Source organism: Rhinoderma darwinii, chromosome 5 (assembly GCF_050947455.1).
Source record: "Rhinoderma darwinii isolate aRhiDar2 chromosome 5, aRhiDar2.hap1, whole genome shotgun sequence".
Classification (NCBI taxonomy): domain Eukaryota; kingdom Metazoa; phylum Chordata; class Amphibia; order Anura; family Rhinodermatidae; genus Rhinoderma; species Rhinoderma darwinii.
In genome coordinates, this window is record NC_134691.1 from 313,342,384 (window position 1) to 313,486,562 (window position 144,179).

The 144,179-nt window shown below is 40.3% G+C and overlaps 1 long non-coding RNA gene across 1 annotated transcript; it reads right to left on the reverse strand.

The window, feature by feature from the left end:
* Positions 1–21,338: 21,338 nt before the first annotated feature.
* On the reverse strand, positions 21,339–95,998 carry LOC142653000 (uncharacterized). Its single transcript, XR_012848012.1, has 3 exons — positions 95,933–95,998; positions 92,424–92,575; positions 21,339–23,261 (listed from the first exon to the last, which is right to left on the reverse strand). It is a non-coding gene; the product is annotated as an uncharacterized LOC142653000 (long non-coding RNA).
* Between the last annotated feature and the right edge of the window lie 48,181 nt (positions 95,999–144,179).

Sequence of the window (144,179 nt, forward strand, 5' to 3'; positions counted from 1 at the left end):
TAAGCAACAATATATACCCAGTCATCCACTTGTCGTGCGGCTTAATTCACACCTGGCAAAGTTGTTGGTGGTGCAGTCGCTGCCATACCACCTGGTCGACTCCGCCGGCTTCAAGCAATTGATGGCGTGCGCTCAGCCTAGGTGGCGAATACCTAGCCGACATTACTTCTCCAAAACAGCTGTCCCTGCCTTGCACAAGCATGTGGAGGAAAAGGTGTCCAAGTCCTTGCAATTATCCGTGTGCAGCAGGGTACATGCCACCGTCGACACGTGGAGCAGCAACTATGGGCAGGGACAGTACATGTCTTTCACGGCCCACTGGGTCAATATTTTGCAGTCCGATGCACCACCGCAGCAATGCCAGGCATTACCACCTCCACGCTTGTATGTTTCTAGTTCAACTCCGGACACCAGGCGCCTACCATCCTTCTCCTCCTACTCCTCCTCCTCCTCCTTGCCTTCCTCCTTGGAGGTCTTCCCGTCCCCGACAGGACACAGCGTATCTTCCACTCCTCCTCCCTCCTCTTTTCATAGGTGCAAGGTGAAGCGCCACAACGCTGTCTTACACCTGCTGAGCCTGGGCGAGAAAAGCCACACAGGGCAGGAGCTGCTGCTGTGCATCAAGGAGGAAATCGCACGCTGGCTGTCTCCTCTGAAACTCACACTGGGCAATGTTGTCTCTGATAACGGCAAGAACGTTGTGGCTGCACTGCGTCTAGGTCACCTGACACACGCTCCTTGCATGGCACATGTGATCAATCTGGTCATAACACGCTTCTTAAAGTCATATGTTGGTTTGAAGGGTGTGCTGGCCATGTCCAGGAGGGTTTGCGTTCGCTTTAGACGTTCGTATGCATTTAAGCACGCCCTCCTGGACTTGCAGCGTCAAAACAATCTCCCAGAACACAGCCTGATTTGCGACGTTCCAACACGATGGAATTCCACCCTGCACATGTTGGACCGTCTGTACGAACAGCGGAAAGCCGTGAATGATTTCCTGATGCAGCAGACGGGCAGCGTTTGGAGCCAGTGTAATTTCGAGCTCAGGCACTGGCAGCTGGTTAGAGACGCATGTCGCGTTTTGAGGCCCTTTGAAGAGGCCACACGATTTGTGAGCCGTGACGCTAGCGGAATGAACGATGTTATGCCGCTGATATTCATTATGGAGCAAACGCTCACAGCGATGATTCAGCAAAGGATGGAGGAAGGATCACATCTGGCTATGGATGTTGAGGAGGAGGAGGAGGATGAGGAAACAGGACCTGAAGAGGAGCTGGATTTGGAGATGGAATCACAGGAAGGGATAGGGGACGAGGCAGCCGCACAACATGACAGTGATGGTGGTGATGACGAGTCTGACGACGACCTTGATGATGGACAACCATGGCAGTATGGGGCGGAGATGGAACCAACCGGGCCCTCTGAAACGCTGGCCAGGATGGCGAGCTGTATGCTTCGTTACTTGCGCGCTGACTGTCGTATTGTTAGCATGAAGCAAAGAGATGACTACTGGATAGCCACACTTTTAGACCCTCGGTATAAAGCCAGAATGGGGGAGTTTTTTGCGCCTTCCGAGAGGGAGGCAAAATTGGCTTATTATAGAGAGAAGCTATGCAGCCAGCTTGTCATGGCTTTCAAACGGCAGACACCCGCTGCAAGCATGTCTGACCGGGGGGCCACTCTCCGCTCCCCACTGTCTCATCGTTCCACCGCCTCTGGCAGAGCTACCTCTGCAATAGGCGGCAGCCGTGGCAGCAGCGGCAGCAGCAGCAGCAGCAGCAGCCAATTCAGTTTGGAAAATATGATGACAACATTTTTACATCCAATACCCCGACCTGACACACATCGTAGCACTAGTCACCAAAGGGATGTTCACCATCTCCAGGTGCAGCACCTAAACAACCAGGTTCACTCGTACTTGGACTGTGCCCTTTCTCCGTCAGAAATGCTGATCCCAGACCCCATGGACTTCTGGGTCAGCAGATTGGATCATTGGCAAGAACTGGCCCAGTTTGCCATGGGTGTACTGTCTTGTCCACCCTCCAGTGTAGCGTCAGAGAGGGTATTCAGCGCAGCAGGGGGCTTCGTCACCCCTAAGCGAACAAGATTGTCCGCCAACAGCTTGGAAAATCTCACGTTTCTGAAAATGAATCAAGCGTGGATCGGTGAGGATTTTAAAACCCCTGTGCCTGATGCCACTGATTAGATCTTACATTGCTGCTGCTGCTGCCGCCTGCTACTGCCGCCTGCTACTATGGGATTCTGTCCTGTCCACTCTTTTTTTAATGTGCCGCTGTTGGTGCTGCAGCTGCTACTACTTCTACCACCAATCCACCCCAGTGCCGTCTGCTACAAGCAGGCCTGCCCCACCAGAGGGCTTTGTCCTGTGACTCTCCAGTCTCTTTTTTTAATGTGCTGCTACTACTGCTACTACTGCTTGCACCCTTGCTGTCTGTGTTGGCTAGTACCTCTACTACCACCAATACACCTACACTGCCATCTGCTACAAGCAGGCCTGAGGCCTGCCCCACTACAGGGCTTTGTCCTCCTGTGACTGTCCAGTCTCTTTTTTTAATGTGCTGCTACTACTGCTACTACTGCTTGCACCCTTGCTGTCTGTGTTGGCTACCTCGACTACTACCACCAATACACCTCCACTGCCGCCCGTCTGCTACAAGCAGGCCTGAGGCCTGCCCCACCACAGGGCTTTGTCCTCCTGTGACTGTCCAGTCTCTCTTTTTTTTAATGTGCTGCTACTACTGCTACTACTGCTTGCACCCTTGCTGTCTGTGTTGGCTACCTCTAATACCACCAATACACCTACACTGCCGCCCGTCTGCTACAAGCAGGCCTACCCCACCACAGGGCTATGTCCTGTGACTGTCGTCCAGTCTCTTTTTTTAATGTGCTGCTGCTACTACCAGTCCTACCACCCTTGCTGTCTGTGTTGGCTAGTCTACCTCTACTACCACCAATACACCTCCACTGCCGTCTGCTACAAGCAGGCCTGAGGCCTGCCCCACCACAGGGCTTTGCCCTCCTCTGACTGTCCAGTCTCTTTTTTTAATGTGCTGCTACTACTGCTACTACTGCTTGCACCCTTGCTGTCTGTGTTGGCTACCTCGACTACTACCACCAATACACCTCCACTGCCGCCCGTCTGCTACAAGCAGGCCTGAGGCCTGCCCCACCACAGGGCTTTGTCCTCCTCTGACTGTCCAGTCTCTTTTTTTAATGTGCTGCTACTACTGCTACTACTGCTTGCACCCTTGCTGTCTGTGTTGGCTACCTCGACTACTACCACCAATACACCTCCACTGCCGCCCGTCTGCTACAAGCAGGCCTGAGGCCTGCCCCACCACAGGGCTTTGCCCTCCTCTGACTGTCCAGTCTCTTTTTTTAATGTGCTGCTACTACTGCTACTACTGCTTGCACCCTTGCTGTCTGTGTTGGCTACCTCGACTACTACCACCAATACACCTCCACTGCCGCCCGTCTGCTACAAGCAGGCCTGAGGCCTGCCCCACCACAGGGCTTTGCCCTCCTCTGACTGTCCAGTCTCTTTTTTTAATGTGCTGCTACTACTGCTACTACTGCTTGCACCCTTGCTGTCTGTGTTGGCTACCTCGACTACTACCACCAATACACCTCCACTGCCGCCCGTCTGCTACAAGCAGGCCTGAGGCCTGCCCCACCACAGGGCTTTGCCCTCCTCTGACTGTCCAGTCTCTTTTTTTAATGTGCTGCTACTACTGCTACTACTGCTTGCACCCTTGCTGTCTGTGTTGGCTACCTCGGCTACTACCAGTCTACCACCAATACACCTCCACTGCCGCCCGTCTGCTACAAGCAGGCCTGAGGCCTGCCCCACCACAGGGCTTTGTCCTCCTGTGACTGTCCAGTCTCTCTTTTTTTTAATGTGCTGCTACTACTGCTACTACTGCTTGCACCCTTGCTGTCTGTGTTGGCTACCTCTAATACCACCAATACACCTACACTGCCGCCCGTCTGCTACAAGCAGGCCTACCCCACCACAGGGCTATGTCCTGTGACTGTCGTCCAGTCTCTTTTTTTAATGTGCTGCTGCTACTACCAGTCCTACCACCCTTGCTGTCTGTGTTGGCTAGTCTACCTCTACTACCACCAATACACCTCCACTGCCGTCTGCTACAAGCAGGCCTGAGGCCTGCCCCACCACAGGGCTTTGCCCTCCTCTGACTGTCCAGTCTCTTTTTTTAATGTGCTGCTACTACTGCTACTACTGCTTGCACCCTTGCTGTCTGTGTTGGCTACCTCGACTACTACCACCAATACACCTCCACTGCCGCCCGTCTGCTACAAGCAGGCCTGAGGCCTGCCCCACCACAGGGCTTTGTCCTCCTCTGACTGTCCAGTCTCTTTTTTTAATGTGCTGCTACTACTGCTACTACTGCTTGCACCCTTGCTGTCTGTGTTGGCTACCTCGACTACTACCACCAATAAACCTCCACTGCCGCCCGTCTGCTACAAGCAGGCCTGCCCCACCACAGGGCTTTGTCCTGTGACTGTCGTCCAGTGTCTTTTAATGTGCTGCTACTACTCACCCTTGCCAATAAAAAGGGTCAATTTTTGGAGGGCTTGTGAAAAGCCATTGCTTGTTGCTTTTACATCCATGTATGGAAGAACCCCGGCAGGCATCTGCCAATAAAAAGGGTCAATTTTTGGAGGGCTTGTGAAAAGCCATTGCTTGTTGCTTTAATGCTTTTACATCCATGTATGGAAGAACCCCGGCAGGCATCTGCCAATAAAAAGGGTCAATTTTTGGAGGGCTTGTGAAAAGCCATTGCTTGTTGCTTTAATGCTTTTACATCAATGTATGGAAGAACCCCGGCAGGCATCTGCCAATAAAAAGGGTCAATTTTTGGAGGGCTTGTGAAAAGCCATTGCTTGTTGCTTTAATGCTTTTACATCCATGTATGGAAGAACCCCGGCAGGCATCTGCCAATAAAAAGGGTCAATTTTTGGAGGGCTTGTGAAAAGCCATTGCTTGTTGCTTTAATGCTTTTACATCCATGTATGGAAGAACCCCGGCAGGCATCTGCCAATAAAAAGGGTCAATTTTTGGAGGGCTTGTGAAAAGCCATTGCTTGTTGCTTTAATGCTATTACATCCATGTATGGAAGAACCCCGGCAGGCATCTGCCAATAAAAAGGGTCAATTTTTGGAGGGCTTGTGAAAAGCCATTGCTTGTTGCTTTAATGCTTTTACATCCATGTATGGAAGAACCCCGGCAGGCATCTGCCAATAAAAAGGGTCAATTTTTGGAGGGCTTGTCAAAAGCCATTGCTTGTTGCTTTTACATCAATGTATGGAAGAACCCCGGCAGGCATCTGCCAATAAAAAGGGTCAATTTTTGGAGGGCTTGTGAAAAGCCATTGCTTGTTGCTTTTACATCCATGTATGGAAGAACCTCGGCAGGCATCTGCCAATAAAAAGGGTCAATTTTTGGAGGCCTTGTGAAAAGCCATTGCTTGTTGCTTTTACATCCATGTATGGATGAACCCCGGCAGGCATCTGCCAATAAAAAGGGTCAATTTTTGGAGGGCTTGTCAAAAGCCATTGCTTCTTCTTTTACCACCTTATATGTATGAACCCTGGCAGGCATCAGCCGCCTAAAATGGTAAATTTTTGTACCTTTTTTAACAATGCATTAAGCATACAACATGCACAAGTGCAGTGGTTTCTGTTAGTTATCTCCGTGTCCCATCCGTTTTCCTAGAGCCATACATGTTGGCGTAACTTTGACACCAACTTTGCATTAAAGACAGCTCAAAAGTACTTGGATACACTCATGGGTGACCTAAGAGTGTTATACAGGGCTTCTAGGGCTTTAAAACAGTGTTATACACGATTTTTAGGGGCTTTCTTGTATTACAGGTTCGGTCAGAACTAGTTCGGTCCGAATCGAACTTTTGCACGAAATTCGGCGAACTTGCCGAACCGAACTTTTCATAAGTTCGCTCATCTTAATCTTTATGATTGCCTGATTTCTATAAGTTCCCAGCAAGAAAAATATATAAAATAAATATGTATATACTGGTAAAGGTGAAGGGACAGTTACGCCTATGTGCAGTTCAGGTGTTTTTCTCTATGACTAGTTCAGGCAAACAACTAAATTCTGGTGTCCCTTATATTATCACCCCCCACCCCACAGAATTCATAAGGCTTTATAGGTACTGGGAAAGACAGAAGTTACCATGTTGATAGTGCCATCTTGTTCTCTCGGACTGCCAACATAGTCAATTTGTGTTTCTACTTGCCAGAGTAAAGTTTCGTTCACATCTGCGTCAGGGTCCCGTTCTGATGTTCTGTTGGACCTTCCCGTCAGAACGGGACCCTGACTGAAACAAACGGAAACCATAGGTTTCCGTTTGCATCTCCATTGATTTTGATGGTGACTGATCCAGTGCCAATGTTTTCCATTTGTCTTAGTTGTGCAAGGGTTTAGTAGTTTTGATGGAATCAATGGCGTAGTCGACTATGCTATTCGTTCCGTCAAAATGACAGAAGCCTTGCACAACTGAGACAAACGGAAACCATTGTCACCGTATCCGTCACCATTGAAGTCAACGGTTTCTATTTGTTTCAGTCAAGGTCTCGTTCTGACGGGAAGGTCCGACGGAACATCAGAACAGGACCCTGACGCAGATGTGAACAAAGCCTAAAGTGTAACCCAATGAGTCCCAAAAAAATTTAACCATCAAAATTTTGTAGCAATGCAGATTATGTGCTTCTAATGTTAAAGCACTAATTAAAATGTCTGTTTCGGAATATTCCTTTTCTATTAGTCTGTCCTTTTTTCCACCTATTAGCACAGCATTTTGTGCTCTAGATCCTCTCTTCCTTCTGTATCTGGGGATGTCAATTTCCAGCCATAGTAAGCCATTTAGAAGATATGGAGTGGAGTCTGTTAGTCACCAAATCACCCAGGCTGCATAAAGTTTGCATACACTCTTCATTGCTTTGTGTCCTTCCTCTTGTCTCTCAACATCTGTCATTCTTGTGTATGTTACCCCCATAGTCACGACCCTAAACTTTCTTTGAAACTCTGACACTAAAATTTCACATCTGACCCCCCACATCAATGCCCTTGGATATTAGAATGCAAACTTGTCCTCTAAGTGTTTCTATTAATTTCAATGGAAGGGGACGTCAATCCCAGCCTGGAGAGAATAGATATAAAATAGGGTAAGACATGCAATTTAAAATAAGCGTAAAATAAAAGAAGTCTCACTGAGAACCAGAACGAGTGCCTGCTAGAGTCCTGCAGTAACTGACATAGTGATGTCTATACATTCACTTTGTCTATGGATGTTGCTGTGTCTGGTACTGTGGTGAAGGGGACACAGCTTTGTTCTGCCAATCGGTCAGGTGGTGGTATCCTAAGGATAGGCCATTAATGTAAAATCCCAAAAAAAAACATTAAAAAGGGCATATGGATGCTCTGGCGAACTTGAGTCATCCATGTATTGCATGGACAGCCATTCATCTGAACGGCCGCCATATAATACTACAAATACTGCAAAATCAGTTGTTTGCTGATCAGACAAACCTTTTAAGTTATTATTAATAACTTTTGTCCATGTTTTCTGATAAACAGTGATATGTGGACTGAGCCTTTGCTAATCCCAATATTATTAAGTATTCCAAATTTATCCAAGAGATGTAACTATGATTAAAAATGTAGTCAATTTCCTTCATCAACTTCAATCCAAAATTACGGGATTGCAGATTGAGGTGGGAGTTATAGCTCATCTTTGTACTGAAAGACATAAAGCAGTAAAAGATAAAGAGGTATGTCTAATTGAAAAAAAAATTGTTTATAGTCAGTGTGCACCGGGAACCGAGGGTCAGCTGTCGACGACAGCTGACACTCCACCCTTGCCAGCCAGCGGTCCTTTGCAGCTGATTTCGGCAAATTAAGTCCTTAAATGCGGCGATCGGTTGCAATCGCTGCATTTTAGGGGTTTCTAGCATATCGGCAGACCCCGATCCAAAATCGCGGGGTTTGCCGATTGTTAGCATGGCAAACGGAAGCCAAACAATGGCCTCCGTGTCTGCCATGAACGGAAGCCCATCAGGACCAACCTCCGGCTGGTCCTGATAGGCTTCCTGTCAGACTGACAGGAAGTCATTGTGTCGTTCCCGATGCACACTGTCGGCAACAAGGTGTGCATCGGGAACTGGGAGATCTCCAGTGTTGCCGATCAGCGGCTCATCGCCGCTGATTTCGGCAATTAACTCGTTAAATGCGGCGCTTGATTGCGATCGCCACATTTAGAGGGTTTGTAGCACATAAGCAGCCCCCATGCAATTGTGGGGGTTGCTGATGCTTGTGATGGGTCTGCCATATATGGAAGCCTATGAGGACCAGCCTCTGGCTGGTCCTCATAGACTTACTGTCAGTGACTGTGACGTCACACTGACAGTTGGAATACGGTACACTACCTAGGTAGTGTAATGTATTCTAGCAGCGATCAGAGCTGCAGGTAAATAAAATAAATTGTAAAAAGTAAAAGAAAAAGTTAATAAAAATGTTTTATAAAAGTGTAAAAATAAAAGTTTTTTTATATAGAAAAAAATGAAACCGTTAAAAAAGTACACATGTACGGTATCACCGTGTTCGTAATGACCCAAACTATGAAACTATGATGTTATTTTTTCCACACGGTGAACGCCGCAAACAAAATAAACAGAAAACTATGTCAGCATCGCTATTTTTTGGTCACCACCCCTCCCAAGATATAGAATAAAAAGAGATCAAAAAGTTGCATTTACCCAAAAATAGTACCAATAAAAACTACAACCGTCCCGCAAAAAAAAGACCTCCCACAGTTTTTTTTACTAAAAAATAAAAAAGTTACGGCTCAGAATATTGTGTCTCAGAAAATAAATTATTTTATAGAAACTTAATTTTATTGTGCAAACGCTGCAAAACTTAAAAAAAACGATATACATATGGTATCACCGTAATCGTACCGACCGGCAGAATAAAGTAAAATGTAATTTATTGCGCACGGTGAACGCTGTAAGAAATAAATAATTTAAACCGCCAAAATTGCTGTTTTTTGGTCACCTTAGCTCTAAAAAAGATGTAATAAGAAGTAATCAGGAAGATGTATGTATCATAAAATGGTACCAATAAAAGCTACAGCTCGTCCCACCAAAAATAAGCCCTCACAGCGCTCAATCGACCAAAAAATAAAAAGTTCTGGATGTCAGAATGTGATGATACAAAACAATTAATTTTTTTAACAAATAGTCTCTTCTTTGTAAAAGATAAATTTGGTATCACCGTAATCGTATTGGGACGCAGAATAAAACTAAAGTTGTTGTTTTTACCGCACGGTGAAAGACTTAAAACAAAACCCCAAAAACAATGGAGGAATCAGTTTTTTCCAATTTCAGCCCGCAAATTATATTTTTTCCAGTTTCCCAGTACATTTTATGGTACTTTAAATGGTGTTAATAGAAACTACAACTCTTCCCGCAAAAGATAAGCCCTCACACTGCTCTATTGACGAAAAAGTAAAAAAATTATGGCTCTTGGAAGGCGGGGAGTGAAAAACGAAAATGAAAAAGCAAAAAAGGATCAGTCCTGAAAGGGTTAATTAATTTCTAATAAAAAAAAACCATTTATGACCACATGTGGGGCATTGCCGTACTCGGGAGAAATTGCTTTACAAATGTTGGGGTGCTTTTCCTCTTTTATCCTTTGTGAAAATTAAAAAAAATAAACATTTTAGTGGACAAAAATGTTGATATTCATTTTCATGGCCTAATTCCACTAAATTCTACAAAAAACCTGTGGGGTCAAAATGCTCCCTATACCCCTAGAAAAATTCCTTGAGGGGAGTAGTTTCCAAAATAGGGTCACTTTTGGGGGGTTTCCACTATTTAGGTCCCTCCGGGGCGTTGCAAACCCGACATGGCACTGAAAACCAATCCAGCCAAATCTGCGCTCCAAAATCCAAAGGCGCTCCTTCCCTTCTGAGCCCTGCAGTGGGACCAAACAGCAGTTTATTACCACATATAGGGTATTGCCAAAAACACTGTTGGGCTGCTTTTTCTCCTTTATTCCTTGTAAAAATGAAAAAATTATATGTTTCCACAGAAAAAAAGGTGATTTTCATCTTCACAGACTAATTCCACTAAATTCTGCAAAAAGACTGTGGGGTCAAAATGCTAACTATACCCCTAGAAATATGCCTTGACGGTGTAGTTTCCAAAATGGGGTCACTTTTGTGAGGTTTCGACTGTTTAGGTACCACAAAACCTCTTCAAGCCTGACATGGTGCCTAAAATATATTCCTAAAAAAAAAGGAGGCCCCAAAATCCACTAGGTGCTCCTTTGCTTCTGAGGCATGTGGGATATTTCTAAAAAATGCAGAACCTGGACAATAAATATTAAGTTGCGTTTCTCTGGTAAAAACCTTCTGTGTTACAGATTTTTTTTTATTACAAATGAATTTCGGCACAAAAAATGAAATTTGTAAATGTCACCTCTACTTTGCCTTTATTCCTGTGAAACGCCTAAAGGGTTAAAATACTTTCTGAATGTGGTTTTGAATACTTTGAGGGGTGCAGTTTTCAAAATGGGGTGCATTCTGGAGTCTAGGGCCCCCTGCACACCCTGCAGAATATGTTGCAGAAATTTCTGCCACTGAAAATCAGTTTGATTCATCTGATCGGGGTGGTTTCTGCAAAAAGCATAAAATCTGCAACAAAATCTGTAGCGTGTGCAGGGGCCAAAAGGTGTCATTTAATTCTCTCCTGATAATAAACATAGGGACACTGTGCATAGTCTAATTAAAGATCAGTTTGCTCTACTAATTATAAGGATATTCTGACAAAATAATTGTTAAGAAAACCCCTCTGTTTGGAAAAAAAAAAAACATTGAAAATAACTGGCCACGGTTCAGTGGTTCACAGTAGCTTACTGATGTCTATTGTATGGGGACGTAACCCCTTTTTTACATTTTATCAGCGTGATGCAAATGACACCATTACTTCTTAGTGTCTAGTAAATTAAAACACACACATACTACAAGGCAGAAAACGTGTTATTGTGAAAGGCAATTAATAAGGAATGAACTTCAGACTGTATTCGTCTCTGTTCTGTCACCTACCCAGCAATTAGGTTCCAGGGGACAATACACAAGCATTGCACATTGTAGTTTAAAGACCTTCTCCACTGTTAAAATTAATGAAATCTATTTGACGACTGAAATAACTTTCTCATCAGACAACTGCACTGTGGAGGCACAATGGAGATATTATTTTAAACAGATTGTAAAAAAAAATCAGTTTATTAAGAGTTTATTCTGATTTCTCTTATCATTAATATGCCATTACATTACTTTTATTTGTTTTTGCCTCATTAGGTCGCTGTTACATTTATTGCGCTGAAAAATATATTGACGTTATAGAAATAAAGTATTTGCTTATTAATATTGTTATTATTATTAATATTATTATTATTATTAGCCCACACTAGTTCAGCCCATTAAAAATTGGGACCTAAATTCCAGGTAGAAATTAGCATTTGGTTATTTAAGATGCTAAATAACTAATAGATGTGAAAATTTGGTTACATGCAAATGTCACGAAGGGTCTCTGGACCCACTGGGCTGTACCGCCTTGGGGGTAAGGCAGCTGGCCAACAGGGAGCAGGTGAATGTCTATAGGTCTATAGGTACCTGTGGCAGCTCAGACAGCAGCAGGGCAGGCTCGGCTGGGACTAGGTAGCAGGCGGACAACAGGCGAGGTGGAGCAGGTCAGACATGGATGCAGCACAACACGACTTTGGCACAGCTCAGTGCTAGACCAGGCATGTATAGTTAGCTAGGAACAGGAACTGGAAACAGGTATAGGTACAGTGACAGGGACTGGAACAGGGAATGGAACAGGAAACACACTAGGAGGCCATCACATAGACAAACTTAGGGAACACAACAACGCTCAGGCATAGAACTAGGGGGCTGGACCCCTCTTATAGTCCAGGGTACTCACGGGTCAAAGTTCATCAACGAAGTCCGGTGCGCGCGCTGCCCCTTTAAGAGCGCCCTACGGGATCCGGCTGAGGTGAGTGGATGCGAGTGCTGACGTCTCCTGAGGAGGAGGAGGCTGGGGCCAGCGCTTGCCGACTCGTGGCTATGGCTGTCAGGGGAAGGTTGGAGCTGACAGCCCGCAGCCACGGACATTACAGTATCCCCCCTCTTATGCCCTCTCTTCTTGGGACCAGAGCGAGAGAGAAACTTCTTCAGAAGAGTAGGGGCATTGAGATTCTCCTCTGGCACCCAGGACCTCTCTTCAGGGCCAAACCCCCTCCAATCCACCAAATAAAAAGTCTTTCCTCACACTCTCTTGGTGTCCAAGATCTCCTTGACCTCAAAGATGTCCGAAGGGCCGCTGGAGGCAACCGCAGGGCTGGGAGTCTTGGAATAGCCGTTCAGGATCACAGGTTTCAGGAGGGAGACATGGAAGGAGTTGGGAATCCTGAGGGTAGTAGACAGCCGAAGCTTGTAGGCGACAGGGTTGATCTGCTGCAGGACCTCGAAAGGTCAGAGGAACCTAGGGGCAAATTTACATGATGGAACCCTCAGTCGGATATTCCTGGACAACAGCCAGACCTTAGTGCCAGGAAGAAACCGAGGAGGCTCTCTTCTCCTTGTGTCAGCCTTCCGTTTCATGCGGTCCACTGCCATTAGAATGGAGGATCGAGTCTGCTGCCAGATCTGCAAAAAGTCTCTAAACGTGGAGTCAGCTGCAGGTACCTCGGAAGTATCAGGCACCGGGAGAGGAATTTGTGGGTGCTGGCCGTAGACATTGCAGAATGGTGTATTCCTAGTAGACTCGCTGGTGTGATTATTGTAGGAGAACTCTGCCCACGGAAGCAGCTGCACCCAGTAATCATGCTGCTTGGAGATGAAGTGGCGTAGGTAGTTCTCCAAAATCTGGTTGATCCTCTCAACCTGACCATTAGACTGAGGATGGTAGGCAGAGGAAAAGTCCAACTTCACGACAAGAAGTTCGCAGAGGGCTCTCCAGAACCTCGAGGTAAACTGAACCCCCTGATCAGACACAATGTGCTGCAGCAAGCCGTGCAGGCGGAAGATGTGTTGGGTAAATAACTTGGCCAACTGAGGAGCAGAAGGAAGACGGTCAGAGGAACGAAGTGGGCCATCTTCGAAAATCGGTCCACCACCACCCAGACAGCACTGCATCCAGCAGAGAGCGGCAGGTCCGTGATGAAGTCCACAGCTATATGCTGCCATGGAGCATTGGGCACAGGCAATGGCTGGAGCAGACCAGCAGGTCTGGAGTGGGTGGCCTTGTTGGCTGCACATACAGCACAGGAAGAAACGAAGTCCACAATATCCTTTGGCAGTGTGGGCCACCAGAAATGATGAGCAATCAAACCCCGGGTCGTACGTAACCCTGCGTGACCTGCCAGTCTAGAGGAGTGTTCCCAGCGGAGGATTCTTCGACGATCAGCCAGGCGCACAAAAGTCCTCCCTGGAGGAATGTCCCCAATTTGCAGGGGATTGACCGAGACAATGCAGGATGATTCAAAAATGTTCTGTGGACTCTCTATGGTGTCTTCTGTCTCGAAGGACCTGGACAAGGCATCGGCCCTCACATTCTTGTCGACCGGGCGATAATGAAGCTCAAACTGAAACCTTGCAAAGAATAGTGACCACCTGGCCTGACGAGGGTTCAGCCGTTGTGCCGTCTGGAGGTAGGTCAAATTCTCTTGGTCTGTAAAAATCAAGATCGGAAACCGATATCAAAGGAACGGAAACCATTAGCAATGTTTCCGTCACCATTGATATCATTGGTCTACTTAATCCGCCACTGGACGACTAGAGTCTTTACAATGTTTACGTTGCCAGGATCTAGTCTCTTGACAACTTACAGATTTATTAAAGAGGACCTGTCACCTGTCACCTCTCCTGACACATCTATTTTAGTAAATACTTGTATTCCCCATAAAATAACAATTCTGGAACTTTTCTTAGAACTCTGCATTGTTCCGTTCCTGTTTTTCCTCCTAAAAATGTATGACTATATTTACAGCTGGGTGTTACCATTCCCCATTGTCTAACATTATGCCACCTCTTAGTTGTCTTACTTTAAGCCAACTTATTTGCGCCAAAATTTGCCCCAATATGGTACATTTTAAAGAGGCTCTGTCACCACATTATAAGTGCCCTATCTCCTACATAAAACGATCTATATTTACCGCTTTATTAGCGATTTTAGATTTATGCTAATGAGTTGCTTAATGCCCAAGTGGGCGTATTTTTACTTTAGACCAAGTGGGCGTTGTACAGGGGAGTGTATGAAGCTGACCAATCAGAGTCATGCACTCCTCTCCATTCATTTACTCAGCGCATAGGGATCCTGCTAGATCCTTATGTGCTGTCTTATACTAACACATTAACAATACTGAAGTGTTTAGACAGTGAATAGACATTCCACGGGATGTCTATTCACAATCCCTGCACTTCGTTACTCTGTCTGTGGTAGTTACAGCAGAGGAAGCGTGATCTCGCAAGATCTCGCTGTAAATAACAGGTTACAACGAGATCACGCTTCCTCTGCTGTAACTACCATAGAAAAAGTAACGAAGTGCAGAGATTGTGAATAGACATCCCGTGGAATGTCTATTCACTGTCTAAACACTTCAGTATTGTTAATGTGTTAGTATAAGACAGCACATAAGGATCTAGCAGGATCCCTATGCGCTGAGTAAATGAATGGAGAGGTGTGCATGACTCTGATTGGTCAGTGTCATACACTCCCCTGTACAACGCCCACTTGGTCTAAGGTAAAAATACGCCCACTTGGGCATTAAGCAACTCATTAGCATAAATCTAAAATAGCTAATAAAGTGGTGAATATAGATCGTTTTATGTAGGTGATAGGGCACTTATAATGTGGTGACAGAGCCTCTTTAAGCCATGCTTCTTGTCATTAGACCATGCCCCTTTTCAGCTAAGTAACAAACGCTTGCAGAGCAAAAAAGTGTCTAAAACAGTTAATAAATGTGGTGCACGGCAAGCACTCCAGAATTCTGCACATTTTAATTGTGCCCCATTATGTCTATTCTACAGACTTACATCTAATTAATTAAACTAAAAAATAAGTACATGATACATCCCCTTTGTACTGCATTAGTGGTGCATCTTCCTCTGAAGACTTGCTTTACACTGCTGTTCTTGGGATTATTTCCAAATTCTGCACTTTACTGCCTGTGGTCAAATTTTCCATTCTTGTACATCTCACAGCATGGAATGGAGAATCTATCAGAGCCTTTATCTGTCCCTTGAAGAAAGTAGGTGATGTATGAATGTGTAAAATATGCAGGATATTTTTGGATATCCTACTTATCCAATTCTTCTACTTTGGGAACCATGTTAAGTTTCCTGCTTCTATGTAGTGACTAAATTCACCTTGTCGTGGTGTCAGTAGCAGCACAGTGCCCATATAGACTCTACACGTTTATATAGAAAGATAAACTTTGCCCAAAAAATAGGCAATAAATGTGCTCTTTATCATTTTTCATAATAAATTTCCAATATTTTACATTTTACCCCATATACTCAAAATGTTCTTCTCTAGGTAGCACACTAGCAAATATCCAAGTCTTTGGTCCATAGAGCAAAAAACTTCCATGGATTAAGCAAAACATTTGATGTTTAATCCTCTCTGTGATACAAAGAAGACAGATACGGCTTAAATCATTTAAAGATGATTTTTGTTCATCACATATGAAAAAAAACTTTTATCCTCAAACTGTCAGAGATGTTAGGCACATCAGCATACATTTAAATTCATGCATCAGAAAGATGGTAAATGATTTATGCAGAAGAAAAACATTAGAATATCTTCTTCAGTGTTTGTACGGTGGAAGAGAGGGAATAGACAGATGATAGTTCCCTCATTCCTTTCACTAATGTTAATTAATAATGCAGAAGACTGAACATAAAGTGAAGTGAAATAAGTCTACAAAACTATTTAACACATTATCAGCACCAACTCTTGTCATCCAATCAGAGCAGGTGACCAGCAAATAAGAGGAAATAGAAATAACACTAGAATCTCAATGTACCATGTATATGTTTTCTATTTTGGTTATTTACCATATGGGTCCCCAAAAGGGAATGCCCACTAATTGTTATTTTAGACTAAGACTAGACACGGACGTGTTCCACATAATGGGATACAATTTCACACATAGATTTTGCCCATAGCAATGCATTGTGTGACACCAATTGGTTAAATAGGTTTAATGCGAAGTACAAGTGACATGAGATCTATGAACCACTATAACCACTGGTACTATAAGTGCAAAGCCCAAAGATTACATATGGCTTGTAGAATTAAAAACTAAGCTCTCCACAATGCTGCACCATCATACATTTCTGCTCTCATCTCCATCTACCAACCTACTCATGCTCTTCACTGAGCCGATGACCTAAAACTCATCCTCCCTTATTACATCCTCTGACTCCTGCCTGAAGGACTTCTCCTGTGCTGCACCTATTCTGTGGAACTCACTGCCCCAGACCAGTAGACTTGCTCCTAACATTCCCAGATTTTAGTGTGCCTTCAAAACTAATCAGTTCAAGAAGACCTATGTCACATAACCATAATCCATGGTCCATACACAAGCTTATCTGGTTGCAGATATATCCACTCCACCCTGTCCTCTACTAGCTAAGACTTCGTTCACATCTGCCCACGGGGTAACGTTCCGACGCTCCGTCGGAGCTTTACATCGGAACGGGACCCTGATTAACACAATTTCGTTGGTGACGGATGCGGTTCTAGTGATTTCCATTTGTCTCCGTTGTGCAAGGGTTCCATCGTTTTGACGGAATCAATAGCGTAGTCGACGTAGTCGTAGTTCCACATTTGTTAAGTGCTGTGGAATATGATGTGGGCACTATATAAATAAAGATTATTATTATTATAGCAGTCTTGGACTGGGGGTCGCTCTTGCCCACCAAAGGAAAATTATCCTGATGGCCTATTCTTCACTGTTAAAAAATGCATTTCCACTTTACACTGCGTAGTAAACTGCTATTTGGGGTATTATAGGAGCTAGATTAGTCACAAGGAAACCTAGACTAGAGACTGATTGTTCACTTTATTAACTTGGCTTAATCACATTTAATATTTTCACAAACTTGAATAACCTGTACACGTTCTTCTGTGAATAGGTGCAGATGGTATGGATCAAGGGTCCTATTACACAGCCCGATATGGCCTGTGAAAAAGAGCACCGATTACCAAGATGCTTGTTGATGGGCACTCGTTTACTCCTTTCACAAGGAGCAATGATTGGTTATGTATGGGGACGAGCGATCACTACTACAATTGTTCTTCCCCATTTATTTCCATCATGTCGGCAGCACATTTAGCTGTTTACACAGGGAGATGTGCTGCCAACACCAATAATATTTATTGCTGCATAAACGAGCAGATCAGCCAATGAAAGCGTTTGCTCGTTCATTAAGTGATCGTTGCCCTGTCTACACAGGGCAATGATCGGGAACAAGCGTTCATATGAATGCCCGTTTGCCCCATCATTGGCCCATGTAAAAGGGACTCAAGACACTTCATGCATATAGTGGCATTAATAATCCGGTATTTTTCTTCTAAGTGAAAAAGAAACTAATAATTGTTCATTAGACTGATTTAATTCTGATATCTCAACTGGTAGAAATGAGTCATGGGGTCCAGAGAGGACCAGATGAAGCAAACAGTACAATGATGAACATTTCAATCCTTATGGAATCACATCCATATAAGGGTTTTAAAATAAGTAGAATGGAAATGGTGTTTTTGTTTTTTTTACGTGAAACCTCTTCAAAAGACCATCTTTTTCAGAAGATCACCCTTGATCTAGACTTCTTTTAGAAGACCACTCCTGTAGAAGACCATTTTTCATTACAATTTTGGGTGGGTTTCTCAGATGTTTTCTCTTATGTTACTTGGTTCTAGCTGCCTCTGTCAAACATTAGCAGATCCCAAAAGTCCTGAGAATGTTGAACTGCATGTTTTATATGACCAACACAAAAAATGTCCAGGTGTTCGATGTTGGTAGAGTAAATTCACCAGAACTTGGAGGAATTCCAGGCATAAAGGTTAACCAAGAAATGTAAATATAGGGTACGATGTTTTGTTGGATCATTTGGATGAACTCATCAGTGAGACTGCATTTTGTCCAAAAACAGAGAGCTTTTGGGAAGAGATGAGGCCGTGGGCCCCTTCAAAGACACATAAACCTATAAATGACAGTCAAAACTATAAACATGTCTCAAAGGTTCTGCCTTTTGTCCTCTAATCCAATAACTGCCTAGAACCCTTCTCCAGAAAATTACTCACACTCAAAATATCCTTATCTTAGCTGAAAATCAAACATGGGAACAAATTTAAGGGCAATGATATATTTGGTTTTGCTCAAGAGTGAAATTGTTTAACTTAGAAATACAAAGGCTATCAAATCTAACTGTGTCACAGAAGGTTGTAAATGAGCCCCCATAAGATTACACTGCTTTGTTTGAATCAATGATGCATATCCAAAACAGAATGCTCTCCATGTGGGACCATTTGGGATCATTCTTGTCAACATGCTCATCTTACCAGTAGAAAGCTGAAAGCCAATACTTATAGTAAATAAAATATAATTATTTTAGTTGCAGAGCTAATTTACGTTCAGCGTTACATTAACCTCTTTTTTCTATCTCCCAACTGCTGCGACTATCTATGGTTTCTGATGTGCATTTTATCTCACCTGTTTAAAAAATAGTGTAGTACCGTGTTAGCCAAAAACAATATGCAATGTTAAATACTTCAGTGTCAAAAATTGACACAGAAGTATTTATCATTGCATCTCACCTGTTTAAAATCAATTCCTGAAAATATTTCAGCCTTAACTAAGCCAATGGACATACCGGAAAAAGTATTTATTTGGAAATTCATATGTAAAAAGTAAGACATTACTGTTTAATCATTATATTATATTTAATACCTTGAATAATTGTTACATTTGTAGCAAAAAATCACCACAGAGCAAATTACTGTTTCATTATTTCTGCCCAAATAATACAAATAAAACATGCTCATCAATGTTTTCTCTCTATTCTTAGGGCCTGTTCACATCATCGTTGCCCTTCCGTTGAGGGGTTCGGTCAGAGGTTTTCGTCGGGGGAACCCCTCAACGGAAAGGCAAACTGAAACCTTAGCTTCCATTTTCATTACCATTGATCTCAATGGTGACGAATACTTTGCTGATGGTTTCCGTTTATCACCGTTCTGAACGAGTTCCGTTTGTTTGACGGAATCAATAGCGCAGTCGACTGCGCCATTGATTATGTCAAAACAAAGGAACCCTGTCACAAAGGTGACAAACGGAAACCTTTAGCAATATTTCCATCACCATTAAGATCGATGGTAATGCAAAGGGAAGCTAAGGTTTCAGTTTGCCTTTCCGTTGAGGGGTTAAAGAGGCTCTGTCACCATATTATAAGTGCCCTATCTCCTACATAATGTAGATAACAGTAGTGTTTTTTATTTAGAAAAACAATCAATTTTGACCAAGTTATGTCCTATTTTAGATTTATGCTAATGAGTTTCTTAATAGACAACTGGGCGTGTTTTACTTTTTGACCAAGTGGGCGTTGTGGAGAGAAGTGTATGATGCTGACCAATCAGTGACCAATCAGCCTCATACACTTCTCCCCATTCATGTAATCAGCAGTTGTTCACTATGTGCTGTCACTTACTCACACATTAACTTTACTGAAGTGTCTTGAGAGTGAATAGACATCGCTTCCAGCCAGGACGCGATGTCTATTCACAATCCCGACACTTCGGTAACGTTTGTGTGGGACTTAATGACAGCAAGCGTGATCTCGTGAGATCACGCTATAAATGACAGCACAGAGTGATCACAATGTGCTGTGTGAGCAAGTGACACACAAATGTTACCGAAGTGTCGGGATTGTGAATAGACATCACGTCCTGACTGGAAGCGATGTCTATTCACTGTCAAGACACTTCAGTAAAGTTAATGTGACAGCACATCGTGATCTCGTTAGATCACTATGTACTGAGAACATGAATGGAGAGAAGTGTATGACGCTGATTGGTCACTGATTGGTCAGCATCATACACTTCTCTTTACAAAGCCCACTTGGTCAAAAGTTAAAAAAAATGCCCACTTGGGCAGTAAGAAAGTAATTAGAATAAATCTAAAATAGGTCATAACTTGGTCAAAATTGATTGTTTTTCTAAATAAAAAACACTGTTATCTACATTATAGTGCCGATCACATTATGTAGGAGATAGGGCACTTATAATGTGGTGTCAGAGCCTCTTTAACCCGACGGAAACCTCAGACGGAAACCCTCAATGGAAAGGCAATGCTGATGTGAACAGGCCCTTTCATAGAAGTCATCAGTTTGATTCACACACAACTGGCCTGAGATAGATACAGCATCACGCCACTTCCCTCAGTAATAAAATGTTTACAGAACCTGAGAGTCTTTTAGTATTAGTGGATATTTTCTTTGTGTACTAATTATATCTTTGCAGGCATTTGCTGATCTGTTTGTTTTGTTATCTTATCCTGGGCTCTGCTAACTTTTCTATTGTAACTTATTTTAAGACTTGATAAGGCAAGTGTTTGTTTTTGCGGGCTATATGCTGGGCTTAAGCATCTCCCTTTGAAGATAACACTTGTTTCGTCTCAACCATGTGCTGTGACTCAAGAAATGGTCTTGAAGTAATGCAAGCAGCAAATCTTTGCTCTGACTATAGTAGACTCACCTAACCTTATTTCATTTGAGAAATGCCAAGGGGTCTATATACAGCGAGTATTAATAAAATTGTGTTTGTGTATCAGAAATCAAGAACTATATAGCTGTAAGCATCGCAAACATACATGCTATATACTACAGCGGGAAGGTCAATTCTAACATGTAACTCACAATATGTAGCCTGAAATTATATGTGACATGTCTCAACAGGAGCAAGTCATATACAATGAGAAATAAAATTGATGTATGAATCTATAATATTAGTAAAGTTCAGGGTCTTGAATCACTTTGATTGTCATTTTGTAAAAGAAAATTCAATTATTCTCCATTTATTTCCCTTTTGGAAACACTAAACTGAATGGCAAAATATATATATATATATATATATATATATATATATATATATATATATATATATATATATATATATATATATATATATATATATATATAAAAACAAGGTACAGTATGCATTATGCATCCACACTCATGGAGGGATGCGTTCACTATAGACTTTATAGGGGAGGCAAGATGAAAGGCCTGTTTAGACAGGCCAATTATTGTTTTGCTTGTTTCTCAATGATCATATTGATAATTGCCCAGAGTGGAGTGACTGAAGGATAAAACCAACGATAAATGCTAAAAGTATCACAGGAACATCTACAGTAGGCATAGCTGCCAAGCGCAGTCTCTCAGGACAGACATTAGATAGCAACGATATTGATCATTTGGCAAGATGTTGCTAGTAAAGGGATCTTTAGCGACCACCGAAATATTTGTAAGATGATTAATATTTGATCAATCTTATCATTACTGTTATGTATTACTTTACCTCGCAAGTTAATTTTTTTTTGTCAAAAATAGTTTTTATTTGTGTCCCATACGTTTATACTGTAGAGGCTTTAAACTTTTTTTTCTAGAGATATAAATAGTGGGGGTCTGAGCGTACAGTCCCTCATGCATTATATCTGTGATATGTTCATCCGTCGTGAAAATGGAGCCCTGTGTATAGGTTTGACGTATAAGCTGAGTGTTTTCCTGGCGCATACACCGAATGTAGGGCTCAATGGGAGCAAAGCCTTAGAAGATGATATAGTGAGGATTTTTTCCCCTTCAAAGCGGTTGGAAATTGGAACTACAACATACCATACATTAGAACCAAGGGCACTCTGCTGATCTATATACTAGATTCTGCTCACTACCTGTGTAACTAAACCATGCCCCTGGACAATGCAAGTCTCCATTACGTAATTTGCATTACAACGTGGCTTTCAAATTCCTAACGGGGGATTGACATTTTTCTGGATTCTCACATTTCAGTAAGTACTTATCACCTGTGCTTTAGAGAATAGCGGAGAAAGTCCACTGGATATATAGCAGCAGCACAAACTAAAGGCCCTTTTAGATTAGCATAAATTCTCATCTGAAAAATTGTTCAATGGAGCAAAAGTGCACAATCAGAGCTGGTGTAAACACGGTCAGCGATCTTTCGTATCTATATCGGTGATCGCAACTTTTTTGCTGACAAAAATATTATCATTCATCTGTAATAAATTTTCAAGTGTAAAAAGGAATCACTCGTTTTTCCATGTCAAACCAGTAATTCACAATTACGAATATTTAAACGATAATATACACGGTAAAATACAGCTCGTTCGATCCTGAACGAATTGCTAACGGATCGCTATTTATTCGATCATAATAATTTTACTGTTGGCCTAAATGGACCTTTTGACTATAGGCTTGCCTTAAATTGGCCAAGATCAGAGTTAGTCGAGAAGGGGGTATAGATGAAGAGATATTTCCCACGATAGGAATGTTCTTTTCCACATGAAATATTGTGCATTTATGCCTCAGAAATTTTTTGTCTCGAGAGATCGTAATCGCTCCATTATGTCTACAGTCAGATCTACAACCAACTTCAATAAATCTTTTTTTTAACAGGGCAGAAACTAAATAGAGAGTCAATGCAAGTTAGATGTTATTATGAATTTTCCCTCTATATAACGCATGCACATATAATACATTAGTGGTCAAAAGTGCACCAGATAAAATATGCAGCATATATCATTGACACATATGTATGTGAAGTACTGTGGAGGTTCTCAGATCGTAGTGATCATGTGGGCAGGGATTTTTCTTGACTTCCTGTCAGTAATCCCTTTAATGAACACTACAGTCAGCCTCCACCCAGCATGACAAAGCTGATAACAGGTAATTGAACAGCAAATTTAGATAAGATAGACTTCAGATTAAGTGTTCCTTTAAATGGGTTGTTAACAATTCAGCAGCTCAAGATTCAGACGATTACGATGCCGCATCAGTTGGGTTAAAAGACCAATAGTATGAAGTATTTCCCCTCCATCCATAGACAGACATGGACATCTCCTAGAGTAAAGAAATGGTGCAGACAAGGAACGAAATGTACATTAGTAAGTAGTAAACTTGGTGATTTTCATCTATTAAACTTTATTAGTTAAGCAGACAATCTTTTCATTAGTTACAATCACAACCATTCCTGAATTTTGACTTCATAATCAAACTTATAGTTTTTGAACAGCCTTGTGAAGTTTGGAAGGAATTTTTTATAAATTATTAAAGGCTGTGTACACCGTTGAAATAGTTTTTGTTTTTAAATAAAAATGTCTCTCAGTGCGTTTTGTGCACCTTTCTAAATACTTTTTTATTAAAAATTATTTTAACTTTTTGAGATACAACTGCTTTATATACTGTACACAGAACAGCTGTATCTAGCGCTGAAACCTGTACCCGTCAGATCAGCGGCACTGACGGGTTCAGTGTCAGCGGGTCCTGCGTGTCTCTGACATGCAGGATCGAGCTGTTACCGAGCTGTTACATCTAAGTTCATAACTTAGGGCTCATTCAGACGAGCGTGTATCACGTCAGTGTGACGTCCGTTAAAACAACAGCCGTCACGCGGACTCATGTATTTGAATGGGGCCGTTGACACAACTGTTGTCTCAACGGAGCGTGTGAAGGGTCCGTGAAAAAATGGGACATGTCCTATTTTAATGTGTGTCACACATCCCTCCATAGACTCTAGTTTTTATAGAACTCTATAGAACTTGAATTTTTCACGTTCGAGGTTAACGACGCTCGTCTGAATGTAGCCTTAGATGTGATCGATAACAGGTGGTCGGCTAAGAGCAGGTCCTGGGTGTCTCTAAGGCCTGATTCACATGAATGTTGTATATGTCCGTGTGCTGTGCGTGAAAACAACAGACAGCCGACTGAGTCTTGTCCGTGATTCACGCACCAGTTGCTAAAGGAATGCAGAGAAAAAAAATAAAAAATGTGCACCAACACTGACATAAAAAACGTATGCCACATGTAACACACACTGATGCCACACGGAACTGCAACCCTGGAAAAACGCTGCATTTTTTGCAGACTCAAAATGGACACGTTCGTGTGAATCTAGCCTAATACACAGGATCCAGCAAATATTGATTACATCTGAGTTCTTAAAGGGGTTGTCCCACAAAACACACGTATCCCTTATCCACAGGATAGGGGATACATGTGTGACCACTGGGGGTCCGACCACTGGGACTCCCAGCGATAAGGAGAACGGGGGACTGAAAGTGCTCCATGAGAAGCATGGGACTTCCGTGTCTGTGTCCGGCAGCTTCATAGAAATGAATGGAGCGCAGCTCACGCTTGTGTGCATGCGTGACCGGCGCTTTATTCATTTCTATAGAGCTGCCGGACACAGAAGCCAGACACAGACCCTGGTCGGACCCCAAGCGATCACACATGTATCCGCTATCCTGTGGATAGGGGATATATGTGTTTTGTGGGACAACCCCTTTAAGGCAGCTACAGTCTACCACGACCATGATACTACAGTCACAAGAAATCCTAACTTGAATTGTTTCTTAATGACTGTAGTGTCGCGGTTGCGGCAACCTGCAGATCATAACATGGTCACCATGACTTTTATTATTGCGATGCAGTTAGCATGACAGTCTGATGACACAGCGATCTTTGGCCATACGGCATGTGTAGCGGTTAAAGTCACTGTGGATCTGTAGCCATAATGTGTCACTGTCCTATGAAGACTCTTTTGCTGCAAGTCAGTTTAGCTTCTGATCTGCTAGGTGTGCTCCGATCAATGGTAAGTGCTATTATTTTGAAATGGAAATGTCTAGGACAAACAACAGCTCAGCCACGAAGCAGTAGATCATGCGAACTCCCACCAAATGCTGAAGCGCATCACATGTGAAGATCACTCCCTACAGAGCTCCAAACATACTCTGGAAGTGACAACAGCACAAGAACTTTGCGTTGGGAGCTTCATGAAATGGATTTCCATGGTTGAGCAGTTGCACACAAGCCTAAGATCACCATGCTCAATGCCAAGAGTTGACTGGAGTAATATAAAGCACGTTGCCACTGGACCGTGGAGCAGTGGAAATGTGTTCTATGAGGAGTTGAATCATGTTTCACTACCTGACAGTCTGATGGATGAATCTGGGTTTGGTGGATGTACGTTACCTTAGTGCTTAGTGCCTGCTGTAAAATTTAGTGGACGTGGGAGAATGGTCTGGGGCTGTGGTTCCTTATATCCAGCGACGGGTAATGTTAATGCTACAGCAAAGATATTTTAGTCAATTGTAGGCTTTCAACTTTGGGGTAACAGTTTGGGGGAAGGCCCTGTTCAGGTCTTGCACTAGGATTCTAAATAAAATAAAAAAAGGCAAAGCACCTCATGGGACAGTATGCAGAAACTTGTTTCAAGTGCAGCAAAAGCAAATGTGCTCACCTGGTATTGTTGTGTGCAAGGTCAACAAAAGGTGTTGCCGTCTAAGGATCGCTGCTGATCCCCGTGATTACCAGCTCTCTCCCGCTCCTACTGTTCCTAGATACAGGGACCAATAGAGCAGGCGCCATCTCCAATCACCGCAGTGGCGTAACTACCGCTATAGCAGCCGTAGCGGCTGCTATGTCGCCCGCGGGATGAGGGGGCCCGTGTCGCCCGCCGGCACAGGCCCCCACCATGGCCGGAGGCTCCGCTAGCAGCCGCTATGGCTGCTACAGCGCGACGCCACTGAACACTACGGCAGAGCAGGAAGGTATCTCCCCGCTCTGCCATTAAACAAAAGACATGTATCCCCTATCCACAGGATAGGGGATGCATGTGTGATCGCTGGCAGCGATAGAGAGAAAGGGGGACTGAAAGTCCCCTGAAGTTCTCATCACAAACCTCGGACTTCCGGGGTCTGTGTCGGCAGCTCCGTAGAAATGAATGGAGCGCCGGTCGCGCTTGTGAGCATGCGTGACCAGCGCTCCTTTCATTTTTATTGAGCTGCGCAGACGCCGGAAGTCAAAGGTTAGTCATGGAGAACTTCAGGGGACTTTCAGTGCCCCATTCTCCTTATCGCTGCCAGCGATCACACATGTATCCCCTATCCTGTGGATAGGGGATACATGTCTTTTCACACTGTAGGTCGCATTTTTTTGGGGGGTTGGGGACGCTGTATGGCGTTCCCTACAGGGGGGGCTGTATGGCGTTCCCTACAGGGGGGCTGAATGGCATTCCCTACAGGGGGGGCTGTAAGGCGTTCCCTACAGGGGGGGGCTGTATGGCGTTCCCTACAGGGGGGGCTGTATGGCGTTCCCTACAGGGGGGGGGCTGTATGGCGTTCACTACAGAGGGGCTGTATGGCATTCCCTACAGACCCCCCCTGTAGGGATCGCCATACAGACCCCTCTGTAGAGAACGCCATACAGTCCCCCTGTGGCTAGCGCCATACAGCCCCCCTGTAGATAGCGCCATACAGCCCCCTCTGTAGATGGCGCCATACAGCCCCCCCCTGTAGATAACGCCATACAGCCCCCTCTGTAGATATCTACAGAGGAGGCTGTATGGCGTTATCTACAGGGGGGGGCTGTATGGTGCTATCTACAGAGGGGGCTGGATGGCGTTATCTACAGGGGGGCTGTATGGCGTTATCTACAGGGGGGACTGTATGGCGCTATCTACAGATTAGGCTGTATGGCGTTATCTACAGGGGGGACTGTATGGCGTTATCTACAGGGGGGCTGTAAAAAAGGCACTATCTACAAGGGGAGGGGTTGCGTGACACCCAGGGGAGGGGGGCCCCAGTCAAAAGTTTGCTATGAGGCCCAGTCTTTCCTAGTTACGCCCCTGAATCACCGTCCTTGGTTTCTGAGGAGACAAAACCCCTCCTACCCATAACATCATTGGCTGCCATTAGAACAAGTATTTCCTCATACCGACAGCATCATTGGCAGTCAAAACAATGGGAATTCCTTCCCACTGACAGCGTTGGTTGTCACGACATCGGATGTCCAGGATCTCATGTACAGACTTCACAATATACTGTACGACTACTCTAAATGTTACACCGGTGGCTTTTTCTGCATTATATCTCAGTACATTTCTCATTTTGCTTCCAGAATTCCAGCCTCTTCGTCATATAGAAAGGAACTATTTTTAGTACTAATTCATGAAGACGGTCTTAATAACGTGGAAAGTTTTAGAATTAGTCTTGTTATTTATTGATAGATCAAATGAGTTGGTATGTTCTTACATAAAATTATCCTTTAAATGAGTAATCATTTTATCTTTTACCACCTGTCTTTGATAATATTTTTTTTTCATTGTATTGTTTTCCAAATAACTTTGCCCACATCACTTTTCCCTCCACTTCCGTTTTTGCCACCAATTTTTGTGTTTAAAGTGTATGTTTATTGTTAAAGAGGCTCTGTCACCAGATTTTGCAACCCCTATCTGCTATTGCAGCAGATAGGCGCTGCAATGTAGATTACAGTAACGTTTTTATTTTTAAAAAACGAGCATTTTTGGCCAAGTTATGACCATTTTCGTATTTATGCAAATGAGGCTTGCAAAAGTACAACTGGGCGTGTTGAAAAGTAAAAGTACAACTGGGCGTGTATTATGTGCGTACATCGGGGCGTGTTTACTACTTTTAATAGCTGGGCGTTCTGAAGAGAAGTATCATCCACTTCTCTTCAGAACGCCCAGCTTCTGGCAGTGCAGATCTGTGACGTCACTCACAGGTCCTGCATCGTGTCGGCACCAGAGGCTACAGATGATTCTGCAGCAGCAAACACACAAACACACAAATTAATCCAAACGTTTTTAATAAAACACTAACATCAAACTGATCTAAAAAAAAAATTTTGGGTGACACTGTTCCTTTAAACTATCCAATAGATTTGAGATGAATTGCGAGCCAGACCGTCTCATCCAACATCAGCGTCTGACCTCACAAATGCTCTTTTAGCTGAGGAGGTGCAAATTCCCACAGACACACTCCAAGTTCTTGTGAAAAGCCTTCCCAGAAGAGTGGAAGTTGTCATAGCTGCAAAAAGGGGGCCCAACCACATTACGCATATTGGAAGGGGATTTCCAACAAGCTCATATAGGAGTGATGATGAGGTGTTTACATACTTTTGGCCGTATAGTGTGTGTGTGTATACATATATTGATAGATTAAAGGACAATTGATTATGAGATTTCATTGTATTTAATACCATAAAGGTGACCATATGTGGTGTTAATTTGGTCAAAAATGAGCAGCCGGTTAGATAATGTACCTACAGTGACTAAAAGAATTCTATGTATATTCAATGCAAATTATAAGAGGAATGACTTTTACAGTTAATTATTTTCTAAAATGCTATAAAAATTGATTTACTTTATATGGAATAAATACTAATGTTCTGATATCTGAAGGTTTATGCCCCAGTCTTTGTAATGCATTTTGGTATGTTTTAATATGACACAATATATCTAAGACTTTATATGTTGTGTGTGTGTGTGTTTGTGTGTATATGTGTATTTTTATATGTAGGTGTATGCATTTGTGTCTGTATGTGTGTGCGTATACATTTGTGTATGCAGATGGATGTGTGTAGGTAAGTGTTCATGTGTGTATGTCTATGTGCGTGAAAAATTGTGTGTGTGTGTGTGTGGGGGGGGGGGGGAATATGTCTGTGTGTGTATGTCTATGTGAGTGTATTTGTGTATGTCTGTGTGTGTGAGTGTATGTGTGTAAGTGTGTTTGTGTGTGTACGTATATGTGAATGCATTTGTGTATGTATGTATATATGTATGTGTGTGTGTGTGTGTGTGTGTGCTTGCGTGTGTGTGTATGCGTGTGTGTGTGTGTGTGTGTGTGTGTGTGTGTGTGTGTGTGTGTGTGTGTGTGTGTGTGTGTAACATTCAAATCATATGTCGGATGCTTTATGTTAAATGCATTTTCAAATTGCAGACTCATTAAAAACAACATTTCACAATGTAACTATTTTGTGTGTGTGCGTGTGTGCATGTGTATATGTGTGTGTTTGTTTGTTTGTGTATGTATGTGGATGTGTGTGTATTTATGAGTTTGTGTATATTTATGTGTGTGCATGTGTATATGTGTGTGTTTGTTTGTGTGTGCATGTGGATGTGTGTATTTATGAGTTTATGTGTATGTTTATGTGTGTGCATGTGTATATGTGTGTGTTTGTTTGTGTATGTATGTGTGTATGTGGATGTGTGTGTATTTATGTGTTTGTGTGTGCATGTGTATGTGTGTATGCTGGAGTGTATGTGTGTATTTCTGTACGTAAAATGTGTATGTACGTGTGTATGTACATATGTATATATGTGTGTATGTATGTAAGTATATGAGTGAGCATGTAACATTGAAACCATGTCAGATACTTTTAATCAATAAATAAATGCATTTTTAAACAATAGATTAAAGTGACATTTTTGTAGATCGCTCGTCGATTATAATACAATTATCTCCACTTTAATGATATGGAGTAGAGTAGTTCTCATCCAGTTAGGTAATCATAGTAGCTCCAATACTGCAAATAACTGATATTAATCAATATTTATGAGTCATCTGTCAATACACATTGAGCTTTATCTCTTGTATGTGAGTTCTACAAACATGGTGACTGAGCTGCTACTGACTTATTAAAAGACTTTTCAAGCCCCTAATGGGGATTGAAATAATTATACATAATCCCTTTAGACATATGGCTCTTCCAAAATGATTAACCTTGTTAACGTATTTACTGTAAGCCCCAGAATCTACAAATGCTGCTAATAGGTTTATAATTACATTTACAAACTTATTGATCTATATATGGAGAAAATAAAAAAGATGATAGATAGATAGATAGATAGATAGATAGATAGATAGATAGATAGATAGATAGATAGATAGATAGATAGATAGATAGATAGATAGATAGATAGATAGATGTGAACTAGATGTTCAAGAATAGACTTGTTGTGCAGACTTTGTGTTTCCTTTAGAGAACGTGATTCTCTTGAGGTGAAAGTAGGGGGGAGGGGAAAGTCCGTCTTGTGTATTATAATTGTTTATGGCTCAAGGGGTGTCCTACATTCACTAGACAGATACACCATTCCTTATCCTAATTGCTGATCTGAGATGGGAAACGCTGAGGCTGTCAGACATTTTGATGGACATTCAGTGACCCCTTTACTAATGATTATTAAATTAGTACACAAGCTTTCTTGGTGGTCTGTATTTTTTTTTTTCAGTTGGACCTTCGCTTTAAATTCATCCTGTGACCTTCATGTCAAACGTTATTTACCTTTCCCATAACCTTTCTTGCATGCTTATTATCCTTGGTTTATAGGACTCTTAATCTATTTTACATTAGGCTGCTTCATTAAGGTCATTTACAGATTGTGGGGCTGCCGGATGGCGCAGCATGCTTACACAGCAGGGAGTACACACAATTGCGTGACAGTTGTAGGCAAGATGTCACCCCATAGGTGGCACAGATAATACACTGTAATGGGTCTATTTCGTTACATACAGATACAAACTATAGTTTTAGCTTTTTTCTTTCGTTCCTCATAAATTGTAAAGAGTTTTCCTAAAGTGGTCAATTTTACTTCAAATGGAGAATGCAGAATTGAGTAAAGCAGAAAGTTCATTTGGCAGAGATGAGTATATAAATATATAATATATACGGGGCATTTCCATAGGGGGTGCAGAGGTAGCAGTTACACCGGGGCCTTAATGACTGAGGGGGCTAAAGACCGTTCTGTCTTAAAAGAAGACATCAATATTATAAACGGCACATAGTAAGTCAGGGGCCCTGTTACAGATTGTGCACTGGGGATCAAGAACTTCAAGTTACACCTTTGATTATTTATTAATATATTTATATAACACCATCATATTCCTCAGCACAATACCAAAATTACTGCTGGAAGAACGGCTTGGCAGGGAAAGAACCGGCCTGCCATAAAAGTTGCATCACAGAGGGAAAAACGGCCAAACCCAGGAGGTCTCAGAAAAGATCGGAGTCAGCGTGAGTACCTGGGGAAAATGGAGGCAATGGCCTGAACTAGTCTGCAGAAAATAGGCAGGAGAAAAAGGGCACCTGGTGTATAGAGCAACTAAACAAGGAGCGATACAAACTACAGCCACTACCGGATTTTATCAGAGCATGCACTTGGTATAGTCAATGGCGCTAGTAATATAAGGACTAAGAATACCCATTCGAAGCTGCATCATTTCTTTGTCATCATTGTGATGCGGTTTCAGCTAGTTTATAGCATCCGTTCAAGTAAAGAAAGTTAAGCGCCATTTCTGTCTCAGCCTTCTCTATCACCTTAGGTCTGTCCATTTCACCTCTCGGCCCATAACCTAACTTTGCATTCTACTGTATGTGATTACATAATATTGTATAGGATATATATAGAATATAATGATCAAGTATTTATTTCAGTAGCGAACTTGCACATAGAGATGTCTGTGACTCCTTCCTGACTCCATGTCCCCAGTCACACACACACTAAAGCCAATATGATAGCAAGGAGCTATAATTAGAGATGATCGAATCGATACTAAACAAATTGAATTTGGTCCGAATTTCCAAAACGTTTCAGATTCAACTAAATTTTAAACCTTTGGGGCACGCGACACACGAATTTCAGAAAAATGGCTGCCCCCGGCCAGGGATCAAGTTTTCTCTTACCTGCGCTGCTGTTCATGGCCCTCTGCTCACCCTGGATTGGCTCTGTCTATAAACAGTGGATGGCGAAGGTGATCCCATTCATAATTTTTAAGATGCGGTGGTTCTGTGATTCTAGATGGCAGTGGTCATGTGATTTACTCACATGACCACCTCCCTGAATGCCCGTTCTTCTGTGCTGGGGCTGAAAGCGTTCAGAGCATGTGCAAATACAGGTAGCAGAATCTTCTGTATTTTATGGGCTTTTAGGACTTGGAAAACAACTAGAAATATCCCCCATGGGAGGAGGTATTCAGCAAAATATCTGGCAGAGGGGCTTTTGGGCCCCCTCAGGCACCAGGACTGGGGTGTGACTGCTACTTCTGCACGCCCTATAGCTATGCCCCTAGCAGCTGATATGAGTTTAGTATCTGGCAGGATGTGGCATGCTATCATCATTTGTTAAGCTGCCCACACACATTAGATCCACCTACAGTTGTTAGGTGCAAGTATGTAGCTATAGGGGGTGCAGGGAGAGTAATTCCACTCAGGCCGAGGTGCATGAAGCGGCCCAAAGGTCCATCTGCCACATAAGAAGACACCAGAATTATAAATGGCACATGGTAAGAGGAGAATTGTGTCCCAGGAGCTTCAAGTTTTTCCTCTAGATAGGGGATACGAGAATCTGGCAATGTTTTATTTCAGCATGTCCGTACTGGGATATGAGCTTTTCTCCATTTGTTCATTGAAATAAACATGAACATGTGGCTTAACTGAGCGTGCATGATTATGGGGTGTCGTGGAAGTCAATGGCTCAAAATATATTAGACTGAAATTTGGATGAGTTTTCCAATAGACACTCACACCAGGAACTTTATCCACCATCCTAATCAGGATATTTCATACCGATATATATCGAGAGAGGAGAAAAAACACACAGACGCTGCTGATATGCTCAAAATACTCCTCTGGAGGTTTATTACCAAACTCCACTATAATAATATCATTCAAATGGGGTGAAGACTCGAGGTTAACCAATCAGAGGCAATGTGACAATAATTCTTATTCAGCCAATTACAGACATACGATACATTCCAGATACATCATTATTATTCTTCACACATCAGGTTTGCAGGTGGCCTTATCTCTCTTGGCAAGAATGTTCCTGTAAGGTGGGGGAGGCACTCCCACAAGCATATTTGCCACCCTCCCATCTCACTCCCTGTTCCTTCTCTGCAAGCTTCGTATGGGAGCCAAGGTCAAAGATAAAACAAACAAAATCAACATTACTTGCGTTAAAGGAACAATGACTTTCTTATTCACTACAAAAGAACCAAGATGGGAACTCCAGACAAGATGGCTGCTGCACGAAACGAAATAATTTAAACATTATTATAATCACTTTCACATAATACATATCTTAGTAATTCGGCATCTTGCTTGATAATTCATAATGTAATTTCATACAGAGAATATAAGCAAATATAGTGGCATGTAAATAAATTCTCCTCCACCTCTGAAAACGAATGAATCTATTGAGATTCATCCTGTCCTAGTACTGCACAGACTATGGTGGTAAGACCCATGTGCAGCCAGGTTCTTTTACAATATTACCATGAGAGCTGCGTTCCACTAATAAGATGATACCTGGTTTCAGAATATATATATTTTATGGGACAAAACAAATTATATATATATATATATATATATATATATAAAATTATTTTATTCAATTACAAAGGCCCTTTTTTGTGGGCTACATTACTTAATGGTATCTTATGTCATGACATTACTTAAGAGATTTATTCTACAAACCTGAGCAAAAAAAAACAACAAACTGTTAAACCACCTGAGACCTTATTATATTGATCAATGCAACAAAAGATAAAGCAGGACCATGTGCCTGGCCCGTGCCCTTCGTCAGGTATCACAGCTTGCATAACGCATGGCTGCTTCCCTTTTCCCCTAGAGCATTGTTTACTCCTTGGGGATATGGCAGTACATTTAATGAGGTTAGGTTATATGATTTATTTATTTTTATATTTTTTTATCTAGTAGTGCATACATAATGGATGCTAATGGTATCTTTCTATATTGTTATTTTAATTCTATTTTACAATAAATGACCAAGAAGGGGACTGTGTTCCTATTGTTCCATTTATATTATCTATGACTAAGCTCAATATTTTATGTCAGAAATATAAAATAATTATGCTGTAATAATAAATAAATGGATGAGATACATATATTGCTGCTATTCTATTGGAGGCTACATTGTTCACAATGTACATATTCCACAGTAAGAGCAGCATTAGGCAGGACTAACACTTCTGTCTTTATGAGTTTGGCACAGTTTTTGAAAAAAATAAATCTAAAAACAAAGGTGTTATGTTATGAAACGAAACTAATAACAATTCCGCCAAAACAGGAACAGCCCAAAAAAATAAAAAAATGAAAGCAAGTCAGAGGCCCAGCTAAATAAGAAACCGACCTACCAGCTTAGTATTCAGGAGAAGCAACCACATAGCTAGAGTAAAAAATTAAAATTCTGACTGCCAGCAGATGCCACTAGGGGGAGCTCACTTTATACAGATCTCATTGAGTTGATTCAATTGCGTTGAGTCGCAAATAACTGACAGAAGTTGAAGCGCTTGATGTCTCTGTCCATATCTGGGCAGTGACATCAGGGGAAACTCCTGAAGCGGAATCCCTGAACACATGGGGATTCCCCTTCAGGAGTTGCCGCTGATGTCACTGTCCGGATCTGCCCGGCCCAGCACGGATGCAAAACTTAATGCAAACCGGCGGGGCAAAATGGTCGATTTTACCGGCCGACACTTGGGCTCGGGAACGACCCGGTCGTGTGAATCCCGCCTAAGTAAACCAAAGAACGCTACAGAAACGCATAATGAGTATAGGACGATAATCTAAAGATTTGTAAGAAAGCCTATAGAAATAAACAGGCATAGTGATGGCAGTAACGGCAGCATCTAATGATATCCTAATGCTAAAAAAGGGGGCAACACATACCTAAGGACATGATGAAACAGCTGAGATGGGACACAGGAGCAAAGACGCCTCGACGCGCGTTTCGCCACGGACCGGCTTCGTCAGGAGGCTGACGATATTAAAATAAAGGGGAACTTATATAGGATAGCTAGCACTGATAATACTACACACCTGTGGATGCTGCGCAGATCGACGCTCACACCGCATGTTGCGAGACTCCTCATCACCGGAAGCGTCAGAGTGTCCGCATGGTGATGACGCGTCCCGTCAGGTGACGCAGGACGCACATCACCAAGGAGATGCGGACAAACAGAATTGGCACCATGGAATGAGGGAATCACAGCGCATACGTGGAGGAGCGTGCGTACACATACAGACACTAGCTGAATGAGACATACAGGGAATTGAGGGAGCAGATGGGTATATAAGAAACAGCTCAGAATAGAGAAAAACTCTATAAGGACAATATAAGCATGGTGTCATAAAATTAACAGATACCAATTTCAATTCATGAAGGATATGTAAAAATATATAAAAATAATATTAATAATAAATAATCTATAAATATATAATAGATCAAATTAACACAATAACAGAAAATACATAATATATGTTATATACATGTAATGAAAAAATATATAAATATATATCTGATGTAAAAATAAATTATGCATAAAGTTTTCATATAAATGACACCTACATTACCTCTGTCTAATAATATTGAATAAAAGTGAAGACAAAATGTGTAAATAAAAATGAATAAATAAACAAAATAAAATATACTGTGAAAACAGCTGAATAAATAAAAAGTACATAAAGTAAAAAGGTTTTTTGTTGGTGTTATTTATTATTGGACATGTGACTTTGAGTTGGGTCAGGTCTGTTAACCCTTTGGTATACTTATCGGTTTACCTTGCTGCTGCTCTCCATGTGTTTGTTTGTATGTTCATCATATTTCATGTGATACCATGTATTGTTATTTATTAATAAAGATATATATATTCTTTTACAATACGTGGCTGCTATATGTTTAATACCATTTATTGGGGTGTTATGTCCCCTGTGCTTCAGTGCTTCTGGGTTGTTTCTATAGTCGTTGGGGACCCCCTGCTTTTCCCTTTTTTAGAGGTCTTCTGTAGGTTTACTAGAAGTTGAAGGGGCACAGTGCTCAGCCAAGGCGTTACAGCGGGCCGCAACTATTTAACTGTATGGGTCCAAGAGATTTCTAATGGCGGCCTTGATGCCAGTGTGGACAGAACAATAATGAATCTATGGTTCCTGTAAAATAAGAAAACATGAAAAAGTGATTAAACAGTTGAAACTAAATGTTATTTCATGCCTTCGTAATCAAATTAGTTTGGACCAGTTATATTGGGTGGGAAAGAGTCAGCGTAAGAATAGATTAATGTAGCGTGCTATTAGTGCTAATAGTACGGCAGAAAACACTGCAGCTAAACATCATGTCAATGTGACAATAGTGCATCCCTTTGTGTTACTTGTTAAGAAAAAGGCTAAATAGTGATTAGTTACACGCATACATTACAATGCTCTTAATCCCAGAGCCTTTAAAAATTGGCGCTCTCAAGGCTTATGCGATTAAATGCAGAAAGATCTGTAGCATAGTACCTTAGTACCAGATTTTATTACCATTATTATTATTTTTTTTCATTATAGCTGGGCTTTTTTTTTTCTTATATGGGAAAAAAAACACTATAAATATGTGTTTTTGTTGATTTTGAGGAATAATAAAATTAGACTTTTATTATTTTGTACTCTTCATATATAAGGATTGCTGCGAAGCACACAAGGTAAAATGAATGTGCACCCTTGACCATTTTTTTTTTATCTAAATAAGTTCAAAATTCTGCACTGCTTAATTTCTCAATATATCTTTATAGTGGTCAGAGCTCCATTTATGTGATACTGAGCACCAAATTCCCTGCTTATTGATATATTAAATAGATAACATTCTGGCTGCCTGTATTAACCACTAGAGGGAGCATGGGAGCTGGCTGCATACTGCCCATACATTAAACCTTATAATAAAACTGTATGCTCTCTCTAGTGGTAGCTGCAGGCAGACAGAAAGTTATCTTTAAAATCTATGTCTATGCAGGGAATTTGTAGTTCTGTATGAGAAAAATGGATCTACGAGTAAAAAATTAGTCAGTGTAGATTTTAGTGACTAAAACTGTTGATAAAAGAGGGAGATTCACTTTAAAGCAAAGAATCACCTCTGGTAAATCTTTGATTGTATATTAATGTATTACATTATCAGCAATTTACAAAAATATATCTTATAAAAATGATAAGCTGTCAGACGTGGTCTATTAGTGACTGCTCCTGTTTGCTCCTTTGTGCTGACTTGTTAAATGCAGTCACATTTGGATAGTGAGCAAACATTAGCACCATCCCCCCACTTGCTACCAGGTCCCATATCAGTGACGTACGTGACGTTTTGTCATGATATTTTTAGAACAAAATCAATCATATACACACACAATCAGACATGCTCTAAAATTGGCCAAACACACATGTTTGTTTGAATAGCGGCGGTGAGATACGTTGTTGCCAGGCTGGCTTTCCCTGTCGCAAGATGTCAAGGTACTGTCTGACGGTCTTCATAATAGATCATATCACTGTACCTCAGGTCTTCATAAACTTACCTTTCAAACCCCTGGGGCATTATGGGCTTGTTACTTAGGCTCAGGTGGATTTACACGAACAGATATGTGCACATAACAGATGCTGATGGAAGATAATCACAGGTCAATCGGTGCTCTTTTAAAGGCCCTTTACACGGGTCAATGTAGACTGTATGGGTACGAATAATCATGTTTACACTGAGAGATATGCTGCGAACAACGATTATTTTCAGGGCAGCATAAAAGAGCGTTTGCTCGTTCATCGGTTGATCACTACCCTGTTTACACAGGGCAATGATCAGGAACGAGCGTTCATACGAACACTTGTTCATCCGATCATTGGCCCGTGTAAATGGGCCTTAAGAGTTTAAGACTGGCGGGGAATCTTTAAAAACTCCAGCCAAAATGGAATCTTCACTTCTGCTGGAGTTTTAAGTTAAATGTAGTTTTTATTGCACAATATTCCCAGTATTTTGTGATGACAGATTGTCTTGGACAATAACATCTGCCCATGATAACATGAAAATGAAACAAGAGTCATTGCTTTTTTTTTTTTTTTTTTACTTTTTAAACCTGTCATAAACTTTTTGGAAAATGAGCTGCAGCTTACAATAAAGTTGATTGACATCTATGCTATTGTAATCAGATTTTGTCATTACCTTTCTACTCTTTTAGTTTAATTGTTACTTTTGCTTTAATTATTTAGCAAATTAAATTTCAAAACCTTTCATTGTTTTCTTAAGGATATTTTTCATTTGACAGCTTTGAATAAAACACTGAGATAATCTTATTCACATCACATTCAAACAAACAAGTACAAAACTTGACATTTGTTGGAAACTGTTGAAAACTCACGAGAGCTGCAGGGGATACCAATTATAAATAATTTATTTATGTTAGAATGGTTATTTTTTTGCATTAAAATTTATATCTCAAACACCTCTGTTCTGTAAAAGATTATTTTAGCCCTAAGCAAATGGAACAACTGTTGGAAAATCAAAAATAACAAACTACAAATATAAAAATCAATTTTGTCTTCACTTCAATTAAAATTAAATACAGTTTCATCTCACGTTTTGTACCTGGTACTATTAATTTTTCTTTTTAATTTTTATTGTGATATTTGGGCTCAGAGCATGAAGTTATTTATTACAGATTTCTTTTAACCAAAATTATAGATTGGAAGGATAGATTGAAAAATGTGACTCTGTGAGGGTCATTTAATGGGAATAAAAACTACATTAAGTAAAAGGACTAGGTCATCAGTGCTGAAAACAAAAAGATTTGTTATTTTGTAAGGCCTTATTCCCACAAGCGTGTCTGATTTGCCTCCGCAAAAAAAGGCACGTTTTTCATGCATATGACAGTCCGTGTTTTCTCCATGTGTCATCCATTTATCTCGTCCGTATTTCTTCTCTGCAAAGCAATTCATGGTTTTACTTTTTTTTTTTCCCCTGCATTTCTTTAGCAACTGATACGTGGAAAACGGACAGCATACGAATGTCGTCCGTGTGCTGTCCGTTTTTTCACGCACCCATAGACTTCAGTGGGTGAGTCTGATTTGCAAAAAAATGGACCAGAATAGGGCATTGCGGGGAGTTTCGCATAACGGACACACGCTCCAAGAAAAAATACAGATGTGCAAATAGCCCCAATTGAACTGCAATGGTCAGTGTGCTGTCAGTTATTTGAACGGATAGCTCATGGACGGGAAATATGTTTGTGTGAATAAGGACTTAATATGATAAAAAGCCCATTTTATTTTTGTTTTTTCTTACCAGTTTTTTTGTGTTTACCCTGCATCAAAGTAGAGATAAAAATGCCTAAAATCCAATCAAATAATGTGACCTGTCCATTTTTGTGATTATTACATCTATGTTACATCAGCAGTTTATGGTCTCCATAAGTAATTTTTAGGTGCAATACACCCGGCCTATAGTCACAGTGGTCCTTCTGTCTACAGACCTTCAGCTTGATAAGCATAAAACTTTTTTACTTATATAATGTGCTCCCCCAAGAATCAAGTTCTCTCGAAACACCCCCCTTATTGCCTTAGGCCACATGTAATGATTTCAGCGAAGCTCAGTCCATACATATCCCATCTTATACAAACACCATGCAACCTCGTCTACTGGCTCCTTCACCCAATAGAGTTGGCACTGTATTTGTACAACTCCAGATCTATTACCACTAACAGCCTTGTGACTAGGTTATGTTTTCACTGTACAGGTTTCTCCATATGATGTATGGGTAAAAGGGGAGGCTTTGTATGGGCTTAGCCATGGCTTTAAAAGAACACTAAACATAGAAAATGCACACAAAAATAAAAAAAATCCCAGCAATACCTCTCTTAATTTCTTGTTTTTCGATAATATTTTGTAAATTGAAATGAAAACCGAGAAATATATAAATAATTCTTCCATATGTGTCCTAGGAGATCAACCAAACCATTCCACCCCCCCCCCCCCCCCCCCACACACACACACGTCTACATTTCACTGTCCTGTGTCTGGCTGTAAGACAACTGGCTGCAGTAGGAGTCACCCCATCTGCCCTGTCGACCCTTTTCTATGTCCCCCGCCTTAATTAACCTCAGTGTTCTCTGACAAATAGTGTGATAGTGTGACTGACAAATAATGTTACCTCCTCTTTAAAAATTATAATAATAATAATAATAATAATAATAATAATAATAATAGAAAACCAGAGTAGGGATTTAAAATTTTCGTGTCTTTTTATAATTTTTGGGACTATATTTTAAGTATTATATGGCTTTTATGCTTAGCTGTCTCCACATAAATGTGAGTAGTGGCAATTATTCCAGTGACCTGTCCTGTTGCACTTAATGTAGACACATTTATCTGATCTGCTTATAGTGATTACCTACTATGTGTTCTATTCATATCCTGCTAATATCAAGATCACATTTCCAGCATAAAAAATCAATACATCTAGTATACATTCCCATAAGACCACTTATTCCACCAAAAAATCCTTCCTACAAGTAATGATGTTGTTGTACCAACAGAACTAAGTGAGCAGACGGGCTACCATATTTAGATATTGGATAAAACTTCTAACTACGACACTGATTGGATCTCTGTGCCTCGCTCAGTAAAACATTTCATAGAAATACACATTTTTAGTCTCTGATAGTTTGACTTTCCTGATGATTTTCTGTGGCCTATTCATATAAGAGGTTGATAGATAAACAAACACTAACATAAAAGAGCTAAAATTATAATAAACCATCACGGTATACAAACCCCATCCTGTATCTCCAGGTGTCAGAACAGCCTAAAAATGTTAATGTAACCTAGTCCTGTGCCTCCTGGACTTTAACAGTGTCAGGGCTGTCAGCTGTAACATGCAGTAATCTGAGGCTGCCCTAGAGCGTGATGCATGCTAAACTTGTCATTTCTTTCACTGACAGCCAACTGTTGCAAATAATAATGTATTTTTCATTCTTTTTATACTTTTTTGGTAACTGACAATTACACCCGTATATAGGCCTTGAAAGTTTACAATTTTTAATGTTTAAAGTTTTAATTGATCCGTTGAGGCACATACCGGTGGGGGTAATAGGAAAAAAAACTGACATATTTCTACTCTTTTTTTTGTGTCTTAAATTTACACTGTTTACCGTGTGGTATAAATAACATAATAACTTTATTCGGTGGGTCGTTACGATTGCGGCGATATCAAATTCATATGCCTTTTTTATGTTTTACTGCTTTTACACATTAAAAACACTTTTATTTCTAAAGTATTCGTTTTTGTGTTGCCATATTTTATGAGCCATAACTTTTTTATTTTTCTACTGACATAGCTGTATGAGGGCTTTTTCTTGTGGGGCAACTTGTAGTTTTTATTGGTATCATTTTGGAGTACATGCGACTTTTTGATCCCTTTTTATAAAAAAAAATTGAAGGCAGGATGAACAGAAAACAGCAATTTTTGCCATAGTTTTTTTATTTAATTTTTGATGGTGTTCACAGTGCAGGTTAAATAATGCAAACGTTTTCTAGTTGGGGTCATTACGGATGCGGCGATACCAAATATGTGTAACTATTTTGTAAGGGGAAAAGTGGGTTTTTCTTTTTTTTTTTTTTACTTGGGACTTTTATGAAACTTTTTAAAACTTTTTTTAGTTTCACTGGGGGACTTCAGTGAACGATCTTTTTATTGCTTTTATAATCCACTGCAATACTTCTGTGCAAAACTGACAGGCATCTGTTAGGCCATGCCTAACATGCATTTACTAAAAGCAGACCTGGCAGCCTTTGTTAAGCTCCCAGGCTGCCATAGAAACCATCTGCACCCCACAATTGCATCGCGTAGTGCCGGTGGGGAGAGAGAGGGATCACCATAACTCTAAAACCACTCAGATGGGGCGATTGACCACCGCATCTGAAGGGGATAAACATTATCGGAGTCCTGGGCTTCAGGAGCACTCTGCCCGATGTGTAGTTGACTACGCTATTGGTTTCGTCAAAACTACGGAACCCTTGCACAACGGAGACAAACGGAAACCATTGACAACGGATTCATTACCATTGAAATCTATGGTTTCCGTTTGTGTCAGTTAGGGCTCCATTCTGATGGAAAGCTCCGGCGGAACGTCCGAATGGAGCCCTGACGCAGATGTGAACGAAGCCTAACTCATCTGGTCCCGGAGCCTTGTGCATATTTATTTTATTTAACTTATCTTGGACCATATCTACATTCATCCAATTCAGTATATTAATTGATATATTAACAGCACTGGCACCGGCTACATCAGCTGCTCTTTCTTCTGTTGTATATACAGAGCTGAAGAACCCATTTAGTAACTCTGCCTTCTCTTGATTCCCTGTGACCAACTCCCCATTACCACTATCTACGGGTCCTACATGTTCAGACCTTTTTGCCTTCACATACTTGAAGAATTTTTGGGTATTTGTTTTACTATCTTTGGCCACCTGCCTATCATTTTGTATTTTTGCTGATTTTATTACTTTTTTGCAGATTTAATTAAGCTCTTTATAATTTACAAAGGCTACAGCTGTACCCTCAGATTTGTATTTTTCAAATGCCCTTTTTTGTCAAATATTGCCCTTTTCACAGAAGGTGTAAGCCATGTGGGGTTTAATTTTAGTCGCTTATGCTTTTTACCTATAGGAATAAATTTTGCACTATAATTATACAAAGTAGATTTTAATATCTCCCATTTATCATTTGTCCCATTATTTGACATTAGTTCTTCCCAGTCTATATCCTGAATTGCAGCCCTCATCCTGGGGAAATTGGCCTTCTTAAAATTAAGTGTTTTTGCGCTTTGTAACTATATTGTGATCACTGTTACCGAGGTTTTCACGAACATTGACATTCCCAACAAGATCTGCATTATTAGAAATGACCAGATCCAACAGAGCTTCACCTCTAGTTGGGTCTTCCACAAACTGGCCCATAAAATTTTCCTGCAACTGGTTGAGGAAATGTCTCCCCTTTGCAGTTGAAGCCGAACCGTGACAAGCCTATTAGGAAACGTTAAAGACAAGAGCGTAATACATTACATTATCTGACATTTGCATTAATAGCAATCAGACTTTCCTATTGTGTTGTTTTTTCTTTATTAGCATGCAAATACATTGACCTACTCATTGACTTACCATATGCTGAATTTGCTTCCATTTTTCTAAGTGTCCTGACATGAGCAGTAACGGTTTTCTGGCACTTCTTGTTTCTGTAGACGTCGGTGTGCATCAGTGCGCATGCGCACGACTCACGTCGCTGATAGGCTTATACCTCTAACCCCTTCGATTGGTTAAACGATCTTTCCGTCTTATAGTCTATGGGCCGGTCCATTTAGCATTGTTCCTATTGGCTCCTTATAGGCTCACGCCCACTCACACGTCAATCCGAGGTTACAAGAGAAGCTGGTTTGGAACACGCCGTTAGTAGCCCCATTTGAACCTCTGAGGACGCTACGTGTGTAGAGAAACATGTCGGGGGGCTCCTTACCTTGTTTTAATTCAATGCTCCACTGGAAGTTAGTTACAAGTTCCAACCTTAGTTGTTGTAAACACAGCGTTCTGCAGGCGCTAATCCTAACACTTATACATCAGATTGTACTGACCGAGTGCGTCTCTGGCAACGTGCCATGCAAACTTTTCATTGTCAGCTAGCATTGGCTATTTTTAAAGTGTGCGGTTTTTCTGCTTATTTAGGAATAATTAATAAAAGTTATATTTTATTCCATTTAGTTAGCTGGAAATTAGGGCTTCTCTTTGCTTAATGGCAAATTAGTTATATTTTGTGCTACTCTAATGCCTGCCGGCTACTAGTGTCCTTTATTGCTCTAGTAACTAGATTTGAGGCCCGGACGAAGCAGGGAAGGGTGTCAGACCATACATGACGGACACATGCACGCTGTCACAGACAAGATTTTTCACATTCAGCGCAGGTGGGCATGAGAAGAGGAACGAACGAGACTGATTATTACCATAAAAGGTGCAACATTTTTGCAGACCATTATATACGGTCGTGGAGGAGTTTAGGAGAGGGGATAACGCCAATGAACTTTTGACAGCAGCGGCCAGCGAGGGGTGAGTAGAGTTCAATAGGTGAAATGCTGGTGACAGGTTCCCTTTAACGGGTTAATAATAAATATAATAATAATAGTTAAATAATCCTTTTTTCAGATTTCAAGTTTTAATTTTGTCTCTCTTTTACATCTTTTAACTAAGAAGGAGAAGTATTTTTCTGAGTAAACAATGAATACATAATCTGTATAAACGGTTTATATTCTACATTTATACTTCTGCTTTTCAAACACTTCTATTTTGTTAAAGGGGTTGCCTCATCGAGCTGACCCGGTGATGTGCCAGCTTTGGAAAACCCCCACTGATCAGATGTTGCCAATGGAGGAAGCTGCATTCTTCCAGGATGATTCATTTCCTCTGCAGCGGTCGATTACCCAGTATTGCAGTATTATGAAGAGTAACTATCTGCAAGAACGATTAAAAATAAATTTTATAAAGTAATAATTACTAAAATTGGCTATTTGCCAATTGTATCTGATAACAGGCAAAGGCAGATAGTATCAGACTGAGGAGAATGTTCTGTCCAGCAGTACATAATTTATTGTGATTTGCACACACTGGGTTGAGTCCTAGAACACAGGATAGGACTGCCCGGTGCTATGTAACAAAATATTGTCTGTGACCCCTGAGGACGCACTCGTTACATAAACTATATGGAGAGCAACCCAAAAATTCCCTTCACGAACCGGAAGTGGTAGGACATGAGTCACGTGTCCCACCAGCCCTGAGTGCAAAGATCAGGGAAGAGAAACTGCGCATGCGCAACCTCATGCGCTAGATGTAGGAAACGAGCAAGCGACAAAAATTTCACTCGCATGAAGCCTGTACCGAGGGTGAAATGAGGATAAAAAGGAACGGAGCAGCAGCAATTTACAAAAGTATATATGAACACACAAAATAGTACCTGTCCCTATCCTTTCCCTATAGAATATACACAACGTAAATGATGTTACATGAAAGGTGGTGGAATTATTTAACATGCATATATGTATATATATATATATATATATATATATATATAATTACATACATACCACAAATAGATGAATGAAAATGTATTAAAAATGTAACTGATAAAGTGAAAAACACAATGACATATTCATACACATACGCAACTCAACATACATTACATGCTAATTTACACATATGCATCACAAGTGCTTACAATGATCAAAATGCAATGTGACAATACAGTATATATATATATATCACCCATAAAAGAACCCCATTATGTGTTAGTTCATATACCACACAAATTGCTTAATAAATACATGAACATTTAATGTGTATGACAAAATTATTATATAAAAAAGTGTAAAAATAATAAAAAATATATATATATATATAAATACATATAAATATTAATAAATGAATATAGTGTATTAAAAGATTAATTGGGAATTTAGAAGATGCACATATACACATATACAACAGACAAAAATACATATATATGTAAAATATAACAAGATGCATATATGTGCATATTCATATATATATATATATATATATACACACACACACACATATATATCTGAACATCACATATAGAATAAAAAAATATTTATTGATTAATTGGAAATTAATTCATCACTTGATTTATGGATAAACATATCTATAATTACCATATCCATTTATTAATTGAATCAAATGCATTAGAATAAAAAAGTGATTAGAATGAGATAATATAAATTAAATTATTTCGATGATGAAAAACGTGAAAAAGTGTATACAATGTTAAAACACAAACTGATGTGAAAAAAGGTGTGAAATCATAATAATGAATGTGTGTGTGACAGATATGTTAATAAGCAAACATTAAAGAATGTTAAAAAGTGAAAATTAGTGACAATAAAGATTTTCATTCACGCAAGAGCGTGTGTGTGTGTGTGTGTGTGTGTGTGTGTGAGTGCGTGCAAAGTCTTGGGTGAAAAAGCAAATAAATAAATGCAAATGAATATAAAACAATGCATATGTTGTGTCCCTACACCACGTGGAATAGAATATAAAGTCACAATTAATATTTATTACAAAGGTAAATACATGCGCGTATACATATGTACCATACATACACATACATATTAATGATCAAGGGATTGCATGATTAGGTGCATAAGAGACCATCACTAAGACGAAAGTCATCAACCTCGTCCATAGACAGGCTGCTCGGAACGTTTAAGGATAAGGTTATATTAGGCTCGAAGAACGTCAAAAGAGTAGGTCACGGCAAACTCATGAGTATGTTACTGGCAATCTGTAAAGAACTAAAATAGATAAAAATTAAACAATGGAAGTTTGCTAGACACATTAGTTCAACAAATTAAAAACAACACCATGGGAGATCCTAACACCCCTTACAGGAAAGCTGCAAAACCCAAATTTTCATTTAAACCTAGGGGTTGCACTGACTTCAGTTTCCAAATCCATTTGGATTCCAGTTTTAGCAATTTTCTCATCAATGACCCACCTCTAAAGTCAAGTTCTTCATGGTCAATGCCTTTCACATGAAGGTCTTTGGAATTGCATCTATGATGTAGAAAAAAGTGTCTCGGCAGAATTTTCAGAAATTCTACCTTTTCAGGTATAGTGCGTGTAGAAACGCGTAGGGACACTTCATGCTAGTTAGTTGCAAATCTATATTGGCAGCTTGTATCAGTGAGTTACTGCTGAATGAGAGTTGGTTTAGGACATATGGCAATTGGGCTGATGCTCTTATTTACTCGCACTCTCTCCTCAGTCTATCTGCTTTTGCCTGTTATCAGATATAATTGGCAAATAGCCCATTTTAATAATTATTACTTAATAAAATGTATTTTTAATCGTTCTTGCAGATAGTTACTTTACATTTAAATTGAACGAATACTGTTTATCAGCAATTTAGTGCAATTATTGCACTATTACATAGCATTACATGGCGGCCATTCTAATGAATGGTCAACCATGTAATTCATGCATGAGCTGTGCCCACCAGAAAAAGAGCCACTTTTTGTTAGTGGTTGTTTGCTTTAGCTAATACAGAGCAGTTGCAAGTGGGGGATCCCATTTTATGACATCCATGTGCCTAATATGTCATATTGAAAGAGATTGTCCCTGATTTGTGAAAGCCCCTTTACACAAAATTATATTTTAAATCCACCAGCGAACGTTAGGTCATTTGAAAAATTTATTTCGTTATGATTTTGGCTCATGGTTGCCAACCTGATTTTTTTTTCAGGACAGTTCCAATAACCTGTACAAGCTAAACCAATTTTAACAACAAAAATCATGGATGCATCACATTTTTTTTTTTACAGTTCCTGGAGAAAGTGACCTATTTTTATGGACTGTCAAGGAATTTACGTACAGTTGGCCACCCTGTTCCGGCTGCCGGCAAGAAATAACTTAGCCCCCGCCTGACATGGAGCATCATTGTTGCCTAGCAACACCTCTCATGGGAGCCGTGCGCTAGACAACAAAAGCGATTGTAAATTTCTGGATGAGCAGCATTTACATTCACAGATTTTGCCACCAATGACAATGACTTTCATGGTAGCACGATTGATGAACATTTTATTAATTTATTTATTTCTGTTACTTACATAGCACCAACATATTCCGCAGCACTGCATAGAAGTTGTTCTCCTCACTTACTGCCCTCATTGGGGTTCATAGTCCAAATATCCTATCTGTATATTTTTGGAGTGCGGGTGGAGTACCTGGAGGAAACCCAGCAAGCACGAGGAGATCATACACACTCTATGATGGTGTCCTTGGTCTGATTTATACCCTGAACTCCAGCGCTGCAAGACAATAATCCTGAGCACTGAGCCACCGTGCTGCCCGATTTAACGAGTGATAATTTTATTATTTATCGTCAATATTTCCATGCATTCATACTGGGCAATTATCATTATTACTGCTCAGAGACTTGTCAATCTTGGCGATAACTGGTTAGTAAATGGGACTGTAGTTGCAGGAAAGATTGTTTGTTTACCTACTTCTTGTCTGTAAGGGGCTTTGGGAACAAAACCAATCCTCATCTTTGTTGATCTTCATAAAATAAACCCTTCTCTTCCCTGCCATGGAGGTGTCTTTCAGATGCTGTTTGCACACTACATGTATATTACCCTTATAATTGCTGACCTCTACCTCCCATCTTAATATAAAAGCGCCATATCCACCACAAACAGCTGAATGTCAGCAAGATAACCTAATGCCCCGCACATGCAAACCCATCTCAATAATCCAGGAATGGCACCAATTAACATAATTACAACAACGTTATGCCAGTTTTACCATTTACAGTCTCAGGCCAATTTAAAAGTCATCATATACAGTCTTATTAAAAAAAAGTGTACATTTCATAAAAAAGTACTCTTCGGTATACAATATAGATGGAAGGATTATCATCGATATAGGAACCCAGTAATTGGCTTATGGTATTGTTAATAGAGCGTATCTGCTGTGAACTGCCTGGTTTATGTAGTCTTATAAAGAACTAAAGAGCACTATAACTTTTTATAAATAACAATAAAATAATAGAGGACATGCAGCACTCTCATCTATGTGGTATAGTCTCTGGTACAATTCTGTCTCCAAATTATCAGAGACTATGACTATGGATAGGGGTAATGGTGCAGTTGGGTAGGGAGGAATTTGAGGCATCGCTGTCATGGAGGTGCCAACAAACCACAAATTTTTGCAATAGGGTTTAGACACAGGGTTAGGTTGGCACAGTCTCCAACAGTTGAAAAATAAATTATAGGGACACTTGAGCTTTGACAGGGCGTTATTTGTTGGGGCGTGGCTTTCCATGAGGTGGGGTTTGTTGGGGAGTGGTTTGTCAGAATATAGATTTTTTTCCTAAATATTTCCTGTATACTGTCCTCACTACGAGATCCTTACAGTGAGGACAGTATAGGCAGTGGGAATTGCCCACAACAAAGATATCAGGTGCCATTTGCAGTTATAGTTACAATTTTTATTAAACCTGGATAATCCCTTTAATCCACACGCCAAAATTATTCCAGAACCCATACGCCAAAATTCAGACCCTAATATTAAGACAAGACCCCAAAATATAGACCCCATAATTTTGAGACCAGACCCCACAATTCAGACCCCAGACTATATCACAAAATTCAGACCCCAGACCAGACCCAATAACTCAGACTGCAGACCAGACCACATAATTATGTCCTCAGACTCCTCTATTAATCACTCACCTCTCCTCGATCTTGGCGTCTCTTCAACAGTTCCAGTTCCTTTTCAGCTCCGAACTCTGCCGCACACAGTATCCTACTGCCGACCAGTATCAGGACGCTGTGAGTGGCGACTCCCAGAGCTTAAAGGAGGCAGTAGTGAGGAGAGGTGAGTAATATGGGCCATTATCTATTGGAATTAATCAGATTGAATTAATAAAAAAGAAAGGAGATGATTTAAAAAAAAAAACGTTGGTATGGTTTAGGGGGGGGGGGTGTGGCTTGTGTTAAGAAAATAAGGACAATCCTGGAAAATTTGTGACTATTGGCAGCTAATGGCCCTGGGACCTGAATCTTTAACCCAGATGAAGGGAAAACTAGATAAGCCCCTGGTGGGTTTGAGGGTTAGTTACACAAACACAAGATACATATATAGTAGCTGATGAACGTATGTTACATCAAACTAGCAAAAGTAATCAAACTAGGCCCCCCTCTCCTGCAGCAGAGACCCCTTAACTAGAATGTCTGCTGAAACTGCAGCATAATGTAACAGAAAGGTAGAGCACAATTAGAATTCAATAAAAGATGTGAATTAGCCTAAACTAGTGCTTCATTATGGTTCATATTGAGTAGATGGGCCAGGCCTATGGCACCAAATTAGCCCTGCCTTTATGTTCCTGAGATATAACTTCTTGGGAACCTTTGAAATAAGAAAAGCACACTGCAAAGAATAAGCACCTGCACACATCCATTGTAATTTAAGAAAATGAAAAATGACAAGGTGCCGTTGTGTATTCTGCCTGCATTTATTCAGTGTGGCAAATTTTGTTTTTCTGTTTCCTCAGGGAAAATTTACAGTAATAGGTATTCCTCACTGCAGTAAAAAGAAGAACCCACTATGAGCAGCATATTATGGGATGTCAATAGAGAACACAACTCATATTGAGCTTTATGGATGCCACCAATTCATAGGAGAAGAAGATATAGCTTTTTATATTTAGATCACTCCAAAAAGGACAAAACCTCCTGGAAATACACAATAGTGTCTGAGAAGAAAGGGTTTCTTTGTGAAAAGACTTTAAAGCGTAATACAACGGACAGAAGAATCACGATGCTAAGATTTTCATTACTTGGATGGAGACAATTATTTGTGTACTTCTTTATAAATTGACACCAAAGAAGAACTCATGCAGGACAAGAAAATATATCCATAAAAGGTAGAGTCCTAAAAATATGCAAAAGCATACGGACAAAATATTAATGCACACACAGACTGGATCAAATAGTGGGCTTACCTGAAGCCAAGAAAAAATGCCACATTACCAATGCACAGACAGAGTACAAATAGGGAACATCAACAAACTAAGGCCTCATTCACACGACCGTAGCCATGTGTGCGGCCGTGAATTTCAGGTCTGCCGGCAGCGCAGTGTCACCCACGAGCAGCCTGCAGAACACGGCCGTAATAAGACATGTCCAATCCTTCTGCGATCCAGGCTCCCGGGCCATGCACGGACCATGAAAACCACGGTCGTGTGCATGGACCCATAGAAATGACATCAGCAACAAACCCATTTCTGCTGAATGGTATCCGCAAATACGGTCCGTAGTGCATCCTTATTGCATACGTATATACGCATCCGCCGAAAAAAAAAGAGGCCTGGTTGATGGGAAATCCCCTTTGTGTCGCTTAGCAACACTTCTATATTTGCGGATGGCTATCCGTATTTGCGGACGCACCTCCGTAGTCATCCGCAATTTTGGCTTCCCCCATAGACTTCTATGGAGGACTCCATGCCGCAATTGCGGAACAAGAACGGACATGCTCCATAATTCCCGGCACAGTTCTGCGGCACAGACACTCATCCGTAGTGATACGGAAAGGTGTCCACGTTCGATGGAAGTGAATGGATCCGTTTTTGGATATTTTTTACGGTCGTGTGAATGATGAACATGTATGCAAAGAAGTAATAAACAATGAAGCATACAAAAAAGGTCTCATATGTGAGAGACAAAAAGGAGCATAAAAAGTGCAAGCGCAACAATCAGTGATGACACATATACTGATGGCAAGAAAACCTAAGAAAGGCGACACACCCGACATGCATTTCGCAAAGAATGCTTCGTCCGGGCATACCGAGAAGAGCCAGGTTGAAGCATATATATATATATATATATATATATATATATATATATATATATATAGACAGCAAACTACAGGAGTTTCCTATCGCTGGAGTCCCCGGGCAGAAGATCAGCTAGCACTCTGACTGGGGACTTCAGCATTGCTCGCTGTTGTTGTCAATCCCGCACCGTCCTCTCTTCCAGTGATGCCGGCATGGTCTCTCCTGAACAGGCCTGCTCCAGCGGAACGACGCAGGCAGCGCAATTAATTCATTGTGTTAGCTGCATCACAAGAAGAGCGCCAAATAGCGAGGCAAGGAACTGATGGTTCCCTGGCCTCGCCGACACTTTAAATTGTATCCGAGGCCTAAAGACGCAGATACAATTAAGTACAATAGTGTCTAACCCCCCTTTAAGTGACCTGACTGATAGTCAGTCAGGTCACAGTTCATTTTTTTTAGGAAAAAAACAAACCGCCACTCGTGGCCTGTTTAGGACTCTATTTTTGGCTCATAGGGTCAATAATCAGTAATAATATATTATAACCTTGGGGCTCCATAGCAATACTAGAAATTGGGCCCTTTTCCAACATGATCACCAGCACACCTTGTGGATGAATCTGCCATAAGTTCAAAATAATTCCACGTCAGACCTTTGCATTGTTTTCTGCCCGTTTCATACTTAGTTTAACAAATAAGTCACGCACAGCGCAATTGAAACTGTGCCCTGGTATTAATTAACAAATATCCTGTTGTCTATTTTTACTTTTTTTTAAGTGGAATCAGGGTATGCGTGACCTCCACTGTCATGTTATTATTTGCATTCAAGTGCAGGAAGCCTGCAGTGTTCTGTATAAGGGGGGGGGGGGATGTCGTAAAGAGGCTGCGGAGCGTTAGTGATTGATATTACCTGCAAAATGTATATTTGTATTATACAAATCTCAATACTTCTAATAAGTATATATTAAAAAAGTATTGACCTCTTTCATAAATTGTACTGTTAGAATATAGCATTCATTTATTACAGTATGTAAAGTCATCTTGTAGCCTAGTTTTAATTTCATGCGACTCGCCGCTAAATCGCATTCTAAAATAGTGGTGCGTCGTAGACAAATCTGAATTTTTTTTTGACCCGTGAGTGACATTAGACCAATGTGTCCGTGTAGTCATAGCCTTATTGGGAACTTTTTGGCCAAAAGATCTCTTGGTTGACAATTACCACATATCCCTGTCCTGCTTAAGAAGCTCCCATCTCAACATTTGTATGTGTTTAAAGTTGGATTCTGGTTGCACCAAATACGTTTAATCATTTTATAGTGAAAAGTTAGGAATTGATACAATAAGTGTATAAAAAGTTGCATAACTGTTTTCAAGAGCTCTGCCGTTCCTATTGAATTGGAGGCGTCTTTCTTTTCTTGTGGAGGATTAGAATCAGTCCTGGACATGTGACACTCATGCAGGTGCACGACTCGTTACAATTACAGTACAGTTATTAGAGCAGAGTCATGCATCTGTGTGATCATCACATGACCAGGACAGATTCTGTTCCCTTGGAAGTAAACAATACATTTTCCATTCAATGAAAACAAGCAGAGCTCTTGAAAACTGTTAAGAAATTATATACAATGAAAAAAAAGGTAAAAGGACAGACGTGTACAATTTCTGTTTCGAATGGCTGAATTCCTCAAATAAAATTATAATTCCCCAGACACCCCCTTCAGACTTCAGCCTCTCCCAGACAGTAATGTGCCTCATGAATGCACGGATAACTTTGCAATGTAGAAGAGCATTTGTCCGCTTTGTATTTATTTCAATAGGCAGGGTGTGTAAAGACCGACTTAAAAACCTTGGCAAATAGACTGTTTGCTCTTCTGATCACGCCAGCCTACACAATTCTACTTTTGAAAATGCCTTTGTTTTCCTCCTTAGGAGCTGGCAGGTTTTAACACTTTTCTTTGGCATTACTTGGAGTTTCTCCTTCATGTCTCATGTCTAATAACATGTTTTAAGGTTCCTGGCTTCCGTTGCGTTGCAGACATTCACCTTTGCACTTTCCGCGAGGAATGTTATTAATCATTTTTCCAGTTTAACACGCCTCTATTGTTGCTGACATTCGTCCTATATACAGACGGCATTATAACCACTTACTAAAAAAGAAACACCATTAGTAAGTGTCATCTCATAATCACCTAGGGTTCCCCCTTACGCCCTCCTTGCTATTAAACCAGTTACTTTATCCTACTTCTAGAGTTATCTCTTAATCTTACCTCTCTATAAGTATTATCTGGGATCTGCTACAATAATAATATAATCCACTTCTACATCTATTTTACCGTTGTTCACCTTTATATCGGAGTCATCCAATTGCAGAAGAACTGTGGGAAACACTTATTCTATTGACTGGAACATCGTAAGATTTAATATCAATCTTTGCTCACTGTGGGATGGTTCACATGGGAATTTACAGGCATATCTGATGTATATTCTCTCTGTTATATATATATTGAGGTTGGGTAGGTCTTATCCCCTCTATAAATACCTTGTAAGGCCAAATCTTGAATATGGGATTCAGTTTTGAGCTCTGCATTGTTAAAAAAAATATACGAGAACTGGAGAGGATTCAAACCGGGCGACTAGAATATTAAATGGAATGGGAGGTGTCTCTTAAGGTACTTTAACACGGCCCGACCTGGGCCGTGTAAACGAGCGCCGATCAACGAGACAGCTGGTTGATCGGCGCTGGTTTGCTCCTTTCTCAAGAAGTTAATATAGGGACGAGCGCTCGTTACTCCAATCGCTTGTCCCCATGCATTATTATCATGTTCGCAGCCCATCTCCCTGTTTACACAGGATGTGCTGCCGACAACGATCATATTTTCAGTATTTAAAACGATACAATCAGCTGATGAACGAGCGTTTACTCATTCATCAGCTGATCATTGCCCAGTTTACACAGAGTGTTCTTTGAATGCTCATTTGCCCGATAATTGGCCAGTGTAAAAGGGCCTTAACAATGAAAGGCTAGAAAAATAGAAAATTTGGGCTTGTTCAGGTGGAATAAAGATGCCTTAAAAGTAATCTTATTAACATGTAAAAATATATGTGGGGTCAATACAAAAACTAGCACATAATCTGTTCTTTCCAAGGACTTTGCAAAGCACCAGTAGACATTCATTGTGTGTGGAAGAAAGACGTTTCAGACATCAATATAGGAAAGGGTTCTTTACAGTTAGAGTACTGAAACTATGGAATGTCCTACCCCAAGAGGTAGTAATGGCAGATACTATGTCAGCATTTAAAAAAAGGCTAGATGATTCATTACTGAGGAAATGCAAAGAGGGTTATAATTAATCTAGCAATGAAAGACGTGTAATTGGTTGAGAAATTAACTTGATGGACCTGTGCCTCTTTTTCAGCCTATGTAACTATTTAATTTTGTAATATAACTAGTGACTTCGACTCTTAGAACTCTATAACTTATAACTCTTATAAACTAAAACAAATTAAAAGGGAAAGGGAATAACCAGAATCTCCTCTGTTGTGGGACTTTCCTTTTAAAGGTGGAGGCGAATACCTCAGGATCACACAACTGCCAATAGGTGAGGGGTGCTGCTACTTCTCCCTCCTCCCTCTCACTTTACAGTGACTAATGCACATAGCACAAAGCATGCTCACAACACCCTAAATATAAGCCAATAAGACATATGTCCAGTTACCTCCTGTAAAGAAAATCTCTGCAGCTGTTGGTGCAGCAACTCAGCACCCATCATTATGCAAAAAATATATATAAAGAGTATGTATCAATATATATTTTTAAATAGTAAAAATAAATGATACATTCCCTTTAAGAACATTTGTATTCTATCATCAAGGTTTTACTATGATTTGTTCTTATTAGATACGAAGTGGAATTTTTTGTTATTGAGATTAGTGCACAGTAATAAACCTACAAGTCCAGCAATAGGCGCCCAATGGGTGGGTCATGCTCAATGTAGACTAATGCTTGATATTGGTGCCAGACCTATACACACACACAACTATATTATATATATATATATATATATATATATATATATATTATTTTTTTTTTTTCTTTAGATACATATAAATATATCTATATAGATATATCTATGTGTATATATATATATATATATATATATATATATATATATACACCACATACAAGTACCACAGCACAAGTGTATTGATGTATGTACCGAATGGCGACTTCTGCATTAACACCCACCACATAGTTAAAAAGATGACCTTGCCTGCAGAGCATACATCTTATATGGTGACCTAGCAACACAGGCCTCCTGTTCTGAATAAATAAATATATATATATATATATATATATATATATATATATATATATATATATAGTATATATTATATTATATATAGTATATATTCGTTTCAGGGCTTAAAAGCATCAAGTTACACCTCTACTGAGAAGGGGGCAGGGACGTAACTGTAGGAGGTGTTAGGAAGCAGTCACACCCTTGCTCTGTTGACTGTGGGGGCCCAAAAGCCCCTCTATGCCAGAAGAAGACAACAGGATTAGAATTTGCCCAGAGAAGGTTGGGGGGGGGGGGCATGTTACAGGTTTTGGATTGGGGCTCAGGATTTACACCACTGGGTAGGGATGTTGGTGTTATTATCCCATTTATTATCATGCCAGTCTTGTTTCTGCATTATAAATAACATCATTGACCTTGATCACAGGTTCGTCCTACAGTTTTGGTCTATGGAATGTTATTTATTATTGTTGAATTTCTAATATTTTTACTCACGTTTTTGAAAATGAAATATTAATAAAGTCAAAAGCCACGGAACGCTACTACAGAAACACAGAACAATTTACAGAAACCTTTTGATCGCTCCAGTAACAATATGTAACAATAATGATTAGATGTAGCAGAGTGAGTGAGATTGTTTTTCACGTGCTTTTGCATTTATTGTGCTTTTCATGTTATTTTATGTTCAATAATAGTTTTTCTTTACATTTCACATAACACATTATGGAGGTTTTCTCCTAGAATGCAATCATTTCTGCACACAGCTATATAAACAACACCACAGAGAGTCATTATTTCAAAGACTGTTTTAAAGGTAGGTAAAACTATATTTAATATCTTCATTTCACACACGTTTGTACAAATAAAAAAGTAACTATGAGAAAGCCGACCGACTGGGCTCTTCAATGTTGAAAGACATTAAACTGCCCCACCTGCCAGTCTCATCACCTCACTCTATGGTATACATGGGTTACTGCCCCTGTTGCAATAGGAAAGTCTTAGGCCCCATGCACATGACCGTAGATTTAATCCGTAATTATGGACCCATTCATTTCTATGGCCGATAGACACCTTCCTGCAGTGGCGTAACTACCGCCGTAGCAGCAGTAGCGGCTGCTACGGGGCCCGCGGCATGGGGGGGCCCGTGTCGCCCGCCGGCATGGGCCCCCACCATGGCCGGAGGCTCCGCTAGCAGCCGCTATGGCTGCTACAGCGGGACGCCACTGAACACTACGGCAGAGCAGGGAGGTATCTCCCCGCTCTGCCATTAAACAAAAGACATGTATCCCCTATCCACAGGACAGGGGATACATGTGTGATCGCTGGCAGCAATAGGGAGAACGGGGGACTAAAAGTCCCCTGAAGTTCTTCATCACAAACCTCGGACTTCCGGGGTCTGTGTCGGCAGCTCCGTAGAAATGAATGGAGCGCCGGTCACGCTTGTGCGCATGCATGACCAGCGCTCCTTTCATTTTTAGTGAGCTGCGCAGACGCCGGAAGTCAGAGGTTAGTCATTGAGAACTTGGGGGACTTTCGGTCCCCCGTTCTCCCTATCGCTGCCAGTGATCACACATGTATCCCCTATCCTGTGGATAGGGGATACATGTCTTTTGTCGGACACGCTGTAGGTCGCATATTTTTGGGAGGGGGGACGCTCTATGGCGTTCCCTACAGGGGGGGGAACGCTGTATGGGGTTCCCTACAGGGGGGAACGCACGCTGTATGGCGTTCCCTACAGGGGGGGCGCTGTATGGCGTTCTCTGCAGGGGGGGCTGTATGGCGTTACCTACAGGGGGGGGCTGTATGCCATACAGCCCTCCTGTAGGGAACACCATACAGCGTGCGTCCCCCCCTGTAGGGAACCCCATACAGACCCCCCTGTAGATAACGCCATACAGACCCCCTTGTAGATAACGCCATACAGACCCCCCTGTAGATAACGCCATACAGCCCCCCTGTAGATAACGCCATACAGCCCCCCTGTAGATAACACCATACAGCCCCATGTAGATAACGGGGTCTGTATGGCGTTATCTACAGGGGACTGTATGGCGTTATCTACAGGGGACTGTATGGCGTTATCTACAGGGGACTGTATGGCATTATCTACAGGGGGGCTGTATGGCGTTATCTACAGGGGGGCTGTATGGCGTTATCTACAGGGGGGGCTGTATGGCGTTATCTACAGAGGGGGCTGTATGGCGTTATCTACAGAGGGGGCTGTATGGCGTTATCTACAGGGGGGGCTGTATGGCGTTATCTACAGGGGGGCTGTATGGCGTTATCTACAGGGGGGCTGTATGGCGTTATCTACAGGGGGGCTGTATGGCGTTATCTACAGAGGGGGCTGTATGGCGTTATCTACAGGGGACTGTATGGCGTTATCTACAGGGGACTGTATGGCATTATCTACAGGGGGGCTGTATGGCGTTATCTACAGGGGGCTGTATGGCGTTATCTACAGGGGGGACTGTATGGCGTTATCTACAGGGGGGACTGTATGGCGTTATCTACAGAGGGGGCTGTATGGCGTTATCTACAGGGGGTTGTATGGCGTTATCTACAGGGGGGCTGTAAAAAAGGCACTATCTACAAGGGTGGGGGGGGGGGTTGTGTGACACCCAGGGGAGGGGAGGCCCCAGTCAAAAGTTTGCTATGGGGCCCAGTCTTTCCTAGTTACGCCCCTGCCTTCCTGTATATTTACTCAAAGGTGTCCGGGCCATAGAAACCTTCTCTAAAAAATAGGACATGTCCTATTTGTTTATTTTATGGACCGTGCTCCCATACTTTATAATGGGAGCTGTCTGCAAATGTGGACGACTGTCCGCGGCCGGCAGTGCCCGTAATTACGGACCATGATTACGGGCACGGTCTTGTGCATGGGGCCTTGCTCCTTACTGTCAGAGATGGAAATTATTTAATATGTTAAATAAAAGTTCCCTAATAAAGGTTTATAATTGGAAATGCTCTCTTTGCGCATAGAAGTATTACCAATAATAACTAGTAGGGCCGTGGGAAAATTCTAATTCCCCAAAACTTGTACTCAGTGTTCAACTGCAGTAGCAGAGTACATGATTGTGAGAACCCACCCTACAGCGATACAGAGCATGTGATATGTTCTTATTTAATTGCAGCCTAAATTTTGCTGTTGTCATTTTACTTAGAAGACCAATTTTCAATAAGATCTAAAAGGTTATCTGTGAGTAAGCCCATAGGAACCCAAAGTCAGCTTTAAAGGGGTATTTCCAACTGAAACATTTATGACATATCCACGGGATATGCCATAAATGTCTGATAGATGCGGATCCAAGCACTGGGATCCGCATCTATTTAATTCTGTGGATTAATGCGGAGAATGAATGGATAGGTGGCCACGGCTCTCTACACTCATTCCTATTGGAGTTACGAAACAGCCAAGCAAGCGGATGCTTTAACAGGTGGGACTGGGGTCGGGTGAGCCACTTTTAGTGACAGGGACCTGCATCTATCTGACATGTTTCAGTTGGAAATACCCCTTAAATGGCATCAGAATCAGGATGCGCTGGAGGATACACTGGCATCCCGGCTTATATTAGAGGAGCCGTCAGCTATATAAAGTCTGGCTATATATTCTTTAGCGTTATGTTCTGAAATTAGGGGAAATTCGCCAGGCTTAAAATAAACTACATCGGTGGGAAATGCACCAACTCTATTAATAGGTGCACCGTATCTTCGGCTGTGTAACAGAAATTAAAATCTCCGCCTGCTATGAGCAAGTTTAGATGTCCACCATAACTTACAACAGTTTCTGGCGTAAGTTATGGCAAATATTTTGGTCGGTGAGAAGCCCCGCTCCTTTCTGCTAAACCCCACCCTTTTTCTCACCGCTTTCGGAAAGTGACGAGAAGTAAAAAGGAGTAAAAAGCTGCAAATTTGAATGCAAATATGGCGTGCGACAGAAAACGTAAAGCTTTTAATATCTTCCTACCAATGTGTCCTTATTTGCTCAGTGGAATAAAAAAAAATATCTATGCCTAAGGCTCCATTTACTCGCCCATATTTGTGTTCCATTTATTTTGCTTTTCTCTAATAGGATTCAAACTAGTTTTTTAAATAAAATAGACGAAGGTCACACAGATCACAAATACAGCCATATTCTGCTGATGGCGCTTGCAGGTCAGGCACAGGGGAGATTGACATTATCTGATCATTCAGCAGTCCCATACTTTAATAGATTTTTTTGTACACAGGGTAATATGGGGCCATTTTAAAGCACAAATGAGAAATAAAAGTAAAGTCCACATAAAGGCCTATTCCTGAACAGTCAGAGACGTGAAGGGACTGTATATCCTAGACTATGTTACGTCTGTCCAGCACAGGACCATATGCTACATACCCTGTCAGTCTTCTTATTGACAGAAGCAGAATGGACAGTGCAAGAGTACATGGAGAATGTCTGCAGAACAAAGTAGGACCTTCTGGACTCCCTGCTCGACATTTAAAGCGGCTCTGTCACCAGATTATAAGTGCTCTATCTCCTACATAGTCTGATCGGCGCTGTAATGTAGATAACGGCAGTGGTTTTTATTTTGAAAAACGATCATTTTTTAACAAGTTATGAGCTAGGTTAGATTTATGCTAATGAGTTTCTCAATGGACAACTGGGCGTGTTGTTACTTTTTACCAACTGGGTGTTGTACAGAGGAGTGTATGAGGCTGACCAATCAGTGACCAATCAGCGTCCTGCACTTCTCATTGTTCCAGCCCAGCTTCTTTCACTGCACAATCACACTGTGCTGTGGATCATGCTGGGCTGGAACAATGAGAAGTGTATGACGCTAATTGATCACTCATTGGTCAGCGTCATACACTCCTCTGTACAACGCTTGGTCAAAAGTAACAACACACCCAGTTGTCCATTGAGAAACTCATTAGCATAAATCTAAACTAGCTCATAACTTGTTCAAAAATGATCGTTTTTCAAAATAAAAACCACTGCTGTTATCTACATTACAGCGCCGATCAGATTATGTAGGAGATAGAGCATTTATAATCTGGTGACAGAGCCTCTTTAAAGTACTGTAAGTGCTTTTGACAGTCAAAAAATATATATTGCAAAACGCTAGTGTGGATGTGCCCTAACTCTTATTTAACACAAAACTGAATTTTTTATATTGTGAAGAATTCGCCTTTAAAAATTCTAATTTGTGGGTAAGCCAATAGCTTCAACCTTCATATAAAATAAAGAATTTTATTCACACTGGTTAAACTACTTTAAAGGAATTGTCCAGTTCAGAAAACCCATTTTCATATATCCTATTACGGAATTCTGAGTTAATAGAGGGGTCTCCTGCTCAGGATCCATATCCCTAAAGCAGAATGGAGAGCGGTTACAAAGAGTGTCTCTCCCTCTGGAGGACCTGCCCTGTCCTACATTACACAGACAAGCCATTGATGTGAATGGGCACTGCATAATGCTTCATATTCCCTGTGGTGGTGCTGCATGGAAAATTCCCCACAGGTTGCAGAAAAAAATGTGAAAACTAAAAAATCGCAATGGAAGAAAATAACACAGTTGGAAAAATGCACACACCCTGTATCATCATAGTAATTTTAATTTTATTTAATGCATTATTCCACAAACAATTACAAACACTTAAAAATCAATATGGTCTCAAAATTAATGATCAATCAAGTAGGATCTGCTGCAGTATTAAAGAGGCTCTGTCACCAGATTTTGCAACCCCTATCTGCTATTGCAGCAGATAGGCGCTGCAATGTAGATTACAGTAACGTTTTTATTTTTAAAAAACGAGCATTTTTGGCCAAGTTATGACCATTTTTGTAGTTATGCAAATGAGGCTTGCAAAAGTCCAAGTGGGTGTGTTTAAAAGTACAAGTCCAAGTGGGTGTGTATTATGTGCGTACATCGGGGCGTTTTTAATACTTGTACTAGCTGGGCGCTGTGAAGAGAAGTAACATCCTCTTCTCTTCAGAACGCCCAGCTTCTGACAGTGCAGACCTGTGACGTCACTCACAGGTCCTGCATCGTGACGGCCACATCGGCACCAGAGGCTACAGCTGATTCTGCAGCAGCATCAGCGTTTGCAGGTAAGATCGACTTACCTGCAAACGCTGATGCTGCTGCAGAATCAGCTGTAGCCTCTGGTGCCGATGTGGCCGTCACGATGCAGGACCTGTGAGTGACGTCACAGGTCTGCACTGTCACAAGCTGGGCGTTCTGAAGAGAAGAGGATGTTACTTCTCTTCACAGCGCCCAGCTAGTAAAAGTATTAAAAACGCCCCGATGTACGCACATAATACACACCCACTTGGACTTGTACTTTTAAACACACCCACTTGGACTTTTGCAAGCCTCATTTGCATAACTACAAAAATGGTCATAACTTGGCCAAAAATGCTCGTTTTTTTAAAATAAAAACGTTACTGTAATCTACATTGCAGCGCCTATCTGCTGCAATAGCAGATAGGGGTTGCAAAATCTGGTGACAGAGCCTCTTTAACCCATGATGAGGTATACAATATACAAGGGTCAAGACATGCAGAATATATAATTAAGAAAAAAAGAAAGAAAATATGTATAATAATATGAAGCGTATGTATGTGAATGTATATCCAAACAATATACCCTAACAATATAATTAATAGACAATATAACAAACTATGCCTAAATGTTTGTGAGCAAAAACAATATAAATTCCTTCCTGTACAAGAAGCAATATGTAGAAAAAAACATATATAAATTTACAAACAATACAATGAAATGAGTCACTAATATATACCCCCCCTCCTCCAAAAGTGAACGAGCCCTGCAGGGCTATGAGTAAAGTGTCTAGTCCATAAACCACATCATATGAATAGAACAACAATATGACATCAAAAAAGAATGAAACCTAGTAGCTAAAAGAAAGTACAAAAAAAAAATAATGTATATATATATATAGATAATGAGAAAAAGAGTAAAGCAGCACAGCAACAGCAGTGGGTGCAGGTCTCCTAGGTTGAGGCTAGGAACATTTGTTAATGAAATCCCAAAAAATGAAGAGGCAGCACTCCAAGGAAATTGGTGAAAAAAAGTGGTGTGTTTATTCACCCCAGGCAGGCAACGTTTCGATCCGTTTGCTTTGGTGCTGGTAAAGTGGGAGATTTGTACAAGGTAAAAGGGATTTTGAATAAGGAAGGCTATCACTCCATTTTGCAACGCCATGCCATACCCTGTGGACAGCGCTTGATTGGAGCCAATTTCATCCTACAACAGGACAATGACCCAAAGCACACCTCCAAATTCTGCAAGAACTATTTAGGGAAGAAGCAGGCAGCTGGTATTCTATCTGTAATGGAGTGACCAGCGCAGTCACCAGATCTCAACCCCATAGAGCTGTTGTGGGAGCAGCTTGACCGTATGGTACGCAAGAAGTGCCCATCAGGCCAATCCAACTTGTGGGAGGGGCTTCTGGAAGCATGGGGTGAAATTTCTCCCGATTACCTCAGCAAATTAACAGCTAGAATGCCAAAGGTCTGCAATGCTGTAATTGCTGCAAATGGAGCATTCTTTGACGAAAGCAAAGTTTGAAGGATAAAATTATTATTTGAAATAAAAATCATTATTTCTAACCTTGTCAATGTCTTGACTATATTTTCTAGTCATTTTGCAACTCATTTGATAAATATAAGTGTGAGTTTTCATGGAAAACACAAAATTGTCTGGGTGACCCCAAACTTTTGAACGGTAGTGTGTATGTATATATATATATATATATATATATATATATATATATATATATATATATATATATATACACATACAATCATATGTACTATCAAATTAGTAATTTCTCATCTCTACACATGTTTAAGTAATTCAGTTGCTCGCCCTTACTAGTGTTCCAGAGAGCAGTGGCAATATGGTGCACACCAGTGATTAGTGGCAATCAACAAGGAATCATAAATTCAGGTGCTAAGATCATGGGTTTATACTGAAGCAGATTCATTTTAATTGTTCATGGATACATAGCAGCTGTATCGTTCTGTCTCAGCCGATTCCGTCAGTTCAGTTGAACTGACGGCTCGGCTGAGAGAGGGTCCTGTGTGTCTCTGACACAAGACTTAGATGTGATCGTTATTAGCAGGATCCTGTGTGTCAGAGACATGCATGATTCATCGCAGCCAAGCCGTCAGTTCAGCTGAACTGACAGAATCAGGTAAGACAGAACGATACAGCTTCTATGTATACAGGATACATAGAAGCTGTATCTTAAAAAGCAGAAAAAATTAATAAAAGTGATTTGGAAAGTTGCTTAAAAACATAAAAAATTTATTTAATACAATAAAATGCTTACAAAGGTATACTGTACCTAAGCCTTTAACGTCCCAAGATGGGAAGATTACGAGTATTGCACCATCTGTCGGTGGTAGGGCGCAGTTAATAATCAAATTTTACGCGGGAATTTTATCTTCATGCTTCACATCTATTTAACTGTACAAATTGGGATTGTGGTTCTTTAAATATGAATTGAAGGTTTTTACATATTCTAATATCACAAATGATTTCAAACACAGTGGAGATTAATGATGAACATGAGCAGATGATTTCACTCATCTACATTTGCTATAATGTAAGATTTCCATCAGGACAGATGTTTATGCACCATCTGGATCAAAGTTTATTTACACTTCACTTACTGTAACTTGAGTCACACAGCCAGAAAATATTCCACCCTATGGTTCAGCAGTCACATCACCAATCACACAACATATCGTACATTTCCATACTATCTTGGCCAATTCAGCACAGCATGTTTCATGAGAGGACCACTGATCTCATCATCAAAGGGCCCAATTTGGGAGTGCGCTCTACGCAAAAATAAAATATGTATGTGCATATATATATATAGAGAGAGAGAAAGATATAAATTTTTTTGTAATATTGGATATGAAGTCAACTATACTGTATCCTTTACTTGTTGATCTATTTTTTTTTTTTACTGATCCAAATAAGCGACAGAAAATCAATAATTAAAAATAAATAATTAAGAAATAATTAGCAAATGACAAAATAATAATATAAATATTTTAAAAACGATATTAAAAAAGTAACTTTTTGCCGATTATGTTATTTTACAGAAAAACTCCAGCATGGCGACAGGGCCATGTGCTGAAAATGGAGCAGGGGAAGCACTGTGTGTGGTAGAACTGGCATCACTTCTGTAGTAAAGAAGGTAATCACGTTAGATATACACAAGAGCATAAAGATGCCGCCACGCTGTGTCTACCTGTGCGGCCAACTATCTTCTTCTGGACTCAATGCTGGTCAACCGTCAATAGCGGCGCACATGCGTGCCAAGAAATATCTTAAAGGAACAGGCACATGTCATTTGGTTGGTGCTTTTCTCTGATTATTTAAAGGAGTTTTCCCATCAGAGACATTTATGACATATCCAATGTCTCTGATGGGAAAACCCCTTTAAAATTGCTCAGAGCTGCCACATCTTGCCTGAGCAACAAAGTTCCTAGGTTCCTGTTAATTTGTGAAGCTTTTTATTGTTCGCTGTTTTGTGATTTGACCCAGAAATTTTCATCACTTTGCCTTTTGATCATTGTCTGCCTTGACCTGTATCTGTCTATCATGTTGCATAAGCTCTGCCTGCACTGACCCTGCCAACCTACATAATGTAGCTGCCATTATAGCTCCTACAGGGTTTGTCACCCAGTTTACTCCTGTTTACAAAATGATCCCGCTTTGCTTCTGTTTTGATCCATAGCTATTTAAAGTTGCTTTTCAGGAATTTTGAGCAACAGCAGAGACTGCAATGGTGGTCCCACAGTTCTGTCAAACACTTATACAAACGTTTCTAACAAACATTGTAGTTTCTTTCTTGTTAAACCACCCAATAGGCAGGACAAGTGTCAAACTCATGGTTATTAAAGGGTAGCTAAACGTTTGACAAACTTCTGACATGTCATAGTGACATGTCAGAAGTTTGTATTGGTGGGGGTCCGAGCACTGAGACCCCCACCAATCGCTAGAACGAAGCAGCTGAATAGTTTGTGTGAGCGCTAAGCCGCTTCGTGTCTGTTCGGCTTTTTCCGGAAATAAATTTATAGTGTACGGACTCAATAGAAAGCCTATGAGCCCGAACTCCGATACATCGGCTTTCCGGAAAAAGCCGAACAGATACGAAGCAGCTGAGCGCTCACATGAGCACTTCAGCTGCTTCATTCTAGCGATTGGTGGGGGTCTCAGTGCTCGGACCCCCACCAATGCAAACTTCTGACATGTCACTATGACATGTCAGAAGTTTGTCAAACATTTAGCTACACTTTAACAATCAACTATTCGGACCCAAAAGGTCAGGTTTCTGGCTGAAAATTTTAAAGGGCATGAATCATCAGAAACAGATCTTGATGTTAAATCACATGTTTATTATAAACAGATTTTGTTTAATGTTGTTTTTTTCTTTTTTTATGTGACTATGCATATAAAAATAATATTGAAATATTAACGTTTTCACGTATGCTTTTAATATCTTTAATAGCCTCAAATGTGACCAATTCATGGCTAAGGGGCACTTTCCGAGATTATAAAAGTAGTTCCCAAATTAGGGACACTCCTCTGGTTTCCAGAGTGGTCAGCCTCTACAAAGTGTGTCCCTCTGGAGGATTCAGCATGTGTATACATTACAAGTATCCAAAGCAGACAATCCCAGTAACTGATGAAGCAATGAAAAATAGTTTTGTAAAATCTTAATCCAGTTCTCTATGACACATTCCAGTTGTTTCATTCTCATAAGCTTTGCTTGTCCTTCTTTACACATGATATACATCATTGTGTAATTAAACAAGCATGTCCAGGCACACCGTATCTGCTGAACAGAAGCTCGGCAGACTAGGAACGGTTAAGACTCTGGAATAAAACACCAGGCAGAAATATATCATCACAATTTACAGCAATGACTTTGTCAAGCAACAAGTCCTGACAATTTACACTCCCTGCAGGATGTAATACAATAATGTCCAGCTCTACGTGATAATTACTACAGCTTTAATGTGTATCTCCAGATTGTAAAGGTGTTTTCTTCTTTCATAAAAAAAATGTATTTGAAGCGAAAACTCACAGATAGATTCATTGATCCCTATAGAAAAAGTTTAACATTTTTGTATTGAAACTACGATTATAGAATGGGTGTGAAGACAGCACAGATGTGTGTTTGTGTCAGACAGATAGAGGATAGATGATAGATAGATAGATAGATAGATAGATAGATAGATAGATAGATAGATAGATAGATAGTGACCCCCATAGAGCCTCTGTAGATAGTGCCCACATATTGACTCCAGAGTTGCAAGGCAATAGTACTCACAACTGAGCTGCCCTACATATAGCTTCCCCTATAGATAGTGCTCCACAAATAGCCCAACTCTGTAGACAGTGCCTCACATACAGCCCACCCCTGTAGACAGTGCCCTACCTATAGCCCCCTGTAGGTAGTGCCCCACAGATAACCCACCCGTGTATATAGTGTCCCACATATACCCCACCCCTGTAGATAGTGCCCTACAAATAGCTCCCCCTATAGATATTGCTCCACATATAGCCCACATCTGTAGATAGTGCCTCACATATAGCTCCCCTTGTATATAGTGTCCCACATATAGCCCACCCCTGTAGACTGTGCCCTACATATAGCCACCTGTAGATAGTGCCCCACAGGTAACCCACCCCTGTATATAGAGTCCCACATATAGCCCACCCCTGTAGATAGTGCCCTACATATAGCTCCCCTTGTATATAGTGCTCCACATCCCCACATATAGACCCCCCTGTAGATAGAACCGCCACTGTAGACAATGCCACTCAGTTTTAGTAGAAAAAAACAAAACTTTACATACTCAACCTGATCCCCTTCCCGCGCCGGTGGCAATGCAGTTTTGCTCACTTCTGAGCATGTCTGCTGGAGCTGAACGATGCAAGCGGCGCATTGTTGAAAGGTGCTGACTGGCAGGGCAGAATGCCTTCACCGTCAATCAGCGCATTTCAAACACGGAAGCGGCGCGATTACGTCATTGTGCCGCTAGCCTCGGTTAAAGTCGTAGATTGGCCTGGCAAGTCATTTTGCCCCACCAATCAGCATCATCGAAAGGCGCTGAGTGGTTGGGCACGGAACGTGCCCGGCCATTCAGCGCTAATGCATGTATTTGTACCCGCATGCTGTAGACGCAGGTACAATTACTGCATCTGTTGCTAGCGACGCCACCGGGCATGAGAGGGCCCCTGCCACCTGGCCCATAAATGTTAAAGGCTCGGCGGCGTGGGCCCCGTAGTAGCGTTGCTACCGATGTAGCAGATATAACGGCTGCTAGCTGTTCCACCGGGCATATGTGGGGGGTATGTCGGCGGGCAGCATGGGCCCCCTCATGCCGCGGGCCCTGTAGCAGCCGCTACGGCTGCTACAGTGGTTGTTACGCCACTGTTTATAGTAATTTGAGCTAAATTTATTGAAAAGGCGCACACTTCTTAATAAAGTTGGCACATTTTAAACTGTCACACATGCAGAAAATCAGAACTATGCTTGCTATGAGCAGGTGTCAATTTTCGCAAGAAATTTGCGGCTTTTCCAAATTTGACGTGTGACAAGAAAAGTCGCAAACTTTGCTCCAAATTTGTTGCACATCCCATTTGCAAAATCTGTTTTATCGACATAAGAATGGATAACACCTTTAAGTAAAGCTAAGACTGTACTGACACTCGTTAGAGATGTCAGCACAGTCTATGTGAACGAGGAGTGTGGGCACATGTGCCGACATCCCTCACCGGCGTCTGCCCGCGCTCTCCATTCTGAAGCAGAAATTATATTTTATATTTTAAGCCCCACCGGTGTTTAGGATGCCCCACGCAGGACAAAACTGGACAGTCACTATTAATGTAACACACATCAAATATTTTTTCATTTCTCAATTTTATGTAACTCTGAAAAAAAAATCCAGTTTCCTCTTAAATATGTTGCACCACAAACCACATCCTCCACACATACAGCTGAAAATAGTTTCTGGCATTCTAAACATGTAGCACATGTAACATACAGTATTAGTTGTTTCTCTATAATATAAAATATACCATACCTTATATATTCTTTATGCTGCCTTATCAAGGTTGGTGGAGACCCCTCCCCGGTAACAGTGTCGTATAATGCATGGGTAACCTAAGCTAACCATACACATTCGATAATTGCCGGCAGATCTCATTACTTTCAACAGGATAAAACTACAAAACTTCTGCTATTTGGGAAAACAAGGTTTGGTATTTTGGATTTTAACATTTATTAATGCAACGCGGTGATAAGTAAATTCATATTTGTCTGGCAGCTGCTTATCCAACTCTCTATGTGGCGGGCATTGGAGCTTCATGCAAACAGAACAGCGCTCGCAGTAATACCAAATCTGTATAATCACTTTTCCTGACACATATTAACATTTTTGTATTGTTTTATTTACTAAGGGGACCCAGCATGGCCATTTATTTTATTCAGGAGGCACAGTGTGGGAATTTTTTTTATTCAGGGGGCACAGTGTGGTGGTATTATATTCAGGGGTACAGTGTGTAGCGCTAATATATATAGAGAAAACAGTGTGTTGCACTTTTATATTTAGTGGTCACAGTGTGTAGCACTATTATATTCACGGAGCACAACGTGTAGAGCACTATTATATTCACAGGGAACAATGTGCAGCACTATTATATTTAGGGGCACAGTGTGTTACACTATTAAATTCAGGGGGTACAATGTGTAGCACGAATATATTCAGAGGCACAGTGAGTAGAACTATTATATTCAGGCAGAACAGCATGTAGCGCTATTATATTTAGGAAGCATAGTGCATAGCAATATTATATTTAAGGGCACAGTGTGTAGCACGTTTATATTTAGAGCTTCAGTGTATAGCACTACTATAGTTAGGGAACACAGTGTGTAGCACTATAATATTTAGGGGACAGAGTGTGGCACTATTATATTTAGGGGGCACTGTGTAGGGGAAGTGCTTCAAAAGTGAGGAGCCAAAGACATCTGGGCGGTAAACTCTGTAGAGATGAGTCATGGCCAGGAGAAGTCATAATGACTATCTGGACCAGATGGAGAAGGAAAGGAAGGATAGTGACTACAATCAGAGAAGACGTCACCTGTGAATCACTGAATGCCAATGTTTATTCTGCCTCTATCTGTATCGGATCAGTACTGAAGTTACTCATATGGTCTGCAGTGTGATGATGTGTGTTGCATTCTTGTTTATTATACAACAACTCACAGCATACCTTTACCATTGATAAGGTCATACTGGGAGATGTAATTTTAAGCTTTATAAACTTAAATGGCAGGGGATAACCTGATTGCAATTGATCTCTGTACTGCTTGGTTCTGGAACTGTATTTATGTATGAGCTTGGTCCTGGTTTATTAAAGGGGTTATCTGGTATTTTAAAATTGCTGGGATATCCTTAGGAGATTTTACCTAAGGGAGGTATTACAGCACTGTCCCATTCACTTTAATGGTATTACACTGCAATACATTATTCAGCCGCTATGAAAGTAATGACTTGTGCAAGTACAAACAGAAATTAAACCGATGTAAATAATGAATAGAGCTCTCATATGAGCACCGCAGCCCCTTCAAATGGCTGATTGGCTGGGGTGCTGAGAATCGGACCCCAACCGATCTAATATTGATGGTCGATCGTAGAGATCGGCCATCAATTTTAAAATCCCGGATAACTCCTTTAAGCTTGATTCTGACACTGTAACTGTGCATTAAACTTTTGTATTTGGGGGTGGCACAAAACATAGAGATTACTTTACACGGTGCATAACCTAACTAAATAGGCTGCACATGTTTATCGTTCTATCATGAAATTACTGATAAATACAATAATATTTATTTACATTCCACATTAATATATATTTGGAATATTTTAATTATTTTATTTAGTTAAAGTTGTAGATTTTTTTTTTTATAATGGCATGCCACATATCCCCACACACATATATCTTTGTCATCCAAAAAAGAAAACCTGATGTTAAAAATTTGAATACCTTTCGTGTTTAAATTTTAAGACGTACTGGATCTACATACCTTATAATTTAAACAGAACTTCTGAGGTCTACAGTCATGATTCAGTTCTACTTTAAATACAGTAGAATATTTTACATATGGGAAATGCTTAGGATGAAAAATAAATCATTACGGCCGTAAGACTTTCTATGAAATGAATCTTCGTTCTCAAAAGTCAACTGCTATTAAAGGCTATGTACACCATTGTAGGCAACATTTTTATTATTATTATTATTATTATTATTATTATTATTATGTCTAGGTTTAATGTTTTTGCAAAAAAATTTGGAATTTATTTTAAAAAAATCCGTTTTTACAATACATCTTCTATGTATACCCTATACATAGAAGCTGTATCGTACACTATCAGCCGAATCTGTCAGTTCAGCTGAACTGACTGCTCGAATGAAAGTGGGTCCTGTTTGTCTCTAACACACGGGATCACAATAATTATGATCACATCTTAGTTGATCAACTTAGATGTGATTGTAATTATGTTGATCCTGTATATTAGAGACAAACAGGACCTGATCTCAGCCGAGTCGTCAGTTCAGCTAAACTGACAGATTCGGCTGGTAGTGAATGATACAGCTTCTGTGTATAGGGGATACAGAGAAACTGTGTCATAAAAACGAACATTTTTTTTTAACTAAAAGTCAATTTAAAAAACATTTGCAACACATAAAACATAGATTTTATATTTTAAAAAAAATGCCTACCACAGTGTAATAACCTTTAAAGACAGGTTCCACTTTTATGATGCTATCAGATATGACATAAGATAAAATGGGGAGGATGCATATTTCGGGTACCTGGGGACACTTAAGGTGGCCATACACCTAAGACAACTGTCAGCCAAATGCTCGTTCGGCAGACACCTATTCCTCCTGACCCAATAAACAGGCACACTCAGTTCAATTTGTTACAAACTTCTTTCTAAGTATAGTATGGTTATATAATAACCCAGACCCTTTTGGCTATGATAATAGAAGAATAATGAATAAATAATCATTGATTTTAATGGTGACTTACCACCAAGACAATTCATTTATTGGCTATGATGAACAACTCAGAAATCTCTACTCAGAACTGAAGCAACTCATTAATATGCCATTCCCTTTTGTTTAAGGTGGAGGGGGGCATACCAATTCACAGACCCCCACCTATGAACTCATTGTCTAAATCCAATGTTAAAAATATGAGAATTGGGCGCCCATTTAAGTGTTCATTTTTGTCTTTCCACTTATATTGTCTCCTGTTTTACTTTCTCCCAAAGTAGAGAATATAACATTATTGTACTTGAGTCACATTGCAGTTAATATGCTCTCTGTGCACTTGAACGGGAAAGCACGTATATATGTGAGTTATTAAAGCAATACTTTGTTATGGCGATTCTTAATAGGGAAGCAATATTAGGATCAAACCAGATTTAGGAAGGAATTAAAAGGATCTTGAATTGCTGTGTATATCAAATAATAAATAATGAAAATAATTGCATATACATTCAATGTAATTGATTACAAACTACAAGAGAAACTCTAATTAGAAAAGGTTCATTATTTCCGCAGCAATACATTACATTTGCTTACAAATGCTATCTAATTAAATTAATGAAAAACCTGCTGAGGTAAGATCATTTCTAATATTATGCCATAAAATCAGGGCTGTATGAGGATTATATAGTGGAAAATATTGTGTAATAAAGAACAGCACAGACGGGTCTTTTTATAGATATTTTACCACTTCCTTTCTCTCTCGCTCTATCCTCCGCTTTCAAGCTTATTCCCTAGATGCCCAATGACTTTGCCGTTAAACTGGTGCTGGGCCACTTCTAAACAGTGCTAGATTCTGACTTTGTTTTTACAGATGTTTACAATAAGGAGATTTTACAAGCTGGACCACCAAAATGTTCCAAATTTTTGTATTTACTAAGGTTGAGGTATTGCAGTGCATCATGGGATATGCTATTTTAGAGTGCTGCCTTATACAACATAGCAATTATTTCTATATATCTCATTTAGTAGTAAAAAAGAAATGATTTGCTGTATGGCTCTGAGTTCTCCTAGGGGGTTTTTGTGCATGTGTCAACGTACAGTCCATATCTAACACCTCTGCGGCCTCCAAACATGTTTGTTAACACCTCACATATCTTTGCCTGGCAAACTTTTCAAGAATGTTCCAGTTTTCATTGTTATTATGCCATACAGTGAAATGTTTGAAATCTTTGGTTTGGAGCAATTACTCCCTTAATGTCCTCCTCTCTTTTAATCCTATCATGTCTTATATTGCTATCAAAACTATGAAAAATATATGAAGAATTCCTATATGTGAGATCATCTATTTTTTTCCTTTCCTTCACACAAACCTCAAATTAGACCGATTTCCTCTTGCAAAGCTACTGTCCACAGCGGTAGCCCTCCCCACCTCTCTGTTTGCAATGCCTGCTGTCTCAACGTCTAAACATATTCCTGCCTCAGCCATTTTCTGGCCAAAAATGGAAGGGCTCAGGAGAAAATAAGCATCTGTATTCCCATGACCAATGGGATAAACTATCCTTTTACACCGGCCAATTATCGGGCAAACAAACATTCACAGAATGCTCGTTCCCGATAATTGCCCTGTGTAATCAGGGCAACGATCAGATGATGAACGAGCAAATGCTCGATCATCGGCTGATTGCATCATTTCAAATGGGCAAAATATTATCATTGTCGGCTGCACATCTCCCCGAGTAAACAGGGAGATGTGCTGCCGACATAATAGAAATGTATGGGGACGATCAATCTGACTATCGAGCACATACTAGCTCCTTCTGAGAGGAGCAAACGAGCGACGATCAACGAGCTCATTGATCGGTGCTCGTTTACATGGCCCATGTCGGGCCGTGTAATATCAGCTTATGTAGTATTTTAAGTGTCTGAGGGAAAATATGTACTTGTACTATGCTAATATAGGGACCTAAGCCATCTTGGCCTATAAAAAGCTCATGGGTTGACTTCTCTATGCTGTATAGAAACAATCATTTTGCAATGACTGTGATACACCCACTAACTTGTCATTGGTAGGGTATCTAATAGATGACCTAACATTTAAGGGTCTGTCTTTAATATAGCTTTACATTTCATTGTAAAAGATGAACATTCAGTTCTGTTTCCCTGAGGAATGTTATAATAGTTTATGGAGATACATTGTAGATCTCTTTCAGGCCTGTTCTTGTCTCTTGTTTGAGGCCTTAATGACTTTTCGCTCCATTTCATAAGTAACTGTGCAGAAATCATGGAAGACAAACACCAGACACTCCCTAGAACTGTGTACTTGCCTTGACAATGTTGATTCACTGTCTCTTTGTACAGTGTCTGCAAGGATTCAGAATAAAATATGGCAATTATTTTGAAATAAACTATTGTAAAACATACTATTCAGTTCCATAAGGATGTCATCGAATCTTAAGGAGGTTCTTTTCCACAACCTTTTAATATAAATCGTTGTTAAAAATACATTGGCGAGACTGTGTTTTGAGCATTAAAGGGGCAATATTTTGAGTTAAATCACTTTGAGCTTCCACATATACAGGTTCCAGGTCCTGAAACATATACAGCACTGTCACAAAACAATGAGCATACAGATTTTCCCATGATATTGACCTGTCTAGTGCCCGAATTTAATCAAGTTGACAGCTATCGCCCACACTTTCTGGTAATGGCCCATATTAATGGATGTAAAGGAGTTTTTGAAAAATAAGACTCCGTACCTCTGTTCATGACAGGGCAATATGCATTTTCATTCCCCCTAAATTTATCTTCAAACATGTCCAAATACAAGATTGTTAGAAACCCATGAGCTGCAATCCCACTAATTTCAAAAAAATGGAGCCACTGTCTTCTGTAGAGATTGTTCTACAATACTTAGAGTCTTCTGCCACTCGGAGTACCCTACTACTATACTAGAATTGATGTTATGCAAATTCCAGTTCTCAGTAATCTCTGAGCAGCGCTTGTGATGGAGCATCAATTGTTTCACTGGAATTTTATTGTAATCCTACTGGACGTCAAAATACTATTACAATGTTATAATGCCATATTACTATGCTCATGCAAATATGAGTGATCATGTTATATCTTTATTTTGTACTCATATTTTTTTTCTGTATCATGCTCACAGCGATTATGACAAAGGCCCAGGATAGGCTAAAAATCGCCAAAAAATTTAATATATTCTAAGTACATGAATCAATGTATGAATAAAAGAATGCATTTTGAAAAATCAGAAATGTATCCACGCTTGTTATACTTTTTGAGTGCTGGGGTTTCTTCATTACTAGCAAGATGTACTGTAGGCATACGGGATACATGTCTTTTGTGGGACAAACCATAGGCTAGAGGCTGTTTTTTTTTTTTGGGGGGGGGGTTGGGGCTGTATGGTGCTATATACAGGTGGTCTGTATGGTGCTATATACAGGGGTGCTGTATGGTGCTATATACAGGGGGCTGTATGGTACTATATATAGGGGGCTGTATGGTTCTATATACAGGGGGGCTGTATGGCGCTATCTACAGGGGGCTGTATGGCGCTATATACAAGGAGGGGCCTGTATGGCGCTATCTACAGGGGGGGCTGTATGACGCTATCTACTGGGGGGCTGTATAGTGCAATATACAGGGAGGGGGCTGTATGGCGCTGTCTACAGGGGGTCTGTATGACGCTATCTACAGGGGGGCTGTATGGCGATATATACAGAGAGGGGGCTGTATGACGCTATCTACAGGGGGGGCTGTGTGGTGGAATCTACAGGGAGGCACTATCTACAAGGGGGGTTGTGTGGCACCCAGGGGAGGGGGGCCCCAGTCAAAAGTTTGCTATGGGGCCTAGTCTTTCCTAGTTACACCCCTGGTAGCAGTCAAAGTAAGTAAACATGCCTCCACGCTGCCTTGGGTGATGTTCAAAAGAATATGGACTTTCGGATGTTCAACTTTGCTACTGGTATCAATGGGAAAAGTCTAATAACGCAATGTATGGATTACATTAAAAAGTAAAATCTGTTAAGTTATTAGTTTGCAAAAAAGTGATTATTTGGATATTGTTCAGCTTAAACCTCAACTAGAACCACATATTGCCTGTCACGATCTGTGGGCATGTGGACCCATTGGGCAGTACCGCCATAGTGGGATAGCAGCTGGCCACACAGTGTACCAAGTAAAGTCTATAGTCCGAGTAAGGATACCTGTGGTAGTTCAGACAGTATCGATGGTTTAGGCTCGGATGGGACCTTGGCATCAGACACCAGGCGTGGTGTTACACAGCAGACGTGATAGGTGGCACAACATGACTCCAACTCTCTATGGCACAGGAACAAGGTAGCACGGGATACAGGATACAGGTAGCAGGAACGGGAACACTGGGAACTGGAAAACACTAAGGGACCATTTGCAAGACTAACACGGGTAAACACAACAACGCTCAGGCAACGAGTGAAGGGGCAGGGCCCTCCTTATAGTCCAGGTTGATTAGACAATTCTAAACATGTGTGCGCACTGGCCCTTTAAGACTGGGACTGAGCTCGAGCGCGCACCCTAGTGGTCACTGCAGGCCAGGACGGCTGCATGTGCTGGCATCTCCGGGATGAAGGTGTCAGCAGGATGATAGGAGTCTGCGGTCTGCGGCCGCGGACGTTACATTGCCCTAATCTACTATAGATGTTGTCTATAGATACATTCAACTAAGAATTTCAAGAACAAAGAGAATTAAGCGGTGTTAAAGCGGCCTGGCCTCCTCTTACATCTACTGATGTCCACCAATCCAGACTTTATTTTTTTAGAGGATTTTGCAAACCAATCAAGGGACGATGGTACCAATATGCTCGTTCATCTGCTGATCGCTGCCCTGTTTACACAGGTAACAGGTGTACTATGAACGATAATTGGCCAGTATAAAAGGGCCTTAAGTCATCAACGTTATTTAGATAATAAAACTAGGGAGAACCTCCTGTGGCTAGGATAGTACTGGTGACCAAAACCAAAGTCAACATGAAATAGGGCCTATAAAAAAAGTAATCCACTTTTCACAAGCTAGACCTTTTTCAGATTTAACTCTGGGCAAGAAAAGGACAAATAATTATTTGGACAACAGCCCATTAATACAGTATATCAGGTCAATTCACACGACTTTTCAACATTTCCCACCTCCAGTATATTTTTATACCCAACAATTTGTGAGTAAAACCAATGTTTCCAAACTGAAGATGAAGGTCCTGAAGAAGATGAAAGAACAGTGATTGTTGGCTATTTATGATACAGTTTAGAGTATCTGTCAAAAACATAAAGATAGCCAAGTTAACTCTGAGAGAAAGATTGAGACAAAACATACAACTGTATTAAATTATGAAATCAAGCAAAAGTCACTGAAAAGATGAGCAGCGAAGCAATGGGCCTTTGACATCAATATGGAGTTTAGTAATATGGAATGTCTCATTCTTAAGTTCACGGAAGGACAGAAAAATTGAGAAATCCCTATAACAAGAAGAAATTCAATGGCTTTCCAGTTTCTTTAAAAGTGATATATAGTCTCAAAAAGCTTTTTACACTAATTTCTCCTCAACTGAGAATGTGTTACATTGTATTTTATATTTTTTGGGCAAAATTGAAATTATTTAATACTATGCTACAAAAAGTGGTGCATAACATTTGTTTGACCATTCAGAAAGAGACATGAAGTATCTATATACAGATTGGATTATCAGGTTTACAGACTTAATGCCCTTATATCTGTGTAGCTGGAGCAATTTAGTACGCAATCCATTTTACAAGGAAGGTTTATGTCAATCCCATTATTAGTCCTGGACAAGTTCTGTATCAATAGCATTTACAGTGACTGTGTGCGGGATGATGGCCTCACTTCTCTATTCAGTGGCCATTTTTAACCCCTTCCCGACATGCGCCGTACATGTACGGCGCTGTCGGGAGGTGCTTCCCGCAAAGCGCCGTACATGTACGGCGCAGTGATTGTGCGGGCTCAGAAGCAGAGCCGGCACCGTCACCGCGGGGTGACAGCTGTATTATACAGCTGGCACCCTCCTGTAACTGCCAGGACCGGAGCTACTCTCCGATCCGGCAGATTAACCCCTCAGATGCTGCGCTCAATAGAGCGCAGCATCTAATAGGTTTTCACCCGATCGGCAACCCAGTGATGCAATCGCTGGGTTGCTGTGGCAATCGGACGCCAGAAAATGGCGTCCGAGTCTGCCTTGTACGGGAGCCGATGAGGACCCGCCTTCGGCGTGTCCTCATAGGCTTGCTGTCAGTGAATAACTGACAGCGCTAATACACTGCACTACGTATGTAGTGCAGTGTATTAGAGTAGCGATCGGGGCATCAGGCCCTCATGTCCCCTAGTGGGACAAGTCAGAAAAGTAAAAAAAAGTTAATAAAAATGTGGTAAAACAATAAAAACACACACATTTCAAATAAAAATAAAGCTAAACTGACTTTTTTCCCATAGTAAGTCTTTTATTATGGGAAAAACCGTAAAAATTAAATAAACTATACATAATTGGTATCGCCGCGTCCGTAACGACCCAAACTACAAAACTATTATGTAATTTATCCCGCACGGTGAACGCCGTAAAAAAAAAACATGAAAAACAACGCCAGAATCTTTGTTTTTAGGTCACATCTCCTTCCAAAAAATGCTATAAAAAGTGATCAAAAAGTCACATTTACTCCAAAATAGTACCAATAAAAACGGCAATCCGTCCCGCAAAAAATAATCCCACACACCGCTTTGTGCACTCAAAAATAATAACGTTATGTGTCTTAGAATATGGCAACACAGAAAACAAATGATTTTATAAAAAAAGTGATTTTGTTGTGCAAAAGCCGCAATACATAAAAAAACTATATAAATTTGGTATCGCCGTAATCGTATCGACCCGCAGAATAAAGCTAACATGTAATCTAGGGCGCACTGTGGATGCCGATAAAAAAAACAATAAAAAACGATTCCAGAATTGCTTGTTTTTGGTAATTTCCTTTACCAAAAAATGAAATAAAAAGTGATCAAAAAGTCGTATGTGTTCCAAAATGGTACCAATGAAATCTACAGCCCGTCTCGCAAAAAACAAGCCCGCACACCGCCCAATCAACTGAAAAACAAAAAAGTTACGGCACTAGTAATGCGGTGATGAAAAAACATCTCAATGCGCAGGCCGGAGGGGAACATTCCTGCAGTTTCAGGGCCCTAGTATTTAGGAACTAGGAAAGGGAATGGACATAGCACATCCGCTGGAAGCGAGGGTGCCCGTATTATACCAGCGCAAAACTTTCCCAGCAATATTTCCCAAACTAGGAAGGAGAAAAAGTCCCCAAAAGGTGCAGAGCGTTACAGAAGGGGAGTGAGAAAGAAAACCGTTTATCAGTGTGACACCGGCCTGCGCATAACGGATCGCTTCACAGCGTAACACACATCTATGGATAATTGTATTATTTACCCCATGATTATACCCTCCTATTATGCCCTGATCTACTCCGCACAGATTACATATACCACCACATTATAAGCTGAAATACCAGCAAAACCCCAAACAGAACTATTACCAAGCAAAATCCATGCTCAAAATGGCGGTCTTTCCCTTCTTAGCCCTACAGCGTGCCCAAACAGCAATTTATGGCCACAAGTAAGGCATTACCATACCCGGGAGAACCCGCTTAACAATTTATGGGGTAACATTCTCTAGGGGCACAACATCTTGTGCGGTGAATGGGCAGATCAGTGGAAAAATTGCAATTTTCACTTTGCACCATCCACTGCGTATTCATTTCTGAAAAACACCTGTGGAGTCTAAATTCTCACTACACCCCTTCATAAATGCCTTTAGGGGTGTAGTTTCTAAAACGGGGTCACTTTTGTTTGGTACATCAGGGGTTTTGCAAATGCAACATGGCGTCCGCAAACCATTCCAGCAAAATCTACGCTCCAAAAGATAAATACCGCTCCTTTTCTTCTGAATGCTCCCATATATGTCAACAGCCGATTATAACCACATATGGGGTGTTACCGTACTCGGGAGAAATTACTTTACAAATGTTGGGGTGCTTTTTCTTCTCTATTCCTTGTAAAAATTAAAAATGTTGATCTAAAACGACATCTTGTTGGAAAAAAAAATTATTTTTCATTTTCATGGCTTAATTCTAATTAATTCAGCAAAAAACCTTTTGGGATCAAAATTTTCACTATACCCCTAGATGATTCCTCAGGAGGTGCAGTTTCCCAAATGGAGTCAATTTTGGGGTGTTTCCACTGTACTAGTACTACAGGGGCTCAGCAAATGTGACATGGCGCCCAGACACTATCCAAAATCCAAATGGTGCTAGTTCCATTCTGAGCCCTACCGTGTGTCCAAACAGCCGTTTATGACCACATGTGGGGTATTGTTTTACTCGGGAGAAGTTGCTTTACTAATTTTATGGTGCTTTTTCTCCTTCAGTCCTTGTGGAAATGAAAAAAAAAACCTAAACCTACATTTTATTTAAAAAAATGTAGATTTTCATTTTTACGGCCTACTTCCAATAAGTTCTGTAAAACACCTGTGGGGTCAAACTGCTCACTGTACTCCTAGATAATTTCCTCATGGGGTGTAGTTTCCAAAATGGGGTCACTTGTTGGGGTTTTCCACTGTTTTATCCCCTCAGGGGCTTTGTAAATGTGACATGGCCTCCGCAAACCATTCCTGCTAAATTTGAGTTCCAAAAGCCAAATGGCGCTCTTTCCCTTCTCAGCCTCGCCGTGTGTCCAAACAGCCTTTTATTACTACATGTGGGGTATTGTTTTACTCGGGAGAAATTTCTTTACAAATTTTATGGTGCTTTTTCTCCTTTAGTCCTTGTGGAAATGAAAAAAAATTTGCTAAACCTACATTTTATTTGAAAAAATGTAGATTTTCATTTTCACAGCCTACTTCCAAAAATTTCTGCAAAAAACCTGTGGGGTCAAAATGCTCACTATACCCCTAGATAATTTCCTCAAGGGGTATAGTTTCCAAAATGGGGTCACTTGTTGGGGGTTTCCACTGTTTTGTCCCCTAGGGGGCTTTGCAAATGCGACATGGCCTCCGCAAACCATTCCTGCTAAATTTGAGCTCCAAGAGCCAAATGGCGCTCTTTCCCTTCTAAGCCCTGCCGTGTGTCCAAACAACCGTTTATTACGACATGTGGGGTATTGTTTTACTCGGAAGAAATTGCTCTACAAATGTTGTGGTGCTTTTTCTACTTTAGTTCTTTTGTAAATGAAAAAAAATTAGCTAAACCTACATTTTATTTGAAAAAAATTTAGATTTTCATTTTCATGGCCTAGTTCCAAACATTTTTGCAAAAAAACTGGCCGGTCAAAATGCTTGCTACACCCCTATATAAATTCCTCGAGGGGTGTAGTTTCTCAAATGGGGTCACTTTTGGGGGGTTTCCACTGTTTTAGTTCCACAAGACCTGTTCAAAGCTGACATGGTGCCTAAAATATATTCTAATAAAAAGGAGACCCAAAATCCACCAGGTGCTCCTTTGCTTCTGAGGCCGGTGCTTCAGTCCAGTAGCACGCTAGAGCCACATGTGGGATATTTCCTAAAACTGCAGAACCTGGGCAATAAATATTGAGTTGCATTTCTCTGGTAAAACATTCTGTGGTACAAAAAAAATGGATTCAAAATGAATTTCTGGAAAAAAATAATGAACTTTGTAAATTTCACCTCTACTTTGCCTTAATTCCTGCGCAATGTCTAAAGGGTTAAGAAACTTTCTAAATGCTGTTTTGAATACTTTGAGGGGTGCATTTTTTAAAATGGGGTGACTTATTGGGCGTTTCTAATATCTAAGGACCTCAAACCCACTTCACAACTGAACTGGCCCCTGTAAAAATAGCATTTTGAAATTTTCTTGAAAATGTGAGAAATTGCTGCTAAAGTTCTAAGCCTTGTAACGTCCTAGAAAAATAAAATGATGTTCAAAAAATGATGCCAATCTAAAGTAGACATATGGGGGATGTTATTTAGCAACATTTTTGTGTGGTATAACTGCCTGTCTTACAAGCAGATACATTTAAATTGAGAAAAATGCAAATTTTTGCAATTTTTCGCAAAATTTTGGTGTTTTTCACAATTAAATACTGAATGTATCGGGCAAATTTTGCCAGTAACATAAAGTCCAATGTGTCACGAGAAAACAGTCTCAGAATCACTAGGATAGGTAAAAGCATTCCGGAGTTATTACCATATAAAGTGAAACATGTCAGATTTGAAAAATGAGGCTCTGTCAGGAAGGTCAAAAGCGGCCAAAGAGGGAAGGGGTTAATAAGCGAATGGTAATCTTTGACCATAAGCCCAATGCTACCACAAGGTAAAAGTATACATTATATGGACTTTCTGAAACATGTAATGACAAATAAAAATGAACGCTGGTGTACCTTATTCATCCTCATTGGAGTTTTTCCTCTTTTGTTGCATTACAACTTAAATTAAAGTGGATTTTTGGGGGCTTTGTACCATTTGATTTACGCAACAATCCCACCACTTTGAAGGAGCAAAATATTTTTTCTGTGACACAAACAATAATTAAAACAAAAAATAGAGAACCTTAACCTGCTCGCGCACCACGACGTACTATTGTGTCGTGGTGCGGAGGGTGGTGTTTGGAGCTGAGCCCGCTCCGTACGCAGCGGCTGCCAGCTGTGTTTTACAGCTGACACGCGGGACTAACAGCCAGGAACAGCGATCACACGTTTCCTGGCCGTTTAACCCCTTAGATGCTGCGATCAAGCACGATCGCAGCATCTAAGACATTAGAAAGACAGCTTGTCGCCCCCCCTGCAACACGATGGGGGTGCCAATGGTTGTCATGGCAACCCAGGGGCCTAACCGGAGCCTGTAAAAATGACAATATACTGCAATACATTATTATTGCAGTGTAGTGTACCCGCTGGTTTTTAGTAGTATAAAAAAAAGAAACAAAACATAAAAAGATTTAAAAAAAAAACCTATTCCCCTTTTTCCCCTGAAGTAATGTAAAAAATAAAAAAATCTACAAATTTGGTATCGCTGCGTCCGTAAAAGTCCAAGGTATTAGAACATAGCATTTTTTAAAGCGCATGGTGAACGCCGTAAAAATAAAAAATATAAAACGGCAGAATTGTTGTGTTTTGGTCACATATATCCCGCAAAAAAATTAAATAAAAGTGATCAAAAAATCTCATGTAGCCCAAATGGTACCAATGGAAATGAAAGCTTGTCTACAAAAAAATAAGCTTTCATACCGCTCAATTGATGAAAAAAAAAAGTTATTGCTCTCAGAATGTGGCGACAAAACACAAATTTAATTTTTAACAATTAGTTTCTTCCTTGTAAAAATAGTAAAACATAAAAAAAAACTATATAAATTTGGTATCGTCGTAATCCTGTTGACTGATAGAATAAAGTTAACATGCCATTTTTACTGTATAATGAAAGCCATAAGAACGAAACCCCACAAATATTTTTTTTCCTTTTTCCCAATACTTTATATAGTACAATAAATGGAGCCGTGAAAAACTACAACTCGTCCCGCAAAAAACAAGTACTCATATGGCTATATCAACGGAAAACGAAAAAAGTTATGGCTAATGAAATGTGGGGAAGAAAAAATTAAAACTAAAATCCCCAAAATGTCTGCGTCCTGGAACGGTTAATGTTCATAAATATTCCATTGAAATTCAAAAATTGTGGAGCACCTTTGGCTGCAATTACATGTACAAGTCTCTTGGGGTTTGTCTTTATTAGCTTAACATATAAAGACAATGTGATTTTTGCCCATTATACAGGAAAACGGCTCCAACTCCTTCAAGTTAGATGGGTTTTGTTTCTATACAGAAGTCTCCAAGTCACGCCACAGATTCTATATTGGATCAAGATCTGGGCTTTGACTAGGCATTTCAATATTTCCCCTTAAACCACTCCAGGGTATTTTTAGCAGTACATTTATGGTTGATGTCCTGCTGGACAATTAACCTCCATCCCAGTCTCAAATTTCTGGCAGACCTCAACAATTGCCCTGTATTTACTGCGATCTATCTTTTCTTCAATCCTGACCAATTTTTCAATCCCTGCCGAAGAAAAAAAATCCTCCCAACATGATGCTGCCACCACCAGGCTTCACTATGGTAATGGTGTTCTCAGAGTGATGGGAAATGTTGGGTTTGCGCCACACATTAGGTGTCCCATAATGGCCAAAAAGTTAAATTTTTGTCTCATCTGAGCAGTGAACCGTCTACCATGTCGTTGAGGAGTCTGCCATGTGCTGTTTGGCGAACTCCAAATAAGTTTTCTCATGTTTTTTTGAAGCAATCACTTTTTCTCCGGTCACCCTGCCATAAAGCCCCACTCTGTAGAGTATAGGGCTTAGACTGATCCTATGGACAGAAACTTCCATCTCCGCTGCTTTAATGTTATTGGTCGTGTCTATGTTGAATCTTCGATTAATGCCCTCCTTGCCTGGTCAGTGAGTTTTGGTGGGTGATCTTCTCTCGTCAGGTTTGTAGTTCTGCCATATTCTTTATGTTTTGTTATAACTGATTTAATGGTGCTCCGTAGGATGTTTGAAATTTGGGATATTTTTTCAGAATCCAACTCTGATTCATACTTTTCCACATCTTTGTCTCTGACCTGTTTGGAGAGCTCCTTGGTCACCATGTTGTTTGCTTAGTGCTGTTGCAACTAATTACATGACTTCTCAAGATAATTGGTTTGACAAGATCTTATTTAGGATTTTTATAGAAAAGGGGTAAATACATATATTTTTCAGTTTTTATTTTTGTTTATTTTTCTAAACAAGGTATTTGTCTTTTATTTATTTCGCTGTAACAATTTTGTCAGGTACAATATACATAAATTCAAATTTAAAATCCAACAAAACAGGATAAACACTAAGGCTGGATTCACACGAGCACATTACGTCCGTAATGGACGGAACGTATTTCGGCTGCAAGTCCCGGACCGAACACACTGCAGGGATCCGGGCTCCTAGCATCATAGTTATGTACGATGCTAGGAGTCCCTGCCTCTCCGTGGAACTACTGTCCCGTACTGAAAACATGATTACAGTACGGGACAGTTGCCCGGCAGCGAGGCAGGGACTCCTAGCATCGTACGCAACTATGATGCTAGGAGCCCGGATCCCTGCAGTGTGTTCGGTCCGGGACTTCCGGCCGAAATACGTTGCGTCCATTACGGACGTAATGTGCTCGTGTGAATCCAGCCTAAAAGGGTGAATACTTTTGCAAAGCACTGAATTTATTCTGCTGCGGTGAAAAACATCACATGGCATAATACAAGTAGTCTCAGCAAAACACAGTTTATGAATTTTGCCTGGAATTTCCCTTGGACTTGTATTTTTGATTTAGTGGTCCTTCAGTGTTACACCAGATAAGAAAACGTAAAAGATTCTATTTAAATATATTTTAAGACTTATGAAAGGTCTTTTATTAGTTGCATAGTTTACATACTTTATTAAGTAACAGCATTTTTCTCGGTCATGACGCTACCATCTATTATGCCTCTTTCTACAAGATTGCCTGGTGATCCAACTTTTTCAGTGGTATTAAAATTGAATCATTCTGTTCAATGAAAGGTCATGAAAACTTCACAAGACAAAAAAAAGTGTTTGCCAATAATCATTTTTGTTATACCTTTTTGGTTTTGGCCATCAGGCAATTATAGTGCAAGCTGAGAGTTCCAGGGTAGGTATTGGAGATTGACTGTTAACAAACATCTATTTAAACATATATGGAAAACTATTCAATGTAGTCTAGAACCTTACACCGGTAGAGAACTGGATCTGGAGAACAGGATTTGGAGGATATTAGAGGAGAAAATAGCTATTACTGCTAATTTACAATGGATGATTGAAAAATTCAGAGAATACAATATCTTCATGAACAGTTGTACCTGATTTACTTATTTTTCATATGAAGAACCTTTTACTGATCAAGTCACAGTAATGACAGAAAATGGAAAACCACATTGGTTTCAGTTTGACCAAGGAGTTAGACAAGGGTGTATCCTCCCATTGCTCATATTCATCCTACACACTAAACATATAATGGGGGAAGACAATCTGGTTTGGAAACTGATGGAAAAAACACTGTGAACCTTTGATTTATTGATGACACTACCTCCATATGCTTCCAATACCATAGAGAATTTTTTTCAGTCAGATTTATACTAATCCAACAGAGAGAAAAATGGGCATGCTCCACAATGATCGACACTCATTTCTCTGGCCAGTTTTGGGTCGTGTGAAACCACCTTTAGTTTTCATTTACTGCCATAGATACAGTTATCTAGCACTCTGGCAATGACATTTAAGAATCAGCCCACTGTTTATTTTGTGTTTTTGCGTTTTTTTGGATGCCATTTGCAGCATGTGTTTTTGATTTGAGAGTAAAATTAGTGGAAAAAGACTTTCCTCATGTAATGAAAAATGGCAGCAATTTGAGTTAATTTGAAAAGGTCCAAGTGGAATCAGGTATGCATGGTATGTAACCACATGTATATGATGGTAAACATCAGAGGATAAAAACCATGAAAGGCTTTGAAGCACCAACTAAACAAATGTGTTTTTAATGAAATGTCAAATACTGACATTATTCTTGATTATGTGCACCCGTCCAATAGAACTGTCAAAACGTGACGTTCTCAACGGACAAACTACACAGGTTGGGATTTGGTTTTAGATTTATTACATCAAGCAACAGGTTGTGTTCATATGTTAAGCCATGTAGGTATTTCCAACCTAAAAATACTATAAATCTATCTGGGATGTATTCTGATTAGGATATATTGTCCATTAGTGTGTTGGCCTCCTCCTTTTTGAAGGTTAATTCCCATATTTCCAGATTTATGATGTTTTTTTTAATTATTAGCTTGCATTGTCTATATGGCATACAACATAAGATATGTGTTCATTAATATTTTTTTAAGATTTTAGGTCATACTTATACAAGGGCAGGTTAAAACACCAGTTCCCAGGAGGATGCAGACAAGCCACAATGTTATATTAATTGACATCGCACAGGTACAAAATACTCATGAGCCGCCACTCTCACACCTATCATCCATGAACTATGCTGCTTTGTACTAGAATTGCGCACAAATAAGGCTTCTACAGTTTGCCATCCACACGGTTACATGTATTGCACCTTGCTGGCCAGCAGTTTTTTAGTCACGCCAATACTACTAGTCCAAACGGACTGCCCAACACCTTCAAAGGGTGCCGTACAAAGTCCGGACACCACTGCCACCTCCCTCCATAGGGAGGTCGCTCTGTATAGCAGCCTATTACGGAAACATGCTTCTAGAGAAGATCACCTCTGTAGAACGTCAGCCGGTGGAGCATGCCCATTTTTCTCTCTGTTGGATTCGTATAAACCTGACGGAAAAAAACTTCTCTATGGTACAAGGACATAGAAAAAATATTTTATTGAAATAAAAATTTAGTAACATATAAAAAAGCAAGCAATTATTATACTTACCATTTGTGGATCCAGCGCTGGAGCCACAATGTCAGCGAGCTGGGCACTATATCCATAGCTATAGGGTCGTAGTGCTACAGATATGCTGACTATATACACATACATATTTACACGTACACATCTTTTTTTTTAGGCTGCACAACATATATATTGGGGCTATTGCCCCAGGTGTTTTAAGTCCTTAGCGACGCCCCTGGCTGCTAGTGCTGGTCACTTAGGAGACCCAGCGATGAAGCTGAATGCTGCGGCCCATTGGCCATGAGAAGAATTTGTCGGGAGGCCCAAAGGACTTTTGCATCGGGGCCCATGGGCCTTTAGCTACGCCCCTGGCTGCACCATTACTATAAGTGATACTATCAAAGCATGCTCTGATTTTTTTACTGCAGCCTGCCTTAGAGTCCATGATGTAAGCTGCTACAGTGTGTGAAATGGATGTCTTGAAAACCAGTTCAGTTTAGGCTGGAGTCACACAAAGCATTTAGGTCAGTTTTTTCCGTTAGTCAGTTTTTAAGGCATTTTTAGAGGGGTTTTTAGGGCATATTTGGCTGCTAAACTTCAGTCAGATGTTTGCTGGTAGATCATAGGAGAAAATTGCATTCTCTACAAACAATGGGTGAGATCTAGAAATACTGACGCGCCATTCGTCTCGTACAAGGTGGACCTGGAATTGAATCTGAAATCTTTCATAAATGAAGCTGCACATGCGTTTTTCTTGTATGTGTCCGGAAAAGTGTCACGGTGGCTTTGTAAAAACTGTATGGTATTCAAAAGTTTATTTATTCATGCCAGAAAACTGGCGTAATTACATCAATAAAATAGCCCCATGGAATTTGTATTTTTTTTTTTCTTTGCTGTTCTTGATTCCTGTGGCATTTTGTCCAAAAAGTGGTATGCTCTAAGTGCAGAGCTTTTTTTGTCCATTTTCCATCCATAGACCTCAAAGTTAACAACCACTGCACCAAAATAAGCTAATAGTTTAAAGAGGATCTGTCACTAGTTTAGTAATGCCCTGTCTCCCAGCTAATCTAATAGGCGCTGTCACACTGATAATGACAGTGAAAATTGTGTCCCAAAAAGTTTATTATTTCAAAAGTTATGAGCTTTTTCTAAATATGCAATGAGGCTCTACTAGACAAGTGGGTGTCAACACCAGCGATTCTCCTGAGGTGGAGCTACATCACAGCCTCTGATGCTGTCCTATCAGCATGAAGCTGCTTCACACAGTGTGAGAGACTGAGGCTAGAGAAAAGGGGACACTTAAAATAGCCATATCTCGGGATGTGGACCACCTAGAACAGTGGTTCTGGTGGCATATGAAAGATGATATGATCCCACTGTGTTGCTGGGCGGGGAAGAGAACTGTATGACGCTGATTGGACAGCGTCATATAGAAAACATAACACCGCCCAGAGTGAAAAGAAAGAGTAACCGTTTAGCAAGTATAGCCAAATTAGCATATTTAGAAAAATGCACAGAACTTTGAAAAAAAATTACACTGAAGTTATCAGCATCATATCTCCTATTAGATTAGTTAGGATATAGGGCATTAATAAGCTAGTGACAGATCCTCTTTAACGGGAATGTATGAATGGTGGATCCTGTATTATCTATATATAGGTTTTACCTGTCATGGTTATACTCCCTGTGATAATAATAACTTTTGAGAAGTGATCTGTACAGAACAGGAAGGGTCAGTCTATTATGAATGGTGGACCCTGTGTAATCTATATGTACTGTAGGTGTTACCTGTTATTGTAATCTTGCCTGTGATGATAAAGAGATGACTGCTAAGAAGTGATCTCTACAGATCAGGAAGGGTCAGTCTTTTATGATTCTTAGTGGCCAGAGTAAAATCTGCAAGATTGTAGGCTAATTTTTTAATATACACTACCGTTCAAAAGTTTAGGGGCACTTAGAAATTTCCTTATTTTTGAAAGAAAAGCACCGTTTTTTTCAATGAAGATAACATTAAATTAATCAGAAATACACTCTATACATTGTTAATGTGCTAAATGACTATTCTAGCTGCAAACGTCTGGTTTTTAATGCAATATCTACATAGGTGTATAGAGGCCCATTTCCACCAACCATCACTCCAGTGTTCTAAGGGTACATTGTGTTTGCTAACTGTGTTAGAAGGCTAATGGATGATTAGAAAACACTTGAAAACCCTTGTGCAATTATGTTAGCACCGCTGTAAACAGTTTTACTTTTTAGAGTAGCTATAAAATTGACCGTCCTTTGAGCTAGTTGAGAATCTGGAGCATTACATTTGTGGGTTCGATTAAACTACCAAAATGGCTAGAAAAAGAGAGCTTTCATGTGAAACTCGACAGTCTATTCTTGTTCTTAGAAATGAAGGCTATTCCATGCGAGAAATTGCCAAGAAACTGAAGATTTCCTACAACGGTGTGTACAACTCCCTTCAGAGGACAGCACAAACAGGCTCTAACCAGAGTAGAAAGAGGAGTGGGAGGCCCCGCTGCACAACTGAGCAACAAGACAAGTACATTAGAGTCTCTAGTTTGAGAAATAGACGCCTCACAGGTCCTCAACTGGCAGCTTCATTAAATAGTACCCGCAAAACGCCAGTGTCAACGTCTACAGTGAAGAGGCGATTCCGGGATGCTGGCCTTCAGGGCAGAGTGGCAAAGAAAAAGCCATATCTGAGACTGGCTAATAAAAGGAAAAGATTAATATGGGCAAAAGCACACAGACATTGGACAAAGGAAGATTGGAAAAAAGTGTTATGGACAGACGAATCGAAGTTTGAGGTGTTTGGATCACACAGAAGAACATTTGTGAGACGCAGAACAACTGAAAAGATGCTGGAAGAGTGCCTGACGCCATCTGTCAAGCATGGTGGAGGTAATATGATGGTCTGGGGTTGCTTTGGTGCTGGTAAAGTGGGAGATTTGTACAAGGTAAAAGGGATTTTGAATAACGAAGGCTATCACTCCATTTTGCAACGCCATGCCATACCCTGTGGACAGCGCTTGATTGGAGCCAATTTCATCCTACAACAGGATAATGACCCAAAGCACACCTCCAAATTATGCAAGAACTATTTAGGGAAGAAGCAGGCAGCTGGTATTCTATCTGTAATGGAGTGGCCAGCGCAGTCACCAGATCTCAACCCCATAGAGCTGTTGTGGGAGCAGCTTGACCGTATGGTACGCAACAAGTGCCCATCAAGCCAATCCAACTTGTGGGAGGGGCTTCTGGAAGCATGGGGTGAAATTTCTCCCGATTACCCCAGCAAATTAACAGCTAGAATGCCAAAGGTCTGCAATGCTGTAATTGCTGCAAATGGAGCATTCTTTGACGAAAGCAAAGTTTGAAGGAGAAAATTATTATTTCAAATAAAAATCATTATTTCTAACCTTGTCAATGTCTTGACTATATTTTCTAGTGATTTTGCAACTCATTTGATAAATATAAGTGTGAGTTTTCATGGAAAACACAAAATTGTCTGGGTGACCCCAAACTTTTGAACGGTAGTGTAAATAATGACATAGAACATAAAAAAAAAGTCACCAAAAATTCTTTAAAAATATCTTTAACAAAAAAAATATAGTTAAACAATAGGTCATTTTCTTAGACACATTCACTTTAAATAAGATCATATTTCAAGGTCTGTGCCAGTGGCATAAGTTGAAGCTCCTGGACCCCAATGCAAAGTCTGTAATAGGGCCCCCCAACTATCATGTGTCTTTTATAAGGCTGGGGCAGAGGGATCTTTTAATACTCCCTAAGGCTCTAGGGCCCAGGTGTGACTGCAAGTTATGGTCATCAGATAAAAGGAAAAGCATGCATATGTTGACTCCTTCTAAAATGGTCATTCCCCTATCTATCCACTACATCACCAGTGTCATCTTGTCACCACCTTTTCTGAACTCAAAATAACCATTTTATAAGAATCATGTATTTCATCTCTGTTTACTTCCTCATTACAGAACTTGGATTTTCCTTATAATAGAGACATTGTGACTCCCAGTAAATAAAACGCTGAATCAGAGGAGAAGAAGATCAGATGATTGACAAGCTTGATATTTAGTTGACATTTATCTGGAAGATATTGTATGCTTTAATATAGTTCTTTTTATCACAGTCTCAATGCTGTAACGACAAATGTTTTCATTGCTTTTTTTTGCAGCCTATGGTTATTACCCTGAATACTGGATATAATATATGTTATATGTGATTTAACTCAATAATGGGCATTTACTTTGTATTTTTGGATATGCCTGTGGCACTAGAGAAACAGTCTTCGGTTTTCTGGATGAAAGCTAATTTGCATACTTTTCCCAGTGAGCATTGCTGTTAAAGACTCCTTACACCAGCTGGATCTCCGCAAGGAGAACCAGTACCTTCCAATGTCTAGGAAACAAGTCTATGAAAATGATACAAAGAGCTTCCTGTTGTTATGCTCATTTCTGTTGTAATAGCCCATGAGGGAGAGAGACATCTGTAATTTTTGATGTTTTTTTTGTTTGTTTTTTAAAGATACAAAAAAAATGGCTAAGGGTTTGTCCTATCTGGGGGAGTAAACATATTAAACAGAATTTTATTTTCTTATAAATATAAAAGAGAAGTTAATTTAAATTAAATAAAGAAATTAAAGAGCATTTCCTCCTGTCTTTTACAATTACATGGATGCTATCTGTATACATGTACAAATAATTAAGAACCATTAAAGTTTCTATTTGATTTGCCAATAAGGATTTCCAGTGGCGGATTAAGTAGACTATGGGCCCTGGGCTGTTACCCAAACTTGGGCCCCCCTTCTCCCCCGCCGAGCCGTAACACTGCCTTTTTGTGCAAGCATTAACAAATGGGTGTTACGATTCCCCTTGTCAAAGGGCTGTGTCCCTACATACTGACAGTCTCCAACCATCGCTGACAGTATCACACTGTGCAGGGACACATCCTCCTGACAAGGGGCATGGTAACACCCATTTGTCTATCAGTCCTAGACTGCACAAAGACTTTTAGTGAAACACAAGGATTTCCTATAATAAACATGTCAGGAGAGGTGACAGATTCTCTATAAATCTAGTGACTCACATGTGACAACTCCTCAGATTCTGGTAACTTTTTTCCTCTTTTCTTCTCCATCCGGTCCAGACTTCATGACGACTTCTCCCGGCCATGACCCATTTCTGCAGAATTTGCCACTTAGATGTCTTCTGTTGCTCACTTTTCCAACATTTCTACACCTATAAACGAAAACAAAATGATCATGGTGCCACACACTGTGCCCCTAAATATAATAGCACCTAACACTGCACCCCTGAATATAATTGTGTCAAACACTGTATAGTAAAGCACCACGTGCACAAAGGCCCCTGTATATAGCGTCACACACATTCCCCTGTATATAGCGTCACACACACATTCCCCTGTATATATCGTCACACACATCCGCCTGTATATAGCGTCACACACACATCCCCCTGCAGATGGCGTTACACACACAGCCCCCTGTATATATCGTCACACACATCCGCCTGTATATAGCGTCACACACACATCCCCCCGTAGATAGCGTCACACACAGCCCCGTATATAGCGTCACACACACATCCCCCTGCAGATAGCGTTACACACACAGCCCCCTGTATATAGCGTCACACACACAGCCCCCTGTATATAGCGTCACACACACATTCCCCTGCAGATAGCGTCACACACATCCCCCTGTGTATAGCATCACACACACAGCCCCCTGTATATAGCGTCACACACGCAGCCCCCTGTATATAGCGTCACACACATCCCCCTGTGTATAGCATCACACACACAGCCCCCTGTATATAGCGTTACACACACATCCCCCTGTATATAGCGTTACACACACACATCCCCCTGTATATAGCGTCACACACACACATGCCCCTATATATAGCGTTACACACACACATCCCCCTGTATATAGCGTTACACACACACACAGCCCCTGTATATAGCGTTACACACACACAGAGCCCCTGTATATAGCGTCACACACACATCCCCCTGTATATAGCGTTACACACACACACAGCCCCTGTATATAGCGTTACACACACACACAGCCCCTGTATATAGCATCGCACACACACACATCCCCCTGTATATAGCATCACACACAGCCCCCTGTATATAGCGTCACACACATCCCCCTGTATATAGCGTCACACACATCCCCCTGTATATAGCGTCACACACATCCCCCTGTATATAGCGTCACACACACATCCCCCTGTAGATAGCGTCACACACAGCCCCCTGTATATAGCGTCACACACACATCCCCCTGTATATAGCGTCACACACACATCCCCCTGTAGATAGCGTCACACACACAGCCCCCTGTATATAGCGTCACACACACAGCCCCCTGTATATAGCGTCACACACACATCCCCCTGTATATAGCGTCACACACACATCCCCCTGTAGATAGCGTCACACACAGCCCCCTGTATATAGCGTCTCACACACACATCCCCCTGTAGATAGCGTCACACACAGCCCCCTGTATATAGCGTCACACACACATCCCCCTGCAGATAGCGTTACACACAGCCCCCTGTATATAGCGTCACACACACAGCCCCCTGTATATAGCGTCACACACACACATCCCCCTGTATATAGCATTACACACACACAATTCCCCCTGTATATAGCGTTACACACACACACAGCCCCTGTATATAGCGTTACACACACACACAGCCCCTGTATATAGCGTTACACACACACACACACAGCCCCTGTATATAGCGTCACACACACACATCCCCCTGTATATAGCGTCACACACAGCCCCCTGTATATAGCGTCACACACACATTCCCCTGCAGATAGCGTTACACACACAGCCCCCTGTATATAGCGTCACACACATCCCCCTGTATATAGCGTCACACACACATTCCCCTGCAGATTGCGTTACACACACAGACCACTGTATATATCGTCACACACACAGCCCCCTGTATATAGCGTCACACACACATTCCCCTGTATATAGCGTCACACACACAGCCCCTGTATATAGCGTCACACACATCCCCCTGTATATAGCGTCACACACATCCCCCTGTATATAGCGTCACACACATCCCCCTGTATATAGCGTCACACACACATCCCCCTGTAGATAGCGTCACACACAGCCCCCTGTATATAGCGTCACACACACATCCCCCTGTATATAGCGTCACACACACATCCCCCTGTAGATAGCGTCACACACACAGCCCCCTGTATATAGCGTCACACACACAGCCCCCTGTATATAGCGTCACACACACATCCCCCTGTATATAGCGTCACACACACATCCCCCTGTAGATAGCGTCACACACAGCCCCCTGTATATAGCGTCTCACACACACATCCCCCTGTAGATAGCGTCACACACAGCCCCCTGTATATAGCGTCACACACACATCCCCCTGCAGATAGCGTTACACACAGCCCCCTGTATATAGCGTCACACACACAGCCCCCTGTATATAGCGTCACACACACACATCCCCCTGTATATAGCATTACACACACACAATTCCCCCTGTATATAGCGTTACACACACACACAGCCCCTGTATATAGCGTTACACACACACACAGCCCCTGTATATAGCGTTACACACACACACACACAGCCCCTGTATATAGCGTCACACACACACATCCCCCTGTATATAGCGTCACACACAGCCCCCTGTATATAGCGTCACACACACATTCCCCTGCAGATAGCGTCACACACACAGCCCCCTGTATATAGCGTCACACACAGCCCCCTGTATATAGCGTCACACACACATTCCCCTGCAGATAGCGTTACACACACAGCCCCCTGTATATAGCGTCACACACACAGCCCCCTGTATATAGCGTCACACACAGCCCCCTGTATATAGCGTCACACACACATTCCCCTGCAGATTGCGTTACACACACAGACCACTGTATATATCGTCACACACACAGCCCCCTGTATATAGCGTCACACACACATTCCCCTGTATATAGCATTACACACACACACATCCCCCTGTATATAGCGTTACACACACACACAGCCCCTGTATATAGCGTTACACACACACACATCCCCCTGTATATAGCATTACACACACACACATCCCCCTGTATATAGCGTTATACACACACACATCCCCCTGTATATAGCGTCACACACAGCCCCCTGTATATAGCGTCACACACACATTCCCCTGCAGATAGCGTCACACACACAGCCCCCTGTATATAGCGTCACACACACAGCCCCCTGTATATAGCATTACACACACACACATCCCCCTGTATATAGCGTTACACACACACACAGCCCCTGTATATAGCGTCACACACACATCCCCCTGTATATAGCGTCACACACATCCCCCTGTATATAGCGTCACACACATCCCCCTGTATATAGCATCACACGCAGCAGTGATGAAGGGAGGGAGTGAGTTATGGAGAAATGAAGGGAGGGATGAACAGATGAAGGGAGGGATGAACAGATGGAGGGAGTGAGTGATGAAGGGCTGGGGGTTTGGAAAAGCACTTACCAGCCTGTAGCGCTGTGGAAAAACTTGACTGGTGGGCGGGCCTTCTTCCCTGTAGATATTCTGCTCCTTCACTGTGATAGACGGACCTGATTGGTGGGCGGGGGTCACATGGGCATGACGTCATCAAAGGTCCTTTAGCCTTCAATTCGGAGCACATTTATGTAGAGAGGTAACTTTCACTATCCCGGCTAAGCCCGCCCCGAATTGTTCTGCCTGCACCTTCTCTCTGCAGTGACAGTTAGCAGCGCAAGTGCGCTGCATAGTTTTTATGATTATGTGCAGTTCGCGCAGCAATGGGCCCCCTGAGTGGCTCGGGCCCCGGGCGGCCGCCCGAAATGCCCATATGATGATCCGCCATTGAGGATTTCACTAGAAAAGGCTGGTGACAGGAACATTGAAACATAAACCTATGAATGTGCAATTTTCCACTTCTGTTTTGTATTCAGCAAGATAATATAAATATCTACAGATCCCTGCTCTGAGGTCTAATATTTACTCATCACTGAATTAGCCCTCTGAATATTCGTGTTTTTAAGGAAAATCTGTATACATTGTTGTTACTAATTGCCACCTTAAATTAGATAGAAAGATTAAATATAAAGATGGATGGATGAATAAAGAGGGATGGATAAAGAGAGAGAGAGAGAGAGTGATAGTTAGCCTTGTGATAGATAGATAGATAGATAGATAGATAGATAGATAGATAGATAGATAGATAGATGATAGTTGGCCTTATGATAAATAGACAGACAGATAGATAGATAGATAGATAGATAGATAGATAGATAGATAGATAGATAGATAGATAGATATGGGATAGATAGATAGATAGATAGATAGATAGATAGATAGATAGATAGATAGATAGATATGGGATAGATAGATAGATAGATAGATAGATAGATAGATAGATAGATAGATAGATAGATAGATAGATAGATAGACAGACAGACAGACAGACAGATAGATAGATAGATAGATAGATAGGCAGACAGACAGACAGACAGACAGATGATGATAGATGATAGATAGATAGATAGATAGATAGATAGATAGATAGATAGATAGATAGATAGATAGATAAAAAAATGGCGACAGCACACTGTGAACACTAATGTAACCTAAACCGCTAAATATAAATAAATATGCATTACTGCTAAATTTACTTACAATAGAGAGGTTCTTAGTACACATTTTGATCAAAAAGTGTTTGCCCACCTGCCACGACAAGGAGTCCTCCATAGGTGGGGACCTACTCTGCACATACACCCAGATTAAATAGATAGATGGATAGATGGATGGATAGATGGATGGATAAAGACGGATGGATTAAAAGAGAGAGAGAGAGAGAGAGAGAGAGAGTGAGTGATAGTTGGCCTTGATAGATAGATAGATAGATAGATAGATAGATAGATAGATAGATAGATAGATAGATAGATAGATAGATAGATAGATAGATAGATAGATATTAGAGTCTAGTGAATTAATTTTAGCAATCATTTAATAGACTCATAAAACATGTATCAATCTTCTCACATAACCGCACAAATAACCAGATGATTCCCAATGTAAACAAAGCTTTATTGCAGTCATTGCAGCCACTGGCAAATCTGAATGCTATTTTCTTTCTCATTTCGATCACATGAATGACTATGAAACAAAATCATGTTCAACAGACTTAAAACCGCCCTTTAATCCACCCCCAAAACCTTCATCCAGTGTCTGTAGCAGAACAAATTAAACACAATGAGCCTTTTACTTATCAAAGATCAAAAAATTAGAAAAGAAAACATAATTTTCCTATCTGATAAAAGTTGAATTAAACCGATAAAGCCTATTTGTACTTGCATTGCAAAAATATCACAGGATCCGAACAAGGCGGTAATTCACTCTTCAATTTTGGCCTCTTCTGTCATCATTTTTAAGCTTTGCTTTGATGGATTAGTGCTTTTCAGCAATATCGTCCAAATTATTGCCTTGGTATATATCATTATATATTATTCATCTTTTAATGCTTTATTTGGCTCCCCCAGTAATTGTTCCTAGTGCTTATTCTGCAAACCATTGCGTTATTTGCATAGCTGATGCAGCAATTGCAGAACTGAGTTCTATGAAACCATTACCTTAATTTACAATTCAGGAGGATCCTTTCAGAACAGTGGAGATAATAAGAGATTTCTCTAAATTTGTCAGAGCAACAGACCCCACCTTCCGTCCCTTATAACGGTGACGATTACTAGGTGTCTAATCTACCATCCAGTTGTATGCACTGTTTACAGAAAAATCTGTAGGACTAATCAGTACCTGTGTGTGGCTACAATTGAGGTTAAACTAATTTTACAAAGACTAAAAAGGCAAATAAAAGTTTTAGAAAATGCATTAAAGGGATATTCCGATCTCTGAAATTTATTTCCATGGGATGTTCAAAAAAATGTCTGAGATGGGAATACTATTTTAACTCCAGGAACTTAGTGCGCAAACGGTTGACACCCGCGTGCAATGGCTAGGATCAGAGACAACACTGATCCTGGATGTTTAACCCCTCAGATGCCATTGTTAAAAGCGACCGCAGCATCTGAGTGATTAGACAGAGGAAGGGGACTCCGTCTGTCCCCCTATCGGAACCCGCGATTTCGATCATGTTGATCGATAGCCATGGCAGCCGGAGGCCTATTGAAGGCCTCTAGGTCTGCCTTCTGTGATCTATTATTAAGCCTTGCAAGAGGCTTAATAGTAGATCACAGATAAAGGCAATACACTAAAATTCCACCCAACAAATATTTTTTTTGCCAGTTTCCCAGTACATTATATAGTAAATGAAATGGTGCAATTGAAAACTATTTCTCGTCCCCCAAAAAACAAGCCCTCATGAGGCTATGTCGACGGAGAAATAAAAAAGTTATGTGACAATGGAAAAACCAAAATGAAAAAAAACATAATAGGATAATTTCCTCCTGGTCTCTTCCATTTTTTGGCAGGCATTTGACAGTGGGGAGGGTTTCAGCTAAGGGGCAGGGCTTAAAAATTATTTGTCTCCTATTGCAAAGAGAACAGAGGAGGCAGGCTCCTGCTACAGCCAGTTGTCTTGCAGCCAGTCATAGGATTCTAAGAAGGAGGAGGAAAAAATGTACTCATCTCCTAAGACACATATAGAATAATTATTTATATAACAGTTTTAATTGCAATATAGGTCAAAATATGATCAAAGGGGCAAAGAGGATTAATGAATGAAGGGATTTATTTGTTTTTGGTGTATGTTCTTTGTTTAGTGTTCCTTTTAAGAAAATAAAAATCAGCTATAAAACTTTAAAAAAATATAGCCGACCACAAATCTCATCCATTATAGGAACTAAAGAAAAATCTGTAACAATGTAACCAAACAAAACCATCTGGAACACAAAAAGCAAGAAACAAACATGTAAAGAAATTCCATAGAAATGAAACTTAAATTGAATGTCCTACAAAATAAAAAGGTGCTAGAAAATTTTAATGAGCTATAAGGCCTCATGCACACGATCGTAGCAATGTGCACGGCCGTGATTTTCGGGTCGGCCGGGGGCAGAGTGTCGCCCGCAAGTCGCGGGCCATGCACATGGCCGCAGCCATTATTTGCTGTGAGCCTGGACCGCAGAACACGGCCGTAATAAGACATGCCCATTCTTTCTGCGGTCTGGGCTCCTGGGCCATGCACGGACCGTGGAAACCACGGTCGTGTGCATGGCCCCATAGGAATGAATGGGGCCGCAATTCTCCTGTGGATTTTTGGGGGAATTGCGGCCGCAAAAGCACTTTCGTATGCATGGGGCCTTACATGTTTTTGAGAAGATGCATGGAACCAATATGGCTGCCATTGCAGCTCACTTATAGGTTAATCTGCCTACTTATGCCATGATACATTCCCTCTGCTTCCATATTGCTGCACAAATAAAGCGATTTGCCAATCTAAGCTGGCTGACAACCTCTATGGTAACTGTGATGTTGGTTGTATTGGTAGTCACCTAGCTTTTTGAGACTTTGATGTAATTAAGAAAATACCTAATATCATTTTCAGAACTTGACAGCTCAAGGCAAATTGAAGACATATATGTGTCTGTAAGATATGTTTACAGTGCTGATGGCTGTGCGTAGGGATCTCCCCATATAGCAGTATTAGGGCTGAATGCCGTAATACAGATCCATGTTGTACAAATCCGTAATACCGCGCCTATAGCTTGGTATGGCACCATATTTTACCTTTGTGTGCCTCAGATTCCATATGTATGAATACATGAGAAAATAATTCAGCTACTTTTCATCACATGCTGTATTACTCAGGTATTTCACAGCATTGCTACTAGGAAAAAATATTGTGCCAAACTGCGGTACCATACAGCAGCATATGGGTGACTATGGGTCAGTGATATTTAGGCCCAGGCACACTGCCGTATAACAGATCCATATTGTACGGATCTGTAATACAGTGATTATAGACTTCTATAGGCTCTCCATGTTTTCCGCCATCCGATTTCATAAGTAAAAAATAAATAGTACCATGCTTCATCACCTGCCATAATATGGAGAGATGAAACAGCATTGCTTCTAATGGAGAATGAGGTGCCTCCTAGAGGCCCCCTACGGCAGCACATGGGGTGCCTATGGGACATGATACATACCCTTAGGATCTCTATTTGCTACTGCACAGTTTAAGTGCCTGCGGCAATGGCCTCTCTGCCACCTAATACAGCACCATTACTATAAATGCAAGGTGGTAATTGTGGTGGTAATTTCACATTTAAGCCCTGGAGCTTAAAGAGGCTCTGTCACCAGATTGTGCAACCCCTATCTGCTATTGCAGCAGATAGGCGCTGCAATGTAGATTACAGTAACGTTTTTATTTTAAAAAAACGAGCATTTTTGGCCAAGTTATGACCATTTTCGTATTTATGCAAATGAGGCTTGCAAAAGTACAACTGGGCGTGTTGAAAAGTAAAAGTACAACTGGGCGTGTATTATGTGCGTACATCGGGGCGTGTTTACAACTTTTAATAGCTGGGCGTTCTGAAGAGAAGTATCATCCACTTCTCTTCAGAACGCCCAGCTTCTGGCAGTGCAGATCTGTGACGTCACTCACAGGTCCTGCATCGTGACGGCCACATCGGCAGCAGAGGCTACAGTTGATTCTGCAGCAGCATCAGCGTTTGCAGGTAAGTAGCTACATCGACTTACCTGCAAACACCGATGCTGCTGCAGAATCATCTGTAGCCTCTGGTGCCGACACGATGCAGGACCTGTGAGTGACGTCACAGATCTGCACTGCCAGAAGCTGGGCGTTCTGAAGAGAAGTGGATGATACTTCTCATCAGAATGCCCAGCTAGTAAAAGTAGTAAACACGGCCCGATGTACGCACATAATACACGCCCAGTTGTACTTTTACTTTTCAACACGCCCAGTTGTACTTTTGCAAGCCTCATTTGCATAAATACGAAAATGGTCATAACTTGGCCAAAAATGCTCGTTTTTTAAAAATAAAAACGTTACTGTTATCTACATTGCAGCGCCTATCTGCTGCAATAGCAGATAGGGGTTGCAAAATCTGGTGACAGAGACTCTTTAAAGTTACACCTTTGACACTATGGCCAGTTCAGACGTATTTTGATCTGATTTTTGCATACAGTTTTTGTAGCCACAGTTAAAAATAGATCTGGAAATAAAAAGAGGAGACTCTTAAAGCTTTTCAATAATACTCCTCCTCTCTGTCAGTTCCATTCCTGCTTTTGGCTAAAAAAAAAAAAAAAAGTGTCTTTTTTTAAAATTGTATTTATTGTATTTTTTTTATCATTTATAAAGAGCCTTATATATTTCAAAGTATTGAAACCCATTAAATTGATAAAGTGATTAAAACACAGATTTATTTTGTTTATATTTTTTAATTATCATATAAATATAAAAAAAAGACCTAAACGGTTAGATAATTAAAGTGGCAAAGTGCACGCGAAGAAGAAAGAGAAGTCTGCCTCACAGGCTCTTGGAAGAGTGGAATGGAGCTTGTAAATTCTAGCCAGATGGCAGAAAGACACATAAGACGGCAATGACATAAGAGCTTGCATGACATCATGTAGCACTTTAAAGATGCTCTTAATTTAACTAATCAAATTTTGCCATTTACGGCCGAAACATTCTGGTGATAATTTACAGCATGGGAACTTTTACAGGTATATTAAGATTCATTGCCCCCTCTGGTGCATTAAAGACAGATTTGCGGTGATATACAATAAGAACATTGACTGTCAATCATGTGGGATGTCAACTCAGCATTATAAGGGCATAACTTACACCACTCCGCCACTTTACTCTGTCCATTTTCTTATTTAGTATGAAGGGATTCTTTACTATATTCACTATACACTATATTCCAGTCTGCCCAGGAGCTGTGTTATGGGGCTGCTTATTCAGTATATATTTTGTACACAGACCAGTGTACACAACGCTTGCACAGACGGACAGTAGGGGTGGTCATGTGTAAAGAATACTCAGCACCATATAGCTGCTGTTCCCTTTAGCTAATTTCACATGAGCGTATTACGGCTGTAAATCCAGGCCCGACCGTGAGTAGAATGACCCGAAGAAACAGCATCAAAGCCCCATAAGTCTTAACTCAGGGGCCCCACCCAAATATAGTCCAACTTGCAAAGCAGTATTGATGGCATATGCATAGGACATGCTTTTTTTTTTTTTTTTCGAATTTGTATTCATTTTTAAAAGCATACAATAAGGATTATACGTTCAATTTCTTCAATATAAACAATCAAGCAGTAAAAAAGGGAAGGGAAAGGTAAGGAAGGAGAAAAAAATTAAAAAATAAATATGCTATTATTTTATGATCCTTACAGGTCCGATCACTGGGATTTCCATTGCTGAGATGAACAAAGGGGCTGTACTGCTTCCCTGTTTTACCAGACACAGTGCCAATCTCAGTATTGAAGGTCAATATTGAATAGTTATAACACAGTGGACCAACACCAGCAGATGACATGGCTCCCCAAACCATCACTGACTGTGGAAACTTCACACTGGACCGCAGGCAACTTGGATTGATGTCTCTGCACTCTTCCTCCAGACTCTGGGACCTTGGTTTCCAAATGAAATGCAAAATTTACTTTCATTTGAAAACAGGACTTTGGACTACAGAGCAGCAGTGTTGGTGCACTGTGTTATATCAAGTCCAGAGTCAGCGCAGCGTCTAGCAGGAAATTTTAGGGCACTTCATGCTTCCCTCTGCTGACAAGCTTTATGGAGATGCTGATATGGTTTCCAGCAGGACTTGGCACCTGCCCACACTGCCAATAGTACCAATACATGGTGTAATAACTACAGTATCACTGCGCTTGATTGGCCAGCAAACTCGCCTGACCTAAACCCCATAGAGAATCTATGGGTTATTGTCAAGAGGAAGATGAGACACCAGACCCAACAATGCAGACGAGCTGAAGGCCTCTATCAAAGCAACCTGGGCTTCCATAACCCCTCAGCAGTGCCACAGGCTGATCACCTCCATGCCACGCCGCATTGATAACACCTCAGCAGTGCCACAGGCTGATCACCTCCATGCCACGCCGCATTTATAACACCTCAGCAGTGCCACAGGCTGATCGCACCCATGCCACGCCGCATTGATAACACCTCAGCAGTGCCACAGGCTGATCACCTTCATGCCACGCCGCATTGATAACACCTCAGCAGTGCCACAGGCTGATCACCTCCATGCCACGCCGCATTGATAACACCTCAGCAGTGCCACAGGCTGATCGCACCCATGCCACGCCGCATTGATAACACCTCAGCAGTGCCACAGGCTGATCACCTTCATGCCACGCCGCATTGATAACACCTCAGCAGTGCCACAGGCTGATCGCCTCCATGCCACGCCGCATTGATAACACCTCAGCAGTGCCAGAGGCTGATCGCCCCATGCCATGCCGCATTGATAACACCTCAGCAGTGCCACAGGCTGATCGCCTCCATGCCACGCCGCATTGATAACACCTCAGCAGTGCCACAGGCTGATCGCCTCCATGCCACGTCGCATTGATAACACCTCAGCAGTGCCACAGGCTGATCGCCTCCATGCCACGCCGCATTGATAACACCTCAGCAGTGCCACAGGCTGATCGCCTCCATGCCACGCCGCATTGATAACACCTCAGCAGTGCCACAGGCTGATTGCCTCCATGCCACGCCGCATTGATGCAGTAATGCAGTAATGCAGTCGGAGCCCCAACCAAGTATTGAGGGCATATACTGTACATCCTTTTCAGTAGGACAACATTTCTGTATTTAAAATCATTTTTGAAATTGGGCTTATTTAATATTCTAATTTTCTAACACACTAAATTTTGGGTTGTCATTCACTGTTACCATAATCATCAACATTAAAAGAAAAAAATGCTGGAAATAGATCACCCTGTATGTAATGAATCTATAGAATATATGAGTTTCACTTTTTGAATTGAATTACTGAAATAAATTAACTTTTTGATGATATTTTAATTCATTGAGAAGGACTAGTACATATATAAATCGTCAAAAACATATGGCGAATGAACAAATTTGGTCAATTCTTATCACTGCATTTGCTGCAGAATGATTAAGGGCTGTTAAGGCCCCTTTTACATGGATCAATGATGGCGCAAGCGAGCCCTCGTACGAACGCTTGTTCCCAATCATTGCCCTGTGTAAACAGGGCATCGAGCAGCTGACAAACAAGCAAGCGCTAATTTATCAGATGATCGGATCTGTTACACAGCCCAAAAAATGGTCGCTTGTCGGCAGCACATCTCCCCGTTTAAACAAAGAATATGATGCCAAGATGCAAATGTACACATATGATAATTGCTGCATATAAATGGAGCAAGCGAGCGTCGATCGACATAATGTATCTGCCTGTGTAAAAGGGTTCTTAGTCTGCATCAGTAATGAATATGTAGTTGCGTATCCCCATAAGAAAACCCCTTTTTATCATTTGCATCCACAACAATGATCCGATTGCAGGGGGCTCCATTGCTAGGACCCCCCGTTGGTCAGCTTTTATCATCAACAGAAGCAGTTGGTACTATATTCCTTTTCATGGAAAATTAGATATTACAAGGCAGCCATTGAAATCAGCAGGCTGACAGTCTTGGGGGCTAAGAGGAGACCCGCTCTTCACCAAGGATCTCAACACCACTACAGTGAAGACACCCACTATTACATCCATATGCCCCAATATTTAAGAACATAGACAAAATTATAATTATAAATTATAATTCAACCCCAAAATGGTTACTAGGGGATTAAGGGTAGTATTATTTTTGGTATTTAAATATAGCCTTGAAAAGGAGCAAGTTTACCAAATACATTTCTGGCCCTGTAGAAATACGGCTACATCCACACAATAACCAGAGCCTAGTTGAGAGATAAACTCATATACATATAAGAAGTATATTCTGAATAGGAATCAATTATACAAGGAATTCAAGATGATTGAATTCCGGAATCCAAGGTACAAAAATGTCAGACTAACATTATTGCTCATGTAAGAAAAATGCTGCCACTGCCCCGCGTCTCCTGAATGAAAGTATAAGACATTTCTAGTCTCTGCTGGTAATGGAAGATTTTATAAAGGACGAATTCATTTCCTAATTACCTATTATTGTGTATTAAGTCACAGAAGAGACTCTTTATAAAGAAAGCCCCCTGGAGTCATGACATAACGCTCCTGTATACATGCTCGGTTAATTGTTTGGGCCCTGTGAAGAGGGAAGTCTGATTTAGAAAACTCAAGTTCAAATATTCAATTAGTAAATTCTAAGTTATTAGTGAGGGATGTGGAATACCTAACATATCCGTTAGTCCATTGCGGTCAATGGGGACTGTGCAATGCTTCATTAACATTGGGATGACACTGTAGGGGAATTACAGACTTGCTGCTGGGCTCCCCCATAGATTACAACTGATTGTTGGAGGTCTCAGCATTTGGATACCCTGTGATTGGCTAATTGTCAGCAGACCCTTCTAGTAAAAGAGAGAACCCCTATAACGATTATTCTCCCTCCAAAAACTAAAGTTATGAACAGATCAATTAAACCATTTCTTATTTATGTCAATTTCTATAATTGGTTTGCTTTCCTAGAAACAGCTATATTAAAATTTAAAAAACTTTACAGAAGACAGAGGATTTTTATTTTATTTTAAGGGGTAAACGCACTTTAAATTCTCATAATCCTTTTCACTCCATTTTATAATAAAAGCTTTTGGAAGTTACTGATTCTCCTTGCGGAGATCTAGCTAGCAGGGAGTCTTAAGAGCAATGCTCCTTGGGTAATAGTATGCAATAGTACAGCTCTGATCCATAAAGAAGAAAACTGTCTCTATAAGAGACTATCTTATTTTGCACACTTTTTTTTCCAGGGAGCATTGCCTACCAGCTGGGTCTCCAGAAGGAGAATCAGAATCTTCCAAGAGCTGCTTTAAAGAGGCTCTGTCACCAGATTATAAATGCCAATAAATACTTATAATCTGGTGATAGAGCCTCTATAAATGTTACCTTACTCAGCCAACCCTACCCTGTACTGATAAGGAGCAACAATGTCTAAACAGTGTTGTCTACAGATGGTTGTCTCTAGTTTGGCAATTAAACCAAGTAATGTTAGAAGACTCTATAAATGGTCAAATAATAACTTACAGGATAGTCACCTATAGGTGGCTCTAGAGGTACAGCATCCTTCTTTTTGGAGGAGAGCTGTTTGGCATATGAGACACAATAAAACTAGAGATTTGGGGTCATGGGTATTAAGCTAATTATTGTTGATATAGTTATACCCATACTAAGAATAAAAGAGCTTCTGAAATATACTCCTCAAGATTAAAATTGCAACAACCACAAGGAAAAGTTTTGCAATTGTGAAAATCACAGGATCGTGCACCATGATAGCCTTTGAGAGCGGTGGCATGTGATGGATTGTGTCAACACTGGTTGCCACCCTAGGCTTGGGATGTGACGTCCAATTTCACTTGCAGTACAGAATGGATCACTACACGCCATTCCACCAATCTAACGATCCGTCCGTGCAGAGATTCGCCTCCGCTCACCTCTTGCTTGTCCGTTTGTTTTTTTTCTCCCAACCTCCAGGACACGCAACTTTGAACAGTGCTGACGTCTCGTTGTAAGAGCGTAACGACCTGCCGGAGTAATAAACCAAGGTCTCTCAGTTCAAGGATTCTGTCTCTCTCAGTTTGTGACAAGTGGCGATAACTGGCACGTCGACACACAAGAGGCATCGCACAATCATCCCACACCCTTTGATTTTTGAGGTTTCATGTGTCTAAAGAACTTTGCTTTCAATCTGGCTTTTATGCCCCTCGCACATGCCACAGATTGGAGCTAGATGTTTGCATAATTGATCATTTGCAGATTTTAGTGACACCTGAGACTTCCTCGATTTGCATTACCTTACGACTTGCCCTTCTTGGTGTTGCAATTTCAATTTTGAGGAGTGTATGTAAAAAAGCTAAGGGTTTTGTTTATTAACTTTTAATCAAGTTTACAGAAAACCCTAATTAGAGGTATAATTGAGCCATGAGTTGCCTTCGGTACAATAGTATAATCACATGACTGTACCTTGTAATGTAATACAGCATTTATCGGTTTCTATCACGAAGGACACATAATTGCTTTGCAAACAAAGAGGCACTGAGCATTTCATTCCCACCAGTGAGTTATACCAAGAAACTCTTACATTAAGTGTTGGTATAAAGGCCATTTAACTATTGTGTAATCTAATATATCCTCGTATAGTACAATGTAAAATAGTGTAAAACAACACACATACCCTACATACAATTCTCTGAAGAAGGAGCCTGTGGGCTCTGAAAGCTGGAATACATAATTTGTATTGTTAGCCAATAAAGGTATCATACCTACTATCCTTTTGTCTTTTTTGACACAAAAATATTTAACTTTGCACAAAATACAAAAGAAACAGAGTAAATTTAAAAGCATTTAAAAATGCTCAAACATGTGTCGGATCCAAGTCCTGGCCCCTGGTCTTGCCACAGCACGATCAGTCATGGAGAAGAATAATCATACATCATAAACCATAAGTCAAATGGGATAGGAAACCCATGTGTCTACAAGCATGTAAACTCGCAGCAATGCAAAAAGAAAAAAACCTCCTATACCAGGGAAAAAATACAAGATATTTAATATACATACAAATGTGCAGTAATATACAACCATTAGGAGGGGTACTTAATTACTTTGGTTCCATGAGGATTAAAGAACCCCACGCATATTGCCGGACTACCGGCTTTGTCATGGGTAACAGTATCAGTGGATAGTAGCCAATAGCTGCAGCCATAGTAAACATGATATGCCATAGATGCCTGATAGATGGAGGTCCAATCTCCAAGAAATCCATCTATTAGGAGAACAGAGGTCAATGGCAGCTGCATACAGGAGGAGACGAAGTGGAGAGCAGGAATGAATCTCTCAATTGTAGTCACTAGAAGTTATGGAAACAGCTGAGCTTTCAAAGATCCACACCTTCTATATGTAGCCATCTCCAGCCACTTTACATGATCAAAATAAGGGTAAAAGAAAACCCAAACTATAAATATGTTGAGAACCCAGAAAAAAGCTTGGACAGCAGCAAAGCCAAAAGTAATATGGAAAATATTAGATGTTCCGATCATTAAAACATAAGACCCAATATAAAGGAAGACAATACTAAATGTTGTCCTTTAAAAATTCCACACCACTAAACAGCCCCCTGTCCCTCCACTTACCCAGGACCTGAATTTAGTGAGATCTGTGAATGCAAATACAACCAGTTAAACTCTTATAGTGCCCTAATTTAGAGGCGTATATACTATACATCCTGGTGACAGTGGCCCTTTAATAATGAAGAAAGTATTTTTGCTGTAACTTTAGACTAATAGAAAACATTTTAAATGAGTCTTTGTTTCCTACAGACTACCAGCTTTATTTGTGCAAGAAACAAATGATAATTAAATACCTTAAGGATATAAAACAATCATCTAGTGATAATAACCAACAGACTAATAAAACATACAAAGCCTAATCACGTTTACTAGAAGTAATTTAGGGGGAAAATATTACATAAATAGTCTACTTAGCAGTACCTCATGCTGAAATCTATATTGTTTCCAGCGGTACAGGCTAACCTCTGCAGGCATTTCAATTTCTGGAGACCCTCAATTTTATGCTAAGAATCCCATTATAATAAGACATACTTCTTTGGGATTTAGGTAACATAAAAATTTTATTTCTGGTATCCTGGGGATCTTATTGCTTTCCCATTAAATATAATGATACCTGTGCCTACTCACTTTGCAAGGGCTTAGCGCTAATAATGTGTAAGGTACATTACAATAACCGACCACTTTTCTAAAGTTGAAGTTGTATTTTGGTTTTGCAATTTTCTGTAACAAAAATTATATAAAACATTACCTGCTCTATAAGAATTTCTCTACAATTTTAAATGTACGAGTCAAGTAGGACTGACAGTATCAAACTTTTATATGAACTTAGCCATAGTCATTGTATGGGATAATAAAGAGTCACTTAATAATGATGTATGGTCTTGTGTCTCCAATACCGGCACTGGTCTGGAGAAACTGTATAAAAATCTGCACTGCAAAATTCCTGGAGATGTTTCCATCCAAGACCAAAGGCGTATGTACCATATTCACAGCCCATGCGGCTGTTATCGTACTCTTTGAGAGAGGGGGCCCATTCCAGATTGGTCTAATCCTCATTTTAATAGAACTGCACAGGGATGTGGTCTCTACAGGCGCTGGAGGTGGAAAATTAAATATAGTCATAAATATGGGATAGAGCGCCAGGATTGGGGTGTGGTGGTGTCAAGCAGCGATGCTTCCGTCAAAATTGAAAATTTGACTATACATGGCAGGTGTATAGTTAACATACCTGGTGCCCTCCGCATGTACAATCCTGTAGCGGTTCATGCGTTCTTATCCCCAGTTTGCAAATTTGCCAAATGTCCGTCTCCAACATCCCTATGCAGAGTGTTCTTAGGAAGTCTGAGATACTCCCCTCCCTCGGCTGCCCTCTGATGAACCCGTACCCCTGACATTTGAGTCATCAGCACTCTGAGTCAGCAGGGCTGATTTATCTTGGGGCGGCATTCAGACTTCCTAAAAATGCTCTGCATTGGGATGTCTGAGACTGTGGCGGCCTTTTTGCGACAATGCAAACAGGGGACCTGAATGCACGAACAGCGGTAAGATCCTTTATGAGGTAGGCACCAGGTACATTTACTTTACATTTGCCAGGTATAGTCAAATTTTCAATGACTGGAGAGTTGCTTTAACTTATATATCTGTCCTCTTTGTATGCCTCTGCCCAAGACAGAACCTAGAGCTGGCCATACATGTAAAATAGACCAACACCTACAGTATCTCCCCTGAGTAAATATGCAGATTCAGCTCCGTTGCAATTCCCATATGCTTTCTGTATCAATTCCTCATAGATTGGAAGATCTCTGCTTGCAGTCATTCCATAGAAACCTTCATGGTTTACTCCCAGTGGATAAAAATTGTGGTCATGTGATGATTCCAGAGGTGCCCAGCTCAATAAAAGACCCATCTCTGGTAACTGTACTGTAACAAGCCATGCATTTGTGTGTTCATCACATGACCAGCACAGATTTGAATCCCATGGTAGCAAACACTAAAAGTTCCTATTTAATGACTGCAAGCAGAGATCTTAAAAACGGTGAGGAATTGATACAGTACTGTATATTGGAAAATTGTATAACTTTAACTACTCCGTGAATAACTTTATTTGCGGAAACTTTAATACACTTCAAACTTTTGTTGAACTATTCAGAATGTATGCGAAAAATTGCTTAACCCCTTAACAACCGCCAATACGCCTGACATAAGCCCGGCACGGGTGTCCTGTGCCAGCTAAAGCAGGTGTCGGATGGTCTAAAGACAGCCAGACACCTGCACTAACGGGCGGGATCGATTTCAACATCGATCTCACCCGTTTAACCCCTTAGATGCGGTGCTCAATAGCGAGCGCCGCATCCAAGTGGTTTTGGAGAGAGGCTGCTCCCTCTCTCACCCCATCGGCACCCTGCAGTTGCAGTCACAGGGTGCCAATGGCTTCTATGGCAGCCGGGGGCCTAACAAAGGCCCCCAGGTCGGCCTTTCGTGGATGTCTGCTAGGCCATGCCTGAGGCATGACCTAGCAGGTGCCTGTCAGTTTTACAGTGACAGGCAATAATACGCCGCAATACAGAAGTATTGCAGTGTATTATAAAAGCGATCAGAAGATCGCGTAGTGAAGTACCCTAGTAGGACTAAAAATAAAGTTATCAAAAAGTTTAATAAAGTTAATAATAAATAAATAAAAATCACAAATAGAAAAAAATTACAAAACCCACCTTTTCCCTTATAAAATACTTTAATATTAAAAAACAAAAAATTACACATATTTGGTATTGCCGCATCCGTAACGACCCCACTTATAAAGCGATTATGTTATTTAACCTGCACGGTGAATGACGTAAAAAATAAAATAAAAAAACGATGCCAGAATTGCGGTTTTCTGTTCATCCTGCCTTCAAAAAAATGTGATAAAAAGTGATCAAAAAGTTGCATGTACTCCAAAATGATACCAATAAAAACTAGAAGTCATCCCGCAAAAAACAAGCTCTCAAACATCTGCATCGGTGGAAACATAATACATGGCGACACAAAAACAAATAATTTTGAAAAAAAAGTGTTTTTACTGTGTAAAAGTAGTAAAACATACAAACTCTATATAAATTTGGTATCGCCGCAATCATAATGACCCACTGAATAGAGTTATTATGTTATCTATACCACACAGTAATCTGCGTAAATCTAAGATGCAAAAAAGATTTTCAAAATGTATGGGGTTTTTTTCCATTACCCCCCCCCCCCCCAAAAAAAATAAGTTAATAAAAGTTAATCAATAAATAATATGTCCCCCAAAATGGTGCTATTTAAAAATACAACTTTTCCCTCAAAAAACAAGACCTTATACAGCTATGTCGACGAAAAAATAAAAAAGTTATAGCTCTTGGAATGCGACGATGGAAAAACGCAAAAAATTGCTTGGTCATTAAAAATAGGCTGGTCATTAAGGGGTTAAATAAGAAAGTATTAATATGTTTTTTTATTATTATAGCAATCACATATTTTAGCAGCAGGTCCAATTAAGTGCCAACCACTGTGCTAATAGCATGATAATAATAAAAAATCCTATTTATGCAATTCCCCATTATCTGCTTTATAATAATAATAATAATAATAATAATAATAATAATAATAATAATACAAATATTTATTCATATAGCGCCAACATTCATGTGGTACATTGTACAGACAATATCAGACATTACATATTGACAAAACGAATTTACAATTCAATTCTGCTTTAAAGCGGATCCAATGTAGAACTTCATGTGAAACTCTGTTAACTATTTGTATTCATTTGCTATCTATTACTTGCTTTTTGCCATGTCTGACACTATTTTAACTCTTAACTTTTTCACTTGTCCGTTTTTTTTTTAGTTCTGTCCAACCTATGACCCAAGATTAACCCCGAAGTATAAATAACACACATCCTCCTTAATCTATTCCCAAGGGCAGTTGCCTTATTTCCTAATGAATCCCTCCTTTAAAGAGAATGTGAGCCCATGGATTTAGACAATAGGAGAAGAGGATACAATGTATATAGGTGTCGTGGGTGTATTTAGTCTTTTCAAGTGTAGGGTCAGAACATAGAGCTCTGTTTTGTTTTGCCATTTTTTCGGGGGATTCCTAATTAACTGAGTTGTTCATTTTCTTGTCACCATCTCCAAAATATCTCCTCGGGCTCTGTGATCAAGACCTTCCAATGTCCTTCATGAAAACGTTCTCAGATCTTTTTGAACAGAGGAGAACAGAACATTTTATATTGATAGAAAGAGTCTTAGTGATTTACAAATTCCCTAGAGGGAAAATGAAGGGAAAAAATGTCCTCCCAGACTTCACAGACATCCATAGAAAATGAGACGCTCGAAAGCAACACCAATAACCGTTAAAAACACCTTTATTTTTCTAGAAGCAGAAGCCTTTATATCATGAAGTTTTACATCTTAAAGTTTAAGTAGAAAGAGGCGGCTCCGCCATGTATAATGACTGCATTGTACCGCACAGTGACTCTCCTTATTACTGGCACAGCACAAGTCAGTCTTCCCGAGCATTAATGATAGGAGTCCTGCTGTGCGGAGCTCACATTGTGACCAGGAAAAGTTTTATTTTCCTCCAGTTCTGCTTATTATTTCTTACAGAGGTTGTCTGATCGTATGTTTCTATTTCCAAGAGCATCTATCTTATCTATCTATCTATCTATCTATCTATCTATCTATCTATCTATCTATCTATCTATCTATCTATCTATCTATCATCTATCTATCTATCTATCTATCTATCTATCTATCTATCTATCTATCTATCTATCTCATATCTATCTATCTATCTATCTATCTATCTATCTATCTATCTATCTATCTATCTATCTATCTATCTATCTATCTATCTATCTATCTCATATCTATCTATCTATCTATCTATCTATCTATCTATCTATCTATCTATCTATCTATCTATCTATCTATCTATCTATCTATCTATCTATCTATCTATCTATCTATCTATCTATCTACCTATCTATCTATCTAGCTATCTATCTATCTATCTCATATCTATCTATCTATCTATCTATCTATCTATCTATCTATCTATCTATCTATCTATCTATCTACCTATCTATCTATCTATCTATCTATCTATCTATCTATCTATCTATCTATCTATCTATCTATCTATCTATCTATCTATCTATCTATCTATCTATCTATCTATCTATCATATATCTATCTATCTATCTATCTATCTATCTATCTATCTATCTATCTATCTATCTATCTATCTATCTATCTAAAACCTATTTATTTATCTGTCCGTCTAGTTTCAACATTAGCGCCACTCACTTGGAACAGCTTCACTCGTAACTATAAATGAGAGATAAATCTATTTTAAAAGAAAAAATCTGTTTATTGTGAAAGATATTATGACAATTCCAGCAATGTGTGATGGTGTTTAACAGCTTTTATAAGTAGCTCCATTTGTCTATTTCCCTTGCACGTTATTACTGTACAGTCAGATGTTCACTATTTGTAAATCAGCCCTAATATATCCAGCGTTTTGCAATCTTCAGACATCATATTAAAAGAGGAAAATAATTATCAGCTATATCTCAAGGAAATGCCCCAGGAATTTTCCTCCCCAGACATCGAAATGTAAACAATTATCTTTCCATGGGCTGTTTTTGCCAGGTGTTATCTCCCATTTTATTGTTCACTGGGACGCTTCACCATCAGGTAATCCTACCCTTCTGCTGCTAAAAGGCCGACATATGTTCAGGGCCTCACCAGTCTCTGAATGGATGTGCTTCTCCTCCTAATGCATATAATGACAAATGTAGAAAGATAAGGGCCCTAGAAGATTCTGGGTTAACCATTGAGTGCATGTTTATTAGTGGAACACGTACATGTCTATATCATAGTCTGGGTTAAATTACAGCAAGGCTTACGGTCTATCGCTAATAAAATAGCTTGAGTCTGGTGAATGCAGAGGGCTATAAATATGTCCTTTATGAAAGTGCAAGCCTATAGGGAAACAGGCACCAAAGGCCCATTTACACGGGACGATAATCAGCTGAATAAGCGTCCGTAAGAAAAATCGATCACAATTATCAGCCCATATAAACATACCAGCGATCAGCCAACAAACGCATTTTATGAAGCCAATAAAATAATCGCTGTCAGCAGCACACCTGTCCGTGTAAACAGAAGATGTGCTTTCGACTATCAAAACTGTATGGGGACCGCCGCTCCGTTCAATGTCAATGTATTGGGGCCATCACTCCTTTCAATCGCATCCTCACTGTGGTCAAGCAGTGAGGAAAAACGAGGGTATGGATCCCCACCGATCACAAGAACCACAGTGATGAGGACATTGAATGGAGCGGCGGTTGAACATGTACATGCGCGCTGCCGCTCCATTCAAGGTCTATGGGAATGATGGATACCATCGAGTACATTGTTTGGCTGTTTCTGTCGGTCCCATAGTGAGGAGGATGCGGGGGTTCGGTACTTCAGTTCTCGCAAACGGTTGGGGTCCCAGCGGTGTAGCCGCCAGTGATCAGACAAGTATCACCTATCCTGTGGATAGGGGATTTTTGTTAATTCAAGAACAACCCCTTTAAAAGGGTTTTCAGGGACTAAAGCATTAATGGCCTATACTTAGGATAGACCATTAATGTTTGATCATCAAAAGCGCCATTGCATCTTTAATGTTTATCCAGGCACAGTGGCTCATCTGTACGTGTAACTGTGCATGATACTGCAGCTCAGCCCCAAAGAAGTGCACGTTAATAATATACATTATTCTCTTCATATGGATCCATCATCACTTCTCTGGGGAATTGTGCATGCCAAAAATATTTGCATTTTTATAATACAAAAAGAATACATACTATAGAAGAATCAAAATGAAGTTTCTCCTGTGCTGCTTCCCTCTACCACACATCCATCTCACATGAGACAAGAGGGATCAGCCCTTGTTCACCTTTCTGATCACTTGGTGTAGAAGAATGGCATAGCCTCGGTCAGGTTCACCCGTCTCATGTTTGCTAAAGCTGTGGTTCTAGTAGAAAGATGTAGCCCTACATGCTGTCCGTGGAAAGGGAGATGCGTCAAGTGTGCCGAGGACCTCTGTGGTATCTACTCACCTACACTACATACCCTACACTACATACCCTACACTACATACCCTGCACTACATACCCTGCACTACATACACTACACTACATACCCTACACTACATACCCTACACTACATACCCTACACTACATACCCTACACTACATACACTACACTACACTACATACACTACACTACATACCCTACACTACATACCCTACACTACACACCCTACACTACATACCCTACACTACATACCCTACACTACATACCCTATACTACATACCCTACACTACATACCCTACACTACATACCCTACACTACATACCCTACACTACATACCTTACACTACATACCCTACACTACATACCCTACACTACATACCCTACACTACATACCCTACACTACATGCACTACACTACATACCCTACACTACATACCTTACACTACATACCCTACACTACATACCCTACACTACATACACTACACTACACTACATACACTACACTACATACCCTACACTACATACCCTACACTACACACCCTACACTACATACCCTACACTACATACCCTACACTACATACCCTATACTACATACCCTACACTACATACCCTACACTACATACCTTACACTACATACCTTACACTACATACCCTACACTACATACCCTACACTACATACCCTACACTACATACCCTACACTACATACCCTACACTACATACCCTACACTACATACCCTACACTACATACCCCACACTACATACCTTACACTACATACCCTACACTACATACCCTACACTACATACCCTACACTACATACACTACACTACATACCCTACACTACATACCCTACACTACATACACTACACTACATACACTACACTACATACCCTACACTACATACCCTACACTACATACCCTACACTACATACCCTATACTACATACCCTACACTACATACCCTACACTACATACCCTACACTACATACCCTACACTACATACACTACACTACATACACTACACTACATACACTACACTACATACCCTACACTACATACCCTACACTACATACCCTACACTACATATCCTACACTACATATCCTATACTACATACCCTATACTACATACCCTACACTACATACCCTACACTACATACCCTACACTACATACCCTACACTACATACCCTACACTACATAACCTACACTACATACACTGGTTTTGTGCTTCCATAAGTGACCAATAAAACTGTGATAATTGCTTACTAAGATTGCTGCTTGTTTTGACTGTGCTTTAATGTGGTTTTCTGTTATAACCGCAGCAATGAAAATCAAATCATTTACTGTGCAGAAAAAATAGATTATGCCGATATTATTAGAACTGTAGCTGTTTATTCATAACTTTACATCAAACGTTTGGAAGGAGAAGAAAATCACCTTTTCTTTGGATTCACTGTATAAAGTGATTTGTATTAGTTTTGCTGACTCAAAGCCATTAAATACATTCACAGGAAAACTCAGAATTCATTTTCTTAATATTTTTGTGCACTGCTGTTTCTGAGATAATAATACATTAGTTTATACCAGAAACAAGGTCTTCTAAAGGTTCCCATACACGTTAGATGAGTGTATCCGCCGATTTCAGCTTAACCACCATCTAATGTGTATGAGAATGTCGGCAGATGTTAGAAGAAAGAAGAATCGGGCGTCATGAATTTCAACATGCCCGATCCTTTTTTTCTCACGGGAGATAAACCGACGCGAAAGGTGTCTGGCAGCAGATTTATCCCCTTTTCATTGAGTACACGTGTTTGGCCGACAGCTAGCTAAGGTCTATGGTCACCTTTAGGGTGGAGAATTGCCTACACATGGTCCAATTAAACTAAAAAACAAAAAAATCCTTTAACATGTTTGAAAATCTCTTATTCAATTATCTGTTAGTAAATCTGCAGTTCCAATAGTGCCTATGGATAGGAAGACATCTCATTGGCCAATGTACAACCTATATGAGGAAAGTAGTACAGCAAATGTAATACAGATGTTGTTCATAGTTGGATGCTCTGCATAGGTTCTTCTAAATATGAGTCCTGTGTACATTTTTTCAGATATGAATTAGATGTATTATCCTCACAATGATTTGTTAGTCTAAAAAATCTCCAGTGTAGCCCGAACCCGTTGTGAATAAAGCCATAGCATTAAGGATGCCACGGGACCTATTGAGAAATAGACCCCAACTCAGGTAGGCTCCATCCCTGTCCCACTTGGGCAGAACTTTTACAGGGATTCCCTTTTCCACCGACAGCACAGGGCTAGGAAACAACAGAAGACACTGTAAGTCCCAGCAAAAGCAATGGAGTCCATCCTGTCCTGGAGGAAGTACTGTGGATGGAAAGGCCTGTTGTAATGTCAAGCTCACTTACCAGTTTCTGTGCATGGTGTTCCTTTCCAAACTGCTGCAATTCTCAGCATGTGTCTCTACGTTGCTGGTAGCGCGCACATGTGGAGCTTCCGGACTCTTAAAGGGCCAGTTCTCGTTAACTTCACCTGTCTTCAGCCTATGCACTTGTGCTCTAGGCTTCTTAAGGACCCTCTCTATACTTGAGCAATTTGTTTCTTGAACTCTGTGAAGGTGTGCTATTCCAGTTTTCTCTGTTCTGACCCAGGTTATTTCTGACCACATCTACCTATTTGCTGTCAGCCCTAAACTTCTGCCTGTATACTGTTGTGGATGAACTCTGCCTGCCTTGACTACTGCCTGAAAATTATGATTACTTTGTGTTACCTTGGTACCGCGTATTAGTGTTCTTTGTCCATCCACACGTCAGTCATTGCTAACGGAGACTACTACGCGGGTAGTGACATGGGGATTCCCAGCAGCGAAGTCCACATCTCTGAACGGAGGTTAAAGGGTGAACACATGGGAACCCCTTAAACTCCGTACCCCGGATTAGTCCCAAGTCAAATCTGTCAGCAACCCAGAGGGTTCACATCACCTTCTGAACACACACAGAATGTACTGTATATATCTATATCTACATATAGTGTTACCTCTCCAACACACTGCCTCGTCGATTAGACCTAGGCTAGAATTTTTCAATTCTCTTTATCCTATATATATTGGCCGTCTTCTTGGAGAGGACCACCCCACTAGACGATTTTTTCAATGCAATTTTTTATTTTGTTAGATTTAACTTAGATTTTAACAAGGAGATAAAAAAAAATACAATATGAGTTATGTCTTAACAGTTAAAAAGTGCAAAATCATGACAAGAGCATTTCCATTCCAACCTTAATCAATGATCATGAGAAAAACACATTCAAATCACATGTAGAAAACAGCTCACCACAGGCATTGAACCCTCTGTGCACGAGGAACACTGGAATCAAATAGTTGAGAATAGAGAAGTCCAGTGGATGTCAGTAAAATCTTCTGCTTTATTTAACAGCACATAGTTAAAATCCAAACAAGATAGAAGGACATAATGCAGAAGTCCGCTTACGCACTTCAGTCACGCAGAGTGCCCTTAGTCATAGCATAGTAGACTTAAACAAACATTCATAATAGATACATTTGTTGCAGACATGTTAAGGTATCCAACTAAATTCATTTATCCACTAAGGACACTGTACATAAAATAAAACAATGTATCTATTGCAACTCGAAATTCGCAGTTTACCTGATCACGTGCCTCACACTCTACACTATGTGGGTTGCATTACTTGAAACACTTGATGTTAATAGAAATAATATCACCAACACGTCTGTAGCTTCCTTGTACTTTAAAGAGGCTCTGTCACCACATTATAAGTGCCCTATCTCATACATAATCTGATTGGTGCTGTGATGTAGATCACAAGAGTGTTTTTTATTTTGAAAAATTATCATTTTTTAGCAAGTTATGAGCAATTTTAGATTTATGCTAATGACTTTCTTAATAGAAAACTGGGCGTTTTTTACCTTTTGACCAAGTGGGAGTTGTGGAGAGAAGTGTATGATGCTGACCAATCAGCGTCATACACTTCTCTCCATTCATGTCCATTTGTATTCACTCCACAGCATGATCTCACGAGATCATGCTGTGCTGTCACATACACCCACGTTAACTTTACTGAAGTGTCTTGAGAGTGAATAGACATCGCCTCCAGCCAGGACGCGATGTCTATTCACACTCCCGACACTTCGGTAAAGTTTATGTGGAACTTACTCACGAGATAAGGCTGTGCTGTCATTCACAGAAAGAAGAGTCGGGAGTGTGAATAGATAACGCGTCCTGGCTGGAGGCGATGTCTATTCACTGTGCAGCAAATACAAATGGACATGGATGGAGAGAAGTGTGTCAGCGTCAAACACTTCTCTTTACAACGCCCACTTGTCTATTAAGAAACTAATTAGCATAAACCTAAAATTGCTCATAACTTTGTCAAAAATGATTTTTTTATCAAAATAAAAAACAATGTTGTTATCTACATTACAGCGCCGATCAGATTATGTAGGAGATAGGGCACTTATAATGTGGTGACAGAGCCTCTTTAAGGACAAACATAATGGTGAAGTTTCCTTCTTTTCCCTTGAAGGAGTGGAAAAGGTCCATGGTAGCATTCACAGATGCTACTTAATCCTGAGGTATACTGGTTGTTTATAATGGGCATTTGTATCCAATATGGTTTAAACATGAGACAGGATCTTATTTTATATTATAAGTGTGTGTTAATATTATTAATAATTATTTATAATTATATTACTGTTATCATTAATGTTATTAAATAAGTATTGTACAAATGCCTTGAATCTCACGTTTTTCATGACTACTTGTCCTTACTTGGGTATTAACGTCATGCTGTACACTTGTTCAATAGCCATACACTATGCGTTCTCCAATAAACCTTCTTATTGGCTGTTTGAACATTGAAATATATCATGTTTATTAAACTCAACTATGATCTGATTCAGGCCACTTTGTAGTCCTTGTAACTCATAAGTGGACTTTTGAACTTTCTGTTATCCTGTTTGGATTTAAAAGTGTACGTAAACTTTATAAAACTTTTGACATGTCATAGTGATATGTCAGGAGTTCTGATCGGTGGGGATTCGAGCACTGAGACCCCACCTATCGCTAAAATGATACGGCAGAAGCGCTTGGGTGAGCACCGTGCCACTTTGTTTCTGACCAACTTTCCTCGGAGCAGTGTATAGGCACAAAAGAAATTCTATGAGCCAGTAAACTGATCGCTTAGTTTTAGAGATCGGTGGGGATCTCAGTGCGCGGACCCCCACCGATCTCCGTGGCATGTCAAAAGTTTTGTAAAAGTTTAGTTACATTTTAACAATTTAGTATAGCAATTTATTAAATAACAATAATAATATTACCAATAATAATAATAATAATAATAATAATAATAATAATAATAAATAATAACCACCTAAAAACAAACAAAAAATTGACATAAACTATTTCAAATAAAAACATGAGGATTTTTTTTTTTTAGTAATGCTAGCACATTGAATTGAAACTTGTTTATTTCATTAGTAAAGTGAATGTTATTCTGTAACGCCTGTTAATGATATTGATGGTGGTGATTTTTGCATTTTTTTGGGCTTTTTTTAATCTTTTTTAATTCAATTGAAAATGGACAATGTCAGTCTTGAATTATAGTTTTCCATCTATCAATAGGCAGACATGTTTTCACTGCAATGTATTTAGTTGAATACGTGTTAATAGTTCCCTGGTGTAGCATTTCTTCATTTCCTGGGTGTATTGTTCACTAAACTTTACAGGGATCAATAGATGACCTCCAGCATTTGGTTAACGTATCAAGACTGTTGGTCACAGTGTGATTAGATTGTGTTGTGCAGTGGGGACTCAATTGCAAATCAGGGGGCTGCATTCTGCCTCTTAAATAAAACACTGACCTTCTGCTTCCTTGGGAGCCCCAGGAATAATACATGTAGGAATTGTACACCGGCCTGATGTATTGAAGGTTTAAACCTCGAATCCCTTACTGCTAAGAAAACTTCCTTTGAAGAGTATAATCCCCTATCAAATATCAGTGTCAACTCTCCTGGTGACCCGGCACATGTCACTGTATATCGCAGAGCTGCAGGGACCACTGGAGTGGGGCCACAAGTATTCTATTACCAGAAACATCAGGAATCTGTCTCTTACAATTAGTAATATTGCCCAGGAGGAGACCACATTGGGATTTATGAAAAAAAATAAAATTAAAAATAAAATCTGCCAAAATATAAGTATGTAAAGGTTTGGGAGGATTTACACGATTGATGAGTTTTTTACCTTGATGATCAGAGCATAGCAAATTTTTTTTATACATTTTGCAACATTTCTTAATATATTTACATCAGTTTGTAGTGTAAAGACATTTAAAAACATGGTATTGAGGCCGAACGTCATATTTATAAATCCTGTGCGTCACTTTTTCCTACGCATGTGAATGGGTATTCAAAAGTGAGTGGAGCCTCAAATTCACACCTAGTTATTTCTCATATGATGACTCTTTTTTTTTAAAATATAACTCCAACATATTCAGTAGCAGTGTCCCCAATGGTGCACTGCTCAAAATCTGTTCTCCTTTAATATATGCAAGGGCACACTTTCAAATTCATGGAAGCCAGATAAGCTGGCCATACACTTTAGATAGCTGTCGGCAGAGCGCTCATTCGACCGACAGCTATTCCTCCCGACCTTCCTATACACGTGCACAATTGGCTCGGCTGAACATGCATGTGTTTTCAATCGGGAAAAGGGAGTTAACCGCTGCCAGACACCTCTAGCAGTGGTTTATCTACTTACAAACATAAGGATCAGACATGTTGAAATCCAACATCCCGATGCTTATCTCCCCGACATCTGATGTTGGGGGACAGTCGGGACACCGTCATACACATCAAATGGTCAGCTGATCCTGCTGAAACTGACATGATCGATTTACATTCAGCTAATGTGTATGGCCATCTTTAACGTCTTTGTATGCTTGAGAGGTAATCAGAGTACCCAGAGGTAAGCGACACAAAAAAGGGTAGAACATACAAACCCTATGCAGATGTTACCCCAGTGCTAACCACTGAGCCACCATGCTGTAGAGAGATGAACTCTCTTATTAACTAGGTGTTCATTCATCTAGGATTATTGCTTTTTCCTTTCTATAAGTATATACTTTTCCATCAGTTTTCCATTTTTGTATACCTTTTTTTAATTACATTTATGTCTATATTTTTATGTTCTATAAAATACATGTATAGTTGAAGGATACCTCAAGAAGAACATGTATAAAGCACATTGTTGTAGGCTAGAAATCCTCTTGTAAAGACCATACTTATAGTCATTTACCATGGAAACATTTCACAAAGAAAATAAATTCATTATTCTACTTAGCTTCATTTGACTGTATTGCACCAACTAAAGAGCAAAAATAAACGAATACATTAAGATAGGTATGATCCTCTATTCTGCACTCTCCCTACTTCATTAGAACAGATTTAGTGTCTTGTGTCATTAGCTAAAAGTTAAACGATTTTGTCGGGATCAGGATCTGTCACTTGTTTAGTATTGCCCTATCTCCTAGCTAATCTAATAGGCGCTGTCACACTGATAATGACAGTGAAAATTGTGTCTCAAAATGTTTATTAATTTAAAAGTTATGAGCTTTTTTTAAATATGCAAATGAGGCTGTACTAGACAAATGGGCGTCAACACCAGTGATTCTCCTGAGGCGGAGCCTCTTCACAGCCTCTGACGCTGCCCTATCAGCGTGAAGCTGCTTCACACAGTGTGAGAGACTGAGGCTGGAGGGAAGGGGAATAAATTAAAACAGCCATATCTCAGGCTGTGAACCACCTAGAACAGCGGTTCTGGTGGCATATTAAAGATGTGATTTTAAGCTGTGAAACAACCGGAGATATCACCAGCTGAAAACACAGTCGGGAATGGAAGCTGTGTACTATATGATCACGCTGTGTTGCTGGGCAGGGAAGGGGAAGAAGCTGTATGAGCAGATTGGACAGCGTTATACAGAAAACATTACACTACCCAGAAAGAAAGAGTCACCTCCTATTTAGAAGAATGCACATAACTTTGCAAATAATAAAAGTTTTTGAATTAAAAAAAAAAAATCACACTGCAGTTATCAGCATCATAGCGCCTATTAGATTAGTTAGGAGATAGGGAATTAATAAACTAGTGACAGATCCTCTTTAAGTGGTTTGTATGGCTTGTGACTTTAACTTTTTCTGTGTAAAATATACCATACCAGGTATGATCTACCATCACTAGAGAACATCATCCATCCATTATATTCACTGTGCAACTAGCAGGAGGCAGATGGGAATTAGCTACTGTAGTGCAACAACCCTAATCCAATCATCATTTTTCTTCCGATGGAACAAGCAGGGCAAAGACTTAGTGAAGGAAAAACCATTTGGAGAAACCCAAAATAGACAACAACTATCATGTAATATAGTATACTTGTTAAGACAATTTTTTTTTTATTCAAGGGGTTGCCCAGGATATTATTCTTTTTATTAAGCCCTTTAATTCATGAATAATATGCAAACGTATAAATGACTTGTCTTTAAAAACAACCCCTCCCTCCGGCATTTACAGAAATGAGTGACGATGTATGAAACAAACATGGCTATGTAGTATTTTATATACACTACCGTTCAAAAGTTTAGGGTCACTTAGAAATTTCCTTATTTTTTAAAGAAAAGCACAGTTTTTTTCAATGAAGATAACATAAAATTAATCAGAAATACACTCTATACATTGTTCATGAGGTAAATGACTATTCTAGCTGCAAACGTCTGGTTTTTAATGCAATATCTACATAGGTGTATAGAGGTCCATTTCCAGCAACCATCACTCCAGTGTTCTAATGGTACATTGTGTTTGCTAACTGTGTTAGAAGGCTAATGGATGATTAGAAAACACTTGAAAACCCTTGTGCAATTATGTTAGCACCGCTGTAAACAGTTTTGCTGTTTAGAGGAGCTATAAAACTGACCTTCCTTTGAGCTAGTTGAGAATCTGGAGCATTACATTTATGGGTTCGATTAAACTCTCCAAATGGCTAGAAAAAGAGAGCTTTCATGTTAAACTTGACAGTCTATTCTTGTTCTTAGAAATTAAGGCTATTCCATGTGAGAAATTACCAAGAAACTGAAGATTTCCTACAACGGTGTGTACTACTCCCTTTAGAGGACAGCACAAACAGGCTCTAACCAGAGTAGAAAGAGAAGTGGTAGGCCCCGCTGCACAACTGAGCAACAAGACAAGTACATTAGAGTCTCCAGTTTCAGAAATAGACGCCTCACAGGTCCTCAACTGGCAGCTTCATTAAATAGTACCCTCAAAACGCCAGTGTCAACGTCTACAGTGAAGAGGCGACTCCGGGATGCTGGCCTTCAGGGCAGAGTGGCAAAGAAAAAGCCATATCTGAGACTGGCTAATAAAAGGAAAAGATTTATATGGGCAAAAGCACACAGACATTGGACAGAGGAAGATTTGAAAAAAGTGTTATGGACAGACGAATCGAAGTTTGAGGTGTTTGGATCACACAGAAGAACATTTGTGAGACGCAGAACAACTGAAAAGATGCTGGAAGAGTGCCTGACGCCATCTGTCAAGCATGGTGGAGGTAATGTGATGGTCTGGGGTTGCTTTGGTGCTGGTAAAGTGGGAGATTTGTACAAGGTAAAAGGGATTTTGAATAAGGAAGGCTATCACTCCATTTTGCAACGCCATGCCATACCCTGTGGACAGCGCTTGATTGGAGCCAATTTCATCCTACAACAGGACAATGACCCAAAGCACACCTCCAAATTATGCAAGAACTATTTAGGGAAGAAGCAGGCAGCTGGTATTCTATCTGTAATGGAGTGGCCAGTGCAGTCACCAGATCTCAACCCCATAGAGCTGTTGTGGGAGCAGCTTGACCGTATGGTACGCAAGAAGTACCCATCAAGCCAATCCAACTTGTGGGAGGGGCTTCTGGAAGCATGGGGTGATATTTCTCCCGATTACCTCAGCAAATTAACAGCTAGAATGCCAAAGGTCTGCAATGCTGTAATTGCTGCAAATGGAGCATTCTTTGACGAAAGCAAAGTCTGAAGGAGAAAATTATTATTTCAAATAAAAATGATTATTTCTAACCTTGTCAATATCTTGACTATATTTTCTAGTCATTTTGCAACTCATTTGATAAATATAAGTGTGAGTTTTCATGGAAAACACAAAATTGTCTGGGTGACCCCAAACTTTTGAACGGTAGTGTATATCTATAGATATATATATCTATAGATATACATATATATCTATATATATATATATATATATATATATATATATATATATATATATATATATATATATATGTATATATATGTATATATATATATGTGTATATATATATATTTATTTATTTTTATTTATGAAATATGAAAAGATGAAAGTGACAATGCAAAACCAATATTGTCCACGACAGACAAAATAGTCCCAAACTGCATCTTATCCAGCAAACAGAAAAATAAGAAAATAATACCTTTTTAATACCCTTCATTCCTTCCAACCTCATCCACTCACCCCACAATTTCCTCCTTGGGGAGTAAAGAAGGTGGGATAAAGAAAGAAAACAAAAAAAAAACATGGCTTTGTAGTATAGAGCCGTAGGGACTCCTCATGTCAACTTACCCAAACCCACCCCATTGCCCGATTCCTCCATTATCATATCGGCCCTAAACCGATATGCTGCATCACTATTCCAGAAAAAAATTGTGTTGGTTGGGATATATTTATTCTGTTTCTTTTATTATTTCGCAGTATAGGAAACATTTTATCTATAATTCAGCATTGTAAGACAATCTTTTCCTTTTCAGCCCAGGATCACAATGCTATTTCTAGAACTCCTTTTCATGTGCTCCAGTCACAATGTTAAGATATTTACTCATGGAATCATAGACGGTAGATTTTAATCAAGGCAAATGATTAATTGCCAAGTGTTATATAAACAGTATAATAGTGATATACTTGATGTCGCTCCCATCACAAGCATTGTTTATTGTACTAGTCATTTTATAATTTACCACACCATTTACATTTAACAAGCCACCTTGATTGAAGTCTGCAGTCCAGATTACCAGAAGCATATGAAAACCTTCCTTATATTGCACTTCAGCTCATTAGCAGGCAACAAGATCTAGGTCTATATATAAACATGCTATGTAAATTGGGGTATTCTACTTATACATTAAGGATATTATACACATGATCTGGTGCTAAAGCCTCAAAGGAAAGAAGACGCCCTCATTAGTATATACATGTAACCTTAGCAGCAACCAATTAGCACCAGCTTCTTATTGGTGGATCAGGTAATCAAAGACGATGGTCATAATCAAAGACTATTTAATAGGCTGAACTAATGTTGTTCCTATGATCAGGTCAGGTGAAACCCCTCTACAACTGCCTATACACAACTTGATTTTTTTGGGTCAGACATAGGGTGTCCTTACACGGCCCGACATGGCAGCTCGTTGATCGGCGCTTGTTTGATCCTTTCACAAGGAGCTAGTATGGGGACGAGCAATTGTTATTACGATCCCTTGTCCCCATACATTTCCATCATGTCGGCAGCGCGTCTCCCTGTTTACACAGTTAGATGTGCTGCCGACAATGATAAGATTTTGGACATTTAAAATGATATAATCATTCGATGAACGAGCCGCTGATCGTTGCCCTGTTTACATAGGGCTATTATCGGGAACGAGCGTTCTCAGAACGCTCGTTTGCTGATAATTGGCTGGTGGAAAAGGGCCCATAACTTATGATAAAGATTTTGTAACAATAAGGCCACATGCAAACGATGCGTATTACGTGTGGATCTACATGTTGCATCATTTTTCCGCACATAAATTGAACTGCGGTGTATGTTTTAAAATTCACAACATGTCAATTAATCTTGCGTTTCCGGCTCAGAATTGTATCTGAAATGTTTATTTAAAAGAAATGCACCAAAATCCGCAGCATAAAATCCACATCATAATGTAAAAAAAATGCACCTAAAAACGCATCAAAAAAGCACCGTTAAAGGGGTTTTCCCACGAGAGACATTTATGACACATCCACAGGATATGTCATAAATGTCAGATAGATGCGAGTCCCACCTCCCGGACCTACGCTGTTTACTTAAGTCTCATAGAAATTAATGGTACTTACGGAAACAGTGTAGCTCACATGCTACGCTGCTTCTATAACTGCCATTCACTAATATGGGAGTTACGGAAACAGCGTAGCTTAGTGAGTTACGCGGTTTACATAACTCACAACGAAATAACGTTTTTCATGGTGGGAAAAAACCTCATTCAGCTGCAACACACAGGCCCTGTTCTGCAGATAGGTGCGGGTCCCAGAGGTGGGACTCGCATCTATCTGACATTTATGACATATCCTGCGGATGTGTCATAAATGTCTCTTGTGGGAAAACACCTTTATGTGCGGATTTTACCTGTGGAATTATCTGCTTTTACATCTCTGATACCAAAAACCATATATCTCCACTTATTATATTGATCATGCGATCATTTACTGAGCTGTACATTAAACATATTGTCTTTTTGCAGTTTTAGCAAATAATTTTATTCATGGGATACTCGGTTAAGATAACAATAGTATGAAAAGGAATGTGCAGTATTATACTTTGTATATTTTTATAGATTTTTTTTTCTAAGACCAGATCAATGAGCTAGATAGATAGATAGATAGATAGATAGATAGATAGATAGATAGATAGATAGATAGATAGATAGATAGATAGATAGATAGATAGATAGATAGATAGATAGATAGATAGATAGATAGATAGATAGATAGATAGATAGATAGATAGATAGATAGATAGATAGATAGATAGATAGATAGATAGATAGATGATAGATGGATGGATGGATGGATGGATGGATGGATGGATGGATGGATGGATGGATGGATGGATGGATAGATAGATAGATAGATAGATAGATAGATAGATAGATAGATAGATAGATAGATAGATAGATGGATAGATACATTTGCTTGAAATTCATTAATGACTCAAATTTCTCAGGATATTTAACATGTGAGCCTATTTAATGTCGCACCGCTCATCTCGGGATATGTCGAACAAAGAGAAACGTTAAGGGATGTGTGTATATGTGTGTGCTTTAATATTGTACAGATTAAAAAAAACTACTGGGTGAGTGCTTACAAAAAATGAGATGTAATATCTAAATAAAAATGTTAGCCTTTCACTATTATACAATTACCCATCCCATTTACTTCATAGATAATACTGAACAAGGTGTACAGTTTTTTGTTATTTTGTGTGCTATATAAAGAATAATGATACTAAAATAAAATATTCTCTGTTTAAAAGCACACAATTATCTCTATAGAAACTCTAAAATAAAATTCCATATAAATGCTGAGCTAAATCATAAAGAAGGTGTTTATGCTTCAATGAAATGAGAACTGCACTACTTTCCATTACCTCATATACTGCAATAGACTTTTAGGACGACTTTCATGAATAACAGGTAAGAGGATCCTGTACTCTGATACTAATAATATCTAACTGGGCCGCCATCAGGGCAGAGTGGCTGGTAGTCCTGCCTGGGGCCCGGCCACAAACATAAAAAAAGGGGCACAGCCCGCTGCCACCCATATAAAGATATCTCCAGGAGTAGTTCGTTTGGAGAAAAGAACCCCATTATATTGCAGAGCCATTTGCTTCAGTAGTTCATTGCTGTCTTACTCCACAAAACATTGCTGCTTTTCTTTGTGTGTATTGAATTTGAATTTTTTCCTGACCACTTTTCTGCCTTACTCTAGTCCTACTCACTCTGCCTTATTCTACAAACTATTGCTGCTTATTTTTGTACCAAACTTGAATTGTTTCCTAACCACTTATCTGCCTTATTCTACAAACAATTGCTGCTTATTAGGGTACCAAACTTGGATTGTTTCCAGACCACATCTCTGATTCACACTACAAATTGTTGGCACTTATCTGTGTACCATACTCAGATTGTTTCCTGACCACATCTCTGCCTTACGCTACAATGTGTCGCCGCTTATCTGTATGCCGAACCTGGACTGTTACTGGACTACTCCTGCTATTATCAACCTCCTTTTAGCCACTGGACTCCAAATCTGCTTCCAGACCTTGACAGGAGGTACTCGTGGAAAACCTAATTTCTCAAAAAAACTACCCCTTACCATTCGGAAAAACCCTAGCTCTATGCACATTGCCACTCTTTCTATTTATGTGTGTTTCATCCCCCAATTTAGGTAATCATCCTTCCAGGGCTAGGAGCCATCTTTAATAATGGCTTCTGACTTTATGGGGGGAGCCTCCCCGCTCTATTCTATCTCAGGTCCCTATTTGAATTATTGTCTATGACTACAACAGTTAGGTCTGCTAGCAGATGACACTTTGTGGTCACTGAGACAGGAAGTGATGCAATTTGATTGACAGATGCACACGGGAGGGCATTACTTGGTGTAGAAGGGGGCATCACACAGGAAAATGTTACAGGACCAGCTGTATTTGTTACATAAGTAACACGTTATTTTGTCACTGTATTTAGGCCTAAAGGTTTTTTTTTATCCATGTTCTTCCAGTGACATGTCTTAAATGTACAGGGTCAGGAAACGCTTTACGTTATTTAGATGTAGTTGACTGTTAGCTTTCCCCAAAATATGCATTTGCACAACTGGAACCATTACATTAATCCAGACAAAGCCCATTTAGCTGCACCACTTTAAAACAGTGAAGGCCCCTTTAGAGCGCTCCATGTCTGCTAGATTATGAAATCACTGCTGGGAGCCAGAAAATGTAATTGAAGCAGATCTCATTTAGTCAATTAAAATGGGAGCACATGAGAGGAAGTGAATCAGCCCACTGCAAAGTTTCCTAAACTATCTATATGGCTGCCCTAAAGCTACTCGGGGAATAGCGTGAACTAATTGCTCCAGGAGATTAAAAGACTGAAAATACTGTGAGTGCTTAAAGTTGCTAGGCAAATTAATTGATACGAAAGAAAGAACTTACATTTATTGGTGTAATCAGCCATTAAACTTTCTGTGGTGTAAACAAGAGATGGATCGGATGGAAAATAGGACACACCACAGTCAGGTTCAATGCCCTGTATTCACCTGTTCACTTCCCAAAAAGTGGAGTAAGGGACATCATCCAAAATCCAATAGTATGCGTGGTGCAAGTCTTAGGCCACGTTCGCGGTGGAATTCTATAGCAGCCGTTTTTTACAATTGTTTCTATACATTTTTAGGAAACTTAGTTCAGACGATGCGGAAATTAACTGTGTGGAAATTAGGCCGCGGTGCAGATTTTTCCCTCCGCAGCATGCTCATTATGTTGCAGAGAAGCAGTGGAATTTCACTGCGGATTTTAGCCTTTGCAATGCAAAAACTGAAATCTGTGGCAAGTCCTCTGTGATATCCGCAACGTCTGAATTACCTGTTGAATATGCAAATGTTGTTGCAAATTCGTTGTGTAATTGCCCCGAATCACACCAACATTTGCAGCGGAAAAATTCTGCCACGTGTGAACGTGGCCTTAGCATGGGTTCTGTCCAACTGACACCAGAATAATTTACAAACATAAAATAGAAAATAGATAGAACTCACGTCTTGATGCAAAAAATAAATATAGCGGGTTTTTAATCCGGTCATGCAATGATTTGACTTGAAACGTTGCATGACCGTATTAAAAATCACTAGATTTATTATTTGCATCAAGGCGTGAGTGCTGTCTATTTTTTACTTTTTTCTTTTCATGTTGCTGTTTTGTTTTTACATTGTTTCATTGATGTCGGTACTGATTTAATTGCTGGATCTGGCCTTATGTACACAACTGTATTACAACCTCCATTTTATACTGAGTTGTATTAAAGCACCCACAGACCTCTATGGCGCAATTCTGTACCTCTGATTTTGTGCGAGATGGTGCCGTATGGAAGCACTAAACAGTTGCAAATGAAGTCCATATGGCTTCAAAGTACATAGTGTGCACAGATGAAATTTAGGCCACAGTAAAAAAGTTTTCTAAACTCATCTCACCAGTTTTATTAATATCATGGAATTAATGCAAAAACAAATCATTAAGAAAAATGTATGCATGCCTGAAATTAAGTATACACATAGCGCTCATAGCTTTACAGGGTGAAGACTGAAACTTAGCACCATATAAACCAACAATTAGGCTGGATTCACACGAGGTCCGTAATTGATAGACGTATTTCGGCCGCAAGTCCCGGACCGAACACAGTGCAGGGAGGCGGGCTCCTAGCATCATAGTTGTGTACGATGCTAGGAGTCCCTGCCTCGCTGCCGGACAACTGTCCTGTACTGTAATCATGTTTTCAGTACGGGACAGTTGTCCGGCAGCGAGGCAGGGACTCCTATGCATCGTACATAAGTATGATGTTAGGAACGCGGCTCCCTGCAGTGTGTTCGGTCCGGGACTTGTGGCCGAAATACATCCGTCAATTACGGACGTAATGACCTCGTGTGAATCCAGCCTTATCATACCAGTTAAAGATACCCACAGATTCTCTTTTCTTGCTTCTTCCTCAGACAGGGAGCGCTGGCTTTGTTAATTATCAACCTTTTTAAAGGGATAGCACTACTGGTTAAATAGTCTTCCATCAGCTACATAGGGGTTTGTGTAGGAAATTCCCCAATTGACAATACCAGTGACCATATATATAGTACCTATTACTTAAGTCCCTTTTACACTGGCCAATTTACGGGCAAACAAACGCGCGTTCCCGAAATTTGCCCTGTGTAAACAGGGCAGCGATCAGCCGATAACCGAGCAAATGCCGTGTTTAAATGTAGTTTTAAATGTATAAAATATTATCGTTGTCGGCAGCGCATCTCCCTGAGATGTGCTGCCGACATGATAATAATGTATGGGGACGAGCAATCGGAGTAACGAATGCTCGTCCCCATACTAGCTTGTTGTGAAAGGAGCAAACAAGCGTCGATCAACGAACTGCCTCGTTGATCGGCGGAGCTGTCTCTTTGATCGGCGGAGCTGTCTCGTTGAACGGGGCTCGTTGCACTTGGCCGCTGCAAAAGTACCTTTAGTCACTAGCGGCTGGAGGGGAGAAGGCATCAGAACATGCATACATTTACCATAATTTGTCGAAAGACGAAAGATGTTTTCAGTTCTCCTTCCTTGTTTGATGATGGACTTTACCAGTGAAGAATTGGGGAAGAGGGTAGAAGAGCCCTAGAATATTTCTCCATGCAACATTCATTGTTGTCCTGTTTTTTATGTTTGCATTTGTTATTTTCTCTCCTCTGTCTGTCTGCTTTGAAATATGTAAAGAAGGCTTGACATATGTTCCTATCCTAGTTGCCTGTGGCCACGTAGTGTTTTCCTCTTCTGTATGAAATTCATTCTACATCTCTCATGACTATTTTTATCCATCAACCTTCAACCACAATATTGTTACTTTGGATCCCGAAAACCGGCCTCATGCACATGGCATAGCAGAACTGTGTGCACTGAGCCTTATGGAAGGACATGGAGTCTTTCCAGCTCTGTGGTGCAGAGCCATAGGCACTCCATGTGCCACTGCATGGCGCCTCCATACTGCACCGTATTACGGATATATTCTGCACTAGACCAATGCAGCTTTTTACAGAAAATACTATATATGCCTTCGTATGAAATCAGAGGAATCCAGAGGCAAAGTGGGGTCCCATAGACTTCAATGGGTGCTGTATTATAGCACCATACAACTCAGAGGTTATAAGTACAACCATATGCATAAACCCTTACTGTTGAATATAGAATCTTTTTGTCCAACAATATGGCCACCCTATGGAACATGAGATGTCCAGCCAGAAGTTAAAGAGTATCTGCACTTTCTTCAAATTTTTGATAAGTCATAGAGACATATCAAAAGTTTGAATCGGTGGGGGTCCAGGTGCTGAGACCCCCAGCGTCGTAGAAACTAAGGTGCAGAAGGACTCAACTGAGCGGCCTGCGGCTTCAGCCGTGATCGGCGCTCCCTGTCAGGCTGAAGACAGCTCTCATAGACATTCTATGTATGTCATCTTTAGCCCAAAAAGGCGCCCGTCACAGCCGAAGGCTCAGGGCACTCAGCTGAGCGCTTCTACACCTTCATTTCAGTGATGGTGTCCGTCTCAGCACCCGAACCACCACCGATCCAATCATATGATATGTTTCTTTACCATATTAAAAGTTTGCAGAAAGGGCAGTTACTCTTTAAGCAGTTATGAATGAGTTTGCAAGTGGGACTATAGGGGGAGATACTGTATCTGATAGGTGTCACTGCCAAAATAATCTGTAAAAGCAACATAATTGAGAAGTATTTAACAATCTTCTACACCAAGGTACCAATTTCTATTCATCAAAGTCACAGACATTTTTGCAATATAGTCCTATAATGATCTGACACTCTCAAAGTCTACAATCTTTTCTGATTGATGATGACATAGATAACGTGAAATAGAATTTTTGTACACTTCTTCACTGATACTGACTAGAGGCTTGTCATACAGATCCATTAAAATGTCAGCACTTTTTCAGTGGGGGACAACCAGGTACTTCACATTTTAAAACACAGCTGAACATAGAAATGGAACATAGAAATGCTGTAAACCAACCAGTGCAAAGTATAATTATGATTTCCAGCTTCTAATGCACTTTGGCTTACAAAACAAAGGGAAAAAAAGCTATTTGCTCCTGCCAATGATTAAAACCCCATTATACTATCCTAATGTACCACACATAGCACACTGTGATAGGAATACTATTTTGTGGGAAAGCAATCTCCTCTTCATTATGATTATGTTTTACAGGCCATCAACATTTGGGTTTATACAACATATGTTGTTTTTCAGAAAAGCGTCGTTTTAACTCTTTACCTGCCAGCTGGTCTTGTTTGGAGAAATAAGCTCAATTCATAGATTTCCTTAATATTCTGATGATTTGTTTGTATGGCAATGCCCTGCTTTTTTTTTTTAATATGGCCATAGACCAGGGTCAGCCAGGCTATGTACACCTTTGAGCAAGACCCGCTTTCAGCCGAGCCGCCAGTTCAGTTGAACTGGCGGATTCGGCTCAGAGAGAACGATACAGTTTCTATGTATACAGAATACATTGAAACTGTATTGTAAAAAGTAAAACAATTTTCAATAAAAGTCAATTAGAAAAGTAAATAAGACAAAACACATTGATTTAACAAAAAATAAAAAATAAATTCCATTCAAAGGTGTACATAGCCTTTAAGTTGGATGGTACCCTGTATGTATCTTCCTTTATTTCCCCTACCCTAATATTTGGTGCACCATATAATACTCAGTTAATACTATCATACGGAATTCACACATATTTGTAGATTCATGAATTCAGTGCAGAAGACAGTACTGTCCAGTTATGCGAAGCCAAGCCTGGGGCCAGAAGTACAGACACAGGTGGCCAAATATTGTTTGTGCCCTTTTCAGCAGTGACAGGTCATGTAGCCGATGCACCGCACATTAGACTTTATGTATGAAGGGGTTATTATTACTTTCTTCCCCTCTAGGGTTGGGTTAGAAGTAGGGTTTTCTGATGATGCGTGAATAATTATTGTATTACTTTTTGCTCTTGGTGTTAAAGAGCATGAGATGGGTTGAATACAGTTCTAGAAGACCTCACAGTGTGATACTAGACTCTTTAGGGCAATTGGAACGCTTTCGATTCTTGACAAAATTATTCAATTTTTTTGCTCTTGCCGTTAAAGAGCATGAGATGGGGTGAATACAGTTCTAGAAGACCTCACAGTGTGATACAAGACTTTTTAGGGCAATCGGGACGCTTTTGATTCTCGACAAATTTATTCGGGCAGAGTCTAATCTGAAACGAATTTCAGGAAATTCGCTTTTATCTTTCATTTAGGAAATACCTCAGATTACAATAAATATACATATATTTTTTAATAAATATAATGTATATAAGTATTCACAGAAAAGCATTTTTCTAGGAAATAAAAACACCAAATTCGTAAATGAATACAAAGTTATAATAAATGGCACAGATTTTCGGCTGGCGTGCAATCACATTATAGTGTCATGTGAGTAACTCCCACCCTGATCATTGAATAAATACATTTCCTTACATATCAGTCACTTCTTATCTAGAGCATCATGAGTCTTTTAGCCTATCTTACTAAGAAAATAAAAAGCTGAAAAGTCCGTAATAACATAGGATCCAATAAGTGTAAGGCTCAAGAGCCGCCTGGAGCAACAGCTGTATCAGCCCCCACTTGGCTGCCATAAGTTGCAATGAGCAATGACTCTGTAGATGAAGAACATAAACACTTAAGCTGTCAAAGTTTCTTGTAATACATGACACAGAGATAGTTAGTGAACACATATTAGCCAATTTATCACTTCAAATACTAACTTTTAAGACCTTGAGGCTACTTACTAATGTACCTAAGCTGTTTAGTGAATAATCACTATGAATTTTAGTGGCAGATTAGGTTACTACTACCTAAAAGTACGCATTTTATCTCTATAAAAATACAATTAACTTGAAGTATGGCAAAAATACCTTTAGGGCGATATATAATGAAAAATATATGACCATATCGGTTGTGACGTCAACTTTAAAATGTTCAAGGTAATGCAATTACTATTGGAAAAAATAATTTGATTTGGTAGTATGGTCTGTTTCAAGGACTCATATGGAACCCTACCTTCTCTAATAGATCCAGATGTTATTGTTGATATGTTATGGGAAAGTATAACTATCCCATTACAGGGGTGTTCCCATCATCAATATTAAGTCATTTAGCTAGGATATGGCATAACATTATAAACGTGGGGGTCCGACCTCTGGGACTGCTGCCAATTTGGAGAATGAAAGGACAGAGGTCCCTTCGGCTTTTCTCCTGCACAATGATGCTCCTGGCCACTCACAATGCAGGGAACTGCAAACAGCTTCACTCAAGTGAATGGAGCTATGGGGTAGTTTCCTGCATAGCGGTGGCAGGAGCATCCTTGTGCAAGGAAATTCAATAATGGAGTCACATCGCCCATCTGACCCTACATTCTAAGAATTGGTTGAGATCCCTACAGTCAAACTATTATTAATCAGTGAGTGATGGCACATCCTAGTAATATGCCATCACTTACTCTAGTGGGAAAACCTCTTTAATTTAGGTACAAGCAGCATTTTAGCATGGACCAATGTTTCAAGACTCTCTAAGAACCCACGGCCAAACTATAGTGAGGAAGAAAGGAGCAATTGCTCAAGGACCTCAACTACTTCGCTAGCTTATGCTCTTCTCAGACCAGTTCAGTTGCAAGACCTTTAAAGCGTGCCTCTAGCTATATATATATATATATATATATATATATATATATATATATATAGTAGCTTGAGAAAGGTTCTGTGACAAACCGAAACGTCGCTCATTTGAGGTGAATAAATCCGCCCTGTTTCATCTTCTCTGAAGTCCGGTGCCGTTACTTCGTTCTATGGTCGTTTTATATTCAAGTTGGGGAACTGATTCATCCTCTGGTAACGGCACATGGCCTAATATACAGGTATGTTGGAGTGCTGTGTTCATCTGCATTTGGACTGTATATAAATATATATATATATATATATATATATATATATATATATATATATATATATATATATACACATATATAAAGCAAAAAATGGCAGCACTCCAACAGGTCTGGTGGAAGAAAGGTGGACTTTAATCACCCAGCAACGTTTCAGCTCGCTCTATGGACACTTTCTCCATAGGGTGAGCTGAAACGTTGCTGGGTGATTACAGTCCACCTTTCTTTCACTAAACCTGTTGGAGCGCTGCCATTTTTTGCTTTTTATATACCATTTTTTGAATACTGGATTGGTATTCAAGGGCCTGCACCCCGGATTATCGGGATTATCACAGTGCTGCTTTCTTGCTTTTTACATATATATATACATATTTTTTTTATATAAATAAGCTTTTTGTAATATATATCACTAGAGGTTGGAGCTCTGTTCTGCTTGCACAAAGCTCAAATGCCCCATCTGCCTACACTGCTGACTAGTAGAAATCCAGGGGTCGATTTTGCATTGTTTTTTCCATACGGAGAGAGGATAAGCAGCTGCCAGTCACCTATCATTAAAAATCCAACATGTTAAATTTTGCTTTCCACTACAGAAGATGTCAGGGGACGCCTGCCCCTATACACATTAGATTGTTGTATTACAACAATGTAACGTGTAAGGTCCACCAGATTGGCGGAATCTGATGACGAATATCTAATGACTGTTATTGAAGAGGGGGCCCCAACAACTAGCATTCTCCCTTCTGGTAGTCTGGCCTCCTGGGGAACTCTATAGGGAACATTTTGTGGTGTGTCTCCATCAACCGTGCGCCTGTAAATCTTCTAAAAACAAAGGTTTTAGCTAATCTTGTTTTATGGTTTCTTGCAGGAACAAATTTCACCATTTCTACACAGAGAAATCCTCTAGAGAGTGCACAATACAGACCTGGAACTGAGAGAAGTTTTCAGTCAATGATCAAACTCAAAGCACAACCTTGAACAAAGGTTTACTCCGCCTCACATTAACAATCCTACCCACTGGTGTAACCCAATAAAAAAACCTGTAACAGGTCCCCCACTTACAATGTACAATTTGTAATACTGGTGTGCTATATGTGGCAGAGGGTCCTTTGGGCCATCTAAGGCAACAGGGCCAGGTGTGACTGTTGCCATTATGCCCCCTATAGTTACACGGCTGATTAAATACTCAAATTTTTATTGATGGCGGTCTATTTGTTGCAATGCTTTAAGATGATAATACATATTCTAACAATCTTTCAGCCACCAAAATAACTGATGCCCCGATTACCATGCTTTCCCTCCTTGGCCTAATGCGTTTTCATTCTGTATGACTTTCTTGGGAAAAACATACAGTGGGGGCACGTACAATTAAAACAAGTAAGTATTATTGGTACAGACATATCTATTGTCGAAAATGTTAAGAATTAAAGAACGAGGGGATATGGATATATATATCCCAGAAGGACAAAAGTAACAACACAAAAAAGAATAAAACAAGGTCTGGAAATATTCAAGGCACTCTTTAGGTATAGAAAAAAAATGTATATATTTATTTATTCTGAATTAATTTGATTACATTTTTAATTTTTATTTTTTTTTTATATATATAGAGAAAGAGTTTTTCAATAAAAAACGAGTAATACTTATACTTTTTCCATAGGTTTGAAATATTACAGTAAAAACAGTGCAAGTTACCTGGCCAGGTTATACAATAGATTACATATAAATACATAAGACAATGCACCCATCAGGGCTACAGTATATTATATGGTAAGATCACATTTGTTAACGTCAATATCAAAAAGTTACTGCACCTTTCTCAAATCTTGAAGGAAGGTTCTTAGGATCATAGATCAAACAAAAGGTCAGTCCCGACTCTATCAGAGGTTATAACACCAAGTGTTTGATTTCGTTCACACTTAAGATTCAATTTTCGGACTGAGAAGATCCATTAAGGAAATAAATATAGCACAAAACCAAAAAACCTTTGAACTAGGCACAGGTATATCGTACAAAGAGATTACAGAAAGTAGCCAGGTGTACTCATCTGATCCTGAGTTAGAGTTCCAAGGTGCATTTTTCTGACACTCCCAGAGAGTGCTTTCAAAGCCATGGATAATCAAGGGTAGACGGCTTTGATCCTCCAAATTCTCTGGGCCGGGCCCAGTATAACCCATCTGCGTCTGGTATACCTCAAAAAGATTTCTCGGGAGATCGATTCCAGAGGAACAAACCTCCAAGTAGAAGGCAAGCAGAGTCCGAATAGGATCAGGATCATATCAGGCTCTTTCCGTGTGGCGTGTCTACCCCATCGTGGTTGCTCAGGCAGGGTTGACGTCACTACCTGCTCCAAGCTTCTAATTAGCAGTTCAGCTGACGCATTTCTTCCCTAATCGGGATTTCTTCAGAGCTATTCCAACTTCACAAAGTAGTATTTCATCTTTATAGTGCCTGACTTAAAGGGAACATGTGCCAGATTTTTTTGAAAAACATAGTAAGAAAGACTGCAATCAGTCTTTTACAACAATAATTTCTTACATGTACATATATGTTTCTTTTTATTCCTCCTTAATTTTCCTTAATTCCTCCTTCATTTTTTTTATATTGAAGTTAACAAATGTGATCTTACTTTTTTGTATCAAGTTATTGTCCCTTCACACATATGTATATATCTATACATATAATTTACTGTAGCCCTGATGGGTGCATTGTCTTATGTATTTATATGTAATCTATTGTATAACCTGGCCAGGTAACTTGCACTGTATTTACTGTAATATTTAAAACCTATGGAAAAAGTATTACTTTTTTCATTTTTATTGAAAACCTCTTTCTCTCTCTCTATATATATATATATATATATATATATATATATATATATATAAAGAAATGAAAAAATTAAAAATTAAATATATATATATATATATATATATATATATATACGCATATATATATATATATATATATATATATATATATATATATATATATATAATTATTCTAAAATAAAATATTACAAAACCCCCAAAAATAAGAATATTCATGCATATATCCAGAACAATATACACACAAAAAGTGCATACTGGATGGACAGGTAGGTTATTTTCTGTCTTCAAATTCTATGTTTGTATGTTTTTATAATTGGACAGGAAAATAATCAACCTGTCTAAACTATGTTTTCCCTAAAGATAACCCCTGGCAAGCGTCTGTAAACATTTCAGTTTCAGTGCTATAAGTATACAAAAAAAATTGATGTCTATGGGCACCTTTATTTAAAAAGGTTGTGTAGTTTAGAAGATGCATTTTCATTTAGCCTATGTTCACACAGAGTATTTTGCAGGCGGAATTTCTGCCTCAAAATTCCGTTTGGAAGTTTGAGGCAGATTTTCCTCTCCCTGCACGCCGATTTTCGCGGCCTTTTCAGCAGCGTTTTTCGCCCGCGGCCATAGAGCGCCGAGGGCATAAAACGCGGCAAAGGACTTCCGGTTCCGGCCCCGGCATGTAGAGATGCACGCCTGAGAGCGCTCCTGCCTCCGTTCCACATATCTCCCTGTCAGACCGTACTTACGTCCTCTGGGGAAGCACAAATCATCCAGCCATCTTCCGGGCGCAGTACCCGTTCGACCGGTGAGTGCATGGACAGATTTGTCTCAGTAATGGGGAAATCCAAGACGCAAAGCAAATCAGGCCGCGTGGCTGAACAACTGCCCAATATGGCGGACGGGCCTGTCCCGCCTAGTGTCTTGCCTGAACATTCGGAGCTCAGCTCCTCACAAGTTCGGGGCATGGGCGACACATCATGTGTCATTGATTACAAGCAACTGGCGTTACAGGTGGCACAGTTAATTACCCCAGATTTGCAGGAATCTTTGTCTAAAACGATAGAAACCTCATTATCACATCTGCATGCCTCGGTGACACAGCATGAGGAACGTCTTGATAAGCTGGAAACGGCGATTCAAGATGTGGATTCTGGACTTGAGGAGGTACAACAACTGGTACGAGATGCACGGTTGGAGAACAAGAAGCTGTGGGAGCGGGTAGAAGATCTAGAGAACCGCTCTCGGCGGAATAATCTGCGCATTGTCGGCTTACCGGAATCGGTACCAGCTAAAGATCTGAGATGTCTATGTGAGCTGGATCTGCCAGCAGCTTTGGGCATTCACCATCCATGCAGGGTGGAAAGAGCACATAGAATTGGAGCTGATCTGCGTGCGGCAAAGCCAGATAATCGTAGCGAGGTGAATACAATGAGAGATCGCCCGAGACAAGTAATTGTAAAGTGTAATGTGCTCAAATCCTACAAGAACAGAAAAGATGGATTAGATTACAAAGGCCATCGTATCCTCATCTTTGGAGACTTCTCAGCGGAAGTTACGAAGAAAAGGCGAGCATTCTCTCAAATTTGCTCAGATTTATACAAACACCAGATGAAATTCGCTTTACTGTACCCTGCGGTTTTAAAAGTTTTTCATTCGGATGGGTCATTTGATTCGTTTCAATCTCCGGAAGAGGCCATTGCAAGCTTGAAGCCCTCTACTTCAAAGGATGTACCCCATCGCTCTGCTCAGTGATCTCGGAAGCAGAGTGTAGAAGACAGTCGGGACATTACTACAATTCCGCCATCTTCTCCGAAGCCTCAGCGGGTGGGACGTCTGGTTGCAGCTGATACCTGACAAGATTTTGATGGCTAATACGGTCGGACAGAGCTGATGATCACCGATGATTGCCTGTTTTGAGTCAGCTTTTATATTACCTGCCAGATCAAAAGAGAAGGGTCTGGATGACGGTTTTTCATTTCTTCTGAGTCTTGCCGATATGGAAGATGTGGTATGGACATACTAACTGTTTTATGTTGTTCTTTATTAAGCAACCCCAGTTGCTTTTACTTAGGAAGGGGGGAATGGAAGGCTACTGAATGTAATTGCACTATGATACATAACCTAGTTGCTTTTTTGGTAATGTATTTCTGTGTGTCGGAAATAAGTGAAGTCTTATTGCACCAATGGGTGGGTGATAAGGTATTAATCCACACCTCCAGTGCGGGAATTGTATTATTGTTTTTAGTTAAACGGTTGAACAGGCAGTTTATGTTGTGGGAATCCATGCTCAGGGACATCTATTTCTGTACCGTATATTTAATAGCTCTTATATGAGAATTATATCTTGGAACGTCAAGGGGCTACGGTCTCCACATAAACGCATGATGGTATTGCGTCATCTGAAGCGTTTGCGTGCAGACATAGCGCTTTTACAAGAAACGCATTTGGCAGAGGCAGATTTCTTTAGGATGAAAAGGTTGTGGGTGGGTCAGGTGTTCGGATCCCCGGCTGTCGATACGAAGGCGGGAGTTATTGTTCTTATACACGAAATGTTTTCCTCAACAGTGTCACAGGTGTCTAGAGATTCGGAAGGTCGATGGATAAATGTATTACTTACTGGCTCCACAGAACAAATCAGTCTGTACAATGTCTATGGCCCAAACACGCGTAGCTCATCCTTTTTTCATAATTTAAGCACTACAATGGGAGCGGATGGACATCCCCATAAAATTCTAGGAGGTGACTTAAATGTTGCTTTGCACCCGAGTGAAGATAGGACCAATACAGCTCAGGGGGGGAGAGCCCCCTCTATCACAACTGAAACGATATTAAAAAAATTCCTTGCGGCCACTGATTTGACGGATATCTGGAGACTTCAAAACCCGGATGGTAGGGAATATTCCCACTATTCACATCCACACCAATCCTGGTCTCGCATTGACTATATGTTAGTATCCCCACTTTTATTACACCGAATGCGAGGGTGTGTAATTGAGCAGATGCTTATCTCGGATCATTCCCCTGTAGTATTGGACGTACATGATAGCTTCCCCCACGGTACGGATTACTTATGGAGATTTCCGTCAAATCTGGCTGCGGAGGAATCCTTCCAAAGCAAACTTAAAGGATGGTGGCAGGAGTATGAATTGACAAATAGAGTTCATGCAGATAACACCCAGCTTTACTGGGATACAGCGAAGGTAGTTATGCGGGGTCACATCATGGCATATGTCGCTAATTTTAAGAAAGTAACTAAACAAAAAATTGAGACTTACAGTACTACTCTCAGGACATCTTACACTCTTTTCCAGAATTCGCCTTCTCTAGTTAATAGAGAAGCCTGGAAAAAAGCCAAAAGCGATTACGAGCTATGGTTAGATAAGGGTGAGAAACTGAAGCGCTCGGCCTTAGAGGCGAAATTGTTTCGTTTTGGCAACAAGGCAGGCAGTCTTCTGGCTAGGCTCTCAAAAGGTCCATGGTCACACTCTGTTATCGCTAGGTTAAAGGATCAATTGGGGCAGATACAGAATCACCCCAAACAGATCAATTCCATTTTGAGGGATTTCTATGCCACTTTATACGCTAGTCGCCAGAGTATACCGGGGGTGACTCCTCTTTCTTTAGATTCCCTAAATTTGCCGGTTCTTACTGAGGAAGAGAAGGTCTTGTTAGATTCCCCAATTACGGAGGATGAGCTCAAATCTGCGATCAATTCCCTGAAACTTAATAAAGCGCCAGGCCCCGATGGGTATACAGGGGAATATTTCAAAGCTCTGAGGGATCAAATGGCTCCATGTTTGCTTCAACTATATAATGGCTACCTGTCTGGGCAGCCGATTCCACCAGCCTCTAATGTCGCATATATAAAGGTATTGCCGAAACAGGATAAGGATCCTGCTTTAGCATCATCATATCGACCAATCTC